General features: G+C 42.8%; 1 protein-coding gene and 1 long non-coding RNA gene across 5 annotated transcripts; one reads left to right on the plus strand and one right to left on the minus strand.

Moving 5' to 3' along the window:
- Window positions 1-8,687: 8,687 nt before the first annotated feature.
- On the plus strand, window positions 8,688-95,716 carry PIK3R1 (phosphoinositide-3-kinase regulatory subunit 1). 3 transcript variants are annotated; one of them, XM_043591672.1, is made up of 16 exons: window positions 8,688-8,853; window positions 18,880-19,600; window positions 65,978-66,070; window positions 66,512-66,586; window positions 73,291-73,422; window positions 74,234-74,435; window positions 74,642-74,721; window positions 86,771-86,873; window positions 87,600-87,698; window positions 87,801-87,981; window positions 88,192-88,317; window positions 89,045-89,187; window positions 89,377-89,553; window positions 89,653-89,721; window positions 90,311-90,481; window positions 91,407-95,716. In XM_043591672.1, the coding sequence occupies exons 2-16, from the start codon at window positions 19,264-19,266 to the stop codon at window positions 91,594-91,596; spliced, it is 2,178 nt and encodes a 725-aa protein (XP_043447607.1). In that variant the 5' UTR covers window positions 8,688-8,853; window positions 18,880-19,263; the 3' UTR covers window positions 91,597-95,716. The 3 variants fall into 3 exon arrangements, with proteins under 3 accessions (XP_043447607.1, XP_043447616.1, XP_043447627.1); XM_043591681.1 differs by lacking the exons at window positions 8,688-8,853; window positions 18,880-19,600; window positions 65,978-66,070; ... (2 more) ...; window positions 74,234-74,435; window positions 74,642-74,721 and adding an exon at window positions 82,639-83,284; XM_043591692.1 differs by lacking the exons at window positions 8,688-8,853; window positions 18,880-19,600; window positions 65,978-66,070; ... (2 more) ...; window positions 74,234-74,435; window positions 74,642-74,721 and adding an exon at window positions 84,956-85,384.
- On the minus strand, window positions 87,990-90,304 carry LOC122489650. Of its 2 annotated transcripts, none has more exons than XR_006298963.1 (3): window positions 90,154-90,304; window positions 88,493-88,643; window positions 87,990-88,222 (listed from the first exon to the last, which is right to left on the minus strand). It is a non-coding gene; the product is annotated as an uncharacterized LOC122489650 (long non-coding RNA). The 2 variants fall into 2 exon arrangements; XR_006298964.1 differs by lacking the exon at window positions 90,154-90,304 and adding an exon at window positions 89,734-89,972.
- Window positions 95,717-144,179: the final 48,463 nt, after the last annotated feature.

Genomic DNA, 144,179 nt, shown 5'->3' on the forward strand with positions numbered 1-144,179 from the left:
AGCAAGGAGGTATTGGTGGGCACGGGTGTCGGTGTGCGTGCTGACATTCGTTGTGAGGGAAATGGCTTGGGAACAGACGTGTATTCTTTTCTCCCTTTGCATTCCACGATTAAAAACAAACAAACAAAAATAGCCGGAATTGCCAGCTCCTTCGCCACAGAACTGCGTGGTCAATTATTTTTTAGCAATTTCAGGTTGTTTTGCCTTAGATTGCATCATCAGCCTGCATAGTTTCCCCTGTTTTTCAAGTGGCAGGGTGCCTCAATTATGCACGAGTTTAGTAATCTTTTACAAGGGCATTGTTGACAGACCCACAAGCATGCATAAAAGTCGTAAATCTTTTCTTTAGTAACTCCACAGTACCTGTTACATTTGGCCAGTATTTACCAGGCCCCAGCTAAACCAGGATGGTGCCAGTGAGACCACAAGCTACAACAGTGTGGCCGACTGGAGGAGGCTTAGGTACTTGTCGTGATGCTGTCTGTCACTCAGCAGCTGGTGACTTGGAGCATCAACTACATTGGTAACGCAGAGACAGTTATCTAACCTCTCTAGGACTCAGTGTCCTTATCTGAAAATGGGAGAGGTAAGCTAGAGGCATAAGGCACTAGGCAGCTTTCTAATTCAGGATTCCCTAAAGAGAGAGACCAGGGAGGTCCCAAAGGTCTGAAATTCTCTATTGATGATCCCAAATCATCAGAGTTTCTCTGTGATCGGTGGTCACCAATAGATTAGTTGATAATCACAATGGTTAGGCTGAAAGTTGGCTTGAAGTAGCACATCACAAATTCAGGATAAGGGGCACCGTGACAGGAAAGCAGGAAGGTATCAGTGAACAGTGAGGCAGCAGGGGCTGCCTCAAGGCAAAAGGGCCCCAGTGGAGATTTGGTTCTGATGCTCATCATGGATGGGACCGGGTCAAATCACAAAGCCTTTCTCAGTCTGTCTGTCCATCTGTAAGATGGCAGTCACGACACGTGCTGTACCCACAACCCAGAGCCAGTGCATTTCACAGAACAGTTCATGTGCAAGCCCTCTTTTTTTTTTTTTTTTTTTTTTTTTGGTGTAAGCCCTCTTGAAACATTGAAATCCAATACAAAAGCCATTGTAAACACAGCTCCCTTAAAGCAGAAAACAGAAGACGTGAGTGCTTAAAGAAACCGATACACTGCAAAACATCCTAAATTATGAGTAGTCGTTCCTTCAGGATGCATTTTATTCATAACTGGAGAAAGGAAGTGCTTGTTAGCATTATGATACATCCACCCACCAAGGATTTTGAGTGTTAAAATACAACTCTAACCAATTTTAGAAAAATGGGTACTGTCAGAAGACAGCCTTACCTGATCTAAAGTGTTTCCTTTGCATACACAGCTTGGCAAGACCCAGAGAAAAGGCTGTGTGATTGGAGCTAGATTGGGGAGGCTGAGGGTAATGTGTTTCCTTTATTCTCCGAGGCTGTCTGAATACTCGGGCTAGGTTCTGTCAGAAGCTCTGACAGTTCTGGATCTCCTCCAGTGGAGGGAACAAAGGCTAGGGTTTCTTTTGAAAAATTCTTTCTGAGCAGAGAGATTGTCCAACACAGTTTCCTTGATAAAGGGCTCATTATCTGTCGGTGTGACTTTGCCCTTAATTTTTATGCTGGCAGGGCCAACATGAGCATATTTAAGCAAATCCTTTTACCCAGACAGCTGTAACAGCACCCTAACAATTTGTGCCAGGGCTCCAAACTTGGGTGTGGAATATAATCAATATGGGTTAAATTTCCAGTTATTTCAATCAGCAAGAAATATAGTTTATTTGCTTGCTTCTTCTTTTTTTTTTTTATCTTTTTTTTTCAACGTTTATTTATTTTTGGGACAGAGAGAGACAGAGCATGAACAGGGGAGAGGCAGAGAGAGAGGGAGACACAGACTCGGAAACAGGCTCCAGGCTCTGAGCCATCAGCCCAGAGCCTGATGCGGGGCTCGAACTCACGGACTGTGAGATCGTGACCTGGCTGAAGTCGGGCGCTTAACCGACTGCGCCACCCAGGCGCCCCTGCTTGCTTCTTATTGTATTTACACTTGGCACTTTTCAAATGCAAGCTCATTTTCAAATAAAAAAATCGATGGTAGAATGTTTCAGAATTGTTTTCTTAGCTCAACTGACACATGCTTATGGATCTAAGTGGGTTGCTTGTATTGGAGTAAGGTGGCTCCAGAAGGTTGGGAAAAGGTGATCCTCTGAGAAAGAAATCAGAATTAACAATTAACACATGATGTAGCAGTGTGTGTGTGTGTGTGTGTGTGTGTGTGTGTGTGTGTGTGAGAGAGAGAGAGAGAGAGAGAGAGAGAGAGAGTCTGTAAATGGTGATGCAGAAAATCTTGTATCACCCAAGTCTAAACAAGGTGATTAAGTTTTAGTTTCTAAGAGGCAAACCTGGAATGTGATGTTAGCTCAGAAAGCTGAAGGCTAAGTGTCCTGTAAGCTTGGTAAAAGATTTTTTTTTTTAATGTTATTTTTTGAGAGAGAGGAAGAGAGACAGAGCATGAGCCAGGGAGGGACAGAGAGGGAGGGAGACACAGAATCTGAAGCAGGTTCCAGGCTCCAAGTTGTTATGACAGTACAGAGCCTGATGCTGAGCTCGAACCCACAGACCGTGAGATCATGACCTGAGCGAAAGTCAGTTGCTTAAATGACTGAGCCACCCAGGTGCCCCTGGATTTACCATTTTTGTACCTCCATTCATTAATTGCTGAACACTTGGCTGTTTCCAGCTTTTGGCTATTGTGAACAATGCTGTTGTGAACATTGGCATGCAAGTTTCTATTTGAGTCCCTTCTCACTGTGGTTTTAATTTGTATTTCTCTAATAATTAAAGATGTTTAGCTTCTATACATGAGTTTATTTGCCATGCACATATCTTCTTTGGTAAAGTGTTTAAATCTTTTGTCCATTAAAAAAATTTTTTTTTAATGTTTTTCTTTATTTTTGAGAGTGGCAGAGCTGAGTGGGGGAGGGGCAGTGAGAGAGGGAGACACAGAATCTGAAGCAGCTCCAGGCTCTGAGCTGTCAGCACAGAGCCCATTGTGGGGCTCAAACCCGCAAACTGTGAGATCATGACCTGAGCTGAAGTCAGATGCTTAACCAGCTGAGCCACCCAGGTGCCCCTCTTTTGTCCATTTTTTTAAAATCTTTATTTTATTTATTTTTGAGCGAGAAAGAGAGCATGAGCAGGGAAGGGGCAGACAGAAGAAGGGAGGATCCCAAGCAGGCTCTGCACTGTCAGCACAGAGCCTGTTACTGGGATTGAACTCATGAACCCTGAGACCATGACCTGAGCCAAAACTAAGAGTCGGATGCTTAACTGACTGACCCACCCAGGCACCCTGCTTTTGTTCATTTTTAAAAGCTGTTGTTTGTTTGCTTTTTTGTTACCGTGTTGTGAGATTTCCTAACGTATTCCTTAAATGTTTATTTATTTTACTTTTGAGAGAGAGAGAGAGAGAGAGATTGATTGTGAGTGGGGGAGGGGCAGAGTGAGAGGGAGACAGAGAATCCCAAGCAGGCTCCATGCTGTCAGTGCAGAGCCCAACGTGGGGCTTGAACTCACAAACCATGAGATCATGACCTGAGCCGAAATCAAGAGTTGGACGCTTAACCAACTGAGCCACCGAGGCGCCCCTCCTAATGTATTCTAATACAAGTCCTTTGTTGGATATATGTTTAACAGCAAATGTGTTTCTCAAGGTGTGGCTTCTTATTTTCACAACAGTGTCATTTGAAGAGCAAAACTTTGCAGTTTTGATGAAGTTCAGTTTGATTTTGATTTTTTTTCTTTCGTAGCTGTGTCCTAATTTTTAAGAAATCTTTTCTTTAGAAGAAAAGGTTTAGAACCTATATTTTCTTTTAGGAGTTTTGTAGTGTCTGCTCTTAGATGTTTAGGTCTATGATTCATTTCCAGGCAATTTTTTATATGGTGGGATATCAGCACCCAAGTTCATTTTTCCGTGGACGTGGTTTTCCAGTTGCCCCATGCCTGCTGGTGTTTTAGCACCAGTTGTAGACTGGCATCCTGCTGGCCCTGTTGCTCTGTCCCCGAATCTGGCTTGACTTCTTCCGACTCTCAGAGGCTCTTTCTGGAGAGTGCTTGCACACGATTGCTCTAAAGGTCACAAATCTAAGAATTTATATTGAGTTTCCTTTCAACTTCCAGGCTTTTCTCCCTTATTGAGTACCCTCTCTGTACCAGTAAGTCCATGAGCTGCTGGAGTTACCCCAAAATAAAACGTGGCCCTTGCATTCAAGAAAATAGCTACACAAACATTTGCTTCTATGTTTCACATTTTATCACCTCAACTGAGGTTACTGTGTTGTAACTTTTTGAAGTACAGCTTCTTATTTCAAGGGACTTTGAGGGCAGCCATTGGGTAGAATGTGGCTGAAAACTACTGCACAGGTGGCTTATTCACTTGTATCTCATACTGGTTGATTTGTCGAGTCTTTTTTTTATAAATTTTTTTTTCAACGTTTATTTATTTTTGGGACAGAGAGAGACAGAGCATGAGCGGGGGAGGGGCAGAGAGAGAGGGAGACACAGAGTCAGAAACAGGCTCCAGGCTCTGAGCCATCAGACCAGAGCCCGACGCGGGGCTTGAACTCACCGACTGCGAGATCGTGACCTGGCTGAAGTCGGACGCTTAACCGACTGCGCCACCCAGGCGCCCCAGATTTGTCGAGTCTTATCCTCAACAGCTGATGAGGATTCAGACACTAAAAGATTAGACAGGGATGTCCAGAGAATAGATTGTGAGCAGAGAACTCAGGGTATGTATGAGCGATTATGATCTGACACGTTCTCTGGGGTACACTCGGAAAGTCGTCACTCTTCGTAGGACTTCAACATGGTTAACAGCTTGTTCAGGCTCAGAAACACCAGACTGAGAAGTACAGTATTGGTGGCCTTAAGAATTTTCACTCTGCTAAGAAGCATTCCAGCCATTTTTTTTCTTGTTTCCCTTAACCTGTGTTTAACCTAGTCATTCACAAAAGTGAAAAATCTTAAGCTAAGTAATACAGGGACTGATTGCCCCCCCCCCCAGAATTTCCATTATCAGGGCAGAAAAGAGGAAAAATAAAATTATTAGGCAAAAGTCCTTGGTGTTTGGTGGTGCTCATTTCTCACCCGTTACCATCTCTCAGCTATTGAATGCCTGCAGTGTTTGGTGCCATGGAGAACAGAAGATTGGAAATACAGAGGCCTTTAGACCAGCAATTTGAGATTCCAACAAGCTAGTTGTCCTCTTGGGTGTCCTTTTTTGTTGTTGTTGAGGTCCACTTAATTTTATGATGTAAGGCATCATAAAACCATCGACCAGTGGTCATCACACTTATGTGGCCTAACCCAGGTTTCAAAAAATGTTGAATTAATTGCCAGCATTTAGTCATTGAGAAGTGGCCCATAAAAGTCTGGGTTTCCAGCTCCTCTCTGAAAATTGGAAGGTTTGGTAAATTTGGGCTCACATTCCCATGTGGTGACGATCAGCTAAATGCTACTACCAGCTGCTTCCTGTAAGACCAGCCATTTGTGCTCCAGTCTCTCCCAGCTGGCCTTCCTGATGGTACCTTTCCTACCTGGATCCCCCAGAGCAGTGGTTCTTAACCCTGGCTTCACAGTGGAGACACGTGAGGAACTATAGAGGCCACGGATGCCTCTGTTCCACCCATAGAAGTTTTGATATAATCTCTCTGGGCTGCTGACCAGGCACTGGGATTTTTATAAGCTCCCCAGCCAATGACAAGTGCCATAGCCAAAACTGAAGACCCCTGCTAAGACGGAACATTGGAAACTTTAAATTGCACATCAGTCACCTGGGGATTTCGTTAAAACGCAGACTGTGATTCAAGAGGCCTGGGATGGGGCCCGGGACGCTGCATATCTAACCAGCTCTTAGATGGTGCCAATGCTGATGGTCTGTGCACCTCTCTTTGCGAAGTAAGGCTCTAAGGCATTTGTACTTGTGTTGTTGTTTGAACTCTAAACCACATCATTGGGTTTTGAGTCTAAAGGAATTGTGTTCTAGCATTCACATCACTGCAGTAGTTGGAGTGATGGGGGCCAATGAGGATATCTGACCAGTCTTCTTTGGGGAGGACACTTCTTCCCCAAAGTGGCTTGCTGTGGCCACTGAAAGCCTTTCAGGGTGCTGCGGGTCCTTGTCTCTGTTAGGTCTGACTTCCAAACCCCCTTGACCATCACCAGTTGTGCACATCATACCCATCTTCCTTTGGGAAACTGTACATCTTCTGACATTTTGAGCTCCTCAGTAGTGGCACCACCTGGCAGCCAACAGTTTGGCTGCTACTGATTGAACAGTGGTGTTTCTGTGCCCATTTGAGCATTTCAGTGCAGTGGTTTTCCGTCTGTGTTCCCAGCTGCCCTAGGCCTAGAGCAAAGGCTCTCAACCCCTAGTGTGCACAGAAGACTTGGAAGGCTTATTTAAACAGATTGGTAGGCTCCACCACCCCACCCCCCACACCCCCCCAGCATTTGTGATGCAGTAAGGACAGAGAATTTGCATTTCCAACCCATCCCCAGGAGATAATAACCTGCCTTGTCCAAAGGCCTAGAAGTTCCCTTGACCTCACCGCAAGGCTTCTTGTAACAGTTACATTTCTGGAGTCCAGGTAAGATTTTATTTAGGAAAAAGGTTTATTTTCAAGTTTGATTACTACTGTTTTGTTGCTTTTTGTTATTTCATAGACATCAATGGAAAATGAAAATAAAAAAGCTAATGTTAGTGCTATGGGGGGCAGGTATCAATACAGAGGAAACAAAGACTGAAATTATTCAGCTTATCGAAGAAAAGCATAATTTTCCTCCCATGGGACTTAATGCTGTGTGTTCCATAGGATGGAAAAAATGAAAGAATATACAACATAAATTGCTAAAGACCACCTAAAAACGAGGAAGCTCAGTTTAAGGATTTCATGCTTTTTTAGGTTTGAGGGAATAGAACCCCATCGTAACAGTATGTAAGTCCCTTTCCAGGAACTTATCGTGTACAAAAGGAGAGGGTAGCTGGTAAGGTTTCTTCAGACCCAAGCCTAAAGGAAACAGTGCAAATATCACAGCACTTAGAGCTCAGTTTATTGGACTGGGTCAAGGTAATTCTACTCCAGGCTGAGACACCTCATTTCATTTACCAAGCTCAGGCAAACAATAGATGAAGCCCATCATTTCATAGAGTAGGTGGAAAGGATATCGCTTGGTAAAGTTTCGGTAAAGTGGTTTCTTAAACATGTAGGTAGTTCTCTACTTCTCTATCTCCACTTTAAGAGACATGTTGGAATAATAGGTCAGTACCTGAAACCTAAAACAGAAGAAACTCTTTCCATTAGAGTGTGAGTCACCTTTCAAAATGATTTTATTTTCTGAGGATACTCAATCAATTTCAGGATGTCCTCTACTTCCAACACCCAAGGAATAAACCACCAAATTCAAAGTTTGACACAAGTCTTAAGTGATGGTAAAAAAAAAAAAAAAAAAGAAAAAAGAAAAAAAAAAAGAAAAGAAAAAAAGGAAAATCCTTGCAAGGGAATTGGCAAAGAGCTGTAAAAGGGCTTTAGGGCAGGCAGGCTCGGCGCGTGCAGATCTCAAAACTGCTGAAAAGAGGGATCTGCGAATAGATGTTTAAAAAGCGGACTCCTCCACGGTTTAATAGTAAAGAGCAAAACAAGTTGCTGGCATTCCATCTCACCCGTCCTGGGAAGGTCTGAACCGACATCAGATTTTTCTTCAGCAACTAAGTAATGATTCTTAGTGGAAAAATCTGCATTTGAAAACTAACATTTAAGAGACAGTATAATTTCATGTGAGCCTCCACTCCCTACCCGAGGGGCCGTGGTCCGCCAGAGCGACCTACATTTGCTCCGTCATTTCAAGGCTGGAAGGGATCAGTTAGCGTGCGCCCTCTTCATAAAACTCTCTTCCCCAGTCGCGGGCCCGCCTGGCTCCCAGCGGCGGCGGTGCCAGGCTGCTGGAGCTCGTGGCAGCTTGCGGGCGCTAGCCTCTCCGGCTCACCCCTTCACCCTTCCTTCACCCCGGGACGCCACGCGGATAGCGTGGTTTTTCCGCCCACTCCCGAGGCTGTGCTGGCGAGGCCGGGAATTGCAGGGCCTCCCCGCCTTGGCGAGCCCAGGAATCCGAATCCTCCCCGCCCTTGGCACTCCGCTGGGGCGCTGGGGGCTCGAAGGAGGATAGGGGTCGGCTCCAGACCCTCCGATTAGAGACGCAGCCTGTTACGTCTGAAATCATCCCCCACCTCTCCCGGCCCCACCGCCTGTGGTCCCGGAGACACCGGCAGCTGGCTGTGCCGCGGCCTGGCGCAGATCCAGAGCGCTCCGCCGCGGACCTAGCGCGGGGCCCGGCCGCCCGGGGCATCCCCGCGGCCGGGGGCGGAAGGCCGGCCCGGCGGCAGGAAGGGTCCGCAGAGCCGGAGCTCCGCCCCTCCGGCCGCCCAGCTCCAGGGCCGGCACGGTGAGTGGCGGCGGCCGAGGGCGCGGCGCCAGCGGAGAGGGGCGGAGACGTGCGCGCTGGTTGGCGCGGGCTCGGGGGCGGGGCGCGCTGGGCCGGGCCGGAGGCGGGGCCGGCGCCGGGCGCTGGAGCTGCTGGCTGACGGAGAGGAGTCGCGAGCAGCTGGAGCGGAGTTGGAGGAAGCGGCGTCCGCGACGAGGGCTGCGGGCTAGCGGGTTGGAGGCGCCGCGCTCGAATCGGGAACGGCGGGCGGGTCGAGGCCGGGTCGGAGGCGCGTCGGAGGCCGCCGCTGCAGCCTGGGCCCCGCAGAGGAAGGAAGCCGGCCAGCAGGGGAGGTAGGCGGCGGCAGCGGGTCCGGGTGTGTGTGCCCGGGAGGGGGAGGCAGTGCGTGCGCGCGCGGCTGCCTCCGTTCTCTTCCTGTCACCAGCAGCCGCTTCTCCTGCAGAGCAGAGCCGGGGGAGAGCGGGCTGGCCGCCGGCATCTCCGGCTCATGGCCAGCGTTTTGCGTGCTCCCGGCCGCCTCAGAGCTCCCGTTTCCCCGGTCCTCTTCCGAGCTGGCTCTAGCTGCACGCCGCCGGGCGCATTCGTCCCCTGAGTTGCAGGCGATCTCGGGCTGGTCTCCACCCCTCCGTTACCGCACACTTCTGAGGGTCCTTGCTGTCGCCTTGCAGTTTTCCGGGGTCCTTCACAGAGCGCCCAAACCGTTGCCTTTGAGTTAGCGGGAAGGAGCGAAGCCTTCCCCCGCGTCCTTCGGCTGCAGCCAGGGTAGCTGCTCGGGCCCTTCCCCCGAGCGGGTGGGGCGGCGGTGGTCCCCGGAGCTCGCCCCGAGCCCCCGCCCTCCGAAGTTTGTCTTCCTCCTCTTCCGGGGTGGGGGAAGTGCGCCTCGGGGCGGCTGGTCGCTGGGGCCCTAACGGCGTTTAGTGCCGGCCGGGCCTGGACAGGTTGTTGGAGGCATATTTAACCGGGTCCTCCAACAGCCCGGAAATCCAGCTTTTTGTAGCGCGGAGCGAGAGTGGAGGGACCTGCCCAGCAATATGGAGCCGGCTAGGGAGAGCAAGAGAGTGTGGCAAGCACGAGCTAAAATATCGTGGGGGAATTATCTGGCAACCGCTGCTCTAACACTCACTTCCCAAGAGCAGAAACTGCCCCGCAGATCGCAAGACAAAGAGAACTGGAAAGCTCAGGCCAGGCACTCCAGTACCGATACATACTTTGGTAACCTGAATTGGAGCATGAACTAGAAGGGTGTGAGTGGAATGGCTGTTACATGTTGAATGCAGAATGTGTGTGAACTGGATTTGGGGAAATTCTTAGGCTTCCCTGAGTGCTGTTAACATGGAAAAGGTCTCCCTTCCACCGTTAATCCCTGGTGGAGCTGCAGCACTGTTGGTGTCTGAGTATGAGTTTACTCTTTATTGGGGGGGGGGGGGGGAGGGTTGACTTTGGAAGCGGTACGGGGTTGGTTTTTTTCTTTTTTTCTTTTCCTGTTCTGTTCTTTTTCTCTTTGTCATTCAGTGCGAAGTACGACTGGATAAAACAGTTCCGGGTTTTGAGTGCAGCCTAAGATTGTCATTTCAGCGTAAGGAGGTTCAAGTTTTAGTTGTTAGGCGGGACTTTCACCAAGCTTATTGACCTAGGCATTTATGTGGAATTGCATTTTAATGTTTCATTAGCTTGGGTTGCGTTTTCCACTTTAAAGATGGATAGGTAAGCTAGAAAAGATCGGAGTAGACGTGTTTATTTCTGAGGTATGCTCTCAGAATAAAGGATCTTCAGGGTGCAAATAATTGGGAATTTGGGGAATTCTGCACAGAAGGCTGCAAATATTAATCTTAAAAAAGAAAAATAAAAGCACCCCCCCCACAGTTCCTTAATACAGTTCACCTTTCTTGAAATTAACAGTTAAAACTCAGAGGATAGCTTCTTAGAAACAAAAGTTGCTTAAACTTTGGGAAGCAAGTGTTTTTTGGTTGTTACAAAGAAAATACCTTAAGAGTAATTATTTTTTTGGGGGGGGGGGGAGGGGAGAGTCCCTGTAAAGTTCTAGAAGGTGTGTTTGGTTCAGAATCAAGGTTTAAACTGGAAAGGTCAGTGGAGGAGACCTACCTGCCTTACAGAATTGTTGGGTTATGTCACTGCTGGCCTTTTGAGCTTTTATATGCTAGTTGTAGACAGGTAGTAGATAGTCATACTTTTCCATAACAATGTACGGGTTTTTATGATTGGAAGGAAGTTCTCTGTATCTCAAACTGGCTTTCAAAGTGCTATGTGCATTTGGTTTCTAACTTCCATCTTGTTTTGGGACCTGTTCTTGTCAGTTGCATAACAGAACTCTGGTGCACACTGGCTATCTGCTGTTTTATCTGCTTTTGTAAAATGATGTTATCACTGTCTCTTTTCTCACGTATGATGCCGATAGTGTGAAAAAGCACTTCCCTTCCCATTGGTTAATTATTTTGTCTTTTCTTAGCTATTTTTTGTTTAATTTATCAAGATCAGGAAATCCCCACAGCATAAAGTTGGTTTGGAGGAATGAAGTGGTACAATAAGTTACAGTTACCACATATTTTGGTTGTTGGTAGTGATTCTGGTAGTATGCGTTTATCTTCTGGAAATGCCAATTGTATCTAAGCTGATTTCTGAAGGGTTTTGTATCTTCAATGCAAAGATACACCACCTACCTACCCAAATCTTGTGTTGTTAAACGTGTGACCATACCTTTAATTAAATTCTTCTGTGAATGCCGTGTGATTTTTTTAAAGTAGTGTGTTGGTCAAAATCTCCTTTTTTTCTTAGATAGTTCAGGGATCAGGTTCTAAAAAGGCATCCACTCTGAAAGATTGTCCATATGCTCATTAAAACAGGAAGAATTTCAGTTCACCTTTTATTGTGTTTGCATTTTGTGATTTTCAAAATGCATTTTATGGCATAAAGCGATGGTGAAGGAGCAGATTCAAAGAAAGTGATTTAATGGTTAGGTCAGATCATAGAAAGCTGAGATAATGGTTGCATTTAGAGTTTTGCTTTTAATTCTCTCACCTGTGGGGCATACACCATGCAGAAGAAAATGAGAAGTGTTTTTTTCTGTACGTTATACATTTTAAATAGGCTCCCCACAGATCTCCCTGTTTTGGAGGACACAGGGTTTTGCCAGAGAAGGCAAGAGAATGGAGCCTCTTAGTAAAGCTGTTAGAAAATGAGGTTGCTTATCAGTGGAGGGAATGGCTTATCAATTTAGCTTTTTGCCTTAGAAGGCACAATATAAATTGTAACAACTATTAATAAAAGACTTAGGTTGTAAGTAAGTTTTAAAATATCGGTATTATTTATTGCTTTTTTTCTCTGTCTCTTCCACCTATATCCTAATGTGATTTCTTGTTATGCTTCTGCCAACGCTCTTATTGGAATTACTTGCCTAAAAGAATGGCAATTAAAGGCCATTTCATGTACATTATGCCAAATGAGCTGAAAAATAGACTACATAATTACTCATAAACTTGTCTGTTTGGCTTATGTTAGGGTTTTTTTTTTTTGTTTTTTTTTTTTTTTTTTTTGAAAGGGTACAATGAGCTTAGCATAGCTTTTGCTGAAGAAAAAAAAATCCTGCTATAAAAACATCTTTGGAGATTTTATCTTCCCAGCATTGTCCTCCTTAAAGTAAATAAAATACATACCCACAGGCACCTGTAGTGAAAATAGTTTTCAGGTTAAGGATCACCCCAGAAAGTACTGAAATCACAGGAGTTTGGGCAAAGTGTGAGAAGACTCCAGCACTGTGCAGAGTGAGTTAATAAAGCGAGGCCCCTGGACAGGCATGCCGTGCCCCTCCCCTCCCCGGCTGGACCCCGGTGGTCCAGACCCTGGGAGGAGTAAGGGCTGCAACCTAAGGACGAAGCTCCCTTTAGTCCCTGGAGGACTGTGTTAGCGCCTGTCATCTTTTCTCTTTGAGGGCAGCTAGATCACATATCCTGTTGGAGAAGTCTTGGCCCCTCCCTGGTCTCTCCAGAACCACCCTCTCCCTCGGGGAGAGAACTAGGTGGGCAAAGTCCACCGGCTGCCTTTATGTGTCTGAAAAGAAGTTAAGGAGACAGCAGACCTTTATTTTGGCTAACTTCAGGATGCATTTACAAGGGTTTGCAAGCATTTAGAGGCAACACACACACACACACACACACACACACACACACACACAAATTCCTAGCAAATTTTCCTGTTTCAGGTAGGAAGTGTATAATTGGAAGTAAGGGATGTTGAATACTAGTAGCCATAATAATAATGATATCAGTGATAACATAGCCACAGTTTACTAGCTATGGAACGTCAGGCAGATTATCTAAGTTTTCTGTGCTTGTTTTCTCATCAGTAAAAGGGATACAAATTGTATCTAGGAAGTTGTAAGGGTTAAATGAGTTGGTATATACAAAACTCTTAAGAGCTGTGCCTGATCCATAGTAAACACTACGTTGGTGTTAATTGTATTAAGCTCTAATTATCCAGCACAGAGCTTAGCACTTTATAGATGTAATTTCATTTAATCATCCTAGTAACCCTGTAAGGTGCAGGTTTGCTTATTGTATGTGCCTCATAGATGATAAAATTGTGCCACGGAGAGATCTGAGTAACTTGCCCAAGGTTAAAAATCCAGACAGTGATGGGGACAGCTGCCCGCGTCTGAAGCTCAGTGCTTATACTAATCTTCTTGCTAAGACTTTTGCAAAATAGCTCTGCATTTTCACAAGAGGAGCCAGTTCAGATCATCTTCCTTAGTCCTCTTCGTTCCATGGCCTTTTCCTCAGTACCTGTTCACCGTGATGAGGCAGAGAACCAGAATAGTCACCCCCCTGGCCTTTCCCGGGTGATGGCATATGTTTCTGAGGCCCCTCAGAAGCTGCTGGAGGAGCATCGGCATCTTTCTGCCAGCCTCCTGGTGATGACTCCAGCTGGACCTGGGTCTCTGTTCTCTGCCCCTCCTCAGGTGCTCCGGCTCTGTGTCATCACTTGGTTTTCTGCAGAGTCCTGCCTCCTGGTTATTTCATCTAGTACCCCTGTGCTGTCCTGTACCCCTCCTAGCCTCACTGCTCCTTGGGTGCCAAACGGGCTTGCAGGCAGGAGTCTCCATCTAAACACCCTGCTTGCCCACAGTAGGGACTCAGCCCTGAGGGTTGCAACCATCAGCACGTTCTGGTTGGTTTGAAAATGAATGGGGCTGTTTGATGACTATTGATTTAGGTTCAATTTAACTTTGCTCTGACTTTGATTTTTATGATTTCCAGAACACTATACTTGAAAGGTGGAAAGCTTTTTTAAATAATTTCTTAATTTAGGTTGGGAGCTTGCCCTAGACTCAGACCTAGCACCAGGAGGACAGAGAAATGGAATGTAGGGAAGTGGGGGTCAGGGTCCATGAAAGCTCCATGGCCTTTGCATCTGAGTCGAACATCCGATGTGTGCTGGGACCCAGTGCCAAACTGCTAATTTAACCACAGGATAGAATTGTATGATTAGAGTATATTCTTGATTTATTTGAAGTGATTTTAATATATCTTATATTCCTTCCTCCCATTAAGTTTGCTAAATCCTTGTCCTTTGTAAAAGGGGAGTAAGTCAACACAAAGTCAGAGCACTTTGCAAAGAATTTTGTTTGGTTCTCTGCCAGAGTGCCTGCAGGTTAGAGTGTTAAATTGAAAATTTACATTGAGGCATTTGAACATTAAGAAGTCATGGATTGCTGATTGTCAGACATCAGACACAACTTTATTTTGAGGCACAGAATAAGAATAGATCAGTATCTTAGCAAAGAGAGAAAATACACTTCTGATAAATGGTGTGACAGGCAATCTTTGAAAACATTGAAAGACTGGAGCACAATAATTACTGTTAAAGAAATTTTGAACTATTATATGTGATGTTATATGAGTAAGCTTGTTATTTGTTGATGGGATTTCTTTATACCTTTTACAGTAATTTACATGTGCAGTAGCTTAGAGCCCAGATTAGAAAACTGCATTACTTATTTGAAAACATTAATTTATGGATGGTATGGTAGATATTTTTCACATATAAAACCTTTACTATGTTAACAATTATGTTGGAGCTAGGTGGAAATAGTTCATTGGACAGGTGAACATAGCCAAGGAGATAAGAGCCATAATCTTGTGAATCTTGGCAACATGTATCTGGTCAATCTGGGTAGTTTGGGCTCCAAATTGATCTTAGGAGGGTTATGTTACACAGGCAATGCCGGTGCCTCAGGCTGCTGAGTTTTCTGCCGTCCTGGGGAGAATTTGAGGGTAAGGGAAAAACGAAAAACAAAAAAACTTGCCAGTTGTCAAGATATGATAGCTCTTGTGACTATGGTTTAATGTTTCCCATATCCCCCCTCAGGAGGAGCTGAGTTGTTAGAAATTGTGTAGTCAGGGGCCTGGGACAGCGGTAGGGGACATAGATGCCAAGAGGGGTACAGGTGGCAGTAGTTGAAGCTCTTAGAGCAGAAGTGGGCAGGATTCCAGAAGTGGGCAGCCTTCCAGAAGTGATGTGCCCAGTATTCTTTTATTCATAGTTTATAGACTTCTTTGGCAAGGATGCATTTTACTGAAGTCTCTTTGGAAGAAAATTTGCATTGTCTAAGATACTGGGTCCTGAACTTGATGGGACTGCTGCCAGGTTGTAGTGGCTTTTTTTGGCAGGTGTGTTTGTGAAAGAGCCACAGACACTATCAGTAGGGCCACTGTCACAGAGAGTAAATAGAAAGCAGACATTCAAGGTTAATCTGGGGGGCCAGAGTATGCAGGCAAGGAATCTGCATCATTGACCCCATGGACCCACCAGGGCTGTCTTTTGTCATCAAAGCAAGTTGAATTTGGGCAGTAGGTTTTCATGGTGTTAAAAGTGGTAGACCTGGAGCTAAAGTACTTGAAGGTGACTTGTGATTCCTCCCATCAGTTGATCAGTGTTACCACGGCCAAGGTACTAAATTCTTTGTTATCTCAGTTTCCTCCTCTGCAAAATGAGAATATTGATAGTGCTGCCTCAGGGTTATGCTGAGTATTGACCCAACATGCTGGGGCACGTATAGAGCCCATTAAGCGTTAGATGATTCTGATTGAATGAGTTAATACACACAGAGCTCCCAATAAGTATTAGATAAGGAGGAAGAGGAAAAAGATTGGCTAGATTAGCATACATACAGCTTCCAGTAGTGTTAGATGATGCCCGTGATGACCAATATGACAGTGACCGTCATCGAAATGGGATGGCCATCGGGAGAAATTGTGTATTGTGCAGCAGGGTAGAAGAGCCTGCCTCTTCTCCCTGGCCAAGACAGGATAGGGACAGGACACTATCCAGTCCCCACCCACATGACTAGTCAGCTCTCCCTCTTCTCTTACAAGGTTGCTCTCCAACCACTTTGTTGGCACTGAATCTTGGCCAACCTTGAATTGTTTTGATTGATCTTCGTGCCCTTGGCATTGTTGAGTCCCAGAAGACAGGAATGGTGTGTTCTTATAATCTTAGCATCATAGAAGATGTGGCTTTTTGTTGTTTTTGTTTTTTGTTTTTTGTTTTTTTAAAATCCAATGAGAGCCCAGAATTCTGCGCAGGATTCTTCTAACAGGGAAAGTCAGGTTCTCCTTACAAACATTGAGGGACGGGAATTTGTAGAGATATATGGGTCTCTGGCACCTGGGTGGGAATTGCTAACTCTCAGGTCTGGCCTTCTTGAGGTCATCAAGTTCCTCAGGGCTTTTTTCCTCTTTGCACAGATTTAGCCTCAGGTCACCATTAGTATAATTTTCAGGTTTGCAAAACCTTGACCACACGTGGAGCCTCTTAGTGTGGCCTCTGCTGTTGAGGAACATGCATATCTACAGAGGTGTGCTGTGATGGGGGGCCTGGTGGCTGCTGAGGGCTGTGTGGGGGAGAGAGTGATTAAGAGAGACAGGGCGGGCGGGAGAGAGAAAGGGAGGAAGAGAGGGAGCATAAAATACTCGCCATTCTGTGAAGAATCTCACCAAACTGGCCCACTGGGTTGTTGAAATAGAGGAAGCTATAGGCAGCAGCTGGTGGGAAGATCTCTCCAACCTACTAGTTGAAGATTTTTTTTTTTTTTTCTTTCCATAAAGACCTACATTGCCAGGAAAAGCTAACAAAAATTTCAAGGCAGATTTGGAGGAATTAAATTATTCTTAGGCATGTTGCCTGGTTTCCAGGCATTTAGGGATATGTAAATTTTCATGTTCTTTAGAGTTCTGTGTCTCATTTGTACAGAGTACATTAGTACTAAAAACGAAATTTGCTAGTTCTACATTTTTGTGTGAATTTCTGCAGTGAATATTTAATTTGATCCTGGATCTATCAAAAGGAGAGGTTGTCTTCAAACATAATATAGTTTATTTTTCTCCTACACCCTGCTGGTTGCTTTAATTTTTTTTTAATCCGATGACTGAAACACAAAGTAGAATATCTATCTCAAATTAATATTCTTACTCTGCAAAGGTTTCCAGTGTTTGTTTTTTGGTTCTTTTAATTTTAACTCTCCTAAGAGTGTTATTGTACTATGGCTAAGAGGCTCTATAACCGTGTAAAGTTGAATGCTTTATGCTTCTGAATGCCAACATTACTGTCTGCGATTAGATCTTACTTCTTAAGATGCATACGCCGATGAGTTCCTTTAATACTAAACATCTGAAGTGGCCCCACTCGTTAAAACGTATCAAGCTGTCTTTGATATAGAACACTGATATTCTGTGGCTGTCGAGGATGGCTTTGTGACTTGGCCAGCTTAACTGAAACCTTTAGGTTGCTTTTACTCTTTGTAATAAAGATAGCATTGAGAAACAACTAGGGTGCAAAGCGTGTACATGGACACCCTGTTCTATTGGCAAGCAGGCCCCTTGCTGACTTTCCCTCTCGAGAGTCTGGAATCCCTCTGCCTCCACTATGTTAAAAAAAAGAGAAAAGCTTGCAACTGCTCGTTTTCCCCGACACTGGGGCTGTCTTTCCAGGGTGATCTCCCACAACCATCTCTGCTTTCTCTTCAGTTTCTTAACTCCTCAAATTCTAGTTAGTATCCTCAATACCTCTAGACTGGGGTCTGCTTTCTCAAAAGCCAGTGATGATGCGGTGATGGGCAGAGCCCAGGTTACCTGGCCTTGCCTCGCTTTCCTCCCTGCTGGAGGCCCCTGTGGGATTTGGTCTCAGGGATTCGCTTTTCCCACCAAAACCCTCTAATTTATTATTTCCCGCACATAGGGTTTGTGTCCAAAGCTTGACTTTGCTTTTTCAGGTGTGTTCAGCGAACCCCAGTGTTTGATCCTTGCATCATTTTTTAACCTTTAATATTTTTCCTTGTGAGTTCCTCCATTCCACTGAGTTCAGGCTTGCCTTATTTGCAGCTGATCACCAGATCTGTAGCATGTTCCCTGTCTTAGAGTCCCAGACCAGGTTTTCCCCTGCCTCCCACCGTCCTTGCATCTGTAAGCCTGTCAGTCCTCTTGGCTTCCCTTTGCCTGATACCCGTGGCTAAATTCTTTTAACGAACTCAGGTTCAGGCCTTTTGCTGCTGTCCTGACCCACATTTGAGCATCGCCGCATCCACTCAGGCTTCTCGGGCAGCGTCTGTTATTTCATTCTTCTCCTTTCCATACCTTCTGCTGCCACCTTGGTTCATGCCCTCAGGACCCTTTTGCCCAGACCACTGCAGAACACGGTTGACACCTTTCCTCACCTCTTCTATCCCTATGCCAGTCTGTCCTAGTCGCTGTTACTAGATTGAGATTCTTTAAGTGCATCTCTGACCTTGCTGCTCCCCTCTCTCCACGCATTTTCAGTGGCGTCCTAAATTGGACCACATGACTCACAAACTCAGTGCAGGCATGCATCATGTCATATAACCCCTACCTATCTTCCTAATCCAGATCCAGTGTTTCCTCTTTGGCTTCAGATGGATTGGACTGCCTGTTCTAGCTCTTCCCAGAATATGACATTTGCTTAGTCACATCTGTACCTAAGATCATGCTACACATTCCATTCTGTCTTCAGATCCCTGCAGTTAGATGTGGTCCCTCCCTCATCGAACCCAATAGCACTTAGTCTCTGCCTGTCTTAGGGTACTGACCTAGTGTTATGGTTCCTTGTTTACCCTTCTTATCTCTGAGACGCTGCCACATGCCAGCACACCCCCCACCCCTGCCTGGTGTTCTTACTAATCTTTGTTGTATGTATCATGTTGAGCAATAGCACAACGGCCTGTGCATGTATGCCAAATTGATTAAATACTTGTTGAATGGAAGTAGAAATTCAAATTCACACAGATGGCAAAGTGTGATGTTCATTCATAAGCCTTGTTTTTCCTTTGCTAGGTGAAGCTCGCGTGTGGAGTGCAACAGTAAAATCAGACGCCAGATGGACAGTGTGACAAGAGTGTCAGAAAGGATTGGGCCTCGCTGTGAGAGTCAGCCTGGAGGCCAAGTGTTGATGAGTTGCTGAAAAGGAAGCCAGTGGGAGGACTGCGGGCCGCAGAGGAAGTGGCACTCTGTCTTCAGTCACACCATTGATGGAGGACAGATGGACAGCCGGACATCCAGTCACCTCTCCTCTTAAACCTTTGGAGAGTTGTCCTTTGTCCTCTGCTGGACACATATTAGGCATCTTAACATACTCTCTGAATTCGCTTTCCATAGAAACGTAAAATCAGACTGCAGTGTGTAACGAGACGTCTGTTGCATGGTGACAGGTGTGCAACCATGAGTGCCGAGGGCTACCAGTACCGGGCGCTGTATGATTACAAAAAGGAACGAGAAGAAGATATTGACTTGCACTTGGGCGATGTATTGACTGTGAATAAAGGGTCTTTAGTAGCTCTTGGATTCAGTGACGGACAGGAAGCCAGGCCTGAAGAAATTGGCTGGTTAAATGGTTATAATGAAACCACGGGGGAAAGAGGGGACTTTCCAGGAACTTACGTTGAATATATTGGAAGGAAAAAAATCTCGCCTCCCACACCAAAGCCCCGACCACCTCGACCCCTTCCTGTTGCACCAGGTTCTTCAAAAGCTGAAGCAGACAGTGAGCAACAACAAGGTCAGTGTTAATGAGCGATTGCTTCGTGGTGCACCCCCGCTCCCCCTCCCTTTTTTTTTTTTAAGGAAAAGCCTGCGATTTGCGTCGGACCGTAGTGTTCTCTGAGCAGAAACTTACTTTGACAGCCTTACCTCAATTTATATATGGTACATAAAAACTGGGTCAACCATTACAAGACTGGAAATTTGTGTTTGTGGGGTAGGGAGTTGTCAAAAGACGTAGACGGTGTATGAGAACTTGGTCAGTGTCTTGAAACCCTGCTTTTATAGTTGCCATTGAATTAAACATCTCTTGCATCCTTATTCTGTAATTGCTCATAATACATATAAATAATCCTTTAAGGAAAGAAGAGGGTAAGTCTAACGTCAGTAGATGTAACGTTAATTTGATTTGTGTGGAGAAATGTAGAAAGTAATAAAGTGACCCCAGAACTCAGCAGAGAAGAAACCATTGTTTTTATAACCTGGTATCTACCTCTGGGTTTCCTCTCCAGAAACACTGTGGCTGCAGCTGAAACCTAATCCTGTACTCAGTCTAGATGTAGAGGGAGTTCCCTTCCTTCATCGGCAATGTCATTTGTAGCATTAATGCCTCTACGGTGCTTAGCCCTCATGAGAAGAAAAAAACTTACTGAATACTTTTCTTAAATGGAAACCACCTTGATTCAAAAACCACTCCTTGATACTGGAGATGGTCCACATTCTAGCTTTGTGCACAGCTGGTCGTTTAAGATTTTTCTTCTGTTCGTTTTCACACAAAGACCAGCCCTCTGCTCTGTTTTGCTGTTATCACCTTTGTTAAATACTCATTTCTTCATCGGTAAATTTCAAGCTTTTTGTTCTTTCTTTTTTTTTTTCCCCCCCCCACATAATTTTTTTTTTTTTTCTCAGACTGAGAAAGGTTTGGCAAGGTATGTTTAAAACAGGTGGGCCCATTTGCCGTGGTTGCATGTTGAGTAAAACTGCCTGTGGCATTACAGTGTCTTTCTGGAAGGGATTCTGATACAATCATGCCTTCTTGAACGTTGGCTTATTCTAGCACATATGAATGAGGTAACAAGAATAAAGGAGCAGAATGCAAGGATAAATAGCTGCTTTTTAGCATTGGGTAGCAATAGGATAGGGAATATTTTTAAAAGTCAAGGGTAACTGCCTAGAGATACCTGAAGGGATGTGCTCTTTCCTCCCCTGCCCGACCCAACAGGGATACTTGTTTGATGAACATTATACCGTACTTTATAAATCATGTCCAGATAATGTCTTCTACTCTACAGTTCCAAAGCAAAAGTTAATTTTTTGTGCAACAAAAACATAAAACATTGACTCTGCATATGTTTATATGGTTTTGTCAACCATTGTGTTTCATTTAGCAGATAGAAAGTATACATGCAATTGGATCCCCCCCCCCCACCACCAAACTACATATTTTTAATTTGTTTGTTTTTTGAGTTAAAAAAAATTCAAAAGGAAAAATTACTTAATTTGTCCCAGAATACAAAAGATTACAGAATCCTACAAGTATCTGTGTTGGATTACCAGAGAAGATAATGTAAAAGGTGGAAAAAGGGATACCGTATTGAGACTAGTGACACAAGATTTTGTAAAAATAATTTCTAAGCAAAATTGCATTTGAAAACTGCCATTAGGTATAACTTTTCATTATAAGCAAAGTGATTTTCTCTTTTTAAGCCCGAACCTATTTTATAATGCTTGCTTTCTCATCTGATGCGGTGACAATAGAGATTTTTAACAGCTTTTCCTTTTTTCTTTTTACTACATGGAAAGTGGACTAAATGAAATTTTTAGCAGAATTTAAGAAAGAAACCATGACATTGTGCATTCAGATATTAGAAAGAGCTGGCCTAAATATAAATGAGTCATTAGGAGTAACTGAAAGATTGAATAGGCAGTTGAAATGGGAGATTGTGAGGGGGCTTTGGTACTAAACTGTAGATTTTCCAGAAATGTAACCTTCTAGTCTCATTTACATACAACTGCTATGAAGTGAGAATTCAGTAGCTCCTAGTAGTTGCATGTCACATTGACAAGGAAAGTAGTTGTAAGGACAACTATGGGGATTCACTTTCTTTTTGCCCACGTGTATGTTTACTTGGAAGGCTCTGCAGTGACAGATTGTGGGACAGACAGAGAGGATAGTTCTTTTCTTGCTGTCATTGAATTCTTTAGCCCTTTTTCCCTTTTATTCCCCTCTCCTAACTTGATTTAACCTGTTTTTCGTGTTTGACTGTCTTTATTTTATTTTGAAGGTTACCCCTGAGGTCTAAGGATCAAATGCAGTCCTCCTGTTGAGATAGTGTGCCATGGGGAGTTGGCACACCCTGGATTGGGAATGGGATAGATAGAAGGTGCTCACGCCTGCCTGCCTACTAATTGTGTGGTTCTTGTCTCCTGCTCTTGCAACGTACTCTCTTTTTATTTTTTTAATGTTTATTTTTATTTTTGTTTCTTTTTCTTTTTCTTTTCCTTTTTTGGGGGTGAGAGAGAGAGAGAGAGTGCAAGCAGGGGAGGAGCAGAGAGAGAGGGAGTCACAGAACCTGAAGCAGACTCCAGGCTCTGAGCTGTCAGCATAGAACCCAATGTGGGGCTCGAGCCCACAAACCCTGAGATGATGACCTTAGCTGAAGTTGGATGCTTACTGACTGAGCCACCCTGGCACCCTTTAAAAAAATTTTTTTTAAGTTTATTTATTTTGAGAGGGAGAGTGTGAGCAAGCTTGTGCATGCAAGTGAAGAAGGGACAGAGAGAGAGAGAATCCCAAGAGACGTCTGTGCTGTCCAGTCAGAGCTCGATCCCATGACCTGAGTCAAGATCAAGAGTCGGATGCCTAACTGACTGAGCCACCCAGGTGCCCTGTCTCTTCTTAAAAGAAAGTTGTCATTGAGCTTCGGCCAAAAGTAGACTTTGTGTGAGGGATTCCTTCTTACATAATAGAACCCACTTTTCCACTTTCCGTGAATGTTCCTGGAAATAAAGGTGTGAAGGTTAGCTTTTGAAATTCCTTTGAAAATCTGATAAACCTTCCACCAGTACATTTTGCGTACAGTGTCTGAGGAAGCCCAACCCGTGGATTGAATTAAATGTGTGAATTGCACATTGTTGTGTTGATTGGCCTTCGAGGCATTCATTCACCATGAATTGCATCCCTGTTTTGTGCCAGAAAGTAGTGATGAAAATCGGCATCTAGATTTGAGAGGGATAGCATGCCTTCTGATACCCTGGCCTTCCTCCTCCTACCTCAGGACTCTGCTTCCTTCCCTCCGCTTGGGCAGCTCTTGGGTGACCTACTGTCAGCTCTTGGCTCAAATCTCACGGAGGCTGGCTCTGCTCTCCTTACTTCACGTGGCGACATGCCCCTCTGCTTTCACAAAGCATTTACTTACCATGTTGATATTTTATCATCTGTTCCCTCTGGTAGACTGTAGGCTCCATGAGGGCGAGGGTCTTGGTTGTCCCTCCATTATCCCAAGCATCTGGAACAGTGCAGTAGGTTCTCAGTAAGTGGATAAAGGCCTGCTTCCGAGGTTCATCATCTAGCTGTTTCACATCCCAGGTGACTTGAAAGGAGCCATGTGCTTTGTATGTTCTACACAGGCACACAAGGCGGTGACAGCCCCTCCTGTTTTTAGAAATCACAGTTTCTTTGTGCTTTCACACCATTCACATCTGAGGAACCTTGCAGCCTTGGCCATGACCGTTGCATGCCGTGTCTCCAAAGCTGTTATTTAATACTCCAGGGCTTGGGATAGGTAGTTCTGCTAGTGGGAAGTGTGTTAAGCTGATAGTGGGTACTGTCAGCCACTTAAGCAAAGTGATGAGAACATGTGTCAAAAGCAGCAAGTGTCTTCAGGCACAGATTTTATTCCCTCTCCCCTGCTTTCACCTGCTTCCCTTTGCGTGGGGGCTAAAATTGCCAACGAGAGTGTCCCATTACACTTGCCCACAGCGCAGTCAAGCCCTGTTTGACCTTTGGAGACAACTCCCTTGCGAACAGGTGAAGGGTGTGCAAAATGGGTGTCACGTGGTCCTTGGGGGCACCATGCTGTTGAAAGACTACACTGGCTCCTTCTGCGTTAGGCTCTTCAGACACTGGCATTCCATCCCTGAACACACAGCCCCATCCAGCCTTGGTCCCCACTTCTTTGTACACCAAGAAATGGTGGAGGTGGAGATGTAGGGATAGAGGAATGAAAATGTATTTCTTTCTTACGTAAGTAAACTGTGCTGCGGGGTTATTTCTTGAAACCGCATTTTGCGATTCTTTAATTATAAAGTCACGGTCACGTAGAATATTTAGACTAGTGAGATTCTAGGGACAAACTAGAATCTAGTCTACTCTACAAACTAGTGACCGTGTTAGTTTGAATAGAACAAACATTGGAATCTGCTCACTTTCGAGGTCACTTAGGGGTACGAGTTTGTACCCACCTCTATCCCCCATCTACACGGCCCTTACCACCCCCATTGCGGACCCTGACCGTGAGTCCCAGGGGCCAGCTGGTTCCACATATAAAACATGAAGCATACATTTGGTAGGACCGATTTTAAATTTTGATCAAAACTCGTTCTAAACAGAAAAGGCAAAAAGCTTCTAACTTGTCTTTGCTTTCAAGGTTCCCCCAGCCATGTTATTTTTACATTTATCACACTCAGCATCTGAGTGCCCCTCCGTGGTTGTCATTCCCCGTCTAGAAGGCAAGGCTGTAATAAATCACATAAATTGACTATACTGTATGGAGGTCACAGAAGATAGCGACCTGATCCCAAGTTGCACACCTTTGCTGAGACTCGTGGTCATAACTTACTGCTGTTACTCCCCCAGATAGTACCCGTGAAAGCAATCGGCTTTGCTTCACAAAGCCCTGCCTTTATGAATTCTGTTCCAGTTGCGATTAGACCTTGTCATAACTTTCCGCACCTGTTTTCCTACTTAAGTGAGACTTGGCTGTGAGGTCAGAGCATCGTCCTGCTGATGTCCCCTGAATGGTGGGGTAAGACATCCGACTTTTGGTGCTGACTGCCCACCCGGCTTTGTCCATGCTGCTTGTGTGAGAAAGCAAGGCTGGTTAGAGGGTATTTGAAGGTGAAGGCTGTAGAGCTCTGCCTCTGACTTCTGACCAACTGGAAAGTTTAGTCAGCATGCTAGAGATTTTTAGCCAGGTATAAAAATTTAAGTGTTTGACCTCTGTGTTTTAGTATGAAATTAAATACATTTCCAAAGGATATCAATAGAATTGATTGGAGACTAGGTCCGGAGAAAACAAATGTGCTAATTATTTCTGATAAGATCAGATGTGCCTGACCACTTCTCTTACAATCCCAGAATATATGACTCCTGTGTTAAGTTACATATTATAGATCTCCCCTCTTGAGTGTCAGCACTGCTGTTCTTTTTTGCTAGATTCTTGACTTTTAAGATATTTTTCCTGCGAATTTGAAATTTAGTTATTTGTCTCCCCAGAAATGTGAAGAGAAAGGAGAGTAATCCCAATGAACAATTTCCATATCCTTGAGAAGAAAATTGACAGAGAAAAGCTTCTCACCTTGGCTGCTTTTTACCAGAAAAGTTCTGCTGGGAGCTGGCTGGCCATGTTCGTTCGGAACTCTAGGCAAACCCTGATGTCAGATGAGTAGGGAGCATCCCTTGGTACCCCCACACAGAGAGGAAGACATTCCTCCCTCCTTCCTCCAGTCTCTTATTTGACCAGAAGGGCTCTGTTTTCTCTTTTCCAGGACAGTTAAGTTCAAGGTTACAGATAAGACATTATTTGAGGAAAAGATTTCTGCCCTGTTACCATGACCTGTGTCATGTAGAATCACAGAGCTTTGGTACGGAAGTGATACTTTCTTAGGTGAGATATATGTTCAGATGATTTCCTCAAGGGTTCTGGCTATCGACATTTCATTATGTGCTGTTTTTTCCAACATGGGTAAAACGTCCAATGTCCCTATCTGTACAACCTAAACAAAGCCTCCACACCTCTGCCTCAAACAGGATCTTTGTCAAGTGGAGTGAGCCTCTTCTGTGTCCAACCACCCAGCTAATGGTGATGCTCTAATGAAATTTTCTTTATCATAAAAGTAGAACTCTGTCTTGCGAAAATGTTTCCTTTTGCGTTTAGTCGTCAGTAGATTCTTTGATAACTTTGAGGTCAATCTTTCTGGTTTCTAGGTGAACGCATCTTTGTCGAAGACAGGAGAAATGCTGATTAATAAGTACTTCTTCCCAAAGTCAGGGTTTGAGAAAATAATTGAAATTACTAAGTTTAACAACAAATGGTGCCTTGCATCTGCTAAGTAGCATCCAGAAAGGGGAGAATTTTGTATCTCTGGCAAGAAAGAATAGCAAATATGTGATGCCATACACATATCCATGTTTTTCTTTGTAAAACAGATGTTAGCAGTACAGCTGACTGTTGTTTGTATGTGTATCTTCGTTGCAAACACATTTCCATGAGGAATGACACAAAATTGGTTTGAAGGCTGAGGTAGGGGGAAAAATAACTTGGTGTGATGGCTGGAAACGAGAAGCATAATTGCATGATGGATTATATCTAATGTTTCGAGGTCTTGGTCAGTTTTATAGCATTGAGTACCAAAACAGTTCTTAGGCTTTCATTGAAACTAATCTAAATAGAGAAGGTCAAGGTGCACTAGAAGTTGGCTTTATTTTCATTTGTTGGGTATAATCCCTAAAATGTCAAGTTTAACAAGATAACTGTCAGAATACTTTATAAATGTGTTATTCTTACTTACTAATTTCTATAAACGACCACAGTATTTTGTTTTTACTATGATAACTCCATGCACTCTACATTGTTAAAATGTTCTGATAAAATAGAACTTTTCACTTGAAAACAAAAACAAGCAGCAGATCTTCCTGTTTAATTATGTATGCACAACTTTGTCCCAGTGGCTTTCTGCCATCGAAAGCATGGCTGTCACTTTCAGGAATACCTTTTCTGGATACTTCTTGCTTGGAGGTATTTGCATTCATCTGTTCATCTATTTTCAGTTGATAGCTTGTATTATGCGGTGCCTATGGATTCATCTATCCCGTCACAGTTTGAGGCATACTGAAGTTCTGACTGTGAATTTATTACACTGTATTGTAGGAGACTGTTGGTAATTTGATGATCAAATGTGATATCCAAGATAGTAAAGATGTTGGTGTAAGTGAAATCTAAATCTCTATGATACATTATTAGAGTCAGAAATTCCACTCTACTTTGCTTCCTCTAAATTCCTTAATCCTTCTTCCTCTCCCTGCCCTTTTCCTCCTCCTCCCCTTCCTCCTCCTCCCCCTCCCTCCTCCTCCTCTCCCTCCTCCTCCTCCCCCTCCCTCTCCCTCCCTCCCTCCCTTCTTCTTCTTCCTCCTCCTCATCCCTCCTCCTCCTCCCCCTCCCTCCCTCTCTCTCTCTCTTTCCCTCCCTCCCTCCCTTCTTCTTCCTCCCTCCTCCTCCCCCTCCTCCTCCCCTCCTCCTCCCCTCCTCCTCCCCTCCTCCTCCCCTCCTCCTCCTCCCCCCTCTCCCTCCCTCCCTCCCTCCCTCCCTCCCTCCCTTTCTTCTTCTTCTTCTTCTTCTTCTTCTTCTTCTTCTTCCTCCTCCTCCTCCTCCTCCTCCTCCTCCTCCTCCTCCTCCTGAGCCCTTCCCCATCCTAGTGTTGTCTAGTTGTAAAAATAAGAAGTAGATACTGTCTCTGGGTACCTGGGTGGCTCAGTCAGTTGAGCTTCCAACTTGGCTCAAGTCATGATCTCCCGATCTGTGAGTCCGAGCCTCCCGTGAGGCTCTGTGCTGACAGCTCAGAACCTGGACCCTGCTTCAGATTTGGTGTCCATCTCTCTCTCTCTGCTCCTCCCCCACTCAAACTCTGTCTCTCTCTCTCTCTCTCTCTCTCGCTCTCTCTCAAAAACAAATGTTAAAAAAAAAAAAAAGTAGATACTATCTCTTGTGAGTTTTGGCTGTATTTTTGCTTTAACCTCATACTGACACTTGGTCAGTAAAACTTTCTCCATTCCTACTCATAAGAATTGCTGGAGAAACAAAACCCAGAAAACTTAAGTTGTCACTAGTAGTCGTTCATTAGTACTTCAGCCCAGAATCCAGAAGAAGGGTAAATGGCGAAGGGACTTGGATGGAAACCCAAGCTGGGATGGTTGGGCACATGTGCTCGTGTGACCCCTCTGCAAGATCTGATATGGAGGTTGGGCCAGGAAATCAGATGGGATTATTGCTAATGAAAGTGCCACATTGATACCAAGGGTTTTTTTGTTTTTGTTTTTGTTTTTTTTTTGCAAAACTGTGCACTGTATGATCTTAAGATATATTTCACCAGTGTGAGAACTTATGCTCTCCCTCTGTTGGTGGTCACTGAGGAATGGCTGACATCTAAATTAGTTTGTGACTCCCATTGTGACATATTGTAGTTCATGAGTGAATTAAGAGACACTCATGGAATGCCTCCCTTGCGCTGTGTCTGTGTGGTGTAATTCATTGTGTTGACATGATAGGCGCTCAGAGTTCTTAAGTATTTGTCTAGTGGGTTTTTTGTTAAGTTTTCCAAGGCAGGTAGAGAGGGTGATGGTGTTAACATTTGTCTATTCCAATTAGAAAGATTTGTTTCTTCAGAGCTCTTCAAATTTATGTGATGGAACTATTAGATTATGTGCCCAAGAGGCAACACATGAGCACAGGCGTTGGGCAAGGCTGCATTGTAAAGTCAGCCAGATTGTTGGGGTTGTCCTCATCCTACAAGCTTTATCCTGAGGAAGGAAGCTGCCATATGGCGCCACAACTCAGACTCGGCACACGGTACCATTGCCAAAGCGAGGAGCCCTCGCACTGGTTCCCACTTGCTGTTGGTTCTTGGAAAATTCGTTTTTCAAAACTACTTAAAGTTGTGAGTAAGATCATCTATTGTGAATCCGCGTTCAACACCCCGGGTTTATTTTTACCCTATTTTTTAAAATAATTTTTAGGGGCGCCTGGGTGGCGCAGTCGGTTAAGCGTCCGACTTCAGCCAGGTCACGATCTCGCGGTGCGTGAGTTCGAGCCCCGCGTCGGGCTCTGGGCTGATGGCTCAGAGCCTGGAGCCTGTTTCCGATTCTGTGTCTCCCTCTCTCTCTGCCCCTCCCCCGTTCATGCTCTCTCTCTGTCCCAAAAATAAATAAACGTTGAAAAAAAAAAATTAAAAAAAATAAATAAATAAAATAATTTTTAATGTTTAAGAATGTTGTGTCTTTATCAGTGAACAGTTCATTTGAAATAGATCTTTCCATCCCTGTGTCCTAATGGTAGAAACATAGTTGAATACTTGTATCATTACTTTATAATTTGAAAGTATTTCACAACGTTGCTGACTTGCTTTTTTAGGTAGCCAAAAAATAAATTTCCTATTTTTTGAAGGCGAAAGATTCAGAAAGGTTAGAGCAAAAAGACTTTATTGCTAAATAATATTGAGTATCTGCTGAGTACCAAGGAGTGAGATGTAGTGCATTTGGTTAGGACATATCAAAAGTATATATTATTGTCATCGTACCACACTTCCCCCATGGTTGTATTTAAATGTGGAAAATGCCTTTTTCAAAATGTACCTTAAATTAACAAATATCATCAAGACTTTGTTATAAAAAAAAGTACCTGAAAAGTTTGCAGACTTACTGTTTGCCAGGCGTTTTGCTAGACATGTCAGAGATATTTTTCATTTGATTCTTGTATCCACCCTGCACAGATTGCATTCTGACCATTATTTTCCCGATTAAGAAGGTAAAGCTCAGGGGACTGCAAATATTTAGAAAGGAGGGGGCTCCATAGAAGGAGCATTCAGAGGGTTCAGAAACACTCCAGCAAGCCCTTGTGTGGTTCTGGGTAAGCAGTCCTTTGTGAAGTTATCAGTAACTGAAGAAACCAGATAGTTGCAGCTTTTTGGGTGGTCTTCAATTATGTTTGTTTTATCAGTTAAGTTTCACTGGCTGTTACATTCATACAGCCACACAACAAATTACCTTTGTTTTACATACAACTTACAGCATTTTCTTATGTCTCTTAAATACATTCAAGGGTTGCATCACAAGGAGACTGATGAGGCCAGGAAACCAAGACAAAGTTTTGGGTCTATGTATGTGTGTATATGCAGTTTTCATGGGGGAAGAAATAAACCTTGATCAGATACTCCAAAGTTATGTGCCATGGTTAAATGGTTTCACTTCCATATCTGTTATTTTGGAAGAAGTTTATGTCTGTTTCAGGTGTTTACCTGAATTTGAAATTTTCTTCTTTCTCACTTACAATTATATCATTTTGATTGAAATGGAGCACAGGCTGGTTATTACCTGTTTAAAAGCCAAAAAGCTGAGTGTGTCCAGCATAAGAATTAGGTGTTTTGGCATATGGATGCTGGCTGCTTGAAATCCAGAAGTACAGGAAATTCCAAGTGGACTCAAATGAATCTGAAGTCTTAAACCTAAGTTGTGTCACAGTTAGCAGTAAACGCCATTTTAAAGTCTGGCTAATGACTGAATTCCTTTGAATGTCAAGCTTTATTTCTCAGGAAAGTCAGTCAGTCCTCGCCAAGTTTCTCACATAAACATTGTGTTTCTGTTTCCAGAATCCCAAGGACAGGAGGGTAGGTGAGAGCACGTGAAAGGCACAGGTGAATTTTATTTCTGGGTGTTTATTTTATTTTTATTTTTTAACGTTTATTTACTTTTGCGACAGAGAGAGACAGAGCATGAACAGGGGAGGGTCAGAGAGAGGGAGACACAGAATCTGAAACAGGCTCCAGGCTCCGAGCGGTCAGCACAGAGCCCCACGCGGGGCTCGAACTCACGGACCGCGAGATCGTGACCTGAGCCGAAGTCGGACGCTTAACCGACCGAGCCACCCAGGCGCCCCTATTTCTGGGTGTTTAAAAGGACCATGTGATCTTGCATAGAGATAGTCTCTCCGAGGCAGTGAGTGCCAGCAAAACTTCTTGGATGCTTTTATTTGGACTCATGTCTTTATACTTGAAAACATTTGCAAGTTTCCTGATTTACAAAGGTGTGTCTGCTGGGTGGTCCGGACACAGCCTCTTGAGACTTCTCACTAGAGTTCCTAAGAAAATCACTTGGAGTTTTATAAAAATGAGAAATGGCTACTGTAAACTAAACAGAACTGGGTTTCAAAGCAGAGAGTAAGTCCTGGCCCCCTGTAAATAGCTGGGTGGGGCCATGTGCTCCCCCCTCCCCCCACCTGTAATTCACAAGGAGCTCAGGCATCTGTCCCTAGAGTGCCCTTCCCATCCTCTTTCTCATGTCACCCGAAGGTGCTTTCTTATATAGTGGGAGAGGTCCTAGCTCCGCAAAGAATGGGGCGAAGCTGGGATCTTGGGACACGGGTATTACTGTTACATCCTGCCATTGTCCCTCCACAAAAGTAAAGTGTCCAAGGTGGGAAAGAGTTAGAAAGACCTGCGTTGACTGAGGGTTTGAGCACTCTGATCGAGTTCTCCATCATTCAGCACTTCAGGAAGCCAGGCAGTGAAGGCAGAAGAAGGTTTTCTTTCAGGCCAGGGAAATGACATTGGAACGAAAACCACACTGGGAATTGGCCTGGGAACTGTTCATCTCAACCGGACAGGCGACTCCAGTTCTGAAGCCAGCGCCCAGTGGATCAGGAGTAGCTCAGAGTAAACACCAGGCCTGGGTAGATTTCTCCTTGCTTCTTGATCACGAAACAGGAGAAACATAGCTTAGCCTGATCAACAGGGTTGCTCCATAAAGGAAAGGGGAGATCAAATAGAAGACTGGAAGAAAGAACAGACCTCCAGCAATGATTTATTGCTTCAGAATGACACGGCCCTGATGAAAGAGGGGCAGAAAGCAGTTAGATGTTCATGAGTTGAAAAAAATAACAAAAAACGATGGGATGGATGAAATGGAAGTGAAACCATAAAAAGTGATCGTAAAGAAATTAAAAATGTGATAGTACATTAAAATCCATATGGGAGACCATTAGGAGTAGAATTAACGCAGTTGAAAAGAAATTTAGTGTCGTAAAGAAGAAATGCAGATACAGCTCTTCTGGCATCCAAAGAAAAAGAAAAATGAGGGAGAAAGATGATGGATGCATAGAAAGGAGATATAACATGAGAATTGCAGGTGCTGATAAACAGGAAATCCTATCAAGCGAAAAAGAGCAACATAATAAAAATAACCTTGCATGCATGTGTGCACATTTGAAAGTGTTCTCCACATTGTTGGTATGAAATCAGTGGAAGGCCTCTTCTGGATACATTTTGGCCAAAAAAAAAGTTTTACATGTAAAAACATTAAAGCCTCTAGTCACAATATCTAGTTAAGTACCAGGCTTCCTTCTCCTTTGTAGCTGTCCGTGCCAAAAGATTGTAGTTTGCTGTCAGTAGAGTTTTGAGGACAAAGATGGCAGCTTGAGAATTTAGGGTGTTGCTCCCTTGTATTTCACATGGAAAGGCAATTGACAGACACTCTTTGTCCTGTCAGCAAGAGCTCAGACACATACACGAAACTTCTCGTCTCACATGGGAGGACCTACACATTGCTCTTCATTTAAACTTTGTAATGAGAAAGGCAGAGGTTGATTACCTGGAAGAACAGTTACCCGAAGGATAAAACTGTCAGGGGTGTATTTTCCAAATACCTAGAAATAAAGTGCATGTTCCCAAACGCAGACTACAGAGACAGTGTGAAAATATTATTGCCGTGGGGAAGATACTTACCTTGTGTGAAAATTTAAGGAAATACATGTATAAGCCTACATCGGTACCTGTGTATACACACACAAATCTAGAAGTGTGGATTTATACGTACCTATATTTGTGTGTTCAGCAAATGCTAGTTCTGCGTCAGGTGCTGTGCTAGTAACATTTTACTACATTAAATTGTTACTTTTCATAGGAATTCTGGGACATTGGCCTTACTATTATACCTGTTGTAAAGGAAAAGAAATTAAAGTTGAATTAAATGATAGCCCAAGCTCACACAGCTAGTGAAGGAGTTGGGATTTGATCCCAGACCGTCCGCCTGGTGCCCCACTGTGCTTAAGCAGCTCTACCATACCACCGAAGGCCCCTCGGGCGGGATGTCTGTGCTCTGTGACGAGGCTACATTCCTGGACACAGCCCATCGGCCAGGAGGGCACCCCTGAGCCAAAGATGATCCCCTGGCTTGCCAGGGACCTGTGACATGATGACGTGACCTGGTATCAGGCGATGAGTTGAACAACCAGGTTTTTCCACTTGCAGGAAACAGACCCAAGAAAAACTAAAGACAATGAAGCAGTTGTGTGAGTTACTCTCCCTTTGGGCAGAAGAACCTCATCAGAACAGGAGGTTGGGAGGAGGCCATTAAAGTCGTGTTGGGGGGCGCCTGGGTGGCACAGTTGGTTAAGCGTCTGACTTCAACCAGGTCACGATCTCGCAGTCCGTGAGTTCGAGCCATGCGTCAGGCTCTGGGCTGATGGCTCAGAGCCTGGAGCCTGTTTCCGATTCTGTGTCTCCCTCTCTGTCTCTGCCCCTCCCCCGTTCATGCTCTGTCTCTCTCTGTCCCAAAAATAAATAAACATTGAAAAAAAAAATTTTAAATAAAGTCGTGTTGGAATCTGTGGGATGTAAATGGTTAAAATATTAACTTTTAAGTTCGCACTCACTTGACTAGTGCCTCTCAAAATGTTTTTTACATATATATGACATTATATATTTATAAAATGGGGTAACATATATCGAACAGTGTATATAATGCTATATATAAACATGTCTGATGTCTGATGGCACAGTGTATAAGGCAAAACAGACAAGGCGCTGTTGATTCAATCATGCAAATATTCCTTTGTGATTGAGTTTGCTAATTTCACTAAAATCGGCTTGAAAGGATTGAAAGTTAGTTGTAGCCTGCTACTCCCCTAGCCATCAGATGCTTGTAGTTACATGTACGGTTATATTGTAACTGTCATTTGTGGTCTAATCTTTCCCAGAAGGGAAACTTGAGAAACCCGGTCAGCTTTAACATTGAGAGGAAGTTTAAACATTGGAGCATAAAATTCATGGTTGTTTAGGTTGAAACTCCGTTTCCTGTCAGACCACATCGATCCAACTCTTCTGCGAATGGAATCGTCTAACTGTGGCCCGCATTCAGGACAAGTTTCATAAGATGCACCGAATGTTTACTCGTGTTGGCTTCCGGAGCCTGTGTAGCAGACCCCAAGACCTCTGCCTATCCAATGGCAGCGTGGTCGAATAAGGGAATTTGTCTAATCACATAACTATTTTATCCCCTTAGCTGCTTTTTGGCAAATTCCAACTTCGCTGTTCCATCCTTTAGTTAGTATTTTGAGTATTTTTAGGTCTAAGGGTGAAAAAACATTTTGGGGGTGCGGGGGTAGTGTTAGTTACGGTCTGGCTATAGGACTAGTTGCCTTTCATATACTCTGAAAAAGAAAGATGGGGACAGCTTTACAATCATCTTTTTGTCCCAAAATACAGAACACTGTCCCTCCCACCTCGCAGGTATCCCCCATGCAATCCATTTTCTAGAACACGTTTGAAATATAACTGAAGCTTTTGCTTAAGAATCTCTTGATTCAAGTAATCTCTAGGGGACCATCTTTAGCCAGCCTCAGATGTTATGTTTAGTTCACATTTTGAAACGTTTCAAATTTTATATCCCAGCAAATGTAGTTTGTATTCTCCAAATTATGTTGTCTCACATTTAATGTATAATTTGCTAAGAGAAGGAAATGAAGAAGGCTGGGAGTTAATAGTTACAGCAACCAAAGCTTCTTAAAATGAAGGCAAAAATCCTTTGCTTATAGAAGTTGAAGAGATCATTACTGATTGGTTTAGCCTTTTCCCAGAAATCTATCTCACTGAGTTGATATTTAATGTTTTAGGCACATGCATTGTAGGCTCTGATTAATTTCGTTGCCTTATTCAGGACCTTTCATTTGCCGGCATGTCACTAAATGATGACATGAATTTTTGATTTGCTAAAAAGGTTGCCTTTGCAATTTTTTCATATTACCCTTTTTAGTTTGTTGCATCTGGTTTCTGCCTTTTTCTTAAACACGTGTAAGATGAAATGTTTTACCCCTGGGATGAAAAGTTTGAAATTTCTTCACCATGATTCTTAAAGTTTGCTGGCATGCGTTGAGCCCTTGCTTTGAGCCAGGCACCCATGCTGTGTGCACTGCCCACATTATCTCACTTATTCCACTTTTCAGGTTGAGGCTAAGAGAAAGAATCATGCCCAGAAGCAAACACTAGTAAATAGTAGAGAGCTGGGATTTGCATGCCGACCCTGACTTCCTTATGCTTTCCAACATCACACTGTTTCCCACCCTCAAAGTGGAACGGATAAAGAAAGGAACCTCCAGCAGCATTAACTTACCCAGAGGCTATGTCATATCAAACCTATCACTGATTCTGGAAGCGAATATTAAGTGAATATTAGGAAGAAGTGGCCTATGTGTTGGACTCTTTAGATAGGGTCTCGCATCTCTATAATCCTTGGTCATTTTCAGTTACCCTCGAACTAATTTAAAAATCTTCAAGATATAGGTATTAAAAATGCTTGATTAGTGGCGCCTGGGTGGCTCAGTCCGTTGGGTGTCCAGCTTCGGCTCAGGTCATGGTCCCGCTGTTCGTGAGTTTGAGCCCCGCGTCAGGCTCTGTGCTGACAGCTCGGAGCCTGGAGCCTGCTTCGGATGCTGTGTCTCCCTCTCTCTTTGCCCCTCCCCCATTCACGCTGTGTCTGTCTCTCTCTCAAAAATAAATGTTAAAAAAAAGTCTTTTAAAAAAATGCTTGATTAGCCAGTATCTTGTTTCCATCAAGATCATGTACGTGAACCATATATCAAACCAGAGACTTAGTTGAGACTCTTCGTACAAAATCATCAATTTCTTTAAAAGTTTTCTTACAATAAAGAGGGAAGACTCTGAAATACTGCAAGTTAAAGCAATGACCTCATTCCATCCAGGTGAAAGTATTGTGCTATTAGAACGTTATCAGTGTTTGAACCTAGACCTGGACTCGTTTATAGCAATTACAATCTAGAAGAATGTTGGTGCTTTAATTGCTTGACTTAGTAAAAGTTTAATCTTCAAGAAGAGAGCAGCGCTGACTAAGAGCAGGTGAGGCTGGACAGGGGATCAGGTGTCCGCACTTATCCACATGACCCCATGTTGAGTCTTGCTCAGAGAGCACAGCAGTCACATTTGGGTTCCTGTCCCACTTGTGATGTATGAAGGCAGAAGAAAAGTTTTCGATGCTGGGTGATCCCGTTAAACCGTCAAGATGGATTTGAGGCAGGGGCATGCCTAGAAAGAGAAGTCTTCTGTGGGTAGACAGACACGCAGATGCTTTCCCAGGACCGGTCCAGGAGAGAGAGGTTAAGCGGGAGGTGACACAAAGACAAATAATTCACCCCTCATAGGAGTCAGGGTCTCTTCTCTATACCTGTTTGGGAAAATTCACTGCTGTGAAATGGGAGGGATCTGGGGCTGAGGGGTAGTGTAGGGATAGCCCAAGGCTGAGCTGTGGCCAAGGATTTCTCAATCCTTAAGGCCTTGAGGCCTCCTCCTCAAGCCTGCCATTTTTGAGACTTAACCCTCAGTTTTCTAGGTACGTTGGAGTATGTCTATAGGGAAAGCCCCTGGCTTGGGATTAGTCAAGCTAGCCAGAGAAAAAATGGATCTAAGCAGGAATATAATTTGCTGACCCCCGTCTGAGAGGTTAACATTTTCATTTATGTTTTACATGACTCATTTTAAATTACAGTGCTCTACAGATATAGAAAGAAGCCTTCCTCTTCCCACCCTCCCCCCAGACACCACATAATGGAAAAAGCAAGAATTTTCAGCATAAGCATTTTTTTTTTTTTTTTTTTTTCTTAAAACAAAAAGCCAGTCTCTGATGGGACTTTTTTCCTGCCAGAATTCCCACTGGTGCACTGTCGCAATTTTTACAAAAGGCCACGATGAAAGAGGAAGGCCCATTTTGAGGCCTTTGCCTCTGTGTTATTTGAAACACACTTGTGTTTCTGTTCTTGGTATCAGAAGAATTGTTATTTTTGAACCTTTCATAGGCATGTAAAACCTGGGCTCTCGGTTAAATTTTGATGAAGAAAAGATTTGTTTGCTGCTATGATTAGACACATAAAACTTAGAAAGGTTTTGATGTTGTGTTTCCTGTTTTAAAAAACGTGTCCTCTCTTACAGTCTCCGACTAGCTGAGAGGATTTCCCTCAGAGAAAATTCATCTCTGGGAAGAATCATCTATGTGGAGGTCATAACCTAGAACATTTTTCAAAGGAAGTTTCAGTGAATTGAAAGAGGGCGGAGTTAGGAAGCTCCAAGTTCTGTTCTCTCACAGCTGTAGCTGAATAAAGCATTTCAGCCTGGATTCCGGAGGTCCCCTAGTTTGTTGCAAACTTGTCTACACACGTCACTGATGTCCCTTCACAGTGGAGGAGAGAGGTAGCCTGGGGGCCCCACCGGGAATTTGTACCAATGGTCCTACCTTTCTTTCCTCCTCAAAATGTTCACTGAAGAGAATATGGGTGAACAGCTGTGGAAGACACAGGTGTCCAGTCGCAGCCTTTCTTTGTCTTTAGAGGCAGTGTAGTTGGCTAAACAAAAAGAAGCTACCTGGGGACTAGGTCCCGGCCCAGGACTGTAAACATAAAGCAAGTGCTTAGTTAACTTCGGTGGCTCAGGGGCAGAGACAGGTTAGCTTTGGGATTCAGATTCCGAGACATCTGCCATTCACCAGTCACGTGGACCAGAGTGACAAGGGACTATTTAATTGAAACTGCATAAAATGGTTCCTTAAGCTTCATGGACAATTGAGTAACTTCAGTTTCCTTTTACTCTTGTTTACTTCCTGCTCCTCTAGAGTCGAGCATTAGTTATTCTGGTCTCTTCCAATGAGAAGATTAAACAGCTGTAGTTTAAATTAAAGCATTAATTTGGAGTGTTGTGTGGCTGCATTAATTATATCTTTACTAAGATGACATTCCTGCGGATTTGACAGATGCGTATATGCAAACCAAAGCTTCATCAGGAGCAAACCGAAATTCTGTTAATCACTGATCCTTGGTGATCTTTTATTTATACATAGAAACCTTTTCAAATTGAAAGAATTTGACTTGATTTTTTTCTTCTAGTTAGGTACAAGAAAAACAAGAATTTGAGCCTGAAACACAGTCACAAGGAGTGCATTTGCATTGGATGCAGGTCTAAGGGGAGGAGGAAATTCTGTTCTTTCATTCAGTGGGACTTAGCCGAAAGCACGCGTTGAAAGTTTCTTACCTAAATGGGTCTTAATTAAAGACTTGAGGATGTATTTCTTTTAATTGGATTATTAAGCTCACTCAGTGGCCCTTGTGAAAACTTGTCTTTTGACTGCATATATCATATCGAGCACCAAGTTAAATTTCTGCGGTGGGGTGAAGAGTATTTGCTGTAACCATAATTGTAGGTCAGGCAGAATGTATTAATGCCGCCGTTCACCGAATAGTTGACTGGTCAGATCCATCTTAATTCCAAGTTTTCTCCCTTTGTTTTCTAATAGTAGTCGTAAGACAGCCTAGGCATTAGAAAAACGTACCTCTTTGAACTCAGATCTCATGTGGCAGTCAGTGGGACTAGAGGTAAGAAATAACAGCTTTAACTGAACCTCATTTCCAGTTGTGTAACGTTTTGTTGACTAGCACACCCCATGGGTTTTATAGACAATTTGTAAAGAAACCCAAAGCAGTGTATAGTTTAATCAACTTCCCTGCATCCGTTTGGCATGAGGAATTATTTTTGTTATTGAAGGGACAAACCAGGGGTGAAGTGACTCACAGTTAATTGCCGGATTAAATCAGGCATCCAAATCACTCACTTCGGGTTGGTTCTCTGAGTCTCAGCTGCTGTCTTCAAAAGGAAGAAATACATTTTAGCATCCTAAAAGAACCTAGCACACAATACGCGATGGGTCTTTCTAACTCTCTTTGTGTCCTATTCCAAAGAGGCTGCCTCCTGTTTTGAGGAAGATTGTGAACTACTTTTGTACATGAGCAAATTCCTATTTCATAATTATTGTCCTGTAAGTGGATCTGTTTAACAGTGGTTGCACCTGTGGGAAAGTTTAGGACTTCTGATAAATATGCTTTCGTTCTTCATTGATTTCAAGCTGGTTGAGTTTGGAATGTCCTGTAAGTTTGGGTGTTTGTGGGCATTTGGAAGATGTATAGGAGAAGGAGTTTGTTACTAATGTTGTAGGCTCACCGAAGCAACCATTGCACTTTTTTGTTCAACGTCATTTTTCATTGTTCTTGCTTATGTTAGAACACTTATGAACAGGCTGGGCTTTGAACAATGCCCTTGGCCAACCGTTAGTCCTAATTACTGAGACTGATTTGCCGTGTGTCGTGAAGATGGTAACATACTTCACTTTGGTTTTCTCATCTGTAAAATAGAATTTAATGATGCTCCGCCAACCAGAGGATTTTGGTGAGGCATCGTGGTCACAACCAAGCCCCTAAAAAATTAGAGTATTAAAAACCTAGTATTTGGCAAAAATCAGCAACTCGTTGATACCATTCAAAAATTTTAAAAACGCGTTTGGCACGCACACAAAAGAAGTTCTTAAAATTAAGTGATGTGTTTAGATCTGAAGAGAATGAGAAGAATTGGAATTGTTTAGCCACAGGAAATAAGGACCTCGAGCCGATTTAAACATCTGGAAATTTATGAAACGATTCTTTTGTATCTTCTTTGTGGCTATCCCAAGAAGAAATGAGGTTAAATGACAGCAGAAATGACAGAAGCTACACAGCCCTGGCGGTGGCACTGACCAGTTTTCTGAGACTCATTCTTTTTTTTTTTTTTTAATTTTTTTTTTCAACATTTTTTATTTTTTTAATTTTTTTTTTCAACGTTTATTTATTTTTGGGACAGAGAGAGACAGAGCATGAACGGGGGAGGGGCAGAGAGAGAGGGAGACACAGAATCGGAAACAGGCTCCAGGCTCTGAGCCATCAGCCCAGAGCCTGACGCGGGGCTCGAACTCACAGACCGCGAGATTGTGACCTGGCTGAAGTCGGACGCTTAACCGACTGCGCCACCCAGGCGCCCCTTTTTCAACATTTTTATTTATTTTTGGGACAGAGAGAGACAGAGCATGAACGGGGGAGGGGCAGAGAGAGAGGGAGACACAGAATCAGAAACAGGCTCCAGGCTCTGAGCCATCAGCCCAGAGCCCGACGCGGGGCTCGAACTCACGGACCGCGAGATCGTGACCTGGCTGAAGTCGGACGCTTAACCGACTGCCCCACCCAGGCGCCCCTGAGACTCATTCTTGAACCTTGTCTTTGCTTCCAAGGAAAGGGGCAGTGCTTTCGCCAAACACCTGTGTGCTGGCATAGTGCTCTCTTCCTTACAACAGTGTCTTCATGTGTGCTTAACAAGTCTGGTCCCCTAGAAGATGTACGCTGGTCAATTCCTGTATTCTTTTTACATTATGCGTCTTCATGACCTATATACCATTTGGGTGTATTCTGTACTTATTATCTGCCTTCCTTTGGTGTAATAACACTGTCAAAAACATACCCAGGAAAAAGTGTCATTTTGCTCCCTCTGTTCGGTATGTTTCTTAATTGAAAAAATCGTCAGGTCGTCGTCTTTTTTTTTTTTCTTACCAAGCCAAAATTACAGTAATGTAATAAATCACAACTATTTCGCCTTTATGATTAATAATCATTTATTAGATAGCTCATTGGTAAATGACGTTCTGAGTCTTGACAGGAGGGAGGAAAAACAATCTTTCTACACTGAAGGTTTTGCTTAAATAGTCTTGTCAATAAAGATTGCCACCTATTGGTTAAAAAAGGAAGTAAAACTAAAAGATGTTTGCCCATCTAACAGATAGTGGGTGTGATCAGAACGGAATTACTTTGATGGTGCTTTTAGCTGAGATATTTGAAAGCGTGTGATTTGATGAGGAATTCTTACTCTCTGCTTTCTTTTTTTCATACCCTGTCTCATTAAATCATAGTAGATATTGATGGAGAGGAGGTGTGTTGCTCTCATGATCCCTTTCTTCAAAGCATAGTTTAGAGATGGTCAGAATTCCACTTTAATGGACTATTAATGGATACATGCATGTTTAATTAGACAAATGTTGGAGGTTTGATTTTGAAAACATTTTTCTAACTTTATTGTTAATTTGGTCTTTGCTTCACTCCAGCCTTTGAAATCCATCATTTCCTGTCCAACCAAAATGGGATGGGCTTGGAGACATTGGCCTTCTGTGCCTTGGTGCCAGGATCTGCTTTTCTAGATCATGAACACTAGACAGAGAGCACTGCCCTGAGTGATGCCATCTCCCCATAGTCTTTGAACATCTTAAAGGTGCATTGATAATAATAATAATAGTAATAGTAATAATAATAATAAAATAATAAAAGGTGATTTTTTTTGAAAAGTCTCAAATGTCTACAAACTTGGAACATGTTTTGTTTTGTTTTTTTTTTAATGTTTATTCATTTTTGAGAGAGAAATAGACAGACCATGAGCAGGGGAGGGGCAGAGAGAGAGGGAGGCACAGAACTTGAAGCAGGCTCCAAACTCTGAGCTTTCAGCAAAGAGCCCAACGTGGGGCTCAAACTCACAAACCGTGGGATCAAGACCTGAGCCGAAGTTGGACGCTTAACCCGTTGAGCTGCCCAGGCGTCTCTGGAAAATGTTTTTAATAAATCATTCCCCACTATTAAGATTGATACATAAATTCAGTTATTAAGAATACTTGGATACAAATATAAAACAGTAGCGCAGTAGAGTTTTTTTATTGTTAATGCTGTATCATCTTAAATCCACCTTTCCACCATATCCCAAATATCTAAACACGCTTCATTCAAATCTTGAGAAAATTAACACCTACATAAATTAGTGTTTTATTTGTGACTGTGTGTGTGTATGTATGTGTTGGTATATATCCTACCAAACTTAGGAATAAAGCCACCGCTCTCCCTGTATTGTGTCCTTATTTTTTGCTCACATGTCTACTCACATTTGGAATTTTAAGCCTTTTGATGTTAGCTACTTCCCAAATAATTATTTAATACCCTTTGGTGGCATTACATATTCCCCAAATTAATTGTTTCGGCAACCCTCCCCCGATTTTGCCCTGGGAACTTAGTACTCTATCAGCTAAAGGAAGAGGTAATATAAGGAAAATGGGGAGAACCATATGTTATTTGCTTTAATTTTTATATAGTACACCTATATATGTGTGAAAAGAAAATATATAAACTGTTATAAAGCAACATATTGGTGAATTTAAATGAGTAGGCACGATAAAAGCAAAAACCAAACACAAGAGTGGTCGGACTGAGTCCATAATAAATCAAGAAATGCTTTCTGAGGTAAGTAAAATATATTTATATCTTCCAGCAGATTTCTGTGGCTGTCTGCAGGAAGCTCGTACCTGGTGCCCGCAGTGTAATTTGAAGAGTTGAGATAGAGGAGGAAAGGTAGCTTTGTGAACGTTGTCAGAAGTTTTAAATCATGAGCATTTTATGTAGGAAAGTTGAAGTGCATTGTTATAATCAGTCTGTGTCATTTCCTTCTGCAAAGACCTGCCCATTTACCAGTAATGATACCTTCTTTCTCTTCTATTTTTGTCCCTTCCTTAGGAAAAGGAATATATGCTTACTCACTATTTAAAATTCAGAGTCATTTTCCTGTTCTGGTTGGTTTTATTCATAACATTAAAGAAGAGTAGAATTAGGTGCATGTGAAACTTGGCTCTGTCTTCAATTTCTGCTTTTTTCAACTACCCAGCTCTTCTCCCCTTTTAAATTCTACTCTCATCCATCAACTGTGTATTGTGGTAGCTCTCCTTGGTCTTTTTGTAGTGTGTTTCCATAAAAGCAGACACATTGGGCCTTTTAAATGCTGCCCAGACAGATTATGTACCCTCTCACTTCAGAATATTGTACTGGGCAGTTCGATTTCATAACTAAACCGTTTTGTTCCCCCCCCCCCCCCCCAATGACATCGGTTAATTCAACAGACCATTCTGGGAATACTGCTGCCCTGTGTAGCTCCTGTTGCTGGGCTAGCACAAGAATGATTTAACCTCCCATAAAGCTACGTTTTAATAGGTGTTTATAGGTGTCACTTACCAAGCATTTCAAGTACTCTGAATGGGAATTCCTAGGAAGAAAAGTTAACACAGATCCTTCCTCAGTTGGGCCATTATTTGAACATTCCACATGGAAGGCAGTCGATAGAGTACTTGTGAGTCAATACATGGGTGAATAGGCCAGTGTCCTGATGTTGTTGCCCTGGAGATTTGGAAGCAGTTCCTTGGGCACCCCTACTCACAGTCATTTGTTACATTCTTACTGTATGCCACTTAACTGGGCTGGATGTGGGGGTCAACATAGTGAATAGGGTATCTTCAGTGTTATCTCTGAAGCTCAAACCCTGGTGGAGGGAAGCAGAGTGTGTGAGCTGAGCTCCGGCTGCAGCCGGGTGAGCAACAGTGTACCTTGGAAACAGGACAAGGCACCTTCCTTCACCGTTACCGCGCCCTCCTCCTTTTGCATCACTGCCCTTTCTCAGGTTGCTGGGGCTGTGTTGCCCCCTCCTCAGATTGTCTGGAGCAGGAGGAGGGAAGTGGGTACCCCCCACAGGGTCTGGGATCTCAGTGACAGTCCCCAGCAGAGGATAGGAAGGCGAGGGGAACCCCCCACCCCCACCCCTTGTTGCTCTCCTTGCATTGCCATACCTCCTGTGTTCCCTTCCTCCTAGCCCTTGTATTTCCCACTGCTCTGCCTGCCCCCTTGGCTCTGACATCATTTGCAAAGGGAGGTGGATTGGGTTACTCCCATGGGTCTTGACATACTTAGATACAGAAATTATCTTAAGTGCCTTAGGTTTCCATATTTACACACTAAAATTTTTATTGCCCATAATGTCACTGAAATAAGCCCATTTGTAGTCATCACCAGTGTAGTTATTCAAAATAACTTCTGTGAAATAGACTTGGGCGGTCTGATCTGGGGACCTGACCACCCTTTATGATATTCCTGCGTTCTGAGTTTTGGACAATCAACTCAGAAATGAGCTTTGGAAACCTAATCCCTATATAAGTTGGAGACTTCCTGTGTTGATATTTAGCCATGCTAGGAAAGTTTCGTTAGATCTTCCGTATCCCCAGACTTCTGTGCTGCTCTGGGAGTTTGAATTGACTCTCTTGGAGTTTTGGAAGTTAGTCACTCATTTTCAAAATGTGCTTACCAGAGCCACTGAGCTAAAGGAAACCTAATTCATATCCTAAAAGGCCCTTTTAAATCAAAAGTGTATATGTGATTACCTTATATGCATATTACTAAAATTAACCTGGTGCTCCAACAGCTTGTTGCCTTGGGACTCCCCAAGGGAGGAGGGAAGTGAGGGAAATGATTAATTTCCTGACACAATAATCAACTCTTAGCTATTAAAGATTTATCTTCAGAACCTAGTCACGTGCCATGGGTTACCACTATTGCTTTCAGATAAGGATTCCATTTAAACTACCATTGGATTTACTTTTTATTTTATCTATTTTTTTGCCAAAGAGCTTCTTTTAAGTAGGTAATACAGTGGTCCTGTTGTCTAACGTTGCCTTTGTCCTTATGGAACTTAAAATTCCTGCATTCTAGATTTGATTTTAAAATAGCTATTTAATGTAGAGGGGAAATGTATTCTTCACAGAACCTTTGCAACACATCTCTCATTGCCGTGCTGTGCATAAGATGACTCAGAGATTCTTGGTTTACAAGATGAAAGATGTCAACGGTTCCTGAGTCAGTTTTTCAATGTACTGTTATGTTAAAAAAAAAAAGTAATAATTTGAATAAGGAGCATGTCTTTATGAGGCCCAATGGCCCTCTAGGTTTTTACTTGTTGAGTAGAAGTAAGGGGGCCCGACATTTGTGAGCCACTGATGGACTCCCAAAGGAAGTGCATAAAAAGGGGCTTAAGTCAGTCTCCCGGTTGGGGTTGGGGGATGCAGAAAGGCGGGAGGTGGGGGTGGGTGCCTGTAGGCCTGGATTAATCAGCCACTGATTCCTGATGGGGGACCCAGCTGCAGAAAATAGGAAGGTTTTCTTGTGAACTAGAACTCCAGGTCCTTCCTTTCAAATCTTCCAGCCTTTTTGTTAGTCCATTCTTCAGACTTTGTAGGTTTTATAATAGAATCTGTCAGTATCCATAGAGGAAAGTGCCCAGGGGACACTGTGGAGAGAGAGGGAGAAAGGAGTGAACTGCGTGTCCTCCGTGTAAGGACTCAGAGTAGATCTGCAGGCCCTGCCCTGGTTGGGAGCTGGTGGAGCCTTGGCTGTGTGCGGAAGGAATGGCCGACCTTGGAGATGTTCTGGTTGGATCATAAGTTTGGGCTTGAAAACACTGCCTCCAGTTCAACTAGCAGGAATGAGGCAGAATTCACGATTTAATGTCTTGAGACCTCACCATTTGCCAAGTGTTGAGCAACCCTTCACATCTCCCCCATTGAACCCAAGAGCTGGGACTTGCCTCACGGTGAGTCCCGCACAGATGAGAAAGGTCGGCTGCTTGCATCTTTCACTCGAGGCTGAGACTCAGATCCAGACTATCTTAGACCACTCTTTACAGCTGTCCTGAGCCCAACGTTCAACAGAATTACAGGCCCAATTTCAGGCCGACTTGAGGAGTTGGTGTCTAATGATGGGCAAGTACCTACATGTGTCTTTCATTATCCCGTTGCCGTAGGAGATGCTGTTTAAGTTGGCAGATGTACTTAGTGAAAGCAAAGCTTGTCACTGGTGAGATTACTGATTTCACCAAAAAAAAAAAAAAAAAAGGATCAAATGCCAAGGGAGAGGGAGGAGAGTGTGTAGCATTTAAAAGTGTGGTGAAGCCATCAAGCTAACAAGAAAAAGTAGAATAAAATGTGGTTTCAATTTGCTGTCCTGGGCTTGGGATGATGATGTTTCAATAGTAAACCGGAGGGAGTGTGTGTGTGGAGTGTGTGTTCGTTCTCTGAATTTCAGAATCCTAGATGTTATTTAGAATTAGAATTTAATTTATTTCAGTCCTCCCTGCCATACTCTGACAGTAAATTGGTGTTTTTCAAGGCACTTGGTGATGATCAGAATGAGGGTTTGCAGACCCCGAAGCCAGAAGTCCCCAACCTTGTTTGTGGAGAGGAGCTTCTTTTTATTTCCCGAGGCTTTGAGTTACGGGGGCGCAGAACCTGGAGTGTTGAGTGACCCATCCCAGCACTTAGCAGCCTACCTGTGTGACACCCCACTGCCATCCAGTGGCAGCTGCCTGCACAGCACAGTAGCTGTGAAAGCTGCCTCCTCCTGCCTTCTCTTCCTTTTTGTTGCTCCCAGTTTTGTGTTTTACCCCAGATACTGCCTGACACAGTATTTAATGAGAGAAATGAGCTATATGTCCGGCTTAAGTAAGTCAGCGTAAATGTAAATTTATTTACCTTGCCCCTCCTTCCAGGCAATACTAATGATTAATCTGCATTACTGTTCCCCCATTAGTAATAATTTGCATACTTTTTCCTTGAATGTGTTTTATTTTTTGGCTAAAGAATTAACGATTAGTGGTATTTCTGCTTGCTAGAGTTTTAATTTAAAGTGGGTCTTCACTGCTGTCTTTGTGTTTGTACTTTGAACGGTGGTTTCCCAGTTTCCAAGTATGTTTCTTGACACTTACCCTACATTTCAGTTGAGGATTTACGTGTCCCATAGGATTGGAGCTGGACTCGGAGAAAGAGCCAGCTAGCAAATGGAATGATTCTGTCTTGTGAAAGGTTCCAGCCCTTTTACACTAGACTCGGAGAAATAGAAAACAAATCTTCTTGGGAAGAAACTGGGTTTGTTAGAACTTGGCTAGAAATTTTAGGAAAGGAAAGAACATTTCCTCTGGCCTCAGGAGCACATTCAATGTGAAGTATTACTCTTTTTTTAAAAGAGCTAAACTTAAATTTATCTTTGGGTCATACGTTTGACTTGAAAATAAATTGATCTGATCCTTACTTTAGAAAAGGTTCAGAATCCTCCTTTTTCCTGAAACGATGGTCTGGAAAGTTCGGCAAGATGCTCTCCACATCAGCTATTAACTAAAAGCAGCTGGGACTTAGAGTGGTGTTTGCAAATATCTACAGGGAGATGGGAGATTGGTGAAACGTGATACAGGTTAATTCCAGCTGCACACATTTGCCTTATTAGAGTCGTTTATGGTCAATGAAATGCATGCTTCTTACATACATCACTGTAGTCCTATTCTCTCAGCACTTGACTAAGCAGGTGGAAAGTTTATTTAGTCCGAGGATTTACTGAAAACAATGAACTATAAACCCATCTATATCCATTCCAGGAGCTAGTAAATATCTACATTTTATCTTCCCATGAATCCCTTTATTTTTTTCTTTCTTTCTTTCTTTCTTTCTTCTTTTTTTTTTTTTTTTTTTTGGTATTTTTATAACCTTTCCAGAGTCTTGAGTCATTTTTAAATGTTTGCCATTTGGTCATAACGTGAGCCTGCACGCTTGAATATTCTACAGATCATTTGCACAGTCCCATGTTTGAGCAAACGTCAGCTGGTAGCTCTGTGAACTCTATTCTTCTGGCACTGTTAGCAAATGGAAAGTTAGACCAGGAGAAATTTGTTGGGGACTAAAGAATGATCCTGCATCCCAAATCTAAATGTGAACTGTGTAGATGTTTATTCGTTTTGTACAGTCAAGTCCCTTCTCTTGGAGCTGGCCTGAATGGACTAATGAGTTTTCCTTAGTCACCATTGGCAACTTACTTTTGACAATTTCAATGCAGTTGAAGAGAAGCCCTCCTTGGAAGTGCTTAGCTATTGTTTGTACCCATAATCTTGTTTCTTTTTAGGTCTTAAAACTTTATATAATACAGGGAAGTTGATTGCCTGAGCACGGTCTTTTCTCCCCCCCCCCCCCCCCCCCCCCCCCCCGCCATTGAGGCAAATTAAGTAGTATTGTAAGTTAAATCAAGGTTTTCTGAGGTTCTGGAATCTTATTCCTAAATTTTCCACTGAGTAGCCTTGAAATCCTTATCTTGCCTTTGTCCCCAGTTGACATGGATCAGGCCACGATTTGTACCATGAATGGACTTGATGCTGCTCCGAAGCTGTAATTGCAGGGGAGAGAAATCTTTCAGGGGATGTAACTCTGGATTGGCCTGCAGCGTTAGTCACTGGGTTGCTCCAGAAGCTTCACAGAGCTTAACTTCTGAGATTTTTAAATGAGTGATAAAATTTAACAGCATCTAATTTTCTAAGGTTACCTAAGGAGAATTGTTTCATCCCCTAATTTGCAAAGTACTCACTTTTTGGTCCTTGCGAAATTTTTGTCAGGTAAAGATTTTTCCATGCCACACATGTGGAAGAAATAACCCTCTCTTGCTGATAAAGGGAAGTTAGTATTGTACGGGAACAAATGGTGAATTCAGGGCTTCTCTGGGGTCTTTGGCAGGATTCATTCTTGACCAAGCTGTACGTGAATAGCATCTTTATCTCGGCCAGCCTCTCATTCAGCCACACACCATCTATTTGAGCAAGGGGCTGGTAACCAAATGTCACTTGTTAGCTACTTCTTCATGGGCCTGCCTTAGGGACCAAGCGTTGACTGGAAGCCATGCTCTGTAAAATGGTCCTTAGGGAAAATGGGCTAGTAATTTTATGAAGACAGTGGTGTTGGGAAAAACAGTGAACCTTACCTTTATTTTGATTGGTGGCTTCACTTCTTTTGTAGTATTCTTTTTAAGATCCTAGTTGATCTTCTTGGGAGGGGATCAGAGGGCAGAAGTGAAACCCACTGGCTGTCAGAGTGAAACAATTCGTCTCTGGAACTGGTATCTCTTCCCATTAAAGCTTGTAATAGAGAGATTGTAATATGCACATGCATAAGTGTTGTTATGTCATTTGGAATATTATTTACGCTTCGCACAATTCCTGAGAAGCGGTGATTGCTTGGGACTTCATTCTGCAAGGCATTTCACATAAAATGCTGATAACATCTTTAAAAACCACAAAGACATGGGCTTTGCAGGCGTGGTAACCGAGTGCCTTTCTGGTGTGGTTTTTATTCTTTTTTTTTCTGAAGCACCTGGTTGCAAGTGGGGAATAGGGGGGCGGACACAGAATTCATAAGGGCGTATTCACAGAAATCTTTAAAATCAAGTATCTGTTTATTCAAAATAAGACATGGTTCAAAGCAACTTTGATGACCCCAACTGGATGTTTTCCTGTTCTTTAATGAAAACAGCCTGAACTTATTTGTTAACCTGTGTCTTTTTCTACCTTGGTCACCACCTCTGCTTTTCTCTTTGACTAGTTGTTGTTTTGTGTGTGTTTTTTTGGTTTTTTTTCCCCCCTCTATTTTGAGGGTCAGAAAAAAAAAAGGTATGAAAGCATTTTGTAATCTTTTAAGTGCTACAGACATTTAAGGTATTATTGTAATATTTCTTAACTTTATCGTGGCAGTATGAAGTTGATTGTTGTTGAAGCACAGACAGTGAGCACGGTTGGTGTCCTAAATGATCATCTGGTCTCAGGTTTGCAAAATCTACCACTGAGCAGAGCATTTTAATGAACTTAGACCTATTCTAATGACTCATTTACAGCACAATACTAAAGAACCATATATGTGGGTGTATGTCTTCAGAGAAGATTACGCCTGGAATTCTACGATTAGAAGAATGTGGCTAGAGACCCTATTAAAATCAACCATATACCTCTGGAATGATAACACATGAAATGTTGCTGGTTATTCCCATTTCACTGTGATCAGCCTTCTGTAAGAGGCTGGTTTTTGAGCCTGGGGGAAACCAGAGAGGCCATGAGGTGCTGAGCAATCTCATGGATCGGGGAGGAGGATTAGTAAGGGTGTGAGATGATAGAGAAAGAATATTGCCCCATTGGGAAAAAGGTTTGGGAAAGGAAAATGGAGATGCTCAAGAGAAGTCTCCTGTTCTTCACTTGATCCTAGGTCTGGCTCTCTTGAAGGAGGTCCGTGCATTCACGCGGCCAGTTGTAGTGTGGTGACCCACCAAGCCAGGGTCAGGGTACCCCCTGTGCGGGTCTGTGGTAGAGGGCCTCCTCTTCAGGGCGTGGTCACAAGAGGGAGCGACAGTGTGCTTTATGGGGGCCTCTTTGCCCACTGCCGTGAGGTGTTCCATAAGGGACGTAGGATGCTGCTCGGGCCACAGTCTGAGGTGGGAGAACCAGAAGTGAGAGCTCCATTGCCCAGTCACTTACCTTTACTTCGGGTTGTTTTCCCACTTCAGCATTTTGAATAATAGGAACAAGTATAAAGGAGTTCATAACTCAATGAAATATGGCAGCTGGATGAAAGAAGCTGCCTCTTCCCACAAATTTCACCCCGCTTTGTCCAGTCTAACAAAGAGCCTGCTGAAAGGCAGATATAACCATGAAGGAGTGACCCTTATTAACATGGGGCTAACCTTTAGTGATTCTCCAGTGGTCCCTTTATGCCTTTGGCTTACTATCTGTTGGAAAGTCTCCACAAGGAGTAATACAGTCACGAGGATGGGGAAAAGGTACGTACTACACTTGAAATTATTCTGTTCTGCTAATAATTTTTCATCTGTCCTATAAAACGGTGTTCTTCTTACTTGGTTAAACAATTCCTGTGGAACAGATTAATTAACATGTTCAGACATTCAGTGTACATGGTCTGTTATTTGGGGTTTTCGTTTTGGTTTTTGATTTTTCCAACCCCCTGATACTTTTTTGTTCGTCAGTAATCCCTGAATTATTCATATACCATATTCAAGTACTGGGTAAGGAAAGGGCTGCCACTTCTGGGTGTTAAAATCTCGATGATACATTTTGTCAGGGCTTATATTCAGTATTGCTGGCAGAAATATACAAGGCGGATGCTCATTTATTTTCAGACAGCAAGTTCAATTCACAGTATTCATAGAGTACTGGAAAGGATCTTAGAAATGATAACTCAGTCCATATAGCTTATATCCAAGAAAACTAAGGTCCAGAAAGATTCCACTTAGAGGAGTCCCAACCAATATTCATGAAAAAACTTCCCTGTGTCAGGCACACCACCAAGCACAGAGTGCTGTAATGAACATCCCTGCCCTACATGTGTGCTCTGGAGACACCGAACCACTGAGGGGCAAAGAAACAGCATCTGAATGTAGCATCACTACTTCGAAAGTGATTGTTCTTTCATTAATTTTTTTTTTTACATTTATTTATTTATTTTGAGAGAGAGAGAGAGAATCCCCAAGCAAGCTCTGCACTGCCAGGATGGAGCCCCGTGGAGGGATAGAGCCCCATGGAGGGCTCGAACCCACAAACCCTAAGATCATGACCTGAGCCAAAGTCAGACGCTTAACCGACTGAGCCACCCAGGTGCCCCTGTGCTTTCATGTATATTAACTAAACTCAGTAAGATCTCTTAATTAAGAATCTCACATGGGTCATAGTCTGTCGTAGGTTTCATCTTCAAATTGTTCTCCTAGACCAAGAATTCTTGAACATTTTGGGAGTAATGGACTCCTTTATCCATGCATTCAGACAACCTGTATTCACCGATCACATCCTCTGCGTGCTGGTGCAGTGGGTATGCAATGAATTCCATGAGTGAGTTTCCAGAGTTTACATTCTCATGGTGATCTTGAGCCCCCTTCTTCAAACATTGGTTTGCATCTAAAATTAATCTTTTTTTAGCTGTTCAATGCAGGCAGCGTGGACACACTGTTACAGACCGCATACTTCCTCCCGAGACCCAATTTCCTGGGTATCATCATCAAGTAGCACATTATACCAAGGTTTGACCTGCATAGTCAAGTGCTAAAACCATTAAAATTGACACCTCAAGAGCCATGTTCACTTGATAAACTCTGTCAAAATGTCAAGTGTCTGATAAGGGCAGACTCTCGTAAACATCGCCTTTGAAATTCAGGCGTGGTGACCCCCACTGCCTTCAGACTGAGGCCTCCTCCTGGAAGAAGCCCCGAGGTCTGAGGAGCACAGTGTCAATCTCCATTCTTGTTGCCTTTCCTGAATAATGATATTTGATTCAGTGCCTTTATACTTTTTATAATGTTATCATCTAATCTGAGCTGGGAACCGCTTCCCACTTCCAGCTTCTGCCACTTCTAAAACATTTTACATTTGGGGAGAACAATAGCAGCTTTGACTTTTTAAAGGAACGAGTTTTCTCTTCTGGGGTCCAAAAGGGAAGCAGATATGTGAGCTGTGAAACTCCTTCCTCCCCGCCCCCCATAGAAGTGTCAGTTATTAGCTGGGTTTAAGCTTCACATTCCATTACTTGGAAAGAGTCACGTTTTAAGACTGGGAGCAAACAGCACAAGCACCTGTCGCCGGAGAGGCGGTATTTGACAGAACGGGATGTCACTTAAGCTGCTCCAACCTTGTCCACAGCCCCATGCCATGCTGCCTTTGTAGCAAGAGTTTGAATCCCGGAACGTGCTTTGTATGGTTCACACAGTCGAGCGATAGTTTCCAAGTTTTTGTAAGAACAGATTGGCAAAATTGCGTGTTTCGGAAAGATGGCTGTATTCAAGGCCTTGAATTTGAAGATGCTGCGCTTTAAAAATAGGCAGGGCACCCTCAGGCACCTCCTTCTGCCTCTGCCTCCAGTCCTCAGTAGACATGGGTGCCCTTCCACCCCTTTCATGTTCATTTGTCTGGTAGCTAATATTGGACATGTTAATGATCAGTAATCTTATAAATGAAATGATTGAGGATCATACTGTCAAGATGTGAACCTAAGCAGACCTTAGATTGTCTCACTTAATAGCTGGACTCTGGCAGCCTTTCCTTGATAATGGAACCTTTTGTCGGCTGTGGTCAACAGACGGCAGCACGCTGAGGGAAAACGAAAGGCTGTGTCTTCTAGGGCAGTGCTGCCCAGGAGACATTGGCTAGTCACAGTCACACTGAGCCATTGAAATGTGACCAGTGTGAATCGAGATGTGCGAGGAGTGTAAAAGAAGAGGTAAAGAATGTAAAATACCTCGTTAATAACCTTTATACTGATTGTATGTTGAAATGATAATAGTTTGGATAAACAGAGTTAAATAAAAGATTACATTTTCTCTCGTTTATTTTTACCGGTAATGTGGCCCCTAGAAGATTTTAAATTACATATATGGCTTATATTTGGACCCCATCATTACAGCGTCCTAAAAATCATTCTTTCTCTGCATTTCTGGGGTAAATTGTACTTGGTGACTGTTCCCATAAATTTCGTTGGATTTCCTTTCATGTGTATTTTTGCCTTTTCTTTCAAAATGAACGATCGTCTGATAGCACACAGGACCATGGAAATGGTTGGTATCACTCTGTGGTCTTCACGGGTTTGAGAAGGTCGGTTGTCCCTCTCCCTGGCAAGTTCTGCCCTCATTTAGTAGGTGTAGATCAGATATGCTCAACATCTTGTAGAATGTTCTAGAATTGGAAGAATATAGTAAATACAGAAATAGGTCAGTCAAGGAGCCTGAGTGGCCCTTCTTGAGCTCTCTGCTTTCCACCTGTGTTCTTTACCTAGAGAAGTCTTCTTTTTCTAACTTTGTTGTCTGGCTCTTAGCAGTCCCAGTTGCCAGGGTAGTGCACTGGGCTGGACCAAAAAAAGATGTAGTCTTTAAGGAAACTATGTGCCCTGAAGGAACTCGGTGAGAGGACACTCCACTACTAAATAAAGATCCCTTGGAAGGGAGCAACCTTTATGTCTAAACTAGATAACCCCTGTCAGTTAAGTCCTGGCTCTGACTGGTATAGCCATGTGAGCCTGGACAAATCACTTACCATCTCTGAGCCTCAGTTCACATCTGCAAAGTGGAAGTGATGAGACAGCCTGCCCCCAAATGCGATAATTTCATTAAAGCAATTTAGCCCAGGACCTGGCACATGTTAAGTGCATCGTAAGTGTTAGCCATTATTATTAGCATGTTGGTAATGAGAGCCTCAAATGTGAAAGGCAGGCCTTGGTGTATTATTTCCGGTCTTGTTTGATTTGAGATTATTTCTTACTACTGCATTTTCGAGAGCATGTCATTTTCCAAGTGACTGAATGCCAAATCCCCTCAGAAGGAAATGGATAAACTTACAGAGATCTAGGTTTTAGGAAATGGAGCACTTTCCCATGAGTATCATTATTTATGATTAACCCCTTTATGTGTTTTATCTTGGATATTGGTACTCACTGACTGTGTAGATCATGAGCCACTTTTGCATGGACCCTCCCTGCTATCTCTTAGAGCCCAGCACGCGTTGGTCAGAAATGCCAAAATGGTAAAAGGGGCTGCATTTACAAGCAACTTAATTCAGAAACTCAGGAGAAGGAACACAGGAGAAATACCTCCCTGGAGAACAAAGGTTGAAGTGGAAAGAGCACTGCCCTTAGGTGCAGACAGACGGGGGTTGTTGGTATCTGATCTGCCAAACCCTGACCAAGTGATTTTGTTGCAGTCGCCTAACCTCTCAGTCTTTGCCACATGTGAAACAAGACTGATGTCCTTCACAAGGTTGTTAGCGTGACTGATGGGAATAAGCTAAGTGACTAGAGCCGTATCTAGGCCAGTGACTGTTCACCCTCCGCTCTCCCTCCTTCCTTCTCTTGGCCTGACTTTTATGTTGCTCTGAATTTCTGAGTCTCTACCCCTGTCCCTCCCAATCGTGCTACATAGACACCTAGGTGAAACTGCATGCTCGGAATTTTAGCGGGTCTGGACTTTGGGATGCATTTAAGAGCATGTGGTCCGTTGTCCTTCTGTTAGATCCACATGCAAAGAAATGGGAGAAATGACCAAGTGAAAGGTTGTATCTCATTCGAAAAGACTGCTTCAAAAAAATTTCCCCCATCGTGTGTCAGAAATTACAGGTTAAGGTAGCCGAATGAAGTCTAATTCAGTTTTGACATTTTTCCATTCTTTTAATTTAACTCATTTAATTTATTTCCCCTCCCTCCCCTTACTTGAAGTAACTTTTTGCATGAAGTCCAGCCTTCCTCTGGAAGTTTTGCCAGCCATGAAATAACATAATGGCTGAAGAGAATAGAGCTATTATTATTGTTTTGATATTTATTTATTTTTTGAGAGAGCACAAGTGGCGGATGGGCAGAGAGAGGGGGACAGAGGATCCAAAGAGGGCTCTGCTCTGACAAGCTGGCAGTAACGAGCCCAGTGTGGGGCTTGAACTCACAAACTGTGAGATCATGTGACCTGAGCTGACCTTGGACACTTAACTGACCCAGCCACCCAGATGCCCCAAGAATAGAGTTATTGTTAAAGCAATCCATGTTGAAATGTAATTCAGTGATTTTATGTTGGCCCAATGATTACCTCAACTTTTGTCTTCCAACTACAGAATTTAAGAACCAAAAGTTGTTTTAGAATTCTTTAGCTAAACCTTATCACTTCACTGATATGCAGTTGAAGGCCCAGAGCTATTAAATGTTTTCCTCCGAGTTCCCAACCTATTATTGATAGAGCCATCTAGAACTCATGTCTGCACCCGCTGTCTGCTGCTGCACAGTAGCTTTTCAATTGTTTTGATGTCATCAAGTAACAATCCAGCATAGGACCTAATAGTATTTTTTGAGACAGAAGAAGCCACAGAAAGGATGCAGTATGTTATAAAAACCCTTTCTGATTTCTTCAATAGGTTACATGAAATGACCCCGAAAACTATTTTATGGGCTACAATGAATCTGGGACTTCAAAAGGATAATGCAAAGAGTGACCAACAGGGGGAAACCTAGTACATCCTTTTGGCTTAATTCGCTTAACTTCTAGCCCCTTTTAAAAAAATTACCCAAGCTCCTGTTGAAGCCAGCAAAAAACATCTGTTGTGTTATTTATAGCGCCGATTTCTAAGAAGCATATTCTATAGCAGATGAAAAAAAGTTGACAGCTCATAATTCATAAAGTTACTGAGGCCTGATCTGATAGAACAAAATGTACAAAACTTCGTCCCATGGTTCAGGCCCTATCACTTCCCTTCCAACGGAAGATACAAGTGGCTTCCCAGAGAAACAGAGCACAGGTCGTCACGGTAGTTAGGACAGAGGTGGCTCTGAGACCAGAATGCAGAAAGGAACACCCCTTTGTGGTCAGGGATTGCTAGTCCCTCCGGGGCGTCCATCTTCCAGGGGTACTTTTTCATTAACAACATCACAGTGACTTCCGGTATAGGCAGCCCACATTTTCTTTACCATGCGGACTATGCCTGAGAAGTTTCAGCAGTGTGAAATCTACAGACTGTTAACAGTGTATTTTCTATCAAGAACCTCAGGGGTTCATTAGAATTACTGACGGAATAGTTTCGTATCTGGGGCCAGCCTAATTTTTGATGTCTCTTCTTTTGTTTGACTGTTTTGCTCTTCGTGTATTTGACGTGGTCCCCTTAATCCCCCTGTTTTAAGCAATTATAAAATAGGCCCACTCCTCATATATTACCCATCTATATGTTTTGTTTAGTTTCTGAGAATCTTTGTAGGAACATGGTCTGATTTCTTTCTGTAATTGATAACGCGTTTTATATTTTGCTTCTGTCTGTAGGGTCTCCTGTATATCACAGTCTTTAAAACAAGGTAGATGGGTCTGGCAAAAATAAGTCTCTGTAGCATATAGGACTATGTATTGTCCTGGCTTTTTTGAGAACGTAATGGTATGGTCCAACTGCTGCCCAGATTGACCCATCTAAAATTGTTACCCTTAAAAGGAAAGTCACAGCCAACGTAAGTCCATGAATTTCTGTAGTTGAGAGGTGAATAATCATTTTACCAGTGATCATAGTATATTGTGAGATAGGGGAACGTATTAGCCCCCCAGAATTAATCACATTTGAGGTAGTGAAAGGATATTGCTTTATTTTATTTTTTTAATTCCAGTTGCTCATGATTATTAAGGGTCGTGTTTACTGTTAAAATTTGTTACCAATTGCCTTATTATAAATGGATAACTTAGTTTTATGTATCAGTGATTTTTAAAAATATGTTTAATTGAACTAGTCCAAATGGACATGTTCTTATGTAATTTTTCTGCAGTAGCTGATAAGGAATTTTCTGTCCAGTACTTTCGGGCCCCTTTTCTTTTTTGCTTTATTTTCTTTTTCTTCACAATCCCATGGACGGCTCATCCGTTTCTTTTTGCATCCCCCTGAGACAATGTATGTGTATTTGTAAATTATTTGCTGGGCTCTTTATGGTCCATCTGTACCTTGCCGAAAGTGATATGTTAGGCAACTATATTTAGCTCAATAAAACCCATTACATCCTTGGGGAAGAATGTGCTTAGTTTAGCCTTATGAGAAAATATTTAATAAATGCTGTCCTCAAAATATTTATCCTGGCTGAGTGAACTGGCAAGGGTTCAATCCTGATAGAGCAGAGGTGATGGCGAGATGCTGGCCTGCCAGCCCAAGCTCAAGTTGAACCCATGCCACCTCTTGTCACCAGGGGTTGTCACTGTGCGTGTCTTCTCTTGACGAGTGCTTTTCCATCTTTGTTCTCTGCTCAGGGCTTTGTAACCCCCAGAATGGAGTTCTGCAGTGTGTCTGCCTGAGGAGGCACCTGAGATGCCTGGAGTGGTTACTGCTGGCTTTGAAGTCGATTTGTTCTATAAAATCATTCCTTTACCACTTAATACTGGCACAAAAAAAGTGCTTAATTTTTCTTAGCCTCACTTTCCTCCTCTGTAAAATGGGGGCAGTTATAATCCTTTACAAGGTTGTGCAGATTAAATGAGATAAAGCCCACAAAGCCCTGAGCACAATTTCCAAAACTAAGTGTTAAGTACACAAGTACTATCATTAGTAGAAGTAGTAGCAGTAGTGGGGCTTATAGTAGTGGTTGTAGGAATACTTCCTATTCCTCTGCTCCAACGACAATCTGAACACCTGAGTCCTCTTGAACATGACCAGTTAGGAAAAGCTTTCTTGGGGACGTCAGGGGAGGTGGGTACTTCTTAGTTCTTGGCCTGAATTTACTGCGGGACTTTGTCGAGTCGTGACCCACGTGACCCCTCTCCCCACACGAAGCAGTGCCCAGGCGCACAGAGCAGCAGAGCCTCTACTGCTCATCTCTCTTTGGATGTGTAATTAGGTATGATATCAGCTCTAATTAGATTTGACAGCTAGAAGCTCTGAGTTAGTCCTGTCATCTGTCCGACACATGTTTAGATGCTGGGCTCCTGGGATCTGGTATAAAACCAGCCCTTGAAGCCCAGGGTGTGTTGGTAATAAGTATCAAGTATGGAACGTTAGCTGTTGGGACTCGCTCTCCCACCGTGATCTGGATTTTCTCTCTGGGACTGGTGGGCTCATCCTTGCTGCTCAGAGTGTGTTCCAAGGGCCAGCAGCATGGGCCTTACCTGGGAGCTTGTCGGATATGCAGAATCCTGAGGCCCACGCAGATCTATCTGAATTGGGCTTTTAGTATGCTCAGTAAAATTTAGGAAGCATGTGCCCTTGTGAATATTCTGACACTCAGAAGATATTTACTAACTCTCTGGAATTAGCCTTTGCCACTGATTTTTTTTTTTTTTTTTTTTTTTTCCCTAGACCTAAGGTTTCCTTGCTTCCTTTGGGTGTAGTATATTGATGTTTTGGTCAGCTTGGGCCGCTATGACAAAATACCATGGACTGAATGGCTTGAACAAGAGGCCTTTATTTGTTCATCTCAGTCCAGGTGGCTGAAAGTCTGAGTTCCGGGGGCCACCATGGTTGGGTTCTAGTGAGGGCTGTTTCCTGACTTGTAGGCAGTTGGCCTCTCTTCCTACTCTCTCCTAGGGCCGGGAGAGAAAGAGGAAGCTTTTTGGAGTCTTAGAAGGACACTAATCCCATCATGATGGCCCCACCCTCATGACCTCATTTAAACTTAATTCTCAAAAATCCCATCTCCAAATACTGTCTTGATGGTAGTTAAGGCTTTATCACAGGGATGAGGGGAGAGGGCGCCCCATGCAGTTCAGTCCACAGCAACTGATTTCTGCCACCTACTTTGAAATGCTTCCCAGAAAGAAAGGTGGATTGATGAATCAATAGGTAATACGACAGATTAGTTAAATGTTGCTTGGAGAATCTAGGAGGAGGCTACGTGGGCGCTCACCGTACAATTCTTTCAACTTTTGGTATGTTTTCAAATGTCAGAGAAAAAGCCCAGCTCTTTCTGTCGTCATTAGAATGGAGTCTGGTGGTTCTTTCCTCTGGTTTCCATCCAGGCTTTGTGAGGAAGCTGGTGCCACCCGGCTGGACGACTTTGCCTCTGTGGCAGCTCCTCCCTCCTTTGGCACTTACCCCTCGAACCTCCAGCAGCCTGCTTCTGCGCAGTTAGTGAGGGGCCAGCCTGGATCAAGAAGCTTCTTTCAGCTCTCTCCTTTCCCCAGGAAAGTAAATCTTTACAGTTTCTCTTTCACTTCTGTGCTCTCCTGATCAGAGGATCTTTAATTCTGGAGAGATGGGGGCTTCTCGGACTACATTGGAAGACCCTGCTTTTTTAACATGGTATTTTTATATGTTTGACTGTGAAATCTATTACCAGACACAAATGAGAGAGAAGTGAGTGCCTCTGCAGGTTCCCTGGAGCCGCTGCCTCTCTCCTCACTAAAGGGACTCTCTTTGCTTTCTCTTTCTGGTGTTAATTACCTGCATTTCAAAATATTATCTAGTGAGGGAGAAGGTGCCCCCTAGGTTATTTGGGGGAAGTGCCGAAACTGGTGTTGCTAGGATAAGTTTACTTGAGCGCACCAGCAAGTATTGGGGCTCCTCGCCTGCAGGATCAAACATTACATATCTGTGCGTTATGCAACACCATTCACGATCGCAGTCTCCTTTTAAATTCAGGAGACTTGCTGGAAATTCTGGGAAACTTCTCACAGGGTTCTGTCCTCAACTGGGACTTGTAGGCTCTGGGGGGAGAAAAACAGGTACAAACTGAACTTCAAGACACTGTTTAACGAGCTTGGCGACCTTGACCAAATGACTCAATTTCTTTAAGGCTCAAGTTCCTTGTCTTTTGAGTTGAGACGTCATTGCGTCTTTGGATGGCTATGAATAAAAAAATGAATGCCATGTCTTGGTGGGAATATGGCTCCTAATTGATGTTCCCTAGTATTCGGCGAATGGTCAGTATCCCTTGTGGTGTGTTATGTGGTTTTGTTTTCTCTCCTTCCCTTTTGGGGCTTTTCAGTCACACTTCACGTGAAATCTTTCTAAGCCAACAGACCAAAAGACCAACTTCTTTTATAAGTCATTAGTCCCGGAACTCCCAGGGACTCACCTATAAATTATTTTCAGGGGTACAAAAACAGGAGTTCCTTTCTTCCTCATTTACCTCCTGACCAGTGTTTTAATTTTTTGTATACACTATAAATTGTAATCTTTAAGTCAGACTCTAGGGGATAACAATCACAATTAATTAGGCTAGCCTGTTAAAGATTAAGTATAATCTTGCATTTCAGTGATCTCTTACCTCTGAATTTTTAGCTAAGGCCATCCAAAGCAAAACTGTAATGTCTTCTTAGGTTTAATAAGATCTTTGAGTGCTGTTTGTTTCCTATATGAGGCTGTGGTCTAGAAATAAAACTAAATGGGCAGAGAACTCCAATCCCTTTCATTTGTTTTTAAGCTGTGGAGCAGAAGGGATAAGTGGGAAAAGATAAAGATATTAAAGACTAATTAGTCTAGAGTATCTGAAAAGATTTGCAAACTTACTGTTTAAACGTGTTGACAAGTCTTTTAATGCCCCCTGACTAGTTATCTCTGAAAATAATGTAGCTATGGCTGGAGATTTATTTCCGCATCGACTTGCTCTTCCTTTTTTCTTTGTCCATCCTTTTTTTTTCCTCCCTCCTCAAAAAAAAGTCCCTATTTCCCCCAAGTTCAGTACCATTCCAACTTCATTTTTCATTTATGTTCAGAAAACTGAAGTATAACTCAAATAGGGGAGAAAGTGCAACATATTGAAAATAATGTGGTATTTTAGATACGACTCCTGAAAAGATACTGTTCATACGCTACAGTGAAAGAAAGGCAAAATGCAAATATCTACTCTGTCAAAATGTTTCTAGTTTGCCACCTTAAAAAAAGTATTGAAAACTCTGTCTCCGTTATAATAGTGTCTGGTCTTAAAATTTGCCATTACAATAGAAAATCTATTAGTAGTGAAAAAGATTACATAAAGAATTCTAAATTAATAACACCTAACCATTAGTTTGTGCTTTCTACATACTAGGCACTGTGCCTACCATGTTTATTTATATTATTCATTTAATCCTTATTACCTTCTTATGCCCATTTTACACATGAAAAAACTGAGGTTCAAGTTAATTAACATGCCCAAGAATACATTCAGTAAGTAAGTGGCATACCCGCAATTAAACCCCAAGTCTCTTTGGCTTTAAACGTGTGCTTTTCTTAATTGTATTACTTCTGATTCAACAGGTGCGTTCCAAAGTTGAGGAACCCATGTTGGTTTTTTGCTTTTAGTTTTTATAAAGTTTCAGATTTTGCCCACCAAAATGTACATTTTTCGTTTGAAAGAATAAGAAAAGTTCCTTCAGACAGAAATAAAGTTTTGACTCAACAACAGTTAATCGGCACACATCTTGATTTAATATTGATCCACGCCTGGCACATATACTTTCTTTTCTGTGTATTTGTATGACATTTTAAAAGGTAAGAGGCAGTTTTTCATGTACTTCCAAGCTACTTCCATCAAGTAATGAAATACTTGGCTTGGGCGGTCTCTGGAGTCCCAGAATTTCAGCTTAAACTTTCCATTCGTCCCTGCCAGGCACTGACTCTGAAATATCTTTTTTTATGGAGACCGCCTCCAAAAGGTGCAGCTGTGTGCTGGTTTCATCTTGCACTTTGTAGCTGTGTTGGCACCATTTAATGTGAGGAATGCCACTGTCTCCCACACACCACTGGTGCCCAAGGACTGTTCGGGCCTGTCCGGGTTAGTGGTTTGGGAAGGGTCTGAGTTTGGAAAGAAGGATCCCTTCTGTTCCATGTGATTGGCTGTCACCAGGGTTAAGGTAGAAAAATAGAACTAATGGAAAATGCAGCATCTGAGGTGTCATCAAAAAATTCTTTCTACAACCGGGGTCACCTAATTCATTGGTATTTGTATCGGTGTTGAAGACTTGATTCCTCTTCTGAAACAATATATGTCTTGCTTCACCACTTCTGGACCCTTCTCCTGTTCTTTCTTGTCTCCTTTCTTCTTAAGTAATACTGATTTCTTTTGATGGAAAATGATTCCACTCAGTCAAAAAGTGGTGTTGGACTATCACAGGGGAATCTGTGAATTCACCCAGATTCTTAAGAGTGGGCTTGGCTCAGACTTAACACACTGGCTACAGCAGGCTTCAGAGCCAAAAAGCATTCCTAATTCAGTTAAAAAAAATTTGTCTGAATGATAAGACCTAATAAAAATGTATATATCACCTTCATGAGGATCATGCTGTGTGATTTTGTGTTTTGTAGATGATCTGTATATTCTGTATTTTTTTCTTTTTTAGTCCCACTATGTTTTAGTCTGTTGTTTGTTGTATATAACGTGGTGCTTTATCATGCACCTTTCAGAAAACAACTTGCCAAATTTGGCAATGCCTCGCAATTATAGTTTCCTGTTAGAATTTCTTAAAATGGAATGTAATGGAAAAGGAAATACCGACCTTGTGTACTTAATAAAATTAGAGGAATCACTGATTTTAGGATTGTTGAAATAATTAATAGTTTGCTTTAGAATACTTTTTTAGATTTTTGATGTTGATTGATCCTCTTACCCGTAGGAGAAAATGTGAACTTGAAAAGCTTCTTGGGTAGGACTTCACATCCCCTATGTTTAAATATTTTTAAGGGGAAACGGATTGAATCACAGATATTGTACTAGAGAATAGGAAATCCTTGAATTGTTATTTAAAAAATAGGGTCTCTCCATATAAAATTTATCTTTTAAAACTCCCATTGCAAAAGCTTAATCAGCAATAGATCAGTGATTCAGACGTTTGAGTAATACAGCTTTTAGCAATATTAAAAACCCAGTGGGAAATTCACTAGCTCTATTATAAGAAGACTGCCCATACTCCTTATATATGCATCTAGTTTTGTTCTTCATATTGTGGTGTGCTCCTTGAGAAAAGTTCCAGAATTGTTATAGGTACCCAATGGCTATCACGGTGCTTTTCAAAACCTTGAAGTAACAGTTTATGAGGGAAACACATGATATTTTGTAGCTCGGGATACTGATGGCAAACTACCATTTTTTTTTTTTTTTTTTTTGCCAAAGAAACCTTGAAAGGACTAAAGAAAGAAGGTTTTTCCTTTTTTTCCTTTTTTCTTCTTCAAGCCAAAGTGAACAAATAGATGGAAACCCTTTTATATGTCGTATTTGCCAACCCAGGAATCTAACAACTGCCGGGTGCATATTTGAATCGCAATTAGGTGAAATCTTTAATTATCAGTTAATTTAACTTTCAAATTTGCCTGCAGAAATGATTGTGTCGATAAGATTGTGGAAGGAGATAAACCTTTATTAAGTAATTCCATTTTCAGGTGCCAACTTTAAAGATTTTTTTTTAATTAAAAAAAAAAAAAGGGCCTAAGTAACTTAAGAGGGCGGGGACAGAGCCAGGCGAGTGTTGCATGGCTATGTGGGATTGTGTATTTACTAGTTAATCTTTAGCTTCTTACATCTTGGCGTGTGCTAATAAGTGAGAACTAAAAGTTTGAGAAGGCCAAGGAGAAACACTACAGTGAATTCTTACTGATATTTCTCTACATCATTTCTACCTTTAGGTTTGCCTCTGTTCCATGTGCTGTTGGGATGATACATATCACTTGGTTCAGCATAGAAGGCATTTATGGGGGAGGACATTTTTGTGAGTTGATAATTTTCTGAGGCAAAAGGAAGTAGTTTATAGTTCATCAGAGAGAATGAAATGGTATGCTCTTTTATTTGATAGTGTATCGTTTTTTATTTTACAATACTTTTGATGAAACAGACCACGTGAAACTTGCAAGACATTTGTATTCTCGGTGCTTCTCAAATATACTGACATTTTAACATTTAGAGATTTGGGGGATGTCACTGATGGGTTTTTTTCAGGGGGTTACCCACATGAATTTGCTTATCATAATAGCATGTCCTAAAACTTAGCACTACTCCAAACTAGATTAGTAGCTCCATTCCTGGATTTTCTGATTCTGGGGGTTTATGGTCATACCTGGGAATCTTTCTTCTTAGCAGGTTCTCCACGTGATGTATAGGCTCCGGTAGGTACAGGGAACACAGGAGAGGTGAAGTTCCCACTCAGCCCTGTGCCTAGTAGCGATCTAGAAGGTCAGTGGCCTGTCTGTCCTGCCTTTATGAAGTCCATAACATGTTTAAGTGGTGTTACAGTAGGACGGAGTCACCTGGGAAGCTGTGACAGACTTTTCGTGCTCTGAGTACAGATGTCACTTAGCCCTATGCCCAGATGTCCTGTCCCCAGGCATGTCTTTATGGTGGGGTCTTAGTTGCACAAAGCCAACTCAGGAATCTTTCATTTGCTCTTGACAAATATGTCCGTGCTCAGGACATACAGGACCCTGATCTCTAATATGGTGGCCGCTAGCACATAGAGCTTTTTAAGTTTAAATCAATTTTAAAAAATTCATTTATTCAGCTGCAGTGGCTACATCTCAAGTGCTCACTAGCCACATGTGGCTAGTTGGCTGGTCTCTGCTTTTTCGGATAGCACAGCTAATAGAACATTTCCATCATTCGCAGAAAGTTTGACTGGACAGTGCTGCTGTGGGATTTTCTTCCATAATTTAGCTCTTATCCTTTTATCCTGAGTACTTAAATGGCCAGTAGAGGTTAGTGGCAAGACCACATGTGTCTGACCCAGGTCATATTGGAGTCTAACAGGCTCTTACACTGCAGGGTTTAGGGTTTGTAAAACGACATAAGTCATACGTCCCCCTCTGAGGGCAGCATCGAAAATAATTTTACTTGATTTATGTGTTGTGAGTTTCTTATTCTGTGATGATTCTTGGTATTAGAAAGATGGGCTTCATTAGAAATTTGCTTAGCATAATAAACGCCGTATAATAATCATGCCACTAAAATCTCCCTGAAACAAAATTATAAATATTTAATCTTTCTTAAGTTATATAAACGATTTATTCCTAGAAAAGAGGGTGCAGTGATGAACCTTAAGTGTCTAAAAAGTTACATGTTGGAGGCTAATAAAAAGGTTGCACCTGTAGGTATTTTTATATAGACTGTCATTTACGTGTATTTTGCAGTTTGAGAAAAATAAGGTGAATATATTTAGCTCCCTCTTCTGGTATATTATGAGATGATTATTTTTACTTAAAATGGTTTCGTGTATTTTTGGAGTGAGAATACAGTTATTAATGTAATGTTCAAGGCCATTATTGGTGTGTTATCCAGTTGGTTTCTTCTTGAATCACCAGGAATGGTAAAATACATAAATAAAGCTTGGAAAAACAGTTTGTGAAGACATCCCATTTCTGAAGATACTAACCGACCGAAATATATGTGAGCAAACCAAGGCTTCGGTAGCAAGTGCACAGGGGCTTAATTTGGAATTAATGTCATGTGGCCAGTGATCATTTGCAAATGCCCTGTGTCTGAATATTTTAAAGTTCTAAGTCATGTTAATGAACAGTTGAGTAAAAGCTGGTCCATCCTCCTACCTGGACATTATGAAGTTGTTGCTTCATAATGGCCAGGCAGCCAGTTCTCGGGTTTCAGTTCTGCCACGGAGTGTGGTGATCTGGGGAGAGCTGACCACTCACCCAACCTAGTCTTGCCCTGCACTGCGGGGGCTCTGGCACATCCACATTCCATCCTACCCTGAGTCCTGCCCACCCAGCCCCCAGCCCCCAACCCAACTGCCTCAGGCCCAGGGGCACACCCCAGCAGGGAGGTCTGCCCCAGGGAGGATAGACCTGGGGAAGAGGCCTTGAGAAGCTAATTGGGCAGGGAATTCCCTGATTCTAGCTAAGTATTCTGAGTGTGTCCCAGGAGAGAAGTAGGCCTTGCCCTTGGGCCCCCAAAACTCCTTAAACTGCAGGAAGAGGCACAGCTGGAAGAGGCCCAGAGAGGAGCCCTCTGAAGTGAAGGGCCCAGCACAGGGCGCCATCTTGCTCAGGCCTGAGTTTGCTGGTAGGACTAAACTGTTCTGTATTTCGGTTTTCTTCGTTGTTGTCTAATGCATTTGCTTGCCCCCACCTAAACATAATCTGATTGTAGGATTCTGTTCATTCGCAGCTTTGACTCTGCCAGATCTTGCTGAGCAGTTTGCCCCTCCTGACATCGCTCCGCCTCTTCTTGTGAAGCTAGTGGAAGCCATTGAAAAGAAAGGTAATCGGCTGATAGAGGGAATCAGTTAATTTGTTATGTCCTTATTTCCTGGGTATTACAATTTATACTTGTCCGTTGGGCATTCATTAAATAAGCTTCTCGCCAACTTGTGCTAGACACATAAGCTCTTTGTTGCTGTGTCCTGGGGAAACAGCCTTGGTCTGATTCCTGACTCCATATTAACATGTAGTTACTGTATGGAAACTATTAAATTCTCCACAATTTAATAAATATAATTAACTTGCTCCTTCGTGGCCAGACGACTTCACCAAAAGTATTGACATGCCAGCTACGATTAATAGCAGGAGTTAACTTCCAAGAATATTTGGTACACGCATCTAGAATAGATAGGAGCTGGAAACTGGAATGTCGTTCTGGCAGCCGGCCCACAGGTTCTCCAGAGAGCTGTGTTTTGCATGCTCAGTCTGTTTTGTGTCTTAGGTCTGGAATGTTCAACTTTATACAGAACACAGAGCTCCAGCAACCCAGCAGAATTACGACAGCTTCTTGATTGTGGTGAGTGTCATGGAGCTAGAAAGACAAATGGGAGACACGGTTCTTACCTTTCTCTTTCAGGTAAAGCACACAAAAACACTTGAACTCGATCATGCAGCGTTCTGAGTTTGAAGGAAGCTCAGAAATCACACACGCTTCCCTCTGCCCTATTATGGTAACAGCCCAAACCAGCGCTGACCTTTGATGTTTGTCTCCTGAGTTGGGGTGTGTGTGCCTGCCTGCAGGCATATTGGCTGTCATCACAGCTAAGAGCCTCTGGGCCCTGCAGGAATTGCAGAGGAGAGAAACACCCTCTTGGGATTTCTCTGGCTCTGCGTATCCACCATCTTTTCTCTGACCATGCATTTGGCTACATCTGATTCATCTGGATCAGCTTAAAAAATATTTATAAGCCTGTGTCATTTAACAAATGTCTCTTCTGACCTTTTCCATTTTCCTCTCCCCCCCCCCTTTTTTTTTCTTTTTGGCCTTCCTTCCTTCCTTCCTTCCAAATGCTTATTTGCTTTTTCATACCATGTTTATATTAAGTAACATCATGATACTGTTATATTCAATGGTGTGCTGGTAAACCCCTCTCAGGGAGGTGGGGGAACCCTGGTTTGTACTAGTTGCCCACTTCCGTGGTGTAAATATGCCCGCCGCGGTCGGTTTCAGGCTGCCAACATGTTATCACTAAACTCCAACTTGGAAAGAATTGAGCGTAGTTGGCGATGAGCAGGCCAGCGCCTGCACACCACTGGTTAAAGGACATCAATTAATTCAACCAATGGTGGCGTTACTCTTTGTTCCCTCTCTCCTTTGCCAAACCGAATAAAACTATAAATGTGAATAAATTCACTGGCCATCATTCTGGCAAATCATCTTCTGTATCAACTTGTAGAATCCCTCCGATCCTTCATTCCCTCTCAGAATTTTTTTTTAGAAAAATAATTTTCTGCCTCACATCATTTCACCGAATTTGGATTTAGGAACCCGAAAGAATGAACCCCTTTTGGGGAGGAAGGTCTTTGAGACATACACTTGTGCAGAGCATGTAGTAAATGAAAAACTCTGAAGTTGAGCAGCTTTCAAATGAGGCAGCTCATGAAAGTTTCTAGAAAAGATGTTTCTGGGAAAAACGAAGATTCTATCTCTGTCAGTAAATAGTTTCATTTGAAATGCACCACCCAGATGTTTGAAGTTTGAAAATAATTTTTTCAAACTTTCATTTTTATTTTGTGCATGGAAACCAGAGTCACGCACATGCAGGGCATGTCCCCTGACAGCTGCAAATCCTGCCTCACCCCCAGACTGGGTCAGTACGAGCTGACTGGCAGAAAGCTGTAGGTGAAAGACGTACCTTTATTTCTTACAGCCTGACCAGAGTGGGAAAGAAACAGTGAATTTTGTCCTTAGCCGGTTGGAGTTGAGATACATGTTTTGGTCAGAAAATTGGTCAAACTGAACAACAGTCACAGGAAATGTTTAGACATCAGAGACCGATGAAATGAGAGTTATTTGAGAAATAGTGGTTAAGCTTTTCAATGTGACTGAATACAGATGATGCAGGCTAGGCTAAGAAAAAAACCTTCACCTCACCTCTGAGATGGAATACCTAACCAAAATTACGTCAACAGTATGTTTTGACAGGCAGCTTTTCTGCCCCACTTGAGAGCAAATCACACAGGTAGAAAACTGGTTTCCTTTGGATTCTGTCTGATAAAAGTGAATTTGTGAGAAGAGAAGGCGTAAACATTATCTAAATTTAGGAGTAGATCCTCGGACTTTTAATAGCTTGAGGATTTTTCAGTCCATAAAAATATTGTAATACCTTGGAGGAAGCTCAGGGTAATCACTTACACTAAAAAGAGAGAGAGAGAGAGAGAGAGAGAGAGAGAGAAAACATGGCTTTTTTTTTTTTAATGTTTATTTTATTTTTGACAGAGAGAGAGACAGAGCATGAGTGGGGGAGGGCCAGAGAGAGAGGGAGACCTAGAATCCAAAACAGGCTCCAGGCTCCGAGCTGTCAGCACAGAGCCGGACGCGGGGCTTGAACTCATGAACTGTAAGATCATGACCTGAGCCATAGTCGGACGCTCAACCGACTGAGTCAGCCAGGCGCCCCTGGAATTCATGGCTTTTAACCAAACTTGTGAATTACCAGTGTCTGAAAAGGATAGATGTGAAGGACAACATCCCACTTTTATTAGTACTTACCAAGTTATTTTATTTCATCTACGTATTACCCTTGTGATATTAGTTATTGCTGATGGCAGTACTCTGACTTACACCCAAATTGTTCCAACTCAAAGATCTCTACTCTTTTTTTTTCTCACTGTATTGACCCACAGTGAATTGTTTCTTTGTTGTTCTCATTTGAATTTTCTCCTGATTGTTTTGGTTTCTCTTAACCTGAAGCAGGTCTTTTCTTTTTAAAAAAATTTTTTATTAGTTTTCTTTATTTTTGAGAGGCAGAGAGAGAGACAGCGCGAGTGGAGGAGGGGCAGAGAGAGAGAGGGAGACACAGAATCCGAAGCAGGCTCCAGGCTCTGAGCTGTCACCCCAGGCGCCCCTCTTTTCTTTTCTTTTTTTTAATGTTTTTATTTGTTTTTGAGAGAGAGAGCGTGCCCTCAAGCTGGGGATGGGGAGAGGCGAGAGAGGGAGACACAGGATCTAAAGCGGGCTCTGTGCTGATAGCAGAATGCCTGATGTGGGGCTGGTACTCAGGAACTAGAAGATCATGACCTGAGCTAAAAGTCAGATGGTGAACTGACTGAACCACCTCGGCAGGTGCCTCATCCTGAAGCACACCTTTTCTTTAAAACTTCTCCTAACAGGGACGCCTGGGTGGCTCATTCCGTTAAGCATCCGACTTTGGCTCGTGGGTTCAAGCCCCACATCGGGCTCTGTGCTGCCAACTCAGAGCCTGGAGCCTGCTTCGGAGTTTGTGTCTCCCTCTCTCTCTGCCCCTCCCCTGCTCACACTCTTTCTCTCTCTCTTCCTCAAAAATAAACACTAAAAAAATTTCTTTTAAATAATAAAAGTTCTCATGAAAAACCCTGTAACTATGGTGATGGATGTTAATTAGACTTCCTGTGAATGATCATTTTGTAACATAAACAAATATCAAATCATTATGTTGTTGTTAATAACAACATATATAAGGTTATATGTTAATTATACCGCATTTAAAAAAAAAATCAGGCTTTTTTAGCCCCAGCACACCTGTCCACTACTCACTAGATGCCAGTAGCGTTGTCCCCAAGTTGTAACAATCAAAAATGTCTCCAGATATGGCCAGATATCTCTTGGGAATTCAGGTGGGGCAACAATTCAAAACCCCAACTGAGAACTACTAAGTTAAGGGAGAGATGAGCTGGGAAGGGGACTCCATTCCATTGGGAGGAAGGCTGAAATGCTAGAGAGCTTACTAGTTACCTGTCCTGAGCAGACTCAGTGAAAAGGGGAGGTTGCAGAGGGATGTCAACTCTCCCATCCCAGACCCAAAGATGGTGTAGTTCTCGCCTAGCTCACCACAAAAGTCATCACGTGACCGATGCCTGTGGCTCTTAGAAGAGCTTGTTAGGATGGTTATAATGCAGAAAAGGGGATTTGCAGAATCATAGAAGCTCCAAGGAGCCTTAGAAGCTACAGTAACAGAAAATAAAATCTATGTCATCAACTCTAGTGGATTTGACATAAGGTGAGCTTATCCAATGACTATTCCCAAGACTTGAAATAAGATGATTTTGTTCAAAGGCTATAAAATGCTCTTTGGAATACATCTCATGTGTTCAGGAAGGTCTTAGGAGAATTAACATTACTCTAAGGTTTTTTATAGCTCAGTCCACAAACATTGAGCAAGCACATCCTATGTGCTGGGCCCTGAGGGGAGCAGGAAGAGCAGGAAAGAGCCGCAGCCCATGACCTTGAGGTGCTCTCAGTCTAGCAGGGAGACATTTAATTACCGTACCATCTGGGAAGTGTCATGGAAGAGACGTGGCCCTCCCTTGAGGGAGGGCCCTGCAGAATCCTGAACATCTTACTATCTTATAGCACATCGCCAAATGGTATTGCATTCTTTATGATGAGCAAATTAAGTAATTTTCATTTTCTGGGCAAAGAGACCTAGTAAATGAAGTGTATAGGGTGTGAAGGGTATGGGGTCCAGCAGCTTGTGAATTGGACAGAGGCTGTGGAATGTTCCTCGAGTGATGCACACACAATTTCTAGTAGTTGTGTTCCTTCTAATGTGGATCCTTTATGCAAAGACGTAATATTGTCTCTGCCACCCTTGTTAGAGATGCGGTAAGTCCGCAGGTGGTTCTCTGTTGGACACTTAAGTGATATAAGCCTTTACCTCTCCACTTCCTGAGATTAATAATTCTTTTCCTCCATTTCCCCTACCACATTTTCTACCACATGGAATTTTCTTAGCTTCATTGGTGTTGCGTGATTCTTTTGTCAATTCTGCCTACATAGTGGGGCGCGTTGGGTCTATGATAACAATGTGTCTAAAGACCTTAGATAACTTCAGTTTCAACCCGGAGTGATCGATAGTATCACACTCCCTGCATGGCTCTCCAGGACACCACCTTCTCCTCCAGCTCGAACACCTTGGACTGAATGGATTCCTTCTCATTCTCTCCGAGGCCACAACCTAATCCAGTCAATCACCAGGTTATGTTAGTTCTTGATCATGTCTCACACATTTCTAACCGTTAAAATTGGAATTGCCAGAAGTGTTATTTTCACTTCCAGCAGCGCCCTTTTCCAACTTCTTTTTAACACCACAATTAATAAAGCTGTTGGAAAATGTAGCATTTTGCTCATCAGCTTACCTTTTGCCCATTGAGTACACACATCTCCAGACACTCTTCCTCAAGGTAGCCGTCACATCACTGGGTGCAGTCCTTCAGCAGCAGCTAGATGGTTCTCCTCAGATCTAGATGCCTGTGGTCCATCCTGCCCCAGCATCCCTTCTTTCTGCTGGACATGGTACCTTTTTCTACCCTGAGTACTCAGAGTGGTTTGGGTTAGTATCACCCCATTATTGAATTGCCTGACCTCTTTTCCAGCTGAGGAATTTACTGGACAGATGTGCTTGTCTTCTCTTTGTTCTGAGCTAGTTCAGTGCCCACAGGTTAGATGAGTCATATCCTAATCAGAATACTCTGTCAGAATTGGGGGGAGCGTTCTAAAAATGTTATAAATATTTTTATGACTATTCTTGAGATTGTTAAAATTCTGTATATCTTACTGTTTGTTCAGACACTCTGTTGAGCTAAATATATATTAATTGTGAGATGCAGTATTTAGCGACTCAAAATTTAGGAAATTTAATGGATGTGCATTTTATGCTTTCCTGTGGAGGTTTTAGGAAGCATTTACTCTGATTAGCCATCCCTAGACAGAACTCTTCTCAGAGCAGAAGCACCCTCCAGAAGGTATTTGGAAATATTTGCGGGGCTACTTTAGTTTGCCAGGGCTTCCATGACAACCTTCCACAGACTGGGTGGCTGCAGACACAAACCTGTCTTCTCACTGTTCTTGAGACTAGAAGTCCCAGATCAAGGCCGGTTTGGTTTCCTCTGAGGCCTCTCTCCCTGGTGTACAGATGGCCACCTTCTCACTGTGTCCTCACACCACATTCCCTCCGTGCATGTACTCCTGGCACCTCTGTGTGTCCAAATTTGCTCTTCTTACAAGGATACCAGGGGCACCTGGGTGGCTCAGTCAGTTAAGCATCCGACTCCAGCTCAGGACATGATCTCGCAGTTTGAAAGTTCAAGCCCCGCGTCAGCCTCTGAGTGTGGAGCCTGTTTGGGATTCTTTCTCTCTCTCTCTCCGCCCCTCCCGGGCTCATCCCTAATGGCTTCATTTTAACAAAACCACCTCTGTAAAGGCCCGTCTGAAGGCACATGGGTGGCTCAGTCGGCTAAGTGTCCAACTTCAGCTCAGGTCATGATCGCAGGGTTTCTGAGTTCAAGCCCCGCATCGGGCTCTGCACTGACATTGTGGAGCCTGCTTGGGATTCTCTCTCTCCCCCCTCGCTGCCCCTCCCCCGCTTGCTTTCTGTCAAAACAGATAAAAATAAACTTAAAAAATAAATAAATAAAGGCCCTATCTTGAAATACACCTTCTGAGATAGTGGGAGTTAGGGCTTCAGCATATGAATTCAGCTCATAATGGGAACATTGTTTTGGGGTGCCTGGGTGGCGCAGTCGGTTAAGCGTCCGACTTCAACCAGGTCACGATCTCGCGGTCCGTGAGTTCGAGCCCCGCGTCAGGCTCTGGGCTGATGGCTCAGAGCCTGGAGCCTGTTTCCGATTCTGTGTCTCCCTCTCTCTCTGCCCCTCCCCCGTTCATGCTCTGTCTCTCTCTGTCCCAAAAATAAATAAACGTTGAAGAAAAAAAAAAAAGGAACATTGTTTTTCTGTTGTTGTCAACCCAGAGTCTGGGCCTGTGCCCCTGGCATCCTGGGGAGAGGCCATCATGCTAAATGCTTATAACTTAAGGGGCGGACTTCCACAAAGAAAAATTGTTCTGTTTGAAATGCCAGGAGCAACCCCTGTGAGAAACCCTGCTGATAACCACTGAAGTCTTTTACATCTGTCCTCACACTGCTTACTTTTCATGTGTCACAGTTTAGTCACACATACAGAAAATTGGCCCTGCCGATGCATACAATGTTTGAAATGCGTTTTAAAATGTTTCTGTCCTAGATGCCGCCTCCGTGGACTTGGAAATGATCGATGTGCAAGTTTTAGGAGACGCTTTCAAACGCTATCTTATGGACTTACCGAATCCTGTCATTCCAGTAGCCGTTTACAATGAGATGCTTTATTTAGCCCAAGGTTTGTTTTCTGTTCTGAAAACCTCATTGAACATACAGTGAGATGTGGATGCGCCTGTAAACTCTATGAAACGCTGCCTGTAAAGAGAGCTGTTTTGGAAAATATTAGTAGGAATCTGCCGCTTCCCTGACACCCTCTCCTTTGGCACAAATTCCCTCCCTTACCCGGGCGTCCAATGGAAGACCCAGACCCTCGTTTGCTTAGGAAGGCTGTCCACATGTTGAAATGGCTAATTGTTAACCTTTTATCAGTACTAACAAAGTTCACTACGTCACTGAAGGCCACAGTGTTCCAAGTGCCATCTTGGGATTCAGGGAACCAGGGACTAGGACCGTTGACTAGCGATGTTCTTTCCTCGAGGGGCCATTACAAAATGTGTTGAGAGAGGAGGGCTCTCAGGCTTAGGAGCCTAATGCTCAGTTCAAGTGCTCTGGGGACAGGAAATTGTGGTTCGGAACCTTCAAAGTTAAACCGTGTGATACTTATCTGATGCTCCTCTGAATTAGCCAATCACACTGAGAGCTGCTCAATAGAGGGCCGATCTCTGCCAGCACACCCTCATCCTCTTGTGGTTTTTTACACCAAAAGTTTCTTGCATTTTCATTTGACTTGAGATTTCTCCTTTCTCACAAAGCCTTTTGTGATGAGAACAAACGTGCTGTCTGCTGCTCCTGATGACTTTGTTTTAAAGGACTTGTTCTTCTGTAGCTAGAGCAGAAGAACGTTCTAGGTGTTGAGCTACTGAGATCTAGAATCTCTTACTCTTTTTCGCTTCTTTCTTTCTTTTTTTTTTTCTTTTTAAACTCTGTAGAAGTACAAAGCCCTGAAGAATATATCCAGCTGTTGAAGAAGCTCATTAGGGCACCTAACATACCTCATCAGTATTGGCTTACGCTTCAGTATTTGCTAAAACATTTCTTCAAGCTCTCTCAAATCTCCAGCAAGAATCTTCTGAATGCAAGAGTACTCTCTGAACTTTTCAGCCCTCTGCTTTTCAGATTCCCAGCAGCCAGGTAAGGCGAAAGGAGAGAAGCATGTATTTTGGGGTGATGGGGACAGTCCTAAGGGGATCGATTGATCATTAACCTTATTCTGAAGATACTCGCTCACAGATTCATGGGCACATTTACACCAGACACGTTGACTTGAATGTGTAGAAATGAAGATGAGTTCGTTGTTGAGAAAAAAAGGTTTCTAATCAAGCTCTCTGTTTTTGTAGCTCTGAGAATACTGAACACCTCATAAAAGTTATAGAAATTTTAATCTCGACCGAGTGGAATGAACGACAGCCTGCACCAGGTAATGCCTTTTGGATTTCTCAAGTTTTCTCGTGGTTCGTTTTTTAGAGCCTGAAAAATGGTGGCTTTAGAACCCCTGTGGAGTAACAGAAGTTTCTTATAGAACGAGATCCATAACGTTTTGCCTTGGGATTTAGAGACACAATGGCTGAGTGGTATCCTATATGGTAAATGTTACCTGGATTTCAGTGTCTGTGGATTTTAGATGACCTCCGTCTTAGACGAGGGTTGTTGGGAGTGCTCCCCCTTCCCGTCAGCTTTGATGCCTCCCGTTGTTGCATAAATTACGGGGCTCGTTTTAGTTGTTGACATTCTTGTTTTTCTTTCTAATACTTCTAAAGTAGGGGACTTATAATTACTATATAATTTCAAGTATTTTGGAATGTGTGTTTTGGAAGCAGGTATGCTGAGCAATGTCTGTCAAAATAAACATTTTCAATAATGCAAGCAGTATGAAACCAGGGTGTTCACTGCAGCAAGTTTGAGCAAGCCAGACACTTCTTTGAAAGCAGGCTGGCATTCAATTAGCCATTTAACAAAGCAGGAAATGTAGACCATGTTAGCAGTGGATTTAATTTAAACTGATGTATTTTTCTTCTGTGGAAAGTCTAAACAACCTTCCTTTGCCGTATACTGATTAGAAGTTAGCCAACAGAAGCTGGTCATTTAGCATAACGATTCGAGTCCAGTAAGTGAAGTTTCAGGACCAGTCAAAATGTGGCTTGCATCTTAATTTATGCCCAGAGTTAAAATAAAACACCATGCATTTACTCTTCGTTATAGGTAACTCATACAAACTACCAAATTTGTCTCTGGATAAACAGGCATAGGGACCCACTGATCAGTGTTAATTAAGCAAGGGGAAATTAAGTTGTGCTTTTATAGGTGTTAAATAGCCAGGCTTGGTTGTTCGCAGTGGGATGGTGCAGATTGCGAGAGGCAGGGTTTAGGCTTGAAGGATTGAAGGATGTGAGGATTGAAGGATGGCATAGGTAACCACTCACAAGGCAAGTATTTGGAAGGGCTGTGGTGGGCAGGCTCAAAATATGGTATCCAAAGGTAAGAGAGGCAGCGGAAATAGTATATAGGGCAAGTGTGGTATGTTCCAAATGTTCCAGATCACAACAAGCAGGATGTTCAGTGGGGATACTCTGAATTGTAGGTGAATGGCATCAGAGCAGTGTGTCAACAATAGCCAAGGACTTTAGCCCAGGGGGTGGCCAGAAGGTTCATCTCATGTAACTACTTGGGGGCACTTGTTAATGGATTTGGGAACTCTTTGTTGGTGTTCAGAGGCTGCCTTTTGGCTCAGTATGAAAGAGTCCGTGGTCGGTTGTTAAAGGTACCCTGTGATGCGGGGACAGGGGGCAGGTGTGAAACATGGCACTTGAGTCCTTTATTGACTAGTCCCCACCCCAGACTAAACACATGGGCGGGGAATGGAGAAGACTAGTAACAACAAAACAGGACCCTGGGCCAACGGGCGGGGCTGTGCTCTCCCACTCCCTCCTGGCCCATGGTGTACATGTGGAGGTTTGTCTCAGAGGAGGGACAGCTGAGTCCCGCTTGTAGAAAGGGCCAGAGGTGGTGCCCCTCTTCTCAGTGCCCGCCCCTCTGGACACGGGGAGGTAGGAGAGCTAACAGCCAGACAAGGTTTGATAGATACCCACCAGTGAATTTAACCGGAGTATCTTAAGAGTATCTCCTACATACCTGGGAGAGTTACCGGTGGAGTTTAATTAGTCTGGTGTAAGCTGGTTAAACGTCCTTATCCGTTTCAGCGAGATTCCACCGAAGAAAGCATTCACGTTCATCCATTTTCGTTACGCGCGCTTCGGACCGCCTGCTGTGTCATAGACCCTGGTACATTCTTCCAAGAAAGTGGTGTGCCAGTTTCCCAGGCGGGTTCGTTCTATCAGCGCTGTTGAATAATGAACACTGCACTGAATGTTTCCGAGACCATCCCAAGATTCATGCAGCCTCTTCAAGAAAATTGAACCCAAGTAATCTCTAAACCCTAGTTTGAGCTATTTTTCCCTTTGTGTGGTATCTCTCAGCTATTGTAAGGAATGTGTAGGCCCTTTGGAATGAAATAGAGGCTTCAGTGTCCCTCACTTGTGGAAACACACCACCTACTTCAGGAAGAACGTCGTCCTGAAACACCTTTGTATTCAGGGGTGGCTTTGCTGCAAATGATTGGCAGGGCACTCTTGGTTAGAGAAATGATTTCTTAGGCCTGGTGGAAATCCGACATTTTCCTCGAGTCCTTCATCATTGCCCCAGCGTGTGCTATTACCAGAGGGGTCTGGAAACTCAACACCAGTGCATCTCCATTGAACAGTCTTAAATCATTCATTTGAACTGCCTTTATTGTTGTGAATAGAAATAAGTCTTGGAGGGGAGCCTGGGTGGCTCAGTTGATTTAAGCATCCAACATCAGCTTGGGTCATGATCTCGAGGTTCATGAGTTTGAGCCCCGCGTCAGGTTCTTTGCTGACAACTCAGAGTCTGGAGCCTGCTTCGGATTCTGTGTCTCCCTCTCTCTGCCCTCCCTTGCTCGCACTCTCTCTCTCAAAAATAAAAATAATCATAAAAAAAAAAAAAAAGAACGAAGTACTTGAATGATTTTAGGGGGGGAGACAGGGAAGCAAGGCTATCATGTAATAGATAGGCATCTTTTGTAGTTTTTACCTGGTAAAACTTGAGGTGATAGGCAAAACTGATGATGACTGAGGCAGTGTGTCAATTCCTATAAGACCATTAGCACACAGTATCTAAGTGCTAGGCTCTAGGGTGCTTACTCTGAATATAAAAAGAATGTTAGAAATGTGATGGGTACTTGGTAGGGTAACTGAGTAGACTGAAAAGGCTTGTAGAAAAAAATAGGACTTGAAATGGGCTTGGAAGAATTGCTAGAGCTTGAAAAGGGGAAGAGGAAATAGTATTCCAATTCGACGAGGTTCAGAGGTTTAATCAAAATAAGTTGCAAAGTACAAAAATAATGGCTGGATACACCAGATTTGAAGAGGTAGTAAATGTTTGGGTTTTTAAAAATTTTTTTTAACGTTTATTTATTTTTTTGAGACAGAGAGAGACAGAGCATGAACGGGGGAGGGTCAGAGAGAGGGAGACACAGAATCTGAAACAGGCTCCAGGCTCTGAGCTGTCAGCACAGAGCCCGACGCAGGGCTTGAACTCACGGACCGCGAGATCATGACTTGAGCAGAAGTCGGCCGCTTAACCGACCGAGCCACCCAGGCGCCCCGAGGTAGTAAATGTTTTCAATGACAGTGTCGTGGAAAGCATCATTTTAGAGTCAAAGGCATAGTCCAACGCTTCATTTGCTCAGTAGGAAAGTGAAGCGCCCCCAGAGGTTGAGAGCTCTCCCTGGTGCTACCCAAGCAGCGTGTGCCCGAGCTAGGTCTGCAGGGGGGACCTAGTCCTGGACCCCAGCCTGCTGCTTGGTGCTGCACCTGCTTCCTGGGTTTTGGGAAGCTTCATGAGCAATGGGACCGCTTTTAGTGTCTAGTCCCAAGTCCTCTGAGGTTTCCAGTAAGAAAGAAACTAAAGATAGATGATACTGGCTTCTATGGGTCCCCATATAGTGGGGAGCCCCACGGTGGTTGTTATAGCTTTCGGGGCTAAAACTCAGAATCGCTCCGTCTGCCTTGCACTGGTAAGAACAGTGAGTCAAATAGATCTGCGTTGACTCAGTTCTTGCTACTCATTTGCCAAGTTCCTATCAAGTAAGTTAGCCATTCCAAACTGTTTTCTAGTCTGTGAAATGGGAATAATGCCTCTCTGTTGGGGTGGTTGTGAGATGTAAATGAGGCGATTCGTACTGCTGCTCACCACCCTATAGCCTATCTCTCCTGTGGCCCAGCTCTGGTTTTTAAGGACCTCTCAGAGCACCTCCCCCCCACCCCCATTCTGCAGCCCCAGTTCCTGAGTCCTCTCATGCCCTTCTGTCCACTGAGCCCCCATTCCCAGCCAGCAGAGCCAGGCCTCCAGGTACCTGCCTGGGCTTCACTGCTAATCTGCAAAAGACACCCTCTCCCTTGGCATTTGCTGCTCCATGGGTGCACTGCTTGGCGGGAGGAAGGTACCTTATTTAGTATGATGCCCTTTCCACTGTGTGCGGCTTGGTGAGTAGAGGGGCCTGGATTTCAGTACCAGCTCCCCTGCCACATGCCCTTATGCAGTGCACAGAATGCACAACTGAACACAGCCCCCCCCCCCCCCCCCCCCGCCCCGCCCCCAGCAGTCCCATCCACTTTATTTCACAAGTAGGTCTCTCCCTGCTAGGTGTGCAGTGTAAACCCATTCAAATAGGTCTATGCCCTTAACACCTTGTCTTCTTAAACTTCACTTTTCTGTGGTGCTTCTTGTTCTTTTCATCTGCTCAGCTACATTCCTCAAGGGCAAAGGCTGCTTCTCCTGTTGAGCTCCTCCTAGCATAGAACGAAGCACAGCATAATAAAATTTGTAAAAACGTTTTGATAAACTAACCAACTTTCAACACGCTTTGGCACACCCACTCATTGAATGCATCCAGCAAAACTGAAGCAAGGATCTTCCCTATGTTTGGAGGGAAACTAAGGTTTCAAAGGTGGAACAGAGAGTAAGTTCTCACAACTTTGATAGTCTGCTGTTCCCCTTGTTACTAAAAGTCTTAAAAATACCTAAAGCTGAACAGCAGGTTTTCTTGAATCATTACGTGTTATGCTTACCCTACTAATATTTAGGTAGCTAAAGCAGCTTTCTATAGGGCAGCTAGGGTAAAATTGGGACCATTTAACACAGGGTGCCTTTGAATGAAACCCATTGTAAGTGTATTTACATATTTCAGATTTCATGGATATATTCAGAAATATTAATGCAGCATAATTGAAGTCTAATATTGCACCCTCAAGCCCAGAGTGGAAAATAAATGACTGTTTTTCCCTCCTGCCCCTTCTACACCTGTCAGAGTTAATGTTTAACCACTGGCGCATTGCAAAACATTCATCCTGAAGAGCCTGATTCATAAATCTTGTTTTAAATGCACTGGGCTTGGTTTTCAACCAAGACTAAAGCAAGCACTAAGGTAGAGGGAAATGACTTTCAAAGAGTTTTACTTTTCTCTGATTTATTTTTTATTGGGTTTAAAATGTGGTCTGACATTAGAGGGTTGTTTCAAAGGTGAGAAATGAAACCTTGAAAAAACTTCATATATTTACATGGGTTGGAATAAACAGAGAGGCAAGCCATACTAGGTTTTATCATGAAATAGGAAGTTTTGTTTGTGCTCTGAAAAAGAAACCCATTTCAGGGTGTATATATTGGTGGGGTAAAGGTCAACTTTTGTTTTCACAGTGCTGTCTTCTCTTTCTCTCCAAGGACAGCATCTGAGAGGGAAGGAGTGCTTTATTCTGCTGAGCAACGGTCCCACCTTTTATACATTTCGTAGAATGTAGCCTATGTAAATCTGGATTTATTTAGAAGTTCAAATGGACGTTTTCCTTAGTGCAGGGTCATTAAAAGCACTGGATATGGAGTAAAGAATTTGCATCATACTGAAAGGCTCTTCTGTCCTAATTCGTGTTAAGTTAAAATTATGAAGGGAGGTATTCATTTAACCCTTAAACGAAGATTTGGGTTCGTTTATTTTTTCCTTCTCACTGCATTTTTTTTTAGAGAAGTTGTGCAGGGTGCAAGCTGGTTGTGGGATAGTCACTGTCTGATGGCGATGTGCACATGGCAGATAGTGTTCAGTGTATTCTTTCAAACGTATTTTAATGATTAAGGATATTTTTCCTGACAAGATCACACCTGCTGAGAAATGAAATGTGGCCTCTTTTTGCCTCTGAAATGAGTTTTACAAAACTTTGAGGAAAGGAAAAGTAGTAAGACATAGTGTTTTGAAGACTCTACAAGGTAAAGTTCGTTTTCAGTTACATGTGTAAGTTTTCCAGTTTGGGTCTTTGGGTCTCCAATAAATGTTGGCATTAAAATACAAGTTTTTTTTAAAAAAGGGCTTAAAGAAGGGGCACCTTGGTGGCTCAGTCGGTTGAGCGTCCGACTTCGGCTCAGGTCACGATCTCACAGTTTGTGGGTTCCAGCCCCACGTCGGGCTCTGTGGTGACAAGTCAGAGCCTGGAGCCTGCTTTGGAATCTGTGTCTCCCTCTTTCTCTGCCCTTCCCTTCCTCTCCCTCCCTCTCTCTCTCTAAGAAATAAACATTGAAAAAAATTTAAAAAGGGCTTAAAGAAAGTGAAAAACATTTCCTAAGCTGTTATAACATCTGTGTGTTCCATTTATTAGTTATTTGTAAGTGAATCCTATGTTTGTGTGATACTTTGGACATAGTGGGAGATGAATGAAATACAGTACACAGAAAGTTGATCATGTTCTCCCAAGGAGAAGTTACTGATTCTGTTCTACCAGCAGAGGGCTCCCTTTTTAAGCTAATAAAGAAGCAGTATGTGTCTCGCCCATGACTTTTCAAAGACTGAAATTGAACGGGGGAAAAAACTCAGCTCACACTTTCAGTAATGTAATAGAACCTCTGTGGTAGAGGATTGGACATATCGTGAGACATTAGAAGCAGAGTTTTCAAATCTCTCCAAGTTGAAGCTGTTAGGCTTTCCAGTGGCCAGTGTTCTGTGACAGAATACTGTTGGACTAGTCAATATTTTAATCTTGGGGAAGTTTTGACATGGAACATCATGTAAATTTAGACAGACGCTTAAGAGACCGGTGTTTCCAAGGTTTCTAGCTTTAGAGAGACTATTTTTAAAAGTAGGACAAGATTCTGCAGCTCAGGATGCAAAGGTTTTCTCTGAACTCGCCTTACGTCCCTGTGATCAGCAGGCGGGAGCTGCAAGATTCACTTATAGACTCTTTTCTTCCCACTGGCAAGTAGGTTTTTCATGCTTTATCAGTCACACCAAAGGCAAGTTTGTAAAGACCCCTTGCCTATGTGGACTTTATGGTCCCCACCTAGATCTTCCTTTAGCACTCTCTGCATATGACCCTGGGGTTGGTTCCCTTCCTGTACAGAATCTGAGGGTCTTACAGACAGATCCTTGTTGCCTCGAAGAGAACTAGAAGGTGGTTTTTTTTTTTTTTTAAACCTTTAAATAAGCTAAAAATAGAGAACAGAAAAAGTCAGTTTTGTTATAGGTGTGAATTTTTTCACATGTGGCCTTTAAGACATTAACTTAAGTTTCACTTGTTAATTTTAACTTTATCTGGCAGAGGGAAGTAAAGACAGGGCCAGTGGGTGGAGAAAAAGGAGTTTAGGACTGAATGTCAGAAGGCTAGGTTGTGGCCCCGGAGCTTTGATCTTGTGCAAACCCCGTCGATCCCCCTGGATCAGGATCTTTGTGTGTGTGTGTGTGTGTGTGTGTGTGTGTGTAGCATGAGGGATTTGCTCGAAGTGGTCTTTGGATTACTTTATGGTTTTAAAGTTAGTGATTCTGTGATTTTCCATTGTTAAGGTTCTTGGGATATTAGTAAAGCCATCCATCTATGCTGATGCAGAGCGAAAATTTTCTTAGGTCAAATTTTAGTGTGGTCCATTAGCACTTTCTCAAAGGACACAGATCCTCTGGAAAGGCTCATGGGCTCCTCACCCTCTCCTTTGCTCCATTTAGCAGTCAGACACAACTTTTAATTACCAGACACTTCTAGGGCCAGTTAAACGTGAGTGGAAATTGGCTTCATAAAAGTAGCTCTCAGAGTGGGGTTTTTCTGCTCCTCTTCACGAGGTCGTGGAGCGTATGGGATCTACGTCTTCCCCACCAGACTCTCCTCCCAGGATCAAACGTTTTTTCCAACCCTGTACCCCTGCTCAGTTCCTCCGTAGGGCTTTCCTCTTACACCTGCGGGGCTGTCTGTGCTGGTGTGTGGGAGGAGGTGGACACGAGCAAGGCACGGTGTTCTGGGCTGTTAGGAGAGGTTCAGGCCTTTACAAGCAAGGCTTTGATTCTATTTTTGCTGAACTAGCTCAGCCACTTCCTGTGTTTGGCCGTGCATAGTGCCTCGCTTCACTGTGGCCACTTGAGCCCCGCGCGCTGCCGCAGCCAGTTAGACTATTTTAGGTCCCCTCACAATGGCCTTCTCATTTCCTTGGCGAAAATGAGCGAGTTGGGCTGGCAGTGGCCACTTGTTAGCCGATGACAACTTTGACTTTGACTTGGGCTCCCCTCCCCCACCCGAAATCCCTAGCTCAGCAAATATTTGAACCTGCCCAAGTTAATCATGAAGCCGTGATCTTTATCTGCGAGACGTGCGAGCGCCGGGGCTTTCTCCCTCCCGCGTACGGCACCACCGGCAGCCAGTGGCTGTGTCCATGGGGAGCGGGCGGTGAGCGGCGCTGCTGTGGCGGTCCCGTCCCGACGTCCGTGTCGCGCCGCGCGAGCCCGAGGGTCCCGCGCCGCCGCCGCCCCTGCGCTCGGCGGGCGGGAGCGCTGCCGCGGAGTGGGCGCCACCGTGGGGGCGGCGGGGAGAGCCGGGGGCGGCGTTCGCATTGCCGGAGACCGGCCTGGCCGCGGGAAACTGCAGACATGCATAACCTGCAAAGTAAGTTGCCTTTAACTTGTACCCCCCTCGCCGCTGCCCTGCTTTTGTGCTTGTGTGCCAGGTTCCCCTCTGTAGTTTGTCTTTGCGGGTGTGTCAGTGAGACAAAGTGCTGTCTGGGGAAGGCAGATACGAGATTAGCGGAGACACTCCCCCCTTTCCTGGAGGGGCACAGTGTGCGGAAAAGATGGGCTTTAGGCTGGAAACGGGGAAGGAGGTAATTACAAAGTGCTTGGCTGGAAGCTGGTGCCCGGCCAGGCTTTGGAGAGACGTGGAAAATCACCTGTCTCCCTCCCCTCCTCCCCTGGTCGGTTTGCCACATGGGATCCAGCAGCAGGACTGGTTTGCACCAAGTGCTCCCAAAGACATGGGGTAGCCCTCTGGGCTGTTAGCCTGTCCACAGCTGCTGGCGGGACTCCTCCTGGGGGAGAGAAAACACGTTTTTATTAAAGTCAAAAATTTTTTCTGACCCTCAGTCGAGGACATATCCCAACCACTTGGACCATTTTTGTGCGTGTGATTTTGAATTTAGGAATAGAAAAGTGGCCCGGGCCGTCCGAGGGTGGGTATAGGTTGAGACTGCCTTCCTCATCAATGGGACAATAAATCCAGCTAGACAGGATTCAAGCAGAGTGCTCGGTGAAATGACGTGCCTTTGCTCTACTATTTTATATGATTCTAAATTTGATAGAGGGTCTAACAATAAATTTTAAGGGGTTCTGTGTTCTTTAAATGGTCACACAAATATGTGACATACATAAGTGCATTGATCACAAGCCCACTATAGTTTTTTTCAATCAGCTACTAACTGGGGATGGGGACTTTTCCTCCTCACCTCTTCATAATAATGTAAATGTAAAGAGGTGGTTTATAATGGAAATGTACATTAAGCTCTAGTAAGGATGGGAAGACTATATGCAGAATGGCTGTAGAGAACTGAAATTAACAGATTTATAGAGGAATTGATTTCTTTACATTAAATATTGCTAACCAGGAATAATAGTCCCCAGGGTAAGGCATTTGAGATGGGGGTGGGGGGGGGCGAACAACCAAAAGTGATTACATCACTCTCCCCTCAAGCAGTATTAGCACAAGAAGTCCGAGGATGGGTTTATCAGTGACAGATAGTTTGCAAACATAACCCTACCTCTGCTCTGCATTCTTGATATATATGGCCCCTTTCTTTTTGGAAGGCGTAACTCACCTGGACTAGTCTTGTTAGACAGTAACATTAAATGTGTGCTGGTAATAGGCAGATCTTCATTCCTGTTGAGATGTTGCATTATTATTCCCTAGTGGCTAGTGTTAACTTTAGTATGTTTGGTAGAAGGAGATTTTTCTTTAAATTGTGCTTTCTAATGTGGTACGTTTGTAACAGTGTTTAAGTTCTGAGTTGTCAGTGAGTTATGCAGGAATGAAATTAAACATCCTGAGTTCTTGATCCCTTCTGCTTTTAATATATACAGGAGGCATTTAAGGACTGTAAAATATACCTTAAGTATACCATTCTGATGCATTTGTAAGATTTTTAAACCAAGGCATGACCAGGCTCTCCATAAACCCAGATGCACTAGGGAAAGAAAAAAAAAAAAAAAAAAAAAAAGCTCCGGGCTGCAGCATATCAGCTTTTGTCAACCTGCCAACAGCGGAGCGTACCATGCTGCAAGGAGTAATAAAAAAGGAATTAGAGAACTCAGTGCTGGAGGAGAAGAGTCAAATTAAACACCTTTTTGAAACGATGAGCATGTATACATTGCAGTTCTATGAAATGTGGGCTCTTCCTGAGGCTGGGATTGTGTTAAGACTGGATCTAGAAGAGAAATGATGGAGCAGGAGTGGTCTGGTGACATTTTTCTGACTTGATTGGCTGGGGTGTGTGATGTAATAGGTTACAGTGCAGCCCCTTATAGGTTTTAAAATGAATTCCAAGACACCATTACAAAGAAAGCCGGACTCTTTTCTTATAACTGAGCTCAGCCAAGGAAACTCTCGCACAAATGTACAACACTGTTTGGAATATGGAAGACCTGGATTTAGAATATGCTAAGACAGATATAAATTGTGGCACAGACTTGATGTTTTATATAGAAATGGATCCACCAGGTAACACTGCAGTATTCTTTTAGAAAGCTAGTTAATTTTGCGGATTTTTGGGGAGGGGGGAGGTTGACAACTACTGTAAACCGATCCTCTTGAGTTTTCTATTTTTTACTAATTCGTTGTAACTTAATAAAAATTAGTTTGATCATAGCTTGGACATTAAATCGTTTGCCTGTGGAAGCAAGCAGATCAGGCTGTCTGTTGGTAAATGGTTTTTTTTCTTACTTGAATAGATATGAATTGAATTCCAGTTTTTCACTGGTGTCTTTTGTTAATCGAGGTCCTTTGGTATTTGTGTTGTATTGTTGTGTATCTTTCATACTGTTCCTTTAATTAAAATGATGCGTCCTTTGTGCTGCTTTTCTCTTTTGACAGTGGATGGGAACAGTGGTACTTTGCAGTGATAACACTTGGTACTTTAGAAGGCGTGTAGAATGTAGCAGGGATTACAACTCAGTTGTAGGTGACCTGAAACTATTCTAAATCAGACGCTGAGACTTTGCCTACTCTTATATTGAGACACTATATTGAGAAAAGGAGTTGGCTTGCCCTTATTTCATCCTAGTCCTTATACAATGTTCTTGATAGAGTCCTGAAATAATTTTTGCATGAAATACTGTCCTTTAAAACTTAACGACTTAGAATTCACTTACAAATCCTAGCCTTATTTTGCTTCCCAAATTTTCTCCCCGTATTAGCCCTGCTCCCAATTAAGAAATTCAGAAACACTTGACATTGAGGAAGAGGGATATGGTTTTCAGTCAGTCTTGGCATATAGAGCACAATCTATCCACTAGAATATTAACATGAATGCTAAAGAGATTTAGGTCACAGATGAGTTTCTTAAAGTGGCTTTTGGCAAAAGAGGGCCTGAAATACTAAGATTAGAGAAACCCAATTCCTCCTCTTAAAACATATTGCTGTAGATGAGCTTTTTTCTTACAGCAACAGCATTTGTGGAGGACAGAAACCAAATTTGTCTTTTATAATTAAATAAGAGGAGGAAATTAAAGCCAACCCATGTGATTCCTCCTGCTCATATGTTCATGGTTTCCTATTTTAGATGGATTTGATCAGGCCTGAAACTTTAATATAACTAGAGCCTAGAAGCAGAATGCCGGGACTCAGGATTTACTCTGAAATACACTCACATGGCCAGCCGGGTTTATTTGTTCATCTCTAAGCCGTTCTCTCTTTTTCACTTCCTTTTCTTTTTGATCCATGCTCTGAGAGATGCCTTTTTTTTTTTTTTTAAAGCAAACGATCATGTTTCATGGAGTTGTGAATTACTGCTGTATTTCATAGTATTGTAAAGAAACTTAGTTCTCATTGCAACCTTCCACTGTAGTTGGGATCGCAAACAACTTTTTGTTTCTCTTTAATCTACAGCATTGCCTCCTAAACCACCCAAACCCACTACTGTAGCCAACAACGGTATGAATAACAATATGTCCTTACAAGATGCTGAATGGTACTGGGGAGATATCTCAAGGTAAGGCTCCACAAACTCTGGAGTTTTCGCTATAGAGACAGAGCTCTGGTTTTAGAGAAAGAAACACACCAGCTTGCTGAGTTCCATTTTTAGGATATCCTCCAACATAAGCATGAAGCATAGTTGGTTGTCTTCCAAAGAAGACCAGAGAAGTCCCTGAGCACTGGGGAACTGTTGGGTGCTGGATGCCACAGGAAATTAAATACTCGAGAAGTTTCGTTATTGACAGAGAGGTCAGGAAAGCACCAGGGAGAGGTGGCCCACCGCCTTAAGGGAGGGTCCAGGGTCGCTTTCTGTTAGGCAGAAGTGTAAGAATTAATGTTAGTATCTTGTACATATGAAAAAGGCCTGTTTATTCGTAGTTTTTTTTTTTTTTTTTTTTTTTTTTTTTTTTCCTGAAGGGGAGGAAGGAGTCCTTTTCAGGATCATGACTTTGTGAGCTCATTGGCCAGAGTGATTAGTGTGTTTGGACCACTGATAGACCAGTAATGAAAGGTTTTTTGTTTTTTTTTTTTCTTTCAGCTCCCAGTTTGTAATGAGATGAAATTTGTTACATTTCTATATAAACAATACATATAATCAGAAAATGCAATTAACAAAGGGGTGGGGAGATAGAGGCTCTCTACATAGTTGGTGCTTAATTTTGCTGTGAAGCTAAAACTCTAAAAATGAAGCCTGTTTTAAAATCCTCAAGGTGAGCTTTGTCCTGTGTCCTTTTTGTTTCAGGGAAGAAGTGAATGAAAAACTTCGAGATACAGCTGATGGGACCTTTTTGGTACGAGACGCATCTACTAAAATGCACGGTGATTATACTCTTACACTAAGGTGAGTCCGGGAACATAGCAACGCTTGAGGTGTGTAAGTAGACACTGGAACACATTTCTAAAGAAGATTGTAATAATGCCCTTTATTTTATTGTGTTTACAGGAAAGGAGGAAATAACAAGTTAATCAAAATATTTCACCGAGATGGGAAATATGGCTTCTCTGACCCACTAACCTTCAACTCTGTGGTTGAACTAATAAACCACTACCGGAATGAGTCCCTAGCCCAGTATAATCCCAAACTGGACGTGAAATTACTTTATCCAGTATCCAAATACCAACAGGTATTCAAAACTGAAATGCTCACATTACAATGTTTAGACAAGACACTTTCAAATCCTTAGAAAACATTGTGAAGCAGGTGAATTGCATGTAATAAAATTTCAAAAACTTTATACCTGTGGTCACAAAATTACAGTTTGAGAATGGCCAGTTACTGGACTGCATAGCCGATGAACTAAAGTTTTCTCTCTTCCCATCTCTCATTCTTCCAGGATCAAGTTGTCAAAGAAGATAATATTGAAGCTGTAGGGAAAAAATTACATGAATATAACACTCAATTTCAAGAAAAAAGTCGAGAATATGATAGATTATATGAAGATTATACCCGTACTTCCCAGGTGAGTTTTTTGCTAAAATCAAATTAAAATCTCAGAACTCTTAGTTACTAGAATCGAACATGTGTCAGTTCGGTTTAGGAAAAAGAAAGTAAAGTTGAGGTTTTGCTCATCAAGTGGGGAGAAAGATCATGTATTTGCAGATCGTTGTTTAATATTCATAGCATCTCTAATAAACCTTTTAAATGAAGCTGGTAAGTGTCAGAATGAGAAGTTCTCGTGATGATAATTGCAGAGGTCGCTGGGAGTTTCAAGTGGATTTGACGTAACAACTCAAAGTTCCACAAACCTGTCTGACCTCCAAAATGAAGATTTAACTTTTTGATGCCCTGTAATAAAAAAAAAATAAAAAAGTATAGAAGCTCCATTTATGACAATGTTTTCCTGGAGAGGTAATCTTCTCTAGGCTATGATGTATCTAGAACCACCAGAGGGAGTAGAAGGCAACATGGATTCCTTAAATTGCTGATAAAGGGGAATGGCTTTTAAAATGAAAACTATAGGAAATTGTTAGGCAGTCTGCTTTCATAGACTGGGAAAATTCCCAAAGGAAATGTGTGCTTCTGTGATACTATTTTAATGGGTTTTATGAATTAGAGGCCTTCCTTGCTAACACAGTCCCTTCCATGCTAGACAGGAATACCATCAAATGTCCCGGCAGTGTCTCACAATAACAAATTATCCGTTCTGTGAAAGGTATGACATTGTCTTATTAAACATTGTGTTGTAGGAAATCCAGATGAAAAGAACAGCTATTGAAGCATTTAATGAAACCATAAAAATATTTGAAGAGCAGTGCCAAAGCCAAGAACGGTACAGCAAAGAATACATAGAAAAATTTAAACGGGAAGGCAATGAGAAAGAAATACAAAGGTTGGTGAACCATGAGGGTTGTCCCTGTGCTCAAGATAATAATGCAAATCCTCCAACATCTTGCTTTCTGCCCTTTGAATAATTTTTAAAAATGGCAGCACGAGAAAGCATTCTTTCTGACTTTCTATAAGCTGTGGGAAACCATTGTGGTGAAGCAGGTCATGACCGATGCCTTACTCTTGCCTATAGGATTATGCATAATTATGAAAAGTTGAAGTCTCGCATCAGCGAAATTGTGGACAGTAGAAGACGACTGGAGGAGGACTTGAAGAAACAGGCAGCTGAGTATCGGGAGATTGACAAGCGCATGAACAGCATTAAACCAGACCTCATTCAGCTGAGAAAGACAAGAGACCAATACTTGATGTAAGTCCTCGAGGCAGAACCCTGGGAGCAAATGACCGGCCCGTTGCCAAAACCAAGGATCCATGATTAATGCATTTTCCTTTTCTAACTGTCTTCCAGGTGGTTGACTCAGAAAGGTGTTCGGCAGAAGAAGCTGAACGAGTGGCTGGGCAATGAGAACACTGAAGAGTGAGTACTCACCGTAGGTGGGAGGCTGGCGGGGGTGGGGGGGGTCTTCATGGTAAGAGAACTCGTGACTTGCTTTGTTTGCAGACTCACATCGCATTATCCAGAATGTTACAAAAAAGGAAAGTTTAGTGAAGGATGCAGAGTTAGTTTTTACCCACAGTGCAATTGAGTGACTCTGTCTAGAAGGAAGGCCCCAAACCTGTAAAAATCCCCAGTGGGTTTCTGGAACAGTCGGGAGGAAAAAGACACAATTCTGTTCAGTGTATCTCTCAAGCTTAAGGCTGGGTTTTGTTTGAATTACATGAGAAACTGGCAGTCCTCCTAGTCAGTCGGTTTCCTGATCTGAACTGGACAAACAGGATCGTTTGATACCTTCCCCTCTGCCCAGCTGCTTACATGTAGCTCCTGACTTACAAAGAGGAAGACTCTTACTACTGGGGCTCTTTGTCCAGGGAGGTCACATGGAAGGCTGAGCTCCACGGCCAAGTGCCACCTGAGTCAGAGCCGCGGTGGCTGGCCTGACGGGCTCCGTGGGAGAGGTGACCTCTCCCAGGGCTTCATGTCCCACCTTTCTTTCCTGCCTCCTTAGCCAATACTCGCTGGTGGAGGATGATGAGGATTTGCCGCACCACGACGAGAAGACATGGAATGTCGGCAGCAGCAACAGAAACAAGGCTGAAAACCTACTCCGGGGGAAGCGAGATGGCACCTTCCTGGTTCGGGAAAGCAGTAAACAGGGCTGCTATGCCTGCTCGGTAGTGTACGTATCTTTCTCTCCTGTCAGACAGCTGCAGATGTGTTTCATTCATTCAGCCAACCAAGCTTGGAAGAACCTCACAGTGCCATAACCTAGAGTAGGAAGTAAAAAAGATACAACGTTTTTCAGGTCTAGGCAGAAGCATAGAAACCTGCTGTTGAGTTCAAAGACTGGGGTTTGGGTCTCAGTTTCACCAACTACTTCATCTCATCATGAGCAGTCTCGATCTTCTCATCTTTAAAATGGAAGTAGCAACACGGGGGGGTTTTTTTGTTTTACTTCCCAAGGTTAATAGCATTAGAATATGAGGGAATTCACAAGAGAGCTCCACCCGCAGGTCAAGTCTGCACCAGGAACAGGGTCCAACAGCTACAGAGAGAGGTCATTGGCCTTGAGATCAGTGTACCCAAGAGAAGAGCTTTCTGGCATGTGGCGCATTTTCTTTTTATGTCCCATGTGTTTGGGGAATACTATGAACACTAAGTTTCAGATCACTATGAGTTAAGAAAAGCGAGTATCCTCTGGGAAGGAAAGGTTCTGAAAATTGCACCCAGCCATCTCCCTCCATTTAACCGGAGAAATATTCCTACTGAACAGGAGGGAGAGAGTTGAGGATAAATGCAACGTGAGAGGCTGGTCTGCAAGAATGCAATTCACGCCTGTGCTAACCATAGAGCCCTGCTCGCGTGGCAGGGCCGTCGGTGATGGTAGTGCGCATGTCCTCTACCCGATCTCGTTTCTCAAAGTCACCCTGTGACACGTCTGCCACCTTCAAGATGAGAATACAGTGGCTCAGGGAAGCTGAGGTAGCAGCCCAAGCCCGTAGCTCCCCCGGGAGTGTTCCCTTCCTGAAGCAAGGCCCGCAGAAGGTACTTTTTCACGAGGACCCTTTTCTGAAAACCCTGTTCTCTCTCTCTGTCCTCTGCAGGGTGGATGGCGAAGTGAAGCACTGTGTCATCAACAAAACGGCAACTGGCTACGGCTTTGCCGAGCCCTATAACCTGTACAGCTCCCTGAAAGAGCTGGTGCTACATTACCAACACACCTCCCTCGTGCAGCACAACGACTCCCTCAACGTCACACTAGCCTACCCGGTATATGCACAGCAGAGGCGATGAAGCACTTGTCCTCTGATCCTTCTCCTGGAGCTCAACCACCCCGAGGCCTCTGGAAAGCACAGGGCTCCTCTCCAGCCTGACCTGTAATTGAGCTGAGGAAATGCAGCCATCTGCCTTCAGATGGGACTCGAGCTTTCGACAAAAAAGTAGAGGGGAAGATACGCAGCCTAGCACTGTGCCAGGACCACACGTTTCTGGAGTCCTTGTCCTTTTTTTTAAATTTTTTTTTTTATTTTTTATTTTTTGGTTTAATTTAAAGCCACAAGGACACACGACACAAAGAGAAAAAGAAATGCAAAAATCTCTGCGTGCAGGGACAAAGAGGCCTTTAACCATGGTGCTTGTTAATGCTTTTTGAAGCTTTACCAGCTCAAAGTTGGGACCTTGTAGACCAGAGGGTGGACGGGCTCAAGAGCCCTGGCCTGGGGACGCTCGAGCCGGGCTGCTTCAGCCTGGGTATGGGCTGTGCACGGTGGACCCAGACACATCGCACTGTGGATTATTTCATTTTCTAACAAATGAACGGTATGTAGCAGAAAGGCACTTCGGCTCACCAGAGACGTTTTGGGAGAACGTCCGCTCACCTACGTTCAGAGGAAATTCTGGTGTAGCTGAATGCCAGAAAGTGTTTCCTTTAAACTTCAAAAACCACCACGCCAACAGAAAAATGGAGCTTGGAAAACCGGACTTTAAAGGACATTCATTATATAAAATATGTACATAACAATGGATGACTAACTATCAAATAGATGGATTTGTATCAATACCAAATAGCTTCTGTTTTGTTTTCCTGAAGACTAAATTCACAGTGCTATGCAATTCTTAATTTTCATTGTTCTCAGTTTTAAATGTACCTTCAGAATAAGCTTACCCCATCCCAATTTTTGTTGCCTGAAAATATTATTGTCCCTAATTTTTTTTTGTTAATATTCATTTTGTGATTCTTTTTTTTTTTTAAAGAAGAAATGTGTACAGGATGCCAGTAAAAAAAAAAAAAAAAAAAATGGCTTCAGAATTAAAACTATGAATTATTTTACACTTTTTCTTGTACAGAGTACTTGGCTGTTAGCCCAAGGTTAAAAAGTTCATAACAGATTTTTGTGGACTAAATGTTTTGTTGGGCAGTGCCTGATAAGCTTCAAAGCTGCTTTATTCAATAAAAAAAAGAGAAAGATATATGAATATGACAAAGTATTGCTGAGTTCAACAATGTTGTTTCAAAACTCTTAAAATACGGTACCAGGTAATGTGTGCTTCATTAAGAATTGTGAACTTCTTGAATCTGGGGTGGGGGTGGGGGGGAGAGGTAGCAAAGGGATGTACAGGTGGGGGGAGGGAGGGCTAGGATGGTTTGCACTTTCTCCTGATTACAGAGAAATGAGTAACTACGTCACTCTTTTCCCACTTGGATCTGCGAGTTATTACACATTAATTACAAGTACAAGACCTACTGGAACGCTAACACCATGGAGCAGGTCAGAGCATCTAGTTCTTAGGAAGAAAGGGAGCCTCCTGGGGCAGTGTCTGCCTTTGTTTGGACCACTGTTTTCAAGGTATCATCGCTGCATTTAGACCATGTGTCTCTCCAACGTTAGACTACCCATTGCAACCATAAACCTTCATTTTGGAAGAAGCATGATCTGAAAAACTATTTTCAATCTGCCCATGTGTTATTTTCCTAGCTTTCCATTCAATTGAGATCATAAAGCAAATAAACAGGATCCTCACCGTTACCGCGTTGGGCCGTGTCGAGCTCGTTAAGGTCCTGGCCGCTTCAGGAGTCCTGACAGTGCTTCTCATTCATCAGAGTCACTGTGTGTGTTACACATCACTGTGGGGAAAGGAAGAGGTTTTAGAGTGTTCTTTCCAATTCTGGGCAAGAGGGAGAGGTCTCTCTCCCTGACTGACATATGCTAAGTCCATTCTGTTCCACGGAAACTGTCCATTTTTGGGGGGAGCAGCACAGGATCAGTGTGACGGTCCCTTTCCGGGTAGGGTCAAACAGGATCTTAAAAAAAAATCACAGTTTTCCTTTCCCAGGAGTGGTTCAGCCACGGCTTGCTTTCTGACACTGGGGAGGGGTTTTTGTTTTGGTTTTCAGTGTTGTTCCTTTTAAAACTTCTTCTGAAAATAATCAGTCTAGCCGCTGACTTCATCAACTGTAGAATGTATTTCTTTCTTCTTTACATGATGCTATGATGCTATCCATACCAAGAGCAATAGTCAGTCTTAACGGCCGGACTGTCAGCCTTCACACTTGACTGTACTGATCTGACCGCCTCCCTCTCATCACACAACTGAGGATCCCCCTGGGTGTAGTCTGTAAGTGTCAACTTTAAAAACACCCTTCCCCTTCACACACAAGTCTGACGACTAATTAAGAGTGGTTTATCAACTAGCATTTTGGTGGGGTTTTTTTTGATAGCACATCCACGTATGCTGTTAGGTAGAATTTTCATTTACTATCTGAAATACAAGACTGAAGATGGAATGTTTCATGCCAAGTTTTGTTAATGTTTCTGGTTCAACACTCTGGTGAGGTGGCATGGTATTCAGGCACCTGCCTTATTTTTGCGTTTCGCAAACATAAATGCAAGAGGAAAGTTTCTCTTTGAACAGCAGAGGCAGGATTCATCATTCCCTGTTATGTCGTAACTCACTAGATCTGTGATGTTACATCTCTGCCAAACGCCTTTTTAATTGCGTGTGGCATACCCACCACATTCGTCCTTATAGATGTTTGACCAGAAGGGCTCTTTGCGTTCAATCAGACAGTCTTCTCCTAATAACACTGAGTGGCTCGTGAGTATGAATGGATACAGCAGAGGCATTCCTGATAACATGCTTTTATGCATGCATTGATTCTCCCCACCCAGTGTAGCATCCTAAAGATAAAAGCCAGACGCTAAGCTAGCTGCAGAGAGGCTGGGATAGGGCTGTACAAGTGGGAGCACCGGGACCTGATCGTACACACGGAAGAAAAATCAGAACCGTGTGAAAAGGCAAAAAGCATGTGTTTGCAACATGTGACAAGTTCACAGCCCTTGATATATGTATATATGTATATGTGCATGGACTGTTTCCAGTACACCTTTCAGCCACAACAGATCCACAGTCGTCGAGTTCAAGTACATAACAAGCAAATGTCTAGTACAATTCTTGTGTATGTGTATGGGTGGTTCGTTGTTTTTTTTCCTTTGAAGTTGCTTTGTCTTAAAAAGGTGAAAACTTTGCAAGTGAGGTGAGAAGTTCATAATTCTTTGGCTTTTTTTCTGCTTTTAAAAGTTACTCCTTTGGGGGAGCTGGTCTGGATGACTCACTTAACTTGGAAATCCTCATTTTCGGTGTGTCGAGTCACAATGTGTTTATGTGAGCTGTCACTGTGGGGAATCAATTGCTTTGTCATATAGCTGGTTATGAACTAGTGACGTGTTTGGGAGTCCTACTGATGTTCCTTAATGGGAGAAAAACTCTGCTGGTTTTAACACCTGTGCTTTTGCTATGCATGGTATCCAAGTAGTTGGAGAACAGACCCTGAAATCTGAGTTCAGGGCCTTTTAAGAAAGGGGCAGTTTAAAGCACAATGCCTCACATGGGACAAAGTTTGAAAATACCAAATTCCCACTTTTTAAAAATCTAGTTGTATAAAATATTAGTATTATGAGTAGCAAGGGAACAGAATTGGGTTCATTGGAAACACTATTCAACTTAAGGTTAAACTTGTCACCATGAGATAGCATTAGCTGCCCGGGATGCTGCTATTAAAAAAAAGAAAAAAAGAAAAAAAAGAAAAAAAATTAAAAAAAAAAAAAAGCAAAACAAAAAAAACTCATTTATATGTGTGTATTTTTTAAAAGCTACGATCTGTTCAATGTTTTTACAAATCTGTTTATATGACATTGTTAAAATAAAGTTGGTCTTTTGACGAGAGGGAGGATGTCATGGTCAGTTGTAATTTTGCCTTTACAAGGCAACGGGGGTGGGGGAGGGCGGGGGGAGTGTGCCTCCTTGACATTTTGTTCAAGCTATAGATTCAATGGAGCTATGTCTTGTTGTTTTAAGTTGCTTTGATGCATTGTATTAGGTCTTCAAACAGAATAAAGGTTGTTTTGAAACTGAAGTTATGGTTTGAAGTTTCAGTGATCATCTAAGAAGCGTTTCTAAAATTGCTCTCTTGCTCTTCTGGTTAACAAACGTCACTGCTGTTCCCAGGGCTTCCCACCTCCGTTTTCATCCTATTACCACATTATCGCAAGACGCCACTTCACAGGAATGATAGGTTAGTGTTACTGGCGTAGTTTCACCATATTCTCAATGATGAAAAGAAGATACCTCTAGGTGATGTGGTATCATTGCAAAGCATGTTCTTGCTATAATGGCCACTGTCCCTCAATTCTTTCCCCATCCATCCATCCCACTTTGTTACGCCTGCTGGTTTTGTCTCTATTCTGCAGTCTGCGTATATTGAACACCCACAGGACAAGGACAGCCTGAGGCACTGTTCAACACGCCTAAGTGTGACACGGGATGTGGCGTGAGGCTTAGGGAGCAAAGCTACACTCCAGAGTGAGGTTTCTCATTGTAGCATCTAGTTAATACATACAGACCATTCTTAATCTGCAATACCTTTCCTATTTGTTTTTATTGCTGAGTGAATTTACAGCGATGCTACTTTGCATGTATATGGCACTCATTCACCATGTAGGCACAGCAAGGGTCCTGGACATGGAGGCGTGGTCTAGTAATGGAAATGAGAAGGGCACGTAAATACAGTCATGGCAACAATGACTAACAGAGTATGGCAGGAACTCTGATCCCTTCCTGCTTTTCCCCTGCTCGGTTCCGTATCCCAGAGAACTACATTCCCAGGGTCTTTTGTCATCTGGCTTCTAGGTCCTGAGTCCTCCCACGGCACTAACTCTTGCCAGATCAACCCTCCCGACCAAGGTTTGAGGGGCCCCAGGATGCTCTGCCTCTCAGAAGAAGCCTCTGGCTTCTGAGTTACATAGAGCCTCAGTGCCTCCTGCCATTTTTAGTCTGGCCCCAGGGGTGGTGGCAGCTATCGGCTATTGCTAGTCCTCAGGATTCTCTCACCCCCACCTGTCTGGTTTCTGAGACCTTCCACCATGTGAGTAACCTATTCTCGTCATTCAATTCTTCTTATCACAGCTGTAATTTTTTTTTCCTGGCTGACCTTTGATTGATAAACCATGTAAGTTCCATTCAATACTGTATATGCATCATCTCATATAATCCTTCCACAATTGTGAGTTTGAAGACAAGCTTTCCATTCTACGATCAGAAACTGAAGGAGACATGTTACATGATTTACTCCAATCATGTAACAATTAGAGCAGAGTGGAATACTAAGCCGTGTGACTCAAGCCAAAGCTCTTCACGCTGTCACAGCCTTCCAATGGGAAATGCTAGGAAGTTCAAAGAAAAGTTTACGGGTTACTCTTCCTGATGAGGCGCTGAAGATGTGGTTTCCACTGGTGGACAGTGCACAAGGGACCAGTAACGAATGGCAGGAAATGGCAAAGGTTTGCTTTCGACCAGAGGTTCCTGACCAACAGCATTATCATCAGCACTACTTGGAAATCTGTCCCAAGTGCAAATTCGAGGTTCTCACCCTCAAACTACTAACGGAGAGTAGGCCCAGCAACCTTTCTCCACAAGTTCTCCAATTTAAAAAAGGTTTTTTTCAATGTTTATTTTTGAGAAACAGAGAAAGAGTGTGAGTGGGGGAGGGGCAGAGAGCGAAGGAGACACAGAATCCTAAGCAGGCTCCAGGCTTTGAGCTGTCAGCACAGGGCCCAACATACAGCTTGAACTCAGGAACCATGAGATGATGACCTGAGCCAAAGGCGGGTGCTTAACCGATAGAGCCACCCAGGTGCCCCAGTTCTCTGACTTTAATGCAAACTCAAGTGTGAGAATCACTAGTTAACATCACCTGATTGTCGAAATAGTACTACCAGTATTTTCATTAGAAGCCACTACTATTATTGAGTGACAGAAACATATTTTTACTTTATGATATAGTTTACATTCATAGCATAGGGTCTATACAGAAAATAGACTGATTTTCAGTTTAGGAGATCTAGTCTTGTCTTCGGTCTTTAATTAGCTGTGGGAACTTGGTCAACTCAGTTCACCTGTGTAGGCCTCTAACTCCTTATCTGTAAAATAAAGTTGTGAGTCTAAATATGCTCTAGTAAGAGTCCCAGAGACTGTGGTGTGATTTAGTAGACTGAGACTATTCAATCCCCTGGTTTTCCATTAACCCACAACATAAATGGTGACTGCAGATCACTGAAGTTTATTGAGAACTGGCCCCTTGTGTTGCCAGTGACCATGGCCAAGAATGCATTAGCAAAATTTGGGTCCATTTACCTGAAGTCTTAAGGTTACACTTCAGGTGACTCCAAGTAGAAAGTTAAGTTCTCAATAATGTGAAGGTGAGCATACTGGGAAATGACACCGGCTCTCCAAAGCATGAAGTACTGAGTCAGAGAACGTGGCCTACCAAATCCTCTAGGATGTGCCAAGACTATAGTCATGTTGTAACTGACACCGTCTCAACACATTAAAAACTTCTTTTCTGAACTTCTCCCTTAAAGTCTGCCTAAAAATAAGAATTTTCTAAAGACTTACATGTAAGACTGGAGGCCATGAAACATCTAGAAGAAAACAGGAAAAAGCTGCCTGACATGGGTCTTGGCAACACATTTTTGGATAGGACATCTAAAGCGCAAGCAACGAAGTAAAAAATAAACATGGGACTACGTCAAACTAAAAAGCTTCTTCATAGCAAAGGAAACTATCAACCAAGTGAAAAGATAATTTCCAGAATAGGAGAAAATGTTTTCAATCTATGTATATGAGAAGGAATGGATTAATGTCCAAAATATGTAAAGAACTCATAAAACTTAATAGCAAAAAGAACCCAAATAATCCACTTTAAAGATAGGCAGAGGACCTGAATAGAAATTTTTCCTAAGAAGACAAATGAATGACTGAAGGCACATGAAAAGGGGGTCAATATCACCAATCATTAGGGAAATAAGTCAAAATCACAATGAGATTACTATTCTAACAGGTGTGAAATGCTATTATCAGCAAGTGACATAACCAAGATCAGGACATATGTCATTCCTGATTTTGCTCCCCGTCACAACTAACAACTATTCATGAACAAAACAGCACTGAAAGAATCCTAGAATGCTAAAGCACCCCGAGTACCGCAGAGAACAAGATAGACTGCATTACCAGGGTAAGAGGAACAGCTACCTTCTGACCACAGTGCCCTTCCCCTAGGCCAGCGCCACAGCATGTCAAGAGATCTCTCCTGAGCCTACAGGTCTTCCAGTGGAAAAAGAGAGCCCAGGGGTGACATCCAGCCCTGCAGCACTGGGGGCAGTTCTTGAGAGCCGCTATTCGGGTTCTGTCCCATAGGGATCACAGGGGATTCTACAGCACGTAAACTCTGGGAATCTAATCATAACAGAGAAAAGGGGAGGGGATTCCATCAACCAGCACTTGGATGTTGGCAGACCAGATTCCTACCAGTAGAGCCCAAGTAGTCATTCCCAACCAGCAGTTTTGCTCATCTGCAAAACCAAGCTGGGAGTGTAGTCTGACCAAGGTACTTGACACGGTCCAAGTCTGCCTGATTACAGTTCTCAAACAAGAGGTCTCACCAGCTCTGAAGTCTGGTCTGCCTATGCCGAGGCAGAAAGGCTAAGTCATAGCCCCATCCACTGAAGAGCATGGCCCTCAGCCCCATCTGAAAGGAAGAGCTGATGAGAACACCTGGAGGCTGCATAATCCAGCATCATTCAAGCCAGGAGATAGGCAAGTTAAGCTGATCACCCTCAGAGCAAAGTCAGGGTTGTGATTGGGATCAAGGGGCATAGGTCAACTTAAATCAAGACCACAAAGAGTTTTAGTGGCCTTGGACTTCCTCCTCCCACTGCACTAGGAAGAAAAACTAATTCATATACCGTCTTTCTGGTGTATACAGTCTTCAGCCTGCCTGACCAGAGAACCTTACCAAAACACATCAGGGGCTGCATAACCCATCCAAGAGCCTTGCTTACAGTTGGACTTGCACAGAGAGCGTAACTCATGGCTTTCTATGTCTATAGAACAACACCAGGGCCCCGCCTGACCAGGATATTCAGTGTGCATGCTTGCCTAATTTGGATCCCCAAACAATGAGCCAAACAGGCCTTGGGACCAATCCTATTGCTCTGCCAGGCCAGGGAAACCAATTCACAGCCCCACCAACTTCTGAGTAGAGTACCCAATCCAATTGTAGAATAAGCCTGACCAAAAAATCCAGGAACTCTGGGGCCCATCCTGTAGCCCAACTTGGGCACGGAACCAAAACAGCAGTCCTGTACAACTGTTCTCAGTGTCATACCATCCCTCCCACTCCTCCTGATGACCTCAGAGCTTGAACAGTTGCCTCACCCCAAAATAGACCCTAATACCAGACCCCATCTGCCCAAGAACGTTACTGGCAGCCATGTCCCAGAACCCAAACTCAACTGGCTTGTCAAAATCTGTCTTTGCCAAAGGGAACCAGCGAAGTCCGGAAGAGGAAAACACTCACTCAAATGTGCAGATACAAATGTAAGAAATCAAAGATCATCAAAAGTTAGGTAAATATGACCCCACCAAAGAAGACTGATAAGACTCATATAACTCACCCTAAAGAATTGGAGATGTACGAACTGTCAAAGAATTCACAATAATCCTCTTAAAGAAATTTAATGAATTACAAGAACACGTAGACTACTAAATGAAATTAGGAAAATAATGCATGAACAAAGTGAGAAGTTCAACAAATAAATAGAAACCATCAAAAAAAAAAATCCAACAGAAATCCTACAGTGGAAAAATATAATTACTCAACTGAAGAATTCAACAAAGAGCTTCAAAAGCAGACCCAACTATGAAGAAATAGTCAGCAATCTGAAATGTAAGACATTTGAAATTAACCGGTCAGAGGAACCAAGAGAAAAAGGAACCAAGAAGAGTGAAGAAAGCCTAAAGAACCTTTAAAAACAAAGAAACATTACTCTCATGGGAATTCCAGAGGGACAAGGCAAATGACAAAAGGGATATTTAAAGGAATAATGGCTGAAAACTCTCCCAAAATAAGGAGAGAAATAAACATTCAGATCCAAGAGGCAAAAATACCACAAAAAGTTTGAAGCCAAATAGGGTTACATTAAGATACATTATAATTAGATTGTCAAAAGTCAAAGACAAAGAATTTTAAAAGCAGGAAAAGAATGACAAGGGAGCCCCCATTAAGTCTATCAGCAGTTCTCTAAACAGAAATTTTTCTAGACAGGAGATAATGTGATGACATATTCAAAATATTGAAAGGAAAAACCTGCCAACCAAGAAGACTGTACCTAACAAAGCTGTCCTTTAGAAATGGAGGAGGGATAAAGACTTTCCTAAACAAAAGCTGAAGGAATTCAACACCAATAGACTTGCCTTACAAGAAATGCTAGGGGCACCGGGGGGCTCAATCAGTTAAGCATCCAACTTTGGTTCAGGTCATGATCTTGCAGTTTGTGAGTTCAAGCCCTGCATCAGGCTCTGAGCTATAAGCACAAATTCAGAGCCTACTACAGATTCTGGGTCTCCCTCTCTCTCTCTACCCCTGCTGGGCTCGCTCACTTGCTCTCTCTCTCTCTCTCTCAAAAATAAACATTAAAAAAATGCTAATGGAGTTTTTTGAGTGGAAATAAAGGGATGTTATTTAACACATAAAAATCTAAGAAAGCAGTGTAAAACCTACTGGTAATGGTAAAAACATAGTCAAAGTTAGATTCCATAATATGGTAATGGTTGTGTGTAATTCACTTATAATTCTAATTTAAAAGTTAAAAAAACAAATACAAAAAAGTAACCCTAAGTACAAAAGTCTGTTATTGCACAAAATTAAAAAAAAATATAGGGGCGCCTGGGTGGCTCAGTCGGTTAAGCGTCCGACTTCGGCTCAGGTCATGATCTCGCGATCCGTGAGTTTGAGCCCCGCGTCGGGCTCTGGGCTGATGGCTCAGAGCCTGGAGCCTGCTTCTGATTCTGTGTCTCCCTCTCTCTCTGCCCCTCCCCCGTTCATGATCTGTCTCTCTCTGTCTCAAAAATAAATAAAAAAACATTAAAAAATAAAAAATAAAAATAAATTTAAAAAAAAATTAAAAAAAATTAAAAAAAATATGTAAACTGTAACATCAATAACTTAACATGTGAGGGGAAGAAGAACTAACATTATAAAGCTTAGGAATTCTATTGAAGTTGTTATTAGTTTAAAATAAAGCAGTGTTAATTTTAAGATATTTTATGTAAACCTCAAGGTAACTTGGGAAAAACCTGTAGTAATTTCACAAGAAACTCCCTGGGAAGATGGCAGAGTAGGAAGATCCTATGCTCATATCATCTGATGGATACAAATACATAATGCCCACATCAGTGTAAACAACCTAGAAAAAAAAGTGGACACTGGCAGAACAGACTCTCCACAGCTCCCATGTAGAGATGAGGCCAACTTGAAGTGGGTAGGAAGGGCAGAGACACCATCGGGAGCTAAAAAGAGCCATGAGACTGTCCACAGAAGGAAAGGGCATTGTGGATGCAGGGAAGAGAAACAAAAAAAAACACTCGCACCAGGGGGCCTAGGCACGAGGAGCCTGCACAGGGAAAACAAATCCCTGTAACATTTGGCTTTGAAAACTAGAGGGGCCAACATGCAGGATTTCTTACCATCCGCAGACTTAACACAAGGAACTTTAAAATTCTGCAGTCTCGGCTCTAGGACAGCTGAGGGGTGAGAGGAAACTGAGTCCCTGCCCTTCAAGACATAGCACAACAAACAGTCTTGATGAAGTACAACATAGAAACAATAGTTTGACAACTGGGATGTAGGAAAGGAAGGTGTGTTAACTAATCTGAGAACGTGTGCTGGAGGGGGCAGGGATCATTGGGAGCCTTCTCCAAAAACAAAAGAGCTTCTTCTACCTCACCTCCCAGCCTAGATACATGGACATCTACAGGAACCAGTGCAACATCAACACTCTCAACCTAGCTTGTTAACAGTGCCCTGCACTGCCATTTTCCTGCAACCATGACCCCTGCAGCCAGGGCTTTGGTCCAGGTCCCCTCCCATAGCAGACCTGGGCAAACCTTGCTAACACTGCCACCCTGTTCCCAAGTTCTCCTGCAAACCTTCCCCCATCCAGTGCACCTGTGGCTGGAGCCCATCCAAAGCAGTGTCACAAGCCTGGTGGTGCAAACAGCCCCAAGAGGGGTCAAAACCACTACAAAGTGACTCCTACTCTGGGGAGAAGGGAATAAAACCACACACACCAGTCCAAATGCAGCCCCAGCAGTGGAATGGTGGCATGCATCTGATGTGACTGCAGGGCCTGCCTACCAACAAAAGCATCTCAAGGGAAAACATGCTACTCCATCTCTGGCAAATGGCCGATTTGACACAACTCAAGGCCAACGTGGCCCCAGACTAGCCCACCAACAACAAAGGAACCAAACCCTGCCCATAACAAAGTGGGCTGTTGCAAATGACTGGAATAAAGGAAAAAGTGGCTCAGCCACATTAGAGTGCATGCAACACAAACAGGAGACACCCCTAAAGCACCAGATTCTGGCGATTAGGGACATTGCATTTCAGGGCTTTACAGGAACTCTTCTTTATAAGGCCACTACTTTCAACAGTAGGAGATGTAGCTGACTTTTCTAACACATAGAAACAGATAAAGAGAGTTAGACAAAATGAGGAGACAGAGGAATATGCCCCAAATGAAATAGGAAAAAATCACAGCAAGAGAGCTAAATGAGACAGAGATTAGTAATATGCCTGATAGACAATTTATACTGATTGTCATAAAGATATTCACTGGACCTAAGAACAGAGTGGAGGACCTCAGTGAGATCCTCAGCAAAGAGATAGAAAACACAAAGAACCAGTAAGAGATGAAGAATGCAATAACTGAAATTAAAAATACACTAGATGGAATAAAGAGTAAACTAGAGAAAGCCAAAGAATGGATCAGTGACTAGGAGGACACAGTAATGGAAGGCAATCAACTTCCACAGGATAGAGAAAAAAATAGTGAAAAATTAAAATAGACTAAAGGAACTCAGTGACACCACCAAGCATAATAACATTCTTATTATAGAGATCCCAGGAGGAGGAAAGAAAGAGGGGCAGAAAATTTATTTGAAGATGGGGCACGTGGGTGGCTCAGTCACTTAAGCGTCTTGCTTCGGCTCAGGTCATGATCTCATGGTTTGTGGGTTTAAGCCTCGCATCGGGCTCTGTGCTGACAGTTCAGAGCCTGGAGCTTGCTTCAGATTCTACGTCTCCCTCTCTCTCTAACCTACCCTGCTTGAGCTCTGTCTCATTCTGTCTCTCAAAAATAAATGTAAAAAAAAATTTTTTTAATTTATTTGAAGAAATAATAGCTAAAAACTTCCCAAATTTGGAGAAGAAAGCAGAAATATGGATTGAGGATGCACAGAGAGCCCCTAATAAAATCAACCCAGGGAGGTCTACACCAAAACACACAGTAATTAAAATGGCAAAAACTAGTGAAAGAGAATTTTTAAAGCAATAAGGGAAAAGAAAATAGTTACATAGAAGGGAAACCCCAGAAGGTGGTAAGCTGATTTTTTAGTGAAAACTTTGTAAGCCAGAAGGAAGTGACATAATATATTCAAACTGATGAAACAAACAAACAAAAAAAACAAACAAAACCCTGCAACCATGAATACACTTTACAGCAAGGCTATCCTTAAGAATAGAAGGAAAGAAAAAGTTTCCCAGACAAACAAAAGTTAAAGGAATTCATGACCCCTAAACCAGCCCAACAAGAAATGTTACTGGGGAAGTTTTGAGTGGAAAGAAAAGATCATTAGTAGGATTAAGACAAGTAGGAAGCACAAAAACAGTAAAATTACCTGCATATACAAAAACAAAATCAAGGGTTTCACAAAATAAAAACATATAAACTATGACACCATATACTTAGTATATGGAGCAGACAGAGGAGTAAAAATTTGGTGGTTTTAGAATGGGTTTAAGCTTAAGCAACCATCAATTTAATATAGACTGCTTTAAGCAGATGTTATACATAAATCTAACTGTAACCAATCAAAAAGAGTGATATGCAAAAACAGAAACGAATCCAAGTATATCACTAAAGAAAGAGAGCAAAACATGAGAAAGGAACGGAGAAGAACTACAAAAATAACAATACAAGAAATCAAAAAACCAGTAATTACATACTTATAAATAATTAATTTGAATATAAATGGATTAAATGCTCCAAAAGACATGGAGTAACAGGATGGATTTAAAAAAAAAGAAAAAAAGATGACTCATCTATACGCTCCTTTCAAGAGATTCATTTCAGACCTAAAAAAGCATACAGATTGAAAGTAAAGGGATGGAAAAGCATTTATCATGCAAATGGAAGAGAAAAAAAATTAACAGTACTTATAACAAACACAACTGGTTTAAAATAGATTGTAACAAGAGACAAAGAAGGACACTACATAATCATAAAGGGAACAATCCAATAAGAAGATGTAACAATTGTAAACATTTATGCACCCAACATGGAAGTACCCAAATACATAAAGCAGCTAATAATAAACATAAAGAAAGTAATTGATAGTGATACAGTAATAGTAGGGGATGTTAACACTCTACATCCATCAAACAGTAAATCTGTTTAGATCATCTAAACAGGAAATCAACAAGGCAACAGTGCCTTTGAATGACCAGATGGATCTAACCGATATTCAGAACATTCCATCCTGAAATGGTACAATGCATATTCTTTTCAAGTACACAAGGAACATTCCCCAGAAGAGATTACAAATTAGGCCACAAGACAAGTCTCGACAAAGCAAAAAAGAATGAAGTCAGACCATGCATCTTTTCTGACCACAATGCTATGAAGCTAGAAATCAACCACAAGAAAAAAACCTGGAAAGAACACCAATATGTAGAGGTTAAATAACATGCTAAAAACCATAAATGGGTCAATCACAAAATCATGGAAGACATCAAAAAACACATGGAGACAAACGAAACTGCAAACCCAATGGTCCACTATTTCTGGGATGCAGTGAAAAAGCTGGTCTAAGAGAACAGTTTAAAGAAGAAATATAGGCCTACTCAAGAAGAATAATCTCAAACAACTTATCCTTACACCTAGAGGATCTAGAAAAGAAAAACAAAACAAAATCCAACACCAGAAGAAAGGAAATAAAATTAGAGCAGAAAAAAAAAACAGGAACTAAAAAAAAAAATAGAAATGGTAAATAGTATGTTCTCTGAAAAGATCAACAAAATTGATAAATCTTTACCCGTTGTCATTAAAAAAATAAAGAGTATTCAAAATCAGAAATCAGAGAAGACAACAACCAACACCACAGAAATGTAAAGGTTATAAGAAAATATTATGAAATATTATAGGCCAACTGACAACCTAGAAGAAATGGATAAATTCCTAGAAACATGCAACCTACCAAAACTGAAGCAGGAGTAAAGAGAAAATTTGAACAGAATGATTACCAGCAATAAAACTGGATCAATAATCAAAAAAACTCCCAACACACAAAGTCCAGGACCAGAAGTCTTCACAGGTGTGTTCTACCAAATATCTAAAGATGATTAAGTATTGGGGCACCTGGGTGGCTCAGTCAGTTTTGAGTGTCCAACTCTTGATGTCAGCTCAGGTCATGAGCCCAGGGTTGTGGGATCAAGCCCACATCAGGCTCTGCACTGAGCGTGAAATCTAATTGGGATCCTCTTCCTCTCCCTCAATCCCCTCACACTTCTAAAAAAGTTAGTAATAATAAATGAAGACAGGTAAATACCTATTCTTCTCAAGCTATTCTAAAAATTGAAGTGGAAGGAGAGCTTCCAAATTCATTCTATGAGACCACTATTTCATTGAAGCCAAAATGAGATAAAGACACCACAAAAAAAGAGAGAACTAGAAGCCAATAATTCTCATGAACATTGATACAAAAATCTTCAATAAAATATTAGCAAACCAAATCCAACAATACATTAAAGAAACTATTCACCACGATCAAGTAGGATTCATTCCCAGAATGCAAGGGAGACTAAATATGCTCAAATCAATCAATGTGACAAATCACATCAATAAGGAAAAAACAAAAACCATATGATTGTTTCAATAGATGCAGAAAAAGCATTTGACAAAGTGCCACATTCACTCATGATACAAACCCTCAACGAAAGAGGTTTAGAGGTTACACACCTCAATATAATAAAGGCCATCAATGAAAAACCCACAGCCATCATTATCCTCAATGGTGAAAAACTGAAAGCTTTTCCCTTAAGGTCAGGAAGAAGACAAGGATGTCCACTCTCACTACTTGTATTCAATATAGTGTTGGAAGTCCTACCCACAGCAAGCTGACAAGAAATAAAAGGCTTCCAAATTGTTAAGGAATAAATAAAACGTTCACTCTTTGCATATAACATGCTACTGTATATAGAAAACCCTAAAGACTTCAACAAAAACTATTAGAACTGATAAACTCATTAAGATTGCAGGATAGAAAATCAGTAACAGAAATCCATTAAATTTCTATACACTAATAATAAAGTAGCAGAAAAATAAATTAAGAAAACAATCCCGTATACAATTGGACAAGAAAGAACACTCATACAGAAACTTAACCAAGGAGGTAAAAGACCTATACTATGAAAACTGAAAAACACTGATAAAAAGAACTGAAGATGCCACAAATAGAAAGATGTTACATGCTCGCAAACTGGAAGAAGAAATATTGTTAAAATGTCCAAACAACCCAAAGCAATCTATAGATTGAATGCAAACCCTATCAAAACACCAACAACATTTTTCACAGAACTAGAACAAACAATCCTAAAATTCGTCTGGAACCATAAAATACCCCAAATAACCAAAACAATCTTGAAAAAGAAGAACAAAACAGGAGGTATCACAATCTCAGATTTCTAGAGGTACTACAAAGATATAATAATACAAACAGTATGGTACTGGCACAAAAGTAGACACAGTGATCAATGGAACAGAATAGAGGCACAAAAATAAACCCAAAATTATAAGATTAATTAATCTTTGACAAAGGAGACAAGAATATACAATAGGAACAAGAACAAGGCAGTCTCTTCAACAGTGGGGTTGGGAAAACTAGACAGCTATATGCAAAAGAATGAAATTGGACCACTTTCTTATAACACACACAAATATAAACTCAAAATGAATTAGGGACCTCAAATTGAGACCTGAAATCATAAAAATTCTCTAAGAGAGCACAGGCAATAATTTCTCTGACACAGCCACAGCAACGTTTATCTAGGTATGTCTCCTGAGGCAAGGGAAACAAAAGTGAAAATAAACTATTGGGACCACATCAAATTAAAACCCCCTGCAGGGGCACCTGGGTGGCTCAGGTCATGATCTCGTGGTCCGTGAGTTCGAGCCCCGTGTCGGGCTCTGTGCTGACGGCTCAGAGCCTGGAGCCTGTCTCAGATTCTGTGTCTCCCTCTCTCTGACCCTCCCCGATCATGCTCTGTCTCTCTCTGTCTCAAAAATAAATAAACGATAAAATAAATTTTTTTAAAAAAATAAAAAAATAAAATAAAACCCCCTGCAAAGGGAACAATCAACAAAACTCAAAGACAACTTACTGACTGGGAAAAGCTATTTGCAAATGACACATCCAAGCATTAGCATCCAAAATATTTAAGAACTGGTACAACTCAACACCAATAAACCAAATAATCCAATTAAAAATGAACAGAAGACCATGCCTCCAAAGAAGACATACAAATGGCCAACAGTTGCATGAAAAGATGTTCAATATCACTAATCAACAGGGAAATGCAAATCAAAACCACAATAAGCTATCAGCTCACACATGTCAGAATGACTGAACTAAAAACAAAAAAACAACAAGTATCGGTGAGGATGTGGAGAAAAAGGAACCTCTTACACTTTCATGGGAATGCAAACTGGTGCAGCCACTGTGGAATATGGTCTGGAGGTTCCTCAAAAAAATTAAAAATAAAATTACCACATGATTCAACAATTCCACTAATTGATATGTACCCAAAGAATACAAAAACACTAATTCAAAACCATATATGCACCCCTCTGTTCATTACAGTATTATTCACAATAGCCAAATTATGCAAGTAGCCCAAGTGCCCACAGATAGATACACACACACACACACACACACACACACACACACACACACACAGATATACAACGAAACATTAATCATAAAAAAGAAAGAAATCTTGCCATTTGCAACAACATGGAGAGATCTAGATAGTAGAAAGCTAAGTGAAATGAGTCTGAGCAAGATAAAAACTGTATGGTTCCACTCATCTGTGGAATTTAAGAAACAAAACAAATGAAGAAAAAAGAGACGAACCAAAAACAGACTCTTAACTATAGAGATGAAACTAATGTTTACCAAAGGGGAGGTAGGTTGGGGGAGGGGTGATATAATAAAGGGGATTAAGAGTACACACATCATGATAAGCACTGTATAGAAATGTTCAATCACTATAACAAAAACCCCAGTAGTAAGTCCTTACTTATCAATAATTACTTTAAACATAAAAGGATTAAATTTGCCAATAAAAAGACATGAAACAGGTGAATCAATTTTTAAAAAATAGATCCAATAAGATGTTGCCTACAGGACACACATTTTAACTTTAACATAACCTTTAATTTTAACATAAACTATGAGTGAAGAGACAAAAATATATATTTCAAGCAAATGGTAACCAACAAAAAGCTTGGAATATATATATATACACATATACATATATATATACACATATACATATATATATACATACATATATATATACATACATACATATCCATCCCTTCACTCTCCTCTCAGTTTATGTTCTTATTTGAAGAAATAGCTGAAAATTCCCCAATGTGGGGAAGGAAATAGACAACTAGACTGAGGAACCACAGAGAGCACCAAACAAAATGAAACCAAGTCAAAAATTAAAGAGAGAATCTTAAAAGCAGTAAGAGAAAAACAATTAGTTACATACAAGCAAATTCATATAAAGCTATTAGCTGATTTGTCAGCAGAAACTTTGCAACTCAGAGGGAGTGCCATAATATTTTCGAAGTGCTAAAAGGAAAAAAAACTGCAACCATGAACATCATACAAAATTGAAGCGGAGATAGAGATTTCTGGACAAACAAAAGTTAAAGGAGTTCATCACCCTGAAAGAGCCTTACAAGAAATGGTAAAGGGAGAATTCCAGTCCAAGATGGTAAGGTAGGAAGATCCTGAACTCATCTCCTCCAAAAGCCATGGCTTAAAAGAAGGAGAATATAAAAGATCCAGCCCTAAAACCCTGCCAAACAGTGGAGGAGCTGCTGAAACTCTCTTTGGGTCAGTGGAACTGGGAAATGCCACAGTTTACACTCCCCTTCCACTTTAATATCACAGACAGGAGGAGGGTTCAGAAGCCCTACCCAGCCTACTGTCTCAAGGAGCCCCCAGCTCCTAGCGCTCACCAGACCCAGCTGTTCCACCAAAGTGGCCCCAGGGTGGTGTACATCAGGACACCCACGGTCAGTGCTCACCACAGCTCCAGCCATCTTGCCAAAGACACAGACTCAAGGCAGACTTGAACACTCTAGACCTCTACAACTTTAGCTCCAGGCAATGTGCCAGGGCACTCCCAGTATACAGCACCCAAGGACCCCACAGCCCATGCCTGCTTGCCCCACTAGGGCAACCCCCTCATGAAGCACCTAGAAACCTCTGTCCTGTGCCTGCTTTGGCTACAGCTCTTCTGCCAGGCTGCCTCCAAGTAGAGTGCCTCAGAATGCCCTATCTATGCCCCTGTAAGCTTCACCTGCCAGGGCACCCTCTGCAGTGGGAGCCCCAGCATCCCCCAGCTTGCATCCAGGGCACCTTCTGTGCAGAAACTGACAACTTAGAAGAAAAAGAAAGGTCAAATTTCGTAGAAACATACAAACTACCTAGACTGAATCAGGAAAAAAATACAATGTTTGAATAAACCAAATTATTAATAGGGGTGCCTGGTTGGTTCAGTCAGGTAAGTGTCGACTTTGGCTCAGGTCATGATCTCGCGGTTGGCGAGTTCAAGCCCCATGTCGGTTCTGTGAGGACAGCTCAGAGCTTGGAGCCTTGTTCGGATTCCATATTTCCCTCTCTCTCTGCCCCTCCCCTGTGTGTACGCATGCTCTCTCTCTCTCTCTCTCTCTCTCAAAAATAAACAAAAAAAAAAAAAAAATGAAAAAACGAAATTACTGGTAAAGAGATTGAATCAGTATCTCCCAATAGAGAAAAGCCCAGGTCCAGATAAATTCCCTAGTGAATATTACAAATATTTAAAGAATTAACATTAATCCTCCAACTCTCCCAAAAAAATGAAGAGGAAGGAACACTCCCAAACTCATTTTATAAAGCCAGCAAGAGCCAGGGCACCTGGGTGGCTCAGTTGGTTGCTTAAGCACCTGACTTTAGCTCAGGTCATGATTTCATGGTTCATCAGTTTGAGCCCCATGTAGGGCTCTGTGCTGACACCTCAGAGCCTGGAGCCTGCTTCAGATTCTGTGTCTCCCTCTCTCTCTGCCCCTCCCCCACTCACACTCTGTCTCTCTCTCTTTCCCTCTCAAAAATAAACATTAAAAAAAAATAAAAAAAAAATAAAGCTAGCATTAGCCTTCTACCGAAGCTAGAAAGCCCACTACCAAGAAACACAACTACAAATCAACATTTCAGATGAATATAGACACAAAAATTCTCAATATAATACTAGTATACCAAATTCAGCAGTAATTCAAAGGATCATTCACCATGATAATGTGGGATTTATACCTAGGATGCAAGGAATGTTCAACATATGTATCAATCGATGTGAAATACACATTAATAGAACAAAAAAACTTATCATCTCAACAGACACAGAAAAAGCATTCGACCAAATTCAACATCCATTCACGGTCAGCAACTTTTAACAAAGTATCTCTCAACATAAATAAAGGTCATAAATGATAAACCCACAGCTAGCATCATACTCAATGATGAAATGTACAAAGTTCTTCCTCTAAGATCAAGAACAAAACAAGGATGCCCAGTCTCACCACTTTCATTCAACATAATACTGGAAGTCCTTGCCAGAGAACTTAGGCAAGAAATAAAAAGCATCAGAATTGGAAAAGAAGTCAGATTGCCTACATTTGCAGATGACATGATTTTACATGAAGAAACTCCTAAAGACTCCACCAAAAAATTGCTCTATCTCCTCAATGATTTCAGTAAAATTGCAGGATATAAAATTAACATACACAATTCAGCAGCTTTTCTATATACTAACAACAGATTGTCCTTACAAGAAATAAGGAAACCAATTCTATTTACAAAAGTATCAAAAACAATGAAATACTTAGGAATAAACTTAACCAAGGAGGTGAATGAACTCTGTCTGAAAACTACAAGTCATTGATGAAAGAAAGCAAAGAAGATAAAAATAAACGCAAAGGTATCAGTGTTCATGGATTGAAAGAATTAATACTATCAAAAGCTATGTATAGATTCAATGCAATTCCTATCAACATTCCAAAGGTATTTTTATAGGAATGGAAAAAAACAATCCTAAAATTTATATGGAACCACAAAAGACCCTGAATAGCCAAAGTACTCCTGAAAAAGAACAAAGTGGGAGATGTTACACTTCCTCTTTCAAGTTATGCTATAAAGATACAGTAATCAAAATATGATGGTATTGGCACAAAGGCAAATAGATCAATAGAACAGAAATGAAAGCCCACAAAGAACCCTAAGGGAGCCAAGGACTCTCAATGGAGAAGAGACAGTATCTTCAATAAATGGTGGTGGGAAAATTCGATATTCACGTGTAAAAGAATGAAACCAGACCCCTATCTTACATCACTCAAAAATTAACTCAAAATGGATTCAATATTTAAATTTTAAGACTGAAAACCATCAGAAACCTAGAAGAAAACAGGAAAAAAGCTCCTTGACATGGTCTTGGCAGTGGTTTTTGGATATGACCCCTGAAGCATAAGCAACAAAACCAAAGGTAAACAAGGGGACTATATCAAACTAAAAAGCTTCTGCAGACCAAAAGAAAGTCAACAAAAGAAAAAATAGAGTATGAAATGGGAAATAAGATTTATAAACTATATACCTGATAAGCAGTTAGTATCCAAATATATATATAAAAAAAAAACCACACAACTCAATAGCAAAACAGCATTAATCTAACTGAAAATGTACAAAAGACCTAATAGACATTTTTTCCAAAAAGAGATCTATGAATGGCCAATAGGTACGTGAAAAGATGTTCAACATTTCTAGTCATTAGGGAAATACAAATCAAAACCACAAAATCACCTCACACTTGTTGAAAGGTTATTAGAGAAGAGGGTGGGGGATGACTGGATGAGGTAGTCAAAAGTTACAAACTTTCAGTTATAAAATAAACAAGTACTAGGGATGTAATGTACAATGTGATGGCTAGAGTTAACAAGGTATGGTATATTTCAAAGTTGTTAGAAGAATAAATCCTAAGAACAAATCCTAAGATTAAATCACAAGGAAAAATATATTATCTATATATAATATATTTGAGAAAGAGCATGGGGGAGGGGGAGAGGAAGGGGAAGTGGGAGAGAAACCTACCCAGGCTCCATGGTCAGTGGGGAGCCTCAAGCAAGGCTCCAACCCACCACCCTGGGATCATGACCTGGGCTGAAATCAGGAGTCAGACGCTCAAAGGACGGAGCCACCCAGACGCCCCTTTCTTGTATTTTTATCAGATGATGCATGTTAACTAAACTGACTGTGGCGATTGTTTCATAATATATGTAAGTCAAAACATGCTGTAGACCTTAAATTTATCCAGTGCCATGTGTCAATTATATCTCAATAAAACTAAAACAGTAAAAGAATCCTGGTGTGTTCGTTTACGTGTAAATAGATACAATTGATAACCATCTAAACTTCAGATAGAAGAACAAGAGAACTTTGTTCTCTCCAGCTTGATACTGCTGTCATAAATCAGCTCCCCAGAAAACTACTAAGGCTTTGCAGGGAAGGGGGATAAATGAGTAATCACCAACATGCTTACGTGCATTTGCTCTCCAGAAGGAAATTTAGAAATTCTCTCTGCTTTGTGTAGCACTCAATCACAACTGTCTGAAGCATGACCTCAGACTTAGCTTGTTGTTAAATAAAAAAATTCTAAAGCTACACCTAGCTTGACACATGTAGAGGTCTGGCCTATAATACGAGAACAGGACAATCAACCTCCAACTACCAACCGTCATCACCTTAAGAGCAAAGTTACAGGACAGCTCCATTCATCACCAAGACTGCTCACGAGAATTATGGTTTTGACTGGAAAATATACCATACGTTCTATGACTAACCTACTGGAATCTATTTACGAGTTTATTTCAGGTTTCAGTGATTTATAGTCCAAGCCTTTCCAGACCAAAAAGTATAGATAACTTCATCACACTGGAGAAAATGTGTTGGTCACTTTACTTCCGATTTTCTGTCATCTTATGAGAGGCCCAGTAACACGTGGTTTAGGGCTTTAAATAGGTTTTGCTGGCATGGTGATGATCTGTTTCCTTGCACTGCCGAGGATGAGAGGTCTAACGAGGGCTTCCTGATTTATTTGACAAACTTTATTGAGTGCCTATTTTATTCAGGACACTGGGCTTTCTGGAAGCCCAATGACCAAGAAGACAGGTGGCTGCCATCAAAGATCTCAGTCTGCTGCTAGTGAAAGCACACTCTATCATCGTGGTAAGAAATGTAGTGGAGAGGAATGAACAGTAAGTTACAGGAGGCCAGAGAGAGGAGTTGGGCAAAGGTTCAGAAAGGAGATACCTGAAACCTTACCTAGTTTAGAAAAACTCCCTGTCTTCATTCTGGCTGTCATCACAAAACACCATAACTGGGGTAGCTTATAAATAAGAGAATAAAAATGTATTTCTTACCATTCCAGAGTCTGGGAAATCCAAGATCAAGAGGCTGGCAAGGTAGGCTTCCGACGAAGCCTCCTCTCCTGGCTTGCAGGCAGCCTCTGTCTGTTACATGCTCTAACGACCTCTGTTGCACCTGCACGCATGCGTGTGTGCGTGCGTGTGTGCGTGGGTATAGGGAGCAAAAGCTGAGGTGTCTCTCTACGTGAAGGACACCTACCTGAGTATCTCCCTACTTCTTCTGACCCTAATTACCTCCCAAAAGTCCATCTCTGTGGGGACATAGGTTCAAGAATTCCTTATACTTACATAAACGGGTTAGAAAAAAGCTTGGGGCAGAAAGCCGCCACCATGGGGCGAAAGCGCCTGAGGTTAGCGAGCGAGATACTATAATGGGATGAGGAGTAACTTGTTACATCACCTGCAGGAAATTACCCTCCACCTGGCGCCAATCTACCTTGATCACAAACTCCACTCCAACCCCCACCCCCCCGACCCTTTGCTTCTTACACACACAAGTTAATGATTACTGTCTGATTGTTTTTCTCCACGTTCACGTGTGTAAGATCTTGTTTTCCTCAAGTTCGCCATGTGGGTAACACCTTGTGAGCTCGATAAATATGGAGATGAAAGCCCGGTTTGGGACTCTTGTCTCCTCCTGGACATTAGGCTCTCTTGTAGCAGGATTCTTACACAGAGAGTCGTGACACTGAGGCTTTTCTTTCCAGGAAGCAACTTTATTCCTGCCAGCTCGGCTCAGCTGGGTTTGTACCCAAAGAAGTGAGCCCTGAAGGCCATGTGGCATGGGTTTTTTTAATACATTTTCTATTTCTTTGTCTCCCCTATATGGTAACACACAAACATGCAGTCTGATGAAGTGGTCTCATGTTACAAGGTTGTGAGGGATGTTGTCACCTACGCATATAGCCAGGTTGCCTTGAGGGTTTGGGTTTTTTTTCCCTCTCCTTAGGGTGGGGACCCTACCGCACTCCCCTATTCAATTCTGTGTCCGCTCTCTTGCTGGACAAGAGAGAACTCGAGACTCAGTCTGCAACACATCTCCAAATATCACAATGGGGGCTAGGGTTTTCAGCCCTTAACACTCCTCTCCAGCCTTCAGGAGAGCTACTATTTTTGTGGCAAGGCCACAGTGCCTCTTAGTACAATCACTTTTAAGGTGAAGTGGTTTTGCTTTTTCCTTAAGTGCTGTCACAGGCATTATCTTCGTTCCCAGTTCTCCTCCAGAATTGAATGTCCCCATCTGTGGTTCCATCAGCTGACCTCATACTTTCCTCTCTCCAGGCAGGCTGCTGTCCTCCATTCATGGGCATATGTCACGGCCTCACTGGCTTCTGCCTGGCATCGGACGTGAAGTGCATGCAGTTACACCTTTTGCTTTGATTCTGGATTAGAAACTCTCAGTTCCGCCTGTAGGTAGTGATTTAATAGGAAAACTGACCTACTGAAATAGAATCTCGAGGGTGTAGAGTAAATAAGATAATGTCTAGAATGCACCCGGAACATGGCTGGCATCTAATAATGGAAGCTAATAATTATAATTGTTGGTAAGACTTCCCCATCCAATAAAATTAGATTCTCAGTAAACTGTATCTACAACTTACAATTTACTATCATTCTTAGCATTGGGCTGGACATACGGTAGACCATTGAAAATGAGTTACTTAGCTTCTGAAGTATTTGTTTACAACCTTAATGACTTCCAAAAAAATATTTTATTGTTTTACTTTCATTAGATCGTAGGTACCCACATTGCATTACCCATAATCCAACACACTAACTTCACTGATCCATTGGCCGTTCTATTATGTAATTATCCTTTAAAAATATTCTATAACATTTTTTTTTAATTTTTTTAACGTTTATTTATTTATTTTTGAGACAGAGAGAGACAGAGCATGAACGGGGGAGGGGCAGAGAGAGAGGGAGACACAGAATCGGAAACAGGCTCCAGGCTCCGAGCCATCAGCCCAGAGCCTGACGCGGGGCTCGAACTCACGGACCACGAGATCGTGACCTGGCTGAAGTCGGACACTTAACCGACTGCGCCACCCAGGCGCCCCATAAATATTCTATAACATTTAACATATAACAAATACAAGTATGACAAGATTAAAAAAAAAAAAGGCCAACATAAAATAGACACAAGACAAGTAGTGAAGGAGGAGGAGAAGGGAGAAGTTATTAAGAATAAAAACAAATCATGTCTAAGGAAAGTTCCAATAATTAAAGGAAAACAGAGCTTCCTATCAGCCAAGCAAAAAAAGAACCACGCTATGGTTTCATAGACTTAATGCTCCAATAAGAGGAACTTGTAGTTCATTGTGAGTTAAGCATCTGCCTTGTCCAGATAATACTTGAGAGGAATCTGCCTACGGGACCTTTGTAAAAACCACAGTATCTCTTACACAATGTTCTTGATTTAAAAACGTCTGAGAACTATTTCATACAGTGCTTTCTTATTCAAACTGTGGCAGAAGCCTGGTGCTCATCTAGAAAGGAGGTCCTCTGGCTTGGCTCTAAAACCCTGTTCATGGTACCGGTCCATTTCCTAGCACCCTTGGGCAGCACTCACTTTAACATGCCTGAAAAAGCTGATCTGCAAAGCTCTTCAAGAGGAAAGGCCAACAAAATTGCAGACCACAGCTCATTCCCTAGACTGTTCCAGGCCAGAATCTCAGTGGTAAATCTCTTTTGCCAATTAACATTACTTTTGGCACATGGGGAATAAACGTTACTGCAAAATGAAAGTTAATGCAACTTTTCAAGAGGTCCTTGTGACATCTGTGGCAGAGGCAGGTCTCAAAGCTATGGGGAACCAGACACTGCCTCCTCTTATCTAGTCGTCAGCTTGGTCTGGTTTGGAGCCCGCCTCCACAGGCAGCTACTTTCTGTTCATCATTCTCCTATGGGATGTTCTAGTTTCAGTTCATCTTTAACGTCACCTTTATTTTTTTTTTTTACTTCATCTCTCAAAGATAGATGCCAATGATACATTTTAGCTCAATAACACCCCTGAATCTTTGGAAGTCCAAGTATTCTGGTCTTTTCTTTGGAGAGGTGGTGGGGGGCGGGGTTCGGGGAGAGAGCCTTCATCAATACGTAGAACTTTTGAAGAATTTCGGTAAAAATTTTTGAGGACAGGATAGGGTAGAAAGAGGTTCTGACCAGCCTACGATTAAAGGCGTTAGAAGGAAAGGTGTCTCGGGGAATGAAGTGGCTATCGAACCTCAACAGAATTCCACAACATATCCCACCCCTCCCCAGTTCAGAGAAACTGAGGCTAGAAGGGTAGGTCAGCAGGGTGTGACGGAAAATATTCAACCATCAGCTCTCCCTAATGTCACTGAATGTGGAATAGGGAAGATACGCAAAGCAGCACACTAATACAGAGCATTGTCACCATACGGATACTCCACATGAAAAATGCCCTCAAGGTCACGTACAATAACATAAAGTAAAACATTGGGGAAGTGATGAGTGGTGGATATTTATTTGGTTATAAGTTTATATGATTTCATTGTTACCTAAGATATAATTTATCTGATTTTAAGTTTGTATCCTTCAATTTTAATAACAGCCGTGTAGAACAACCAGCTTGCGAAATAAGTGAAAATACAACAAGTTGAGTTTTGAGTCAGCTCCAGCATAACCGCTGGCAGTCGGAAAGAGCCTTTCTACCAGATATGTAGTGGCATCTCATTGTTGCCTTCATTTGCATTTTCCAGATGACATATGACGTGGGACATCTTTTCACATGCTCACTTGCCATCTGTATATCTCCTCTGGTGAGATGTCTGTTAAGGTTTTTGGCTTCATTCTTAGTTGGGTTGCTCTCTTATTGGTGAGTTTTAAGGGTTCTTTGTATATTTCAGATAATAATCCTTTATCAAACATGTCTTCTGCAAATATTTTCTCCCAGTCTGTGGCTTCCCTTTGTATTTTCTTGATAATGTCTTCTGCAGAGCAGAAGTTTTTTATTTTAATGAAGCCGAATTTATCAATTCTTTGAGGGATACTGCCTTTGGTGTTTTATCTCTTGTCTTCTTTAATCTATTTATTTTCCTTCAGGGAGCATGGAATACCTGTGGGATTTTGAAATGTGAAAAGCAAGTATCTAAGGGAGAACAAAAGTAGTACATTTTGATTGGGGGTGTCATACAGGCTTTTAAGAAATACCATGGATAAAGGAGGGGAAATTTTTGAAAGGCACCCAGTTTGAAGCAGGAAGAAATGCGTGGAGGTGAGAAAATGTATGCATTTGTTCATGTTAATGCTCAGAGGGTTCAATCACTTACCTGAGTAACCGTCGTCTGGAAACCCTTGGAGAGTTTTCAAGAATTCAAAAGCACATTCAGATGGCAGCTTCCAGGTTTCTTCTTGACTTGGCATCTTTTTCCTACTCTCAATCTCCCCATATATCCTTCATCTTTTGTTAACAGTGAACACCGGATACAATACAAGAAAGTCTTACTAAAAGAGACAACTTCATGACCCAGAATTTTCCAGAGCATGCCTTGAGGTCCAAACTCCTTTAGAAACTGTTAATATCTAAGACAGTTTACTTCGGACTATAGCAACCCTGAAACATTCACTGAATGTAAAGGTCATTGTTTAAAGACTTGATCTTTGTCTCCTTGTCTAATTCTTGTATCCTCTGCTGGGGAAAAAAAAAAATCACATAGTGATTTTTAGCTCAAAAGTGTATTTAAAGGACTAAATAAAATAAAATAAAATAAAATTTCATGTTATATATAGGCAAAATTGCTTCACACAATTTCACAAGGACCTTCATGAATATTTAATGCACCTTTGAGAGATGACTTCCTTTTTTTTAAATTTAACTTTATTTTTTTATTTTGTAAAATATACATCCAAATTAGTTAGTATATAGTGAAGCAATGATTTCAGGAGTAGATTCCTTAATGCCCCTTAACCATTTAGCCCATCCCCCCTCCCACAACCCCTCCAGCAACCCTCAGTTTGTTCTCCATATTTATGAGTCTCTTTTGTTTAGTCCCCCTCCCTGTTTTTATATTACTTTTGTTTCCCTTCCCTTATGTTCATCTGTTTTGTCTCTTAAAGTCCTCATATGAGTGAAGTCATATGACTTTTGTCTTTCTCTGATTTCACTTAGCATAATAACCTCCAGTTCCATCTACATGGTTGCAAATAGCAAGATTTCATTCTTTTTGATTGCTGAGTAATACTCCATTGCATATATATACCACATCTTCTTTATCCATTCATCCATCGATGGACATTTGGGCTCTTTCCATACTTTGGCTATTGTTGATAGTGCTGCTATAAACATGGGGGTGCATGTGTCCCTTCGAAACAGCACACCTGTATCCCTTGGATAAATGCCTAGTAGTGCAATTGCTGGGTCATAGGGTAGTTCTATTTTTAGTTTTTTGAGAAACCTCCATACTGTTTTCCAGAGTGGCTGCACCAGCTTGCATTCCCACCAACAATGCAAAAGAGATCCTCTCTCTTCACATCCTCGCCAACATTTGTTGTGGCCTGAGTTTTAATGTTAACCATTCTGACAGATGCAAGGTGGTATCTCATTGTGGTTTTGATTTGTATTTCCCTGATGATGAGTGATGTTGAACACTTTTTCATGTGTTGGTTGGCCATCTGGATGCCTTCTTTGGAGAAGTGTCTATTCATGTCTTTTGCCCATTTCTTCACTGGATGGTTTGTTTTTTGGGTGTTAAGTTTGATAAGTTCTTTGAAGATTTTGGATACTAACCCTTTATCTGATATGTCATTTGCAAATATCTTCTCCCATTCTGTCAGTTGCCTTTTAGTTTTGCTGATTGTTTCCTTTGCTGTGCAGAAGCTTTTTATTTTGATGAGGTTCCAGTAGTTCATTTTTGCTTTTGTTTCCCTTGCCTCCAGAAACATGTTGAGTAAGAAATTGCTGCGGGCAAGATCAAAGAGGTTTTCGCCTGCTTTCTCCTCGAGGATTTTGATGGCTTCCGGTCTTACATTGAGGTCTTTCATCCACTTTGAGTTTATTTTTGTGTTCATTCTTCTGCATGTCGCTCTCCAGTTTTCCCAGCACCACTTGCTGAAGAGACTGTCTTTATTGCATTGGATAGTCTTTCCTGCTTTGTCAAAGATTAGTTGGCCATACGTTTGTGGGTCCATTTCTGGGTTCTCTATTCTGTTCCATTGATCTGAGTGTCTGTTCTTATGCCAGTACCATACTGTCTTGATGATTACAGCTTTGTAGTATAGCTTGAAGTCCAGGATTATGATGCCTCCTGCTTTGGTTTTCTTTTTCAAGATTGCTTTGGCTGTTTGGGGTCTTTTCTGGTTCCATACAAATTTTAGGATTATTTGTTCTAGCTCTGGGAAGAATGCTGGTGTTACTTTGAAAGGGTGAGAGATGACATTCTTATTTGATAGATGGAACATTCAGGTTCCAGAGGGTTAAGAAAGCATCCCCATAACCACAAAAGGCCCCGAATAGTCAAAGTAATTTTGAAGAAGAAGACCAAAGCAGGAGGCATCACATTCCCAGACTTTAGCCTCTACTACAAAGCTGTCATCATCAAGACAGCATGGTATTGGCACAAAAACAGACACATAGACCAGTGGAATAGAATAGAAACCCCAGAACTAGACCCACAAACGTTTGGCCAACTCATCTTTGACAAAGCAGGAAAGAACATCCAATGGAAAAAAGACAGTCTCTTTAACAAATGGTGCTGGGAGAACTGGACAGCAACATGCAGAAGATTGAAACTAGACCACTTTCTCACACCATTCACAAAAATAAACTCAAAATGGATAAAGGACCTGAATGTGAGATGGGAAAGCATCAAAACCCTAGAGGAGAAAGCAGGAAAAGACCTCTCTGACCTCAGCCGTAGCCATTTCTTACTTGACACATCCCCAAAGGTAAGGGAATTAAAAGCAAAAATGAACAACTGGGACCTTATGAAGATAAAAAGCTTCTGCACAGCAAAGGAAACAACCAACAAAACTAAAAGGCAACAAACAGAATGGGAAAAGATATTTGCAAATGACATATCAAACAAAGGGCTAGTATCCAAAATCTATAAAGAGCTCACCAAACTCCACACCCGAAAAACAATCCAGTGAAGAAATGGGCAGAAAACATGAACAGACACTTCTCTAAAGAAGACATCCAGATGGCCAACAGGCACATGAAAAGATGCTCAATGTCGCTTCTCATCAGGGAAATACAAATCAAAACCACACTCAGATATCACCTCACGCCAGTCAGAGTGGCCAAAATGAACAAATCAGGAGACTATAGATGCTGGAGAGGATGTGGAGAAACGGGAACCTCTTGCACTGTTGGTGGGAATGCAAATTGGTACAGCCACTCTGGAAAACAGTGTGGAGGTTCCTCAAAAAATTAAAAATAGACCTACCCTATGATCCAGCAATAGCACTGCTAGGAATTTACCCAGGGATACAGGAGTACTGATGCATAGGGGCACTTGTACCCCAATGTTTATAGCAGCACTCTCAACAATAGCCAAATTATGGAAAGAGCCTAAATGTCCATCAACTGATGAATGGATAAAGAAATTGTGGTTTATATACACAATGGAGTACTACGTGGCAATGAGAAAGAATGAAATATGGCCCTTTGTAGCAACGTGGATGGAACTGGAGAGTGTTATGCTAAGTGAAATAAGCCATACAGAGAAAGACAGATACCATATGTTTTCACTCTTATGTGGATCCTGAGAAACTTAACAGAAACCCTTGGGGGAGGGGAAGGAAAAAAAAAAAGAGGTTAGAGTGGAAGAGAGCCAAAGCATAAGAGACTCTTAAAAACTGAGAACAAACTGAGGGTTGATGGGGGGTGGGAGGGAGGGGAGGGTGGGTGGTGGGTATTGAGGAGGGCACATTTTGGGATGAGCACTGGGTGTTGTATGGAAACCAATTTGACAATAAACTTCATATATTGAAAAAAAAAAAAAAGCATCCCTATGATGGCATGTAAAGAAGGACAATATAATATCTGGTCACAGTAATGATAATAACTGCCACTCATTGTCTTGACTGCTTTGTACTGAGCTCTATGTGCCATATTTGTGTTACCTTACTTAGTTTTTTTTGCCTGGAGTTTACAGATGAGGAAGCTGAAGCTTTAACAAGGCTGTATAGAATGTTAAAAACTCATGCAGCCAGTTTGCGATACAGCTGGGACCCAAAACCATGTCTACCTCATGCCAGAGCCTGTGTTCAGACACGAGAAGCCTGTATTATCTTCAATTATATGAAATGTCTTTAGCCGTGTGTCACATCTTAGGGAACAGGGACTCACAACAACCTCGTCTTCAAAGATACAGATTTGGTGACAACAGTAAACAGATTTCAGTGCATCCATTCTAGAATGCCATTCTTCATCCCTGAGCTACATTTCCACCTATCCAAGTGCTCCCCATGGACTCCGATTCCTCTAACCAGCCCTCCCTTTACTCTCCACTCCTTCTCACTGATTTTTCATTACATTTACTTTCTAACACTCTCATTTGGCCTTAAGTTCTATCTTCCATTTCAGTTAGGAATAATTTTCAAATATGAGAAAAGCCACCTAAAAAGTGGCTTCAGTAAATATTATCAGAGGGGCGCCTGGGTGGCTCAGTTGGTTGGGTGTCCAACTTCAGCTCTGGTCATAATCTCATAGTCCATGAATTCGAGCCTCGTCTTGGGCTCTGGGCAGACTGCTCAGAGCCTGGAGCTTGCTTCGGATTCTGTGTCTCCTCCTGTCTCTGCCCCTCTCCCACTAACACTCTCTTTCTCAAAAATGAATAAATGTTAAAAAAATGATGAAACAAATATTACTAGAAATCTGGAGGCAGGCAGTTGGGGTCAGTTTGGTGATACAACAATGCCATCCATGACTGAGGTTCCTTTCATGCTTTACATATAGTTTTTTTGGCCTCATCTTTGATGCTTCATGGTCACAACTCCTCCATATTAGCCATTAGATCCACATTCAAGGCAGGAAGGAGAGGAAGGAATGAGTCCTCTTCTTACACTGGGTCCCTTTTATAAAGGAAAAGGAAACTTTCCCAAATGCCTTCAGCAGACTTTATATCTCCTTGGCCAAGACTGGGTTATGTGGGCATTCCCAGCTTCCAGTGAGGCCAGGAAAGAGAGTACGTCACTTCTTAATCTATAGTGGAAGGTGGGCAAGGAGAAGGTACTAGACTGACTCCTGGGTCAGCCAGTCAATGGTGTTTGCCCCTGTGGCTTCATAGTCCCTTTCAGCTCTTTTCGTTTAATCCTCTGTCATTCCCACACACACCATACATTTCCTGAAGGCAGTGTTTTTCATTCTCTCTTCACTGTGCCCCCTCCCCACTCTCACAAAGGCCTCGGGCACATTAGTGGTATCATATAAATACCTGTGAAATTCATTTATTAAGTTTAAAAAATACCTATAAATATAAGGAGTATTCTTTTTTGACTTTTTATTTTTTTTAATTTTGATTGAGACACAAAAAGTGAAAGGAAACCTTTGAGAAATTCCATCAAGATTAAAAAAAAATTTTTTTTAATGTTTATTTTTTGAGAGAGAGAGAGAGAGAGAGACAGAGTGTGAGCAGGGGAGGGACAGAGAGAAAGAGGGAGACACAGAATCCGAAGCGGGCTCCAGTCTCCGAGCTGTCAGCACAGAGCCCGACGCGGGGCTCGAACTCGCAAGCTGTGAAATCATGACCTGAGCCGCAGTCAGATGCTTAACTGACTGAGCCACCCAGGTGCCCCCGTCAAGATTTGATTGTATTTCACTATTGTGAAAAAAAACCATGCAATTCTCAGAGCAGAAGGGAGGTCGCTGAACCTAATGCTTTCTTTTCTGATTTGGCCACTTTTGCCAACCATTTCCATGATGTCTGCCTGCTTACGGAGCCTGCGCTGGACACACCACGAGAAGTCAAGCCTGCATTTGCCTTTTGTTGGCAGAACTAATCACAGGTTTGCTGGGGTGGAAATTTGAAACTATTGGTTAAGGTTGGTTCTGTTACTGCTTTGTCTCAAGGGTAGGCACAGTGAAGGCTCACAAAGACAATATTGACTTAGCATTCCTGAAACTTTTTTGAGCCCCTTTACCCAATCCTTAGTCATTGCTCTTTTTAAGTATCCATGATACTTCCTTGCCTTTTCTTTCCCATCATTTGCATTGCCTCCCTACTCGCCCCTGCTCTCGAAATGGCCTTTAAAAAATACATTTTGAAAAATAAATAAATAAAAAATACACTTTGGAGTCATAAGTTCAGTGAACAGAAAGAAATTCTGTGCTGAAAGAAAGCCTGAATTTTAGCCAAAGTCAACACGTAAGCTGGAAAAGTTCCACCTTACAGCAATATTCTCAGTGATAAAGCTGATGACAATGGCAGTAGCCAGCTTACAGAATGGCCTCTATGATGGTTCCAGGGATTCTTGACCCCTGGTATTTATGGTCCTAGGTAGTCCCTTCCACACTGAATCTGGCTGACCCATGTAACCAGGGGAAGTCTGCACTGGGGGAAGCATGCTGGATGTCATGAGAACATTCAAGTAGCCCTGAGAGGTCCATATGGTGAAGAACTAAGGCCTCCTGTCAAAAAAAAAAAAAAAAAAAAAGCCAGCATCAACTTGCCAGCCATGTGAGGACACTGTCTGAGAACCAAATCCTTAAGCCCTAGTCAAACCTCAGATGACACAGCCCTGGAAGCTATATTGACTGCAAATTCCTGAGAATTCTCAAACCTGAGCCACTCAGCTTAACTCCCCCCAAATTTCTGACATACTACAATAAACGTTTATTGTTTTTTGGAAGCCACTAATCCTAAGACACTACCATACTCATTCTCTCAGTGTTTAATATTCAGCCTTTCAAGTTCAACCTCATAACCACCTGATACGAGGTAGGAAGAATGGGTACAACAATCTACACTTCACAAACAAGCGTGCACAGGCTCAGAGAGACGAGGCAGGATGGCCAGGATCACATTGCTAATGCATGATAGTGCCTGGCCAAGGACCCTGGTCATCTGACTTCTAGTTTGGGATATTTTCTACCATGGCCCTCTGTTAAACCAGTGGGGTGGAAGGAAAGTAGCAACAGAGCTTTCATTTCATTCCCTGCCCCTGAGTAATGGATCATTGGCGTAACTACTAGACTGAGTAGGGTTCAAGCTGACACCAGCTCAGATCTCTAGCCTCTCACTGGGATCACAGACAATTCACCTCTTGCCCTGGGCATCCTGAGCACAGGAGCCATGCTACCTGAGCTAGGTGATGGAAATGTACATGCTATCTCCAAATTAAATTTCTTTTCCTTCTCCTTCTTTAGCCTCATCCTTCCTCTGGACATCTTTGTCTCTCTCCAAAGAAGGTTTTGAAGTCAGACGGAAAGATGATGACTCAGGTTGCTTCCTCTTAGCTCACAGTTCCCATTAGAATATGCCATTCTCACCCGGTTCAAGAGCTTCCCAGCTATTTGGAGCCAAGCTTTGGGTAGAGAAGAAGCCCCCGTGCTTTCTATGATTTCTTTTTTCCACATTCTCCCCATCATAGCTTCTTTCCAATGCTACCTCCATTTCCAGAAGAACCCAGTTTCCAGGAGATAGGAGATGGCACTTGGCCACAGGATCGGGCTCACACTTTGTAAATCCCTGATTAGAGGGCAGCTCTCAAGGCTTTGGATGTGAAACATGTTTTCCCAGTTTGGACCATAGCAAAGAGAGAAGGCACGTAGAGGTAAGAGCTTTAAGCATCCCTGTCTGCAGGACTATAAAACAGGAATTTAGTTGAGTAGAGTGTTAGCAAACCATTTCAGCTAAATTTTCCTTTCTGCCATTGGATACTCCCCTCATGGCAGAGAATGATCAGCCACACCCTCTGCGTCACTCAAGGTCATACGCCTCACTGGTCTACTAGTCCACAGGAAGGCTGGACTCCCTGTTTACAAACACAAAAGGGGAGCAGCTAAGATCAAACGGGACTTCTACTTTTCTAAAGCTTTTGTATATTTATAGGCTTTCATAGTTGGGCACATTCTTGGAAGTAATATACCTCAACCATTGCATTTTACTAAACAAGACACATAGACACATCTGGGGTTGACGAGAGGCCTGTGGCACTGTGTCTTGTGCTTGTTCCCCACACATGGTATGGCCTTCCCTATAACCTACTCACCTTGCCAACAGATAACTCAGAATAGCTCCTTTTCTGTCATCCCTCTAGCTGAAGCTCACAGTATGGGGACTGACCACATGAAAGTTTGGGAGTAACCTACCCTTCGGACCTCCTCAATGGGAATCTGCTATAACATTCTGGAACATAACACATTTACTAAAAAACTGTCACTTAAACTCTCTGTGACCCCTCTGATTTCTTCTTCATCTGTGAAATGGGTTCAATAATAATACCTGTTTCATGCAGTGTTAGGAGAATTAAATGGAAACAAACAAACCTATGTAAAAAACAGCTCAGTGGGGCACCTGGGTGGCTCAGTTGGTTGAGTATGTGACTTCGGCTCGGGTCATGATCTCACAGCCTGTGGGTTCGAGCCCCACACTGGGCTCTGTGCTAACAGCTTGGAGCCTGGAACCTGCTTTGGATTCTGTGTCTTCTTCTCTCTCTGCCCCTCCTCACTCATGCTCTCTCTCTCTCTCTCTCTCTCTCTCTCTTCTTCGAAAATAAATAGATATTAACAAAATTTAAAAAACAAAACCAACGGGGGTGGCTGGGTGGCTCAGTCGGTGGAGCGTCGGATTTCGGTTCAGGGCATGATCTGGCGGTTTGTGAGTTGGAGCCCCGCGTCGGGCTCTGTACTGACAGCTCGGAGCCTGGAGCCTGCTTGGGATTCTGTGTCTCCTCTCTCTGCCCCTCCACCGCTTGTGCTCTGTCTCTCTCTGTCTCTCAAAAATAAATAAATAAAGGTAAAATTTTTTTTTTTAATTAAAAAAAAACAAAACAAACAAACAAACTTAGCTCAGTGCCTGGCATGCAGAGAGTGGCCAGGGACTGTGGCATCGATAAGAAACAATCACACGGAGAAGGCATGTCTGTGGAGTAGTGAAGATGTACCAAGGAGGAAGAGTCATACAGAGAGTGGCCAGGGACTGTGGCATCGATAAGAAACAATCCCACGGAGAAGACATCTCTGTGGAGTAGTGAAGATGTACCAAGGAGGAAGAGTCATACAAAGAGCCATTACTCAGAGCATTTATCAAAAGTTGTTCTAGCCAACACAATATTACAAGAGGGCTGGATCAGGCCAAGGGGAAAAGAGAGGCCCCTGTAAGGGGAGGATCCGAGGAAGCAGCCAGCAGGTGGGAGAAGGCAAGCAGATCAAATGAACAAGAGGGGGAAAAGAAACAGAGAACCAGGCCGACACGTTTACATTTTAACTCTCCGGTGCAGCTGGAAGAAAGCCTTTATCCTCCTAACCACCCTGAGAAGGTGGCCTTAGGTAAGCCCTGTGAGGAAGAAGGAAGGGATAAAGGAAACACGCACGACTGATGGCAGTGAAACCCTTGGGCTACCCACCTATTACCAGGCTCTCTGGAAAGCAGTCACTGGGCTGGGACCCACGAACAGGCCCTCGTATCGTTGGCGTTCCCCACTCACTCTCTCTCAGCCTTAACATTCCACTTCCCTGGGGGCTGCTAGACAGACGCCAGGGGCAGCCGTGGGCTCCAGCCTGGAAGCATGCAGAATCCCATTCCTCCTTGCCCACTTCTGCAAGCTACACTCCAGGCTCCTCCACTTACCTCAGTGACATTTTCTCCCAGGAGGACAGCTGGAGCAAGCAAGCCTGAATGGATGGCTTATTTGTTGAAAAGCCCTTAGGGGAGTTTGTGGGTAGTGACCAGGCCTTAGCACCAACTTGCTAAGTAACTTTGGGCAGGTAACTTAGCCGTAGATGCCACATCTATAAAATGAGACTTATGGCTGCTGTTATCCCAGGGAAGAGGTTTGGATCAGGAAAATTTTAAAAGAGATTGCCACAGGACAAGGTGGCAGTTAATTGCAAGCCATTCTGATGTAACTAGGACTCTCTGGTGGGCAAAAAAGTATAAGAGAGGAAAAAGAGAGAAGTGGAACAGAGGGAAGAGAGGGGGGAAGGAGGAAGGAAGGACGGACGGAAGGAAGGAAGGGAGGAAGGAAGGGAGGAAGGAAGGGAGGAAAGGAAGAAATGAAAGAAGGAAGGAAGGAACGAAGAAATGTTTTTAAAATGCTAAGGTAACTGCAAAGTAAGTGGAGTCATTCCTACACTCTAGCCTGAGGGGAAAGAAGACACTGGCTTTCTACTTCCAAGAAAACCTAAAGAATGACGGACATCGAAGGACTTTAGAGGGGAAGGTGAGTAAATTCTGCCCAAGACTCATTCTGTACATTCCTGCTCTTAGGACCATCTCCCTGCCTGGCTTTGCAACAATTTCTAGGGTCACCCTGAAGAGTTTGGGGTATGTGAATTCATCTATTTGCTCGGAGAACCAACTAGCTCAACAGAATAGATAAGCCAAGAACATGGTGTGGTTTGCCTGGAAGAAGTGATGCCTCCTCAGAACTTTCTCGTGCTCTATATAAGTGGTTCTCGAAATGTGTTTCCCCAGGAACTTGTAAGAAAGTCACATTCGTGGACCCCACTGAGACTTACCAAATTGGAAATTCTGGGGATGGGACCCAGCAATCAATGTTATAATAAGCCATCTGGGTGATTCTCATGCTTGGCTAAAGTTTGAGAACCATTGGTCAACACCAGTGTTCTTGGAACTTTAACCTACGTACAAAATACCTAACAGTGTGTTAATCTGTAGGGTTTGATTCAGAAAGTCTAGGTGAGGCCCGAGACATCTAATGAACTTCTAGCTCCTTATGCCCTGGTGTCCGGACAGCACTTTAACTAGCAGAGCTCCACATCAGTGATTCGCATAAGAAATCACAGGAAAATCATCCAGGGAGATTTATAGACTATCAGGGCTCAAGCCCACCCACAGAAATGCTGATTCAGTAGGTTTAAGGTTGCATCCCAGCACTGCACTCAGAAAAAAAAAATCTTCTAGGTAGTTCTGACTAGGGTGAAACCTGTTGCCTACGCTTTCAACTTTATTGCATTCGATTTATAATACTTGAAGTCCTGTTTGTTTTACATTTGCTCAAGAGTGTACTGGGCCATTGTAAATGCCTATCCATAAGGTGGCTTAGTGACACAAGGGTGGGGAGAACAGAGGCATTTCAGAAGGGTGGGAAGACAGAAGTTCTATGCAGCTGGGAGGCGGGAGGTGCTGATGCCACACCATGGGTGTTTCAAGTCTTATCTGGGGTTGCCCCATGTTTCTTTGAGGATTACAGGGAATTTTTCAGTTGTAGGAGGTGTCAGGAAACAGTGGGAAAGATGGAAATGGGCAAAAAAAGGTGATTGGGTATCTGGGATAGTACACTGGGTTATCTCTGCCTTTCAACGAAACCACAACTCTTGTCACTTGTAGAATACAAATAGTGATACAAACCATTTTCTTCGTAGAAAGAATGTACAGGCAGATTATGAGGGGATGTACTCAATTATTGTTCTGTATTGACCATTTTATATCAATTGATTAAATTCATTTCAGGATTCCTGAGGGCCTATGTATATTCTGTGGTTTTTTTTAAGTTTATTTATGTATTTTGAGAAAAAGAGAGAGAGAGCAGGGGAGGGACTAAGAGAGAGAGAGGAAGAGAGAGAATCCCAAGCAGGCTCTCCACTGTCAGCACAGAGCCCAGTGTGGGTCTTGACCTCACGAACCATGAGATCATGACCTGAGCTGAAATCAAGCATCAGATGCTTAACCAAGTGAGCCACTCAGGAGTCCCTATTGTATGGGTTTTTAATTAATCTTTGCAACAGTTGTGTCATGTGACCAGCTCCTTAATTAGTGAGTTAAATAACATCTATGTTATGACATGTCTGTTTTATATTGGTAGAGGGTCATGGTTTTACCACTGTAAAAAAAAAAAAGTTAACGAAGGGAATGAGCTTCACTGGGGAGTGTGGTGACATAATAGAGATTTCTACTCCATCATCCAGGACCTCTGAATATACTTACCTTCCTTGGTAAAAGGGACTTCCCAGGTGTGATTAAATTAAGGCTCCTGAGATAGGAAGGTTAGCATGAATGACTTGGGGGAGAGGCTCAATGTGGTCACAAGGGTCCTCATACGAGGGAGGGAGTCAGAAGAACCACAGTCAAAGAGAAGATAGGACAAAGCAGAGGTCAGAGAAATGGGCAGGCGGGGTCCCAAGCCAAAGAGGCAGGATGGCTTTATAGGAAAAGGCAAGGGAATGGGTTCTCCACCAGGTTTTCTTGAAGGCAGTTCTCCCTTGACGGTAGAGCTGTTTGTGATCTGACCCCCGGAACTGTGAGATAACTACCTTTATTGTCATTTGTTACAGCAGCTATGGAAAGACGAAGACAGCAGGGATCAGAAGGCTGCTCCTTGTGCCCCTCCAGGTGATGAGCTATAAGGGAGTGTCTACTGCTCATCTGGACATATGATGGCGCATCAGGAACTTCTGCTCTGGATTTCTATGGCAGAAAGGAGGAGTCCTCACTTCCCATGCCCCTTCCAGCCTTCCTCTGGCTTAGTGTCCCAGCTTCCCTGGCTGAAGCCACAAATTCAACCCCACTTCTATCGACCTTTGAGTTAATCTCCACTTCTTTCCCCTCTCTCTCCTACTTGCCAAATCATGACACTGCTGAGGTTTAAACCCTCCACGCTCAGGGGCCCTCAGAAACACTCCTCAACCTGATCTCACCCTCTACAGCTGGCCATTGGTCTTGGAATGTTTTTGGAAGGATACCTAAGGACAGAGACATGAGGGACTTGCTGAAGGCCAGCAAGTAGCCAAGCCTGACCTGTCCCCCCAAGGGGTTCAGCAGCTCCGGCCTGATGCCTTATTTGATGAGAATTTCTCAACATGCATGGAGGCACTGCAAAGAGCCCAAATGCACAATGCCACTTGGTCCCTGACCTCGGTCTTCGTGTTCTCTTACCCAAAAGTCACGTACTTTCTCTTACTCTTCTAAACACTCTTTGAGCTTCAAAGTTTTCCACTTCTCCCCGTTTACCAAAGCAGCTACAGAAGCACCTTCCTGCCGTGTCAACTGCCCAAAGGAGAGAATTGCAGAGATTCAAGTCCTTGACCCTTGGGCATTCACAATCTAAGACATGGACAAGCTAGGACATATTAAACCTAAACATGAAATGCTGAAGAGATAAAAAGGAATGGGCCCATTTAAATCAAGGATAAGTGCAGGAAAGGTGAGGAGCCAGGCTGAGGAGCTGGGGGTGGGGAGGGAGGAGGGCCTACAGTTCCAAGCCTGGGCAGGAAGAAGTGAGAAGTTATCTCCGTTCCAGTGGTCAGGGCTGACAAGAGTTTTGTGAAAGGGTGGCATTTCATGGACGTCAACGAATGTCTTTGCAGGGCATAGTGAGTAAGAGAAGCTGTTCTCCAGACACCTGCAGTGTGATGGGTCCCCAGGAGGACAGCCTTAAGGGGGTAGGGGGTGCGGGCCTGAAAAACTTCCGAGTAGAGTGAGTCAGCAGACGCTATTTGCTCCTAATAAGAGCCCTGCAGACAGACCTCTCCAGGAGAAACAAAATGAAGTTCCAGCTGTATCAGCTATTATGGTTGATTTTCGGCCAATTGCACCTAGAGTGAGCTGCAAAAGGTACCAATTAGCTGTTTTGATTTAGCAGCAGTCAGGAAAACAACCCCGAGCTCGGCCTATCTCCAATCTTCACTTGTCATTTTCCCCAGCTAGACGAGTGGAGAGACAGCACCACATGAAACCCCACTGTCCCAGGCCTGTGAATTGCACATGCCCACCACAGGCGAACGGCAGGACTATGCCGGGGCCTGAGCGAATTCATCGGGAGTTGCCAGACTGTTCTCCTTCCTACTCTCTAGGAGGGGGCATGTTTCTACACACGTGAAGACTTAGGAGAGGAAGGCTAATGACAACAGGTTAGTGAAACAAACCCGTTTTGAGGCAGGCACATTAACCAGGAAGCTTCATTCTTTCTCACCCACAAACACACGCACGTGCACAAACATGGAATTCCTTTTTCCCTGTCAGCTCACAGGAAGCACAACCCACGGAGTCTCCTTTTTTGGCATGGTGAATCAGGATGCAGTAGGGGTGAAGTGTCGGGGTGGCTAGAAAGACTTTCCCAAACTCCCTTGTCAAGAATCTCTGTGTGTCTTATCTGCTTGTAAAAAAGATTTTTTTTTCTTATCAAAGTAAGACATGAATGTCACTTAAAAAGTGAAATGATAATGGATAGGGTGTGTTGTTGAATGCCAGAATTGTACTAGGTACTTTACAAGCGTTATCTTACTTAATTCTCAACCCCCCCCCCCCCCCCGCGTCATGTCAGTCCCATTGTACTGATGTGAAAACGGAGGCACACAGATCATAAGTAACTTTCTCAAGGTCACCATGCTACGTAGCAGTGGCATTAGAATTTGAACTTCAACAGTTTTTCTCTGGCATTAGTACATTTAATATTACGGTATTCTGCTTCAAGAAAGTTTATAATAAAAGTTTAGAGTTTAGAGTCTTGGAAAAAAAAAGCAGCAGATTCCTAACTCTCTCTCCCTCTCACACTCTCTTTCTCCTCATTGTCCTACTCCTCACAAGCATCTACTTTTAACTCTCTGAGGGTGTGTCTTTGGATATTTACTACTATAGTTCTAAATGATATTCATATAATTCTATCTCTTGGTTTTTAATTTTGGAAAATCTACGTATTTCTCACAATGAGCATTTTCACTCTTCATATTCTTTCAATATAATTATAATCATAATTTTTGGTTAAATTCATACTCAGTGTTTTCATTTTTTGATGACTATTCACTTCTAAGCCAAATAATGTACACTATTTACATTCCCTAGACTGTATAACTTTTTGTGTTTCCTGAAGTTAATTATTACCTAATTTTTTATTTGCTTAGTTTTTTTTTTAATCAATGGCAAAATCTTTCCATGTGTCTCTGTAGCTGTGCACCATGGCTTTCAATACCATTTCTCATATCCCCAAACCCCTCAGATAACTATAAGTTTCAATACCCCTCCCTGGAGACATTCCTCCCAGAGTCCTCTGTTCTCCTGCTCTGCTTTGGGCTGGCTGTTCTCTGTTCTTGTTGCACAGCTGTTGTGCAGGGACTTCCCCATGCTATCATCCAGGGAATTCCCTTCGTCTCCTTCCTGTGTGGATCTCCTGTTTCCTAAAAGCCTGTCTTCCTCCTTCTTAGTTTATACCCTCTTTTGGTCAGTACATCCTCTAATAGTTTCCAGGAAAAGTGGGTAGGGCAGTTATTTGGAATCCAGGGGATCCCAAAAAGGAGGCCACATGGCTTGTGGTTCCTGTGAGCCGAAAGGGAGAGAAAAAGGAACTATGTGCGTACGTGTGTGTATGCGTGCGTGCGTGTGTGTGTGTGTGTGTGTGTGAGAGAGAGAGAGAGAGAGAGAGAGAGGGAGAGGAAAAGAGAGAGAGAGAGAGAGAGAGAGAGAGAGAGAAGCTTCCTGGTTAATGTATCTATTTAAAAACAGGTTTGTTCTGCTAATATTTTGTTATTAGCCCCCACATCTTTTTTCAGCCTTTCCCACCCAATCTTTTCCCATTTTTTATAATACCTGGTATCTCCAATTTTGATGGCTTTCCACAGTCCTAGAGGTGAATTGACTGGATTTAGTTCTTCCTCTGTAGACCTTTAGTTTCGATCCTACACTGTTTTACTAAGTCATTTACCAAGTTTCCATCTTCTTTTTGTCCCCGTATCTCACGTCTCAGGGTTTTATTTGGGCTCTAGTAATGTGGATGACAGTGTTGCTGTTGCCTGTAATTCTTGTTGTTAACGGGATGAGTTTTGAGAGGAGATTAAGCCATTGTTACTCAGCTATTGTTAAGCCCCATGTCCCTTGATCATTGGGTGTCCTACAGAGCTGGTATCAGGCAAGGTGGGATCATAAGATGATCAATGCTCTTTACTCAATAAATGTCCCACAGGGCCAGTTTGTTATTATCTTTCTGGTCAATTGATGTCCTGAAGGCCCAGGAATTGGGATCGTTTTGTCAAACTTCAAGGCTCAGGCTTGCTTTTGCCCAGCTGCATGACTGCTTTGAACCTGGTGAGATGCCATTTCTTAATCCTTGGACGAATGATGACCAAACTTTCAAGCGCCTAACAATCAGCCAGGGTACTTGTCTAAAAGAGAGAGAAAGATATAGACAGACAGACAGAGGCATCAAGAGAGAGACGCAGAGAAGAAAGAAATTCCCAGGGCTTCTGAATCAGCAGGATCCAAGAGTTGACCTTTTTAGAAGTACCCAGGCAAGAGACTTCACTCTGATCAGCACTATGACAACCTTCATCACACGCAAATCAGAGGTACCAGGCTCTCCTTACAGTGCTGTCTCTCCTCACTTTTGTTCTCCTTCCTGATTGATAAAGAAACTTAAGTTGCAGCCCAAGGTACTTTACTCGTAAAATAGTTACCTGGCAGTCTTGTTCTGTCACCACGCGACAACCTGTTCTTGCATATAATTATCTACAGTTCCTAAGTCATGAATTGATTCTAGTGCCTGAACCCACCCAGTATCCCCCACAAACACTGAGGAAGCTCAGGAAGTAGTAATCAACAAACACCGACTGAGCACTTGCTACGTGCCAAGCATTATTCTAAGGGCTTTACGGTTACGTACTTAACCACACAACGCTACGAGGGACGTACCATTTTCATCCTCATGTGAAAGGTAGGGAAAGTGATGGTTAGTTGAATACCTTGCCCAGATCACACAGCCAATAAGTGGAAGAACGGGAAGTGACTGAAATATGACGCGCTGCCGACATTTTCAACAATGATCACAAGAGCTGAAGAAGCACAGGACCCACCCAGACCTCAGCGACTTCCACCCCTTGGCTTCTTGACCTGCACGCGGGTGTCCCTGGCAGCACACAGGTGACCAGGCCTGGGAGCGCCGCAGGGTGGCGCTGGCAGCAGAGACCGTTACAAGTGCCCAAACAACACACCTGGATCCACGACAGTTATGGGGTGACAACACTGAGAGGGAATCCACAAATCTGCCTCGGCTAGAGCTTAAGGGTCCCCGCAGTTGAAGCTTCCCAAACATAAGGTTATTAGTCTCATAAAAGCGGTGGAAACGGTGGCTGAAACAAAGGACAGGACAGGTCAGAGTCTAATCATGGGGGTCATGTGACAGCGAAGCAAATCTTCTGGAGAACAAAGTAGACTCTTTCCACGCAGCCCTTTCCCCATTTGAAAAAGGCATATAATAAAAGCATACGTGGGGTGCCTGGCTGGCTCAGTGAGTGGAACATGCGACTCTCGAGCTCTGGGTTGTGAGCTTGAGCCCCTCCCTGGGTGTAGAGATTACTTAAAAAATAAAATCTTACGGCGCCTGGGTGGCTCAGTCGGTTGAGCGTCCGACTTCAGCTCAGGTCATGATCTCACGGCTTGTGAGTTAGAGCCCCGCGTGGGGCTCTGTGCTGACGGCTCAGAGCCTGGAGCCTGCTGCGGATTCTGTGTCTCCCTCTCACTCTCTGCCCCTCTCCCACTTGCTCTGTCTCTCTCTCTTTCTAAAAAAAAAAAATAAAAACATTTAAAAAATAAAATAAAATCTTAAAAAAAAAATGGGGACCTATTTAGTAAAGTTTGTGAGGATTAAATGAGCTGACACGTAAATGGCATCACATAGCACCCGGAACCAAGTAGTCATTCAATAAATGTTAGCTATTACTATTAAATCTCTTTTTTTCTCATTCAAGTCTAGGAGCCAGATGGAATGCTTCATAAGAGCAAAGAGATAAGCGATACTGTTGAATTTTACTTTATTTCCCTAATTTGCTCTCCACTTTAACCAAATATAAGATTGTCTTTTCCTCTCGAAAATGAGAACTATCTTGATTTATAATAAAATAAACCATCAAATCAGCCTTCTATAACCACTGTGGCTGAAGAATCCCCTCTGACCTTCAGGAGCACACTCTACTCACATTACTGACTCGATTCTGGAACACACAGAAGCCATGTGTCTGGCCTTCTTCTGAACAAATGCCTCTCCCCACACACGTCCTCTCCCCTTCCCTACCCTGGTTGTGAGATCCTTAGGGTTCTTAGAGAACTCGTTTTGTGTTTCTTCTGAATGTTACCCGACATTGTTTTGTGATGAAAGAGAACTGTTACTCCGAGGATATTCTTGTCCAACACCAAAAAGAAAGTACAAGCACCAGTCACTCTTTCTAGCAACCTAGGCTGACCTGCGTGACCTGCGGCCTGCCCTGAGCACCACGAGAACCCTGGGGTCAGTTTAGCTCCAGTTAGGCAGAAGCCTCTGCCTCTGGCCGAATGCGCAGGAGACTGATACTGTTGGCCGCCTTCCCCCATGCCAGGCCCTCTCACGTGACCCGCTGTACTGCATCCTATAGGTTGTCTTTCGTCCCGGCCGGCAAGCCAGCCCCACCTGATGATGTTTCCAATGGCATCAGTTTCGCCAAGCAACTGGGCATCAGTTGTACAAGCAAGAGCTTGTCCGAAAAGCCTTTGGGGCTCAAATCCAAGAGTCTCCCAAACTACCCCCAAACCACATCTACCACTTTTCCTCTCATGTCTCCTGCATGAACCCTCTACTCCAGCCAGAATGCCCTGTTGATCGCATCTCCTCACCTGCTCCATGCTGCACGTGGTGCTCCCTATGGCCGACCTCCTCTCCTAAAGAACATCAGGGCTATGGAAAACCCCACTTCCTCCCCGAGGAATCCGTGCACCTGAACACACGGACATCTGCCCTCTCTTGATTGGCTGTAGTTAATTACCATCGCATTGCTGCCTTGTTTGGCGCTTCTATTTTTTACCTACATACCTACCTTGTATGTTTTATTGCCCCTAAACATAACGTTTGAGTGCTTGCTCTGTGCCCCTTACTTTATAAATGACTAATTACAATTTAAAAATGCCTAAAATTGTTAATTTTCACAAGACACTTGTGAGGCAGGTCCTGTCGTTAGCCCCACATTAGGTTGGAGAGCGGGGATAGACAGAGCTAAGGCAGGTCCCCGGAGGTTGGTAAGTTGTGGGGGCAGATGTAATGCCTATGTGCTTAACCACTGTGCCGTGCTCTGCACACAACAGTCACTCAATAAATATTTGCTCATCAATTAATTGTTGATTTTCCCACCCCTCCTCTGACCCAGTCCCGCCTACACCACCTTCCTAAAGAAAGCTGGCTTGGGAAAACGATCAAACATCTTGATGATGTTGACCTCCTTGGGAGAAAAGTGTTCCCAAAATAGATGAAATGGTGTTATTTTGATTCTTGCATTTCATCACTATGGTTTGTGATTCCACCCTGAAATTCTTCGTTGCCAGAACCCGTAGATAGATAGCCTGTTGCAAAGTTGTTATTTTTGATATCAGAAGGTTGGGGATGTTTCTATTTGAAACATTGTCTATTTACATTCCTTAGCCCAAAATAGTCTGAAGTGTCAGTATTATGTCTTCATGGTTCTAACGGAATTTTATGATGTTACAACAATAATCACAAGTCTCCACGAGTTATTTTTTGCCCTCCCCAGCTTACGGGAAAGTGTATTACGGTAATGAGTAAGGTCATAGTTATGAGGGGATGCCAGGGATGCCAGTGTATCCCTCCCCCAAATGGAAGGAAGAGAGAGAGCGGGTATGGAATTAAGTTGTTGGCGATGCATGGGAATAAGCCCCCCGCACTAGAGCGACGGCTCTCACACTTTCTGCATTACAGTGTTACGGATCAGCACACTCCTGGTTTTATCCTGGCTCCGAAAAGAAACTCATGCCTTCAAGGCCATTCCTGTGGGACTGCAGGACCCAGGACATTACGCTACATGAGCCCTTTCATTTTCTCTTAATGCTATTACTGAGAGAAATTCTACTTCCAGTAAATAATATCAAGGGCAATCTGCAGGAGGAAAAGTCGTGCAAGCTCATCTTGATGGCATGTGAGGGGGGAGGAGGGAGGCTTGCTGTCAATCACTATCGCACGTCAGCTCTATTTGCCTGCTATTTGCATGCTCACGTTTTTTACCAAAAAAGCCAAGAAAAATGTACAGGGTGATTTATTTGTTTCTGTGTTTGTTTTCAAAGCAAAGGCAGCAGAATTTGTACATTTCTATCAATGTGTTCTCGAAGGTAGTGATATTAGGGGGCACCTGGTGGCTCCGTTTGTTGAGCAACCAACTCTTGATTTCAGCTCGGGTCATGATGCGAGGGTTGTGGGATCGAGTCCCACATTGGCCTCCATACTGAGCATGGATCCTGTTTAAGATTCTCTCTCCCTCTGCCCCTGCCCCTCTCCCCATTTGCTCTCTAACTCTAAATTTTTTTTAAAAAGTCATATTAGGAAGTTGGGCTCTCAGTCCTGAAATCTTGACACTGCTTACACATTTGTGACTTATTACTTGGAATTGCTTTCAGGACAGGATATCATAATTCATCACACACTCTGGGGCACCTTGAGAGTGACAGTGGGTACTATTAATAATTTAGTTGGGATAACCAGCAAAAACCCAGTCTTGGGCAACTCGGATGGATGGTCACTTTGCTCTAGAGCCACATCAGGAAATCAATTTTAGTCATTGTTTGACCAAAAATGTTCTTACTCAGCTGATCATTTCTTTTCTTGCAACACTTGACTCATCATGATCTTTGGTTACCTACAGAAGTAAGCCTTTCCCCAAAAGATAAGGACTTCCCTTCTGTGATGATAGTCAAAAGAATGTGCTTTGGGTTTTAATGAAATTCTAAAAGTATTCTGATTAACAACAGTATCTTTGTGATATTTCCACTCCAAAGGGGAGAAGCTCTCTGGATGCATGTAATTGATGCTGCTGGTCTATGCCCATAGTTGGAGTAAAAAGGCTTTAGAAACTGAGTGGATATGTTTGCAAAGGAGTGCAAGAGGAGAGGGCTAGTAGGAGCCCGCTGTTACAATTAGTCTTTTTCCCTGTGTTCCTTGTCACACACAGTCTGCCAATTGGTGACCCCAGCAAATCCCCTTTATCGTCTCTCAATCTCTGATTTTTATCACTTCCTTGAAATGTTCTTTCTATACCTGCACATTGAATCTCCACATAGTGTCAGGCTCTGTATCAAAGGGAGGCAGGTGTTCTTGGTAGAAGAACATTTGCAATAATAAACTCAGATTGTCACACGGCCAGACATTGTATTCTGATATTTGTGACCCTGCTTTTAGAAAGAAAAGAAGTCAGTGGGACACTTGAGTGCCTCAGATGGTTAAGTGTCTGACTTCGGTTCAGGTCATGATATCACGGCTCATGAGTTCGAGCCCTGCATCGGGCTCTGGGCTGACGGCTCAGAGCCTGGAGCCTGCTTGGGATTCTGTGCCTCCTTCTCTCTCTGCCCCTCCCCTGCTCATGTGATCTCTCTGTCTCTCAAAAATAAATAAACGTTAAAAATTTTTTTAAAAGAAATTAAAATTCTTGAAAATTATTGCATTAAATAGCATTTTCATTAGTGTTTTTGTAACAATTAACTGCCATTCATTTCTACTTATTAAAATAATCTGGTTGTCTCATCACTGTAGGATTTTTTGTTTTTAGTTCCCTGGGAGCCTGGGACAAAGCCAGTCCCAGAAAAATGACTTACAAGTGATCTAGGAATCCCCAGTAAACTTAACTCACTTCCCCATTCCCCTGATTGCTAACCAACTGAGCTGCTGTGACCTGAAGCTCTGGGCCATTTTTGTCTGAAGGATAAAATTTATAGGATGACAGATTCCACATCAGACTAGGGGAAAGTCCTTCAACAATGACTGATATTCACGTGTCCACAAACCTACATATAGAGACAAAGCTTAGACAGCACTTAGGATGAGCTGGACACTCTCGTAAGTGCTTTTAAAATATTTAATTCTCAAAACAATTGTAGGATATAGGTAATATTATTATCCCCATTTTACAGATAAACTGAGGCATAGAGGTTAAAAGACTAGTCCAGGGTCACATAGTTGGTGTCAGGCAGTATATTTCCAAAGCCCATATTCTTACCCATCACAATGGAATAGACTATAATTTAGTTTGTTTTCCCTCATCATTAGAGCCTGACACGAGGGCTTGAATGCAAGCCATTTCTTTGGGAGAAGATCCCAGGTAACGGAAAAGAGAGAAGGGCTTGGAGGAGTAAGGTAGGAAAGGCAGAGGGGCCAATATAAGAGAGCATTATCCAGAGACCTCTGATAATCGTGTGGCAAGCCTCCCAGAATCATCCACCTGAAGAAGGGCAGGCAGCAACAATGACCCAGAGCCCACCGCCCCTCCCCCCCCACCGCCCCTCCCCCCCCCCACCTTGACTGAAGGTTACCCCCAAAGCTTTAGTGCCACTCTACTTCTTGGCTGTGCTAGCACAGTAAGCGGCCTAAGAGGAGGTCATGAACGGAAGTGGAAAGATGTGGGGCACCCAGTAGAGGTGAGACAACATCAGCTCAAAGTGAGTCTGGTCTGGGCTAGGGTTGAATTCACAGGTGGGCCAGGGTGACATGATAGGGCTCCAGCAATATGTACTACAGATTGTTTCTAGAAGCATCCCAGGGTGAAGTGGGGAATGTTAGTAGGAAATGTTGTGGAGAACATCTGAGCATGTAGGCTAGATAATCCCTTCGCATATGAAATGCTAAATTCTCTAAGTCAAAGTCCACACTTTGGCAACAAATAAATATGTTAACACAATTATCAAGAAGTAAAGAGAAGTGATAATTCAATGCAATATTGTCAATAGCATCCAACTTCTGTTCACCCAAGTCAGATACTATTTAGAGATGACCCCAAGATAGTAATAGTTCCAATGGACAAATAGATCCTTTTGAAATATGTGATAATGTATTCTGGCTTTAGTCAGCTGTGGGGAAAGCTGCTTGAAGACTCTCCATCAGAGGCCATCATGACTAAGAAAACAAGTTTTCCAATCTTCTAGTGATAATCTGTAGGTCAGTAATACCCATGTGTACATAGGAATGTGCATACTATGTTCCCTTGCTAAGTGAAAGCTATCAGGTAGCAGTGGGGTTTTTTGAAAACTTGAAACTGACCTCCTGCTCTCAATAAAGTGCTATCCTTCCTATAGATTTTGCTGAATTCCCAAGTTTAGTCCCAGAAGGACAGTTGGTGAAGACTCAGTTTCATCCACTGACTCACAGCTGTGGTCAGGGTTGAAGTAATTCTGACTCTGCTGCCTCCAGGCCCCTGGCCATTTCTAAGCTAGAAGGTTTCATTTGGTCAATTCAGGATGCTTTCTGAGGAATCATGTGTTTGGATTGTGTGGATCCAGGGTCAGCTCAGGTCACATCAAAGTGTGGTCCAGCCCAGCCTAGGCAGCTGGTCAGGATTTGGCACTGGTGGTTAAAGTGTGGAGCAGAGGTCAGTTCTGTTGGTTTGACCCTTCAGGGGACCTGATAGCTTGGTTCGATCCCATGGCCACAGAGTGTAACCTCATTTCAAGCTGTCGCCTCCCACATGCCTCCTTCCTGGCTGGTACAGGGAACAAAAGAGAGACTGTGGGTGGGTCTGTGCACATTCATCATTTCTACTGGGGAAAACCTCAAAACCTCCAGTCACTTTCCCAAAGGCCCAAATTATCAGGAAACATGTGAAGGCAAATCAATGCCTAGAGAGAGTATGATAGTGTAAAAAAAAAAAAAAAAAAAAAGGCAGCACCATTTTCTTTCCATTGGCTTCACAAGTTGAAATCATCAATAATTCACTTTCCCTTTGTTTTATTTTTGATCACTGTGAATTCTTCCCTTTAGTGATTGGATGATTATGTTGTCTCCCTGCTCCTAACGGTCACATACCCTTCCTTCTCTGGAAATGGGAAAGAGGGATGTAATTATACTTCAATGGGGGACATGCATATAGAATACAGAATTATAGTCTCTAGTGGCAGCAAATTGTGTTGAGGGACCCACTCTGATATTCAGCGGTCTTGCTTTCTGTGGCAAGGATAATTCTATGTTGCCACATGAGTCCGTTAGATGAGAGGGACTGGGAGGATTCTTGCCACTGCAAAGGGCAGAAACACAGTTCAGATTAGTTTAAGCAAAAATGGAAATGTCTCTCTCACATCGTGGAGAGATTCAAAGGGTCAGGTAGACTTTGTGCCTGAATGTATCCAAGAATTCAAACAAAGTCGACAAGATTCTTTTTCTTCATCTCTCGCTTCTGAGTGGCTTTCTTTTCAGATAAACCCTCACTTCACGATGACAAGATGGCTGTTGGAAGTTCCAAGCTGAAGATGTCTCAAAATGTGCTTATAGTGCCGGAGAAAGAGAGACGTGGAGCCTTTTCTGAGAGCTCTGGGAAGTCTCAGGGAGTACTCTTACTGGGCTGGTATGTTAGCCAGCAGCATAGGCTGGTTTTGCTGTGGTAACGGTTGATCTCAAATTTGAGACTCAACACCCAAGTTCCTGCTCATGTCCAATGTGTGTCATTGATCCTCAGGTACCCAAATGTTGGACATTCCCCCATTTTGCAGCTGCACCATCTGGAACTTAACATTTCCTTCACTGCTGCAACAGAGGAAAGAGAAAACTAGAGAATTAGGCGTAAGTGTTTCACTGCTTCAGCCTAGAAGTGACCAATAACACTTCCTCTCCTTTTTGGTTAAAACTACCCTCATGGCCCTGCCTAACCACATGGTGACTGGGAATATGAGGGAGAATTTAGAATGTTTGATGACTCTCACCATTCCTACCATGCCTGGCTTGGCCCAGGACTGTGGCCAGAGCATGACATACTCCCAGTGCTAGGCCTGGGCCATATGCCATCCCAGGGGCTGGTGGAGGAAGCTCAACATGGACGTTTTCAGAGATCCAGCAGACCCAGGCCAAGGTCAAGTGTTGACACTCTGCCTGGAGCAGATCCGAGCCATTAGAAAGCTTAGCTTCAGTCACGTTTCTCCAAAGTGACATTTCCATCCAAGGTGGAGTTTAGTGAACTAGTCACAGGGTAACGACCGAGGACACAGAGCTTGTGTCAGCTGAAAGGGAAACGATGTTGGGATTCCTGATAGTAGATTCAGACCGCATGCTGGGGAAGGCTGCCAAGGGAGGTTGCTCGCAAACACTTACCAGTGGACAGGAAGAGGCGGTTCAGTGGGCGAGGCTGTACCTGATCAGGCCTGCTTTTGGCAACGGTCCTGTGCATCCTCTACCTTGTGGGAAAAAAAAAAAAAACAAGTGTTTGATAGGCAGAATAATAGCCCCCAAAGGTGTCCACAACCTAATCCCCAGGAACTGTGACTATGTTGGTTGTGTGGCGAAGAGGAATGAAGGTTGCAGATGGAACTGTGTTTGCTGATCATCTGACTTTGAGATGAGGAGATTCTCCTGGACTGTGCAGCTGGGCCCAGC

This window comes from Prionailurus bengalensis, chromosome A1, assembly GCF_016509475.1.
Source record: "Prionailurus bengalensis isolate Pbe53 chromosome A1, Fcat_Pben_1.1_paternal_pri, whole genome shotgun sequence".
Lineage (NCBI taxonomy): Eukaryota > Metazoa > Chordata > Mammalia > Carnivora > Felidae > Prionailurus > Prionailurus bengalensis.

What these genes read in the sequence shown, in the direction of transcription:
- PIK3R1 (XM_043591672.1), top strand. Translation starts at nt 19,264, where the DNA reads ATGAGTGCCGAGGGCTACCAGTACCGGGCGCTGTATGATTACAAAAAG. An exon ending in GGAAGCCATTGAAAAGAAAG is followed by an intron (nt 66,071 to 66,511) that starts GTAATCGGCTGA and finishes TTTGTGTCTTAG; the next exon opens with GTCTGGAATGTTCAACTTTA. An exon ending in TTCAGATTCCCAGCAGCCAG is followed by an intron (nt 74,436 to 74,641) that starts GTAAGGCGAAAG and finishes CTGTTTTTGTAG; the next exon opens with CTCTGAGAATACTGAACACC.